This window comes from Lipophrys pholis (genome assembly GCF_963383615.2).
Source record: "Lipophrys pholis genome assembly, chromosome: 14".
NCBI classification, from domain to species: domain Eukaryota; kingdom Metazoa; phylum Chordata; class Actinopteri; order Blenniiformes; family Blenniidae; genus Lipophrys; species Lipophrys pholis.
In genome coordinates, this window is record NC_137633.1 from 20,008,764 (window position 1) to 20,127,892 (window position 119,129).

The window sequence follows — 119,129 nt, forward strand, 5'->3', positions numbered from 1 at the left end:
GTTTGAAGAAACTGAAATAAAAGGGGCTGTGTTCACATGGGTTTGATATACTCACAGTATTCCGACGAGTAGCAGGTTAGGCCCCGTATTGTGCGAGAATACAGGTACATTGTAATACTGGAAAGACAGAGAACATGTTGTTGGACAACTTGTAATGGCATCATCTGTCCAGGGGAAAAGCTTACAGTATCTTTCAGATATGTGAATGAGCTGTGTTGCTCAAGCTACTATGCAAGTGATGAGGTCATGAGCTGACAAACAGCAGCTACTTTAATTTAGAAATATTGATTTTTTTTTTGGTCCTCCTGTTGGCTGACTGTAGACCTCAGGCCGAGTTTGTGTGTGAAAGCTCATCATTTTGAGAACTAATCAATCGATTTAGTGTAAGTGTAATCCATTGTGTTTGTTGCTGAGTGGATCTGTCCGGATCCTTCCTTCATAACAGTGTAAGGACGGCTGTCCCCGGTTCGTACCTGTCCCTGGCTGTTCAGGCCGGCCTGCGTCTCCATCTGAGCTGACTGTGAGGTGTTGAAGAAATTTATATGGGGAGCTTGCAGCTGGAACACAGGAGTGTATCCTGTGTTCCAGTTACCGTGTCTTCCACCGTACAGAGCCGGAACAGTGGTGAAGGTCTGAGGGAGGGTGACTGCTTCAGGAACAGCGGGAACAGGTGGAGGTGGAGGTGGAAGTGGAGGTGGAAGGTGAGGTGGAAGTGGAAGTAGAAGTGGAAGTGGAAGTGGAAGTGGAAGTGGAGGTGGAGGTGGAGGTGGAGGTGGAAGTGGAAGTGGAAGGTGAGGTGAAGGTGAAGGTGGAGGTGGAAGTGGAGGGTGAGGTGGAGGTGGAGGTGGAAGGTGAGGTGGAAGTGGAAGGTGAGGTGGAGGTGAAGGTGGAAGTGGAAGGTGAGGTGAAGGGGAAGGTGGAGGTGGAAGTGGAGGGTGAGGTGGAAATGGAGGGTGAGGTGTAGGTGTAGGTGTAGGTGGAGGTGTAGGTGGAAGGTGAGGTGAAGGTGGAGGTGGAGATGGAAGGTAGCAGGCTGAGTCCCCCAACAGTTCATGAATCGCCTCCATTGCAGCACGGTCATTGTCGTCCATTGTAAATGTTTTCCTGGGCTTTTTGCGCATGGTGAACAGTAATCGAGAAGACTGACTACGGGATCCTATTGACACAGAATTAACACTGAGCATGATACAGTGGGACTAACATCTTATATCATTCATTATGTAAAATCAGAGACAATTAATGCATGATCAGATGTGCAGAACAATAAAACTGTTCTGCTTCTTCATAAGTTACAATACCAGACAAACGATTAAAATGTTTAATGACATTTCTTGCAGGGTTGCTGTGGATTAATTTCGATTATTCACCATAAAATATCATTTATTTTTCATCTACATTAATCGCGTTTTATTTTTTTTATTAGCAGTTTATGAAGCACCTTCGACGGTTCATGTGAAAAAAAAAAACAAATAAAAACAAAAGTATCCAGATTATTGCTTTGCCAGAGACTTTTCAGGTAATTCTGCTGGTTTTATTTCGTTTTTTGCTGTTTTTAATCGCATCCAAGGCACTGTATCGTGTTTTCATTTTGATTGGGGGGGGGGGGGGGGCTTGTTTCTTCAGTTTTTATACTATTATCGCTCTTTTGTTATGATGCATCTATGTTTCATTTCCATGTTCGTGAGTCTAATCATCCACAGTAAACGCTCATAAAGAGACAAGTACTTACAGTGTCCACTTCTGTGAATCTTTGGGGAAATGTCTTTGGACGAAAACGTATTGATGTTTGCAGCTGGAATTCACCTGTCACAGGTGGAAAAGTCTGTTGAGAAGCGGAGGAGCCGCTGGATGGACTGTCGCTTGGAACCGTGATGACGTCATCAGCGTAAGACTGCTGGCTTTTTGCCAATTGCATGAAATTTTTCAGGGATGATTTTTTTTCATCGTTCATGGACCAATCGCTCAGATTTCGGGACGATAACGTTTCTGAATAAATCCCCAAAAAATGCGAAAAAAAAAAATTCCCATACAAAGTGGATGAGAGAGGTGCCTCATGGAGGAAGTCAAAGGAGATCAGCGTCTGTTGCCATGGAGACGGTCTCTGCTCAGTGTTTCACAGTGTTGTAGATGCCTGACCTATAGTGAGCATCAGTATGAGCTAATGGCTATCATGCTGGCGATGCTAACTCGATTCCCCAAACAAATGTGGTGTTGGCGACGGTCTGCGCTCTACCGAGTTCCCCTTCCAGTTTAACGCAGTTTAGGTTTCATGTCATTTCATGTAGACCTGATGCCTGCATGAAATAACAGCGGAGGCTGTTTGAAACCCCTGGTCAGAGCTTGCAGGTTGTCCCTGTGCAAGTGTGGATCAGAATGGGAAGGATTTTGATTGCCGGGTATGTTCAGCATACAAGGAATTCCTTTTTTGATTTTTTGGGGCAGCGTTAATTATTAACAAGATGAGATAAGGACACGTACATATAGTCACATAACATTTATATATTCACATACAGCCATCATATAAATATCAATATACAATATATAATAGTATATAATATATATATAATAATCAATCTCGTCTCATTAACTCTTTTTGCATCTTGATGACTGAAACAGAATAATGTGTAACAGGCCAATGCAAAAAATAAATAAAAATGTTTGTGATTGCCTGCACCCTGATCTTCCCCAAATGTTTTGACAGACTCATCTTCCCTCATGTTCACGCTGACCTTGAACGACAACATGTTTACGGAGGTACCAGGTCAGCAGAGGATGCGGTCATCACAGCTGTCACACACCTGGACCAGAGGAGGCTGTTTGTGGACGTCAGCTTTCACTCATCCACTGGGATAAATATATTTATATATACTGTATATGTATATAGAGAGAGAGAGAGACAGATTTTTTTTTTTTAAACAGAATAGTCTGGGTTTAAAGCAGCTCTCTCTGTGTGTTTGGATACTTGACTTCCTGAGTTATTGATCAGTGATGATCAACATGGAACATTACGCATCATCCAGCCACAGGCACACCACAGGGACGTGTACCAAGCCTCCTCCTTTACTCTCTCTTTCACCGATGACTAACACCATTATGGACAGATTAGCTGATGACATCACTGTGGGAACACCGATATCAAACAATAGAACATAGTACAGAGAAGATACTCAGATTTTGATAAGATGGGGATCTAAGAATAACCTGGAAAATAATGTCACAAAGATGTCAACCATAAGGACTGTGGGTTAAAACCAGCATGCAAGAGGCTCCAATCTGTTTTACATTTTCATCACGTTTACTCTGAACTGCAACAAATAAAAACTTTAAAGTTTGAATTCAAGTTATTATTGCAGTGTTTGACCGGTCTGAGCCACTGGAGCGCTTCTCACATTCCAACGTTTCTACGTCTCAGCTGACCTCCCGGCCAGGTTTCCTGGACTGGGAGCATCTCCAGCTGTCCGGAGAACAGGAAGGACCTGCAGTGGGTGGTGACGGTGGCAGAGCACATCAGTCAGCGACCCTGAGAGACATCTCGTGTTCGAGACAGACTCTTTAATGCCTCAACCAATTAAAAGAAAAACAGCTTAGACTCTCAAGCAGCTCCCTGGTAAAAGATGGCGGATATTTCTTTTTTAATCCTTTGTTTTAAATTTGCACTTTAGCAAGAAATGTTCAGTGATTTCTCTTAATTTTGTAAATAACACACTATTCTTAATATTGTATGAAATGTGGTGCTAATCTCAAAACGTGTGTGCCAGTTCAAGCCACTTAAAGGTTTTTGTTTTTTTCCATCGTTTCTCAAAAACTGATGAATTCCAGTCAGATTCTGACTTTGAAAAACTTTTTTTTTTTTTTCAGAAATGCAAAAGCACAGCTCTTGAGGCCAGAATGCAGTTTTGAAAGATAACGTATGATGACACTGTGTAAAAACACAAACCATACGCAGACATTGAAATAAGATAAGGGTTTATTCCATCATTTTTAATTCCCATAAACAAAAGGAGCTGCAGTCCAGAGAATCTCAAACATTCATCAGCAAAGGCTCGTCAATAAAAAACAAAACAGAAGAGTTCCCTCAGCTTCAAAGTCATAGGCAAAATATTTCACAATATCTACACTGCTAAAAGTCACACTCAGACCCTCTAAACCTAGAAACCATCCAAACATAAAACAGATGCTCATGAAAATCCCCACATTAAATAGAAAACTCCTTCATGTCTCTGTCCACTCTTTCCAGTGGTCAAGTCACACGTGTCATGGTGTCTGATAAATGTGACGTCAGTCGTGGGTAATGGTGCTGGAAACGCCCCCCCCCCCCTTATAGAAATATTTTTTTATGAGCACTTCTATAACATTTCTCCTCGGTACATCAATTACACATTGCACAACCCAAACAAAACACAAATCCATCAACCGTCTTCTGAACCTCTTTACACCGTAAAAGGTCAGCCAGCAGCAGACACTGGGGCTGATGAGCTCAACGCAAAATGTTCAAGTGATCCCTTTGCTTTTCGATGAGTTAAAACAAAGTCAAAGCGAGAGAATGACGTCTGGAGTGAAGCGGCGATCTGCGAGCGGTCCAATCAAAACACTACTGAGGAAAGAAAAAAAAAAAAAAAAAAAAGTCAGGATCGCCTCTTTGCAACACTCCTGCTGGCAGCACACACTCTTAAAAATGAATAATAATCATGTAAACTCTGGAACAGCGAAAACTATGAGACAAAAGTCTGAACAGAAAAATAAAACAAGACAAATAAAAAAAAAAAAATGTTAACTCACAACAGTGAAAACACTAACAGTGTTAAAATAAATAGATTTTACAACAACAGATATACAGGGAATGTTTTCCAACGGTACAATGCGTCGCTTTTAATTTATAGAGGATGAGTATATGACTAAAGGACATACAGTCGGGGCTGGAGGAGGTTGTCACACGCACACGCGCACACACACACACACGCCCATGTCAGAGGATGCATAGGTGGTAAAGGAGACTTTGAGGTAAACCCATGAAAGGCTGGGAATGAGAACACAAAACACAACACGTATACAACACAAGGAGTGTTCTATACGAGCTCTCCCCCGACATCCAATCAGCACTCGCATCCACACTGACCCTGCATGTCCTGATAGAAATGACTTAACGCACCGATTATTGACTAGGTTTTACTTTCTGGATACAATCAGAGGCGAGAGGACATGAATAAGGCAGGTTAGAAAACATAATACAGACTTACTTCAAACAGTGTGGGTCAACGCACGCGCGCGCACGCACACACACATACATACATACAGACACACGCACACACACACACACACACACACGAAAACATTTTCAAGACACAATAAGTTAAAAACACAATACAAATTACTTGGCTTATTTTTAAAACCCCATTTAACTCAGACAGCAGAAATTAAATTAACTGTGAACCCAACAAATGTGCAACGGTAACGAAATCCCTTCTCCTTAAATGTCAAATCAAACAGGAACGAGATGAAAACCTACGTATACACACTAGTATGTACAAGCACTGAAATAAAAGTGATATCATATATTTACATACACACATCAGTCCCTGATCGGTTAAGGCCAAAGTGCTGCGGGGTCACCCACTTCACCGTGTCGGCTGCTGTTGCACTTAAGTGTTCCTCAGTGTGCCGAATGCAAAAAGAAGCAGATATACAGTAATACTCAAGGCCTTCGCTCTAACACAGTTTGTCTCTCAAACATAGAAAACTAAGCAAACTTCAGCATTAAGAAAGAAAACTAGCCAGAACCTTGCCCTCATCAGCAGTCTATGTGTTTTTACAAATATTATATATACATAGAGTAGTACTAGAGTTCTGCTGATTGAGTCCCAGCTTCCTGGTCCGTCCTGAAGCGCGCTCTCTCGTCCCGAGAGAGGATTTATAGAGTCGTGGTGAATCTCTACCGAGAAGTTCAACGTTTCGACACAGGGGAGTGTGGGTCGTGTGGGTCGTGTGGGTCGTGGGGGCAGTGGGGCGGGGCTGGTCTCCCTTTGTACGAGTGGAGCCGCGGTGCCGCCGGCGGAGGAGGAGTCAGAGCATGCCGAAGCCCTCGCTCCCCTCGCTGATGGCCAGCTTCAGCATCTTGTGCAGCTCCTCGTAGGAGTCGTACGTCGGGAGGCACAGCTGGTTGAAACTGAACGTAGGGAAACACGCACACACACACTCACTCAGCATTGATACAGGTATTCAGCAAAGTTTAATCTAAAGAAAAACTTTAATCTAATGGTTATAAGGCACTATTTTCCTGGTTCATCCCACTCCAAATAAAACTGGACTGTGTGTAGCTCCTAATATTAATTGTGTTTGACACCTCACCTAAATGGACCAGACTAGTAAAATCACATCAAAGTATGATTAGATCATGAAAATGTTCCCACTTAATGGCTTTTTGAGACAACAAATTCTTAAGAACACGATAATTTGCAGGCAGCAGCCGGTTCAGCAAGTACAGATTCTTCAAACGGAATCAGATGATGAAGTGAAACACGTGAACAGCGTTTTTCCAGTGACTGTATATCTGAAGAAAATCTGAAAACATCCGGTTATCAAGTTTTTATGGTTCAGTCTTGTGTTATGTCTACCGCTCTGCTCGCCACAGCTGATACCGGATCCCTCCCGAGGAGGTGGCGTTTTAATCCAGCCTCTGGGTGTGAAAATATGAATAACTGCAGTTCCGAATTTGTCCACTGGGAGGGTTCACTCTTTCAGGAACAGTCGAGTTTACAAGGCAAGCTTTTGTTTACGCAACCTCCTCTGAACGATCACCACTTCTGTCCCATCTCGGGACACTCACTAAACTTTAACTGCTTGAAATTCAATACAAAGTCCTGGTTGCCGTTTTGCTTTACTTTTAAAGTGTTGAAGATTGAGCCTCTTCTCACAGAACTTGAAACGCCCCGTGATTCCCACACTACGCGTGCTACACATGCAAGTAATTCTATTTAAGTGAAAGCTGAACTTCTCAATGTTTCTCACAATAAATGAGAGTATTTAAAACTGTTGGGATCTAAAAGTGATCGCAAGCTTGTAAGATACTTTGGTGAAATATCTTCGTATCGAGGCTGCGACTGTAGTAACAGGTACATTTATGGTTTTGCACTGAAACTGATTGTATTAAATTTTAACTATTGTAAAAGGTAGGCCACCCTCCCACCGCATCTTGTACAACTACAAAAGAAAAGTTGAAGGAACCTCAGAACTCACTATATGTGAAATACAGTTATTTTTGTTATATTCTGTAATGATGAGAGGATAAATTCTTTGGGCTTACACACCCATCTCTCTGAGTATTTCAAAGTTGTTGTTTTGTTTGTTTTATTTTCACTGCAAAAAATTTGAACACGAGCACAGAAACAATAGTGTCATCAGGTTGATTAGTTTGGCACTCTGGACTCACCAGGTGTGTGCAGTGGGCAAAGTGCTGTGTGTCGGGGCGGCGATGATCTGAAAGGAGGGGCAGAGCGTGTTGAAACCTCCAGGGGGCAGCTGAGAGGAGCCCGTGGTGAACTGCAGGAGACGAGCCAGCTCCTCCTGGGTGAAGCTGGACACCACCGCCCAGAACCACTTCATCACCTGCGACAAGGAAAAACAACATGTTCATAATAATAATAATAATAAATAATAATGGCTTGGATTTATATAGTGCTTTTTTCTAGCTGACTCAAAGTGCGTACAGAGACCATTATTCATTCATACCAGTCCCACCAGTGATGGTAAACTACGTTGTAGCCACAGCTGCCCTGGGGCATGCTGACAGAGGCATGGCTGCCATGTTGCGCCAACGGCCCCTCCGACCACCACCGACATTCATGCACCATTCATACGAGGCAATGTGGGTAAAGTGCCTTGCCCAAGGACACAATGACTGTTTGATAGAGTGGGATTCGAACCGCCTCCGGTTATTGGACGACCGACTCTACCCCTGAGCCACCATCGCCTCAGACATGTCTATACATGTTCAGACATGGATAGACACCCGGCGTCGCCCCGCTGTGACGGACGGAACGTACTTTCTCTCTGAAGTGCCACGATCCCCCGACAATAACTGCGTGGGCCTTGAAGTCCTGCACGTTTATGTTCCCGGTGCCACACATCAACAGCTACAAAACAACCAAAAGGAAAACAACATGATTACCCGCTAGTGTTTTAGACATCAACAGTATTTCATTAAAAAAAAAAAAACATCAAACATACCTCCAACTCGTTCTCGTCGAATATGGCCAGGAGGTTTTCTGGAACCAGTTCATTGAGTCCTGCAACAGATCAGGAAGTGGCATTAATTAAATGCACATTACAAGAGATCTTAAAGAGGAAAAAAATGTTGTGGGGCTGCAGCTGTGTCGGTTCGCTCACCCTTCAGGAAGTGTTCCACCTCGTCTCTCACCTGGCTGGCCAGTCTGTACTGGGCCAGCAGGTTGAGATAATGCATCTTGTTATCATTGGTAACGGTGATCTGCGCTCCGCCCGATATCAACTCCACCACCTGCGGGAGAGAATCGAAGAGGACACGTTGGCACATATGTGAAAAATGTTGCACGCAAGAGCAGAAGAGATAAAACACAAAGAACATTATTCAGGTTGTTTTGATAATGTGTTTGAATGTCAAACTGCTGATTCACAACAGCGTGGACAGTAAATCTTAACCTGAATGTTTGTACACGCAACAGCTGTTTATCTGTTTTTGGTATTAATCTGTCTTTTTGTAACTTCTATCAACATCTGCATACAAGTGAGCAGTTTTTATTATGGTTAACTATTTCTGTAACCGGTGCATTTGTTGCTCAATATGAGAGTAAGTAGGTCACTGAGTGAGTGACTTCATACATGAAAGAGTGCATTAGAGCACCCTCTAATTGAGTGATGAAATATGTTGGTGCAGGGGTGTCAAACATAAGGCCCGTGGGCCAAAACCAGCCCACAAGACATTCCAGTCAGGCCCATTAACACCATCAAGCAAAGATTTCAAATGTTTATTTTTTTTTAGCAAATGACTTAAGAGTAGTGACACAACACAACATTGGGACCTGAGCCGAGATTTCGGTGATCCTGCTATGAATGCTAACTACCTTGTTGATACCAAACTAGCCTCAAATCCATGATGTCCACTTGTAAAAACACCCATAATGCAACAGCTTTTGTTTTTTACATTTCACTGTATTTTGCACCAGGTTTCATTAAAATTGGCTTTATGTTGAGATTGTTATCATTTTCTATAGTAATTGTTTGGTTTTGTGAAAAAAATTGATATTTTCATCACATATAGTTAATAAAATTGATACTTTTCTTAACTTGAGGAGCTCCACAGCAAGTTTTTAGAATTTAAGATTTCTGTAATAAAAAAGAAGGCAAGTCAAATTTCACTCATCCACCTTCATATAAACTTGTCAAACGTCCTCATTTGAGAAAACCCAGACTCCTGCCAAACATGCAGTCTGGTTCCTTTTGTCGGGTTTATTGCTGCTATCTCCTCTGACATGACGTCAGGGATGGACGGGGAGGTTCCCTCTCAGAGTGTTGCCTCACCTTCTCCAGCTGTCCGGACTTGCTGTACTTCTCCTCAGCAAACACCAGGTCCATTTCACTCACGTCATTGTTTAGGATGAAGCAGACTTTAGTTTTGTAGAACTCCTGGTCGTCTGTCTCGAAGTACTGCGAGAGTCGGGGGAAGGAAAGAAAAAAACAAAACACAGTAAAATGACGTTTCTAAAATAAACATGACATTTCCACCTTTTTAAGGATAAAACAATGATTGGGTGGGATTTAGTCCTCGACTTTGAAATCTGGGTGACTTGCATAAACAACTAAACACACTGGCTGGTTGTTCATTTAAGCAACGTTGCCAAGAAACAAATCAGGATTTTTGGCCGGGTGAAAGACTTTAACATGATGAGATGGACCAGCTGACACTGGAGGAATAAACAATATGACCAGGACATTTCTTCTTCTGAGGGAAATTTCGCTTCAGTGTGATAGTGCTGTGTTTCGTACCTTGTAGTTCATCCTGAGGCCAATGATTTGAGCCAAGAAGGACCGCGTGAAGCGAGCGCGGACCAGCTGTTTGTAGGCTCCGCCCAGAGCCGACTCGTACAGGCACTTTCCTACGATGCGACCCGCAAACTCGTACATCTTCAGACGCAGGTGTGAAGGTCTTTCTGCATTCGGGTGCACCTGAAAACGAAAGGTTCACATTAGGCTTCATAGGCTGTGAGATGTTCAGAAGACGAAATGGAAGAAGTTCCAAAAGGTGGACTCACAAGACCCTGGTTGTTGTCGCTGAAGCGCGTGAACAAGTGGTTGGATGTATCAAAGAGGGTCTTACAAATGAGCTCGAACCACTCCCTGCGGGGCCCTCCCCAGTCCAGAGCTGCACGGCAGAGGTCACATTGTTTTTTTTATTTGTGGCTCTTTCTTAATTTTAGCATGTGAAACACAAAAAACAAAACAAAACCAAAAAAAAATTTCCAGGACCTGATCCGAATCCAATGAACTGAATTTACCTTCCTCATCCTGAAACACGACCTCGAAGTTCTTGCTCCAGTCCGACACGGAGAAGTTTCTGGTAGCCTTCAGAGACTGAGCACAAGGAAGATGAGTCATTATCAAAGAGAGAAACGCTTTGTTGCGATTACATGCTGGCTTTTATAAAAGCATGGCTTAATCCAGTTTTAGCACAGTGAGAGAACCGAATGGGACAGAACATAATGAAAGAGAAAAGAATAGAACATAAAATGATAAAAGAGAGTAGGAAATACCACTTTACAACAGAATAGCAAAGAAAACTGCATAAAACTGTTTGGCAGCTCACAGCTGGAAGTGCAATCAAAAACAACCAAAACACGAGGGATGAGTTTTTTCAGGCAACTAGGCTTTTTTTTTTTTTAACATATCTTTTTTTTTTAAATGTTCAGACTGTGTTCTGCTGTCTTCGCCACAAATGTCAACCGGTGGTGGTGGATGACGTGTCTTTCTATCAGCTGGTGTTACTGAGGCGTGACCGACCTGTCACTTTTGACGGATCCGACATGCTTAGAGGACACAGGCTAAGAAACAGACAAATCAAACGGAACGCGAAGGGACACTGTCTATACTGTACATCAGAGGAGTCACTGAACACATCACAGGAACGATGGAAAAAGTACATTAACACACCGGGTCAAACCGCACATAAAACACAGTTACATGTTCAGCCAAAGGACAAAATCTAACCAGAAAACAAGTGAAACGTTGTGTGTATCCTGTGACAAAAGACATACAGCTGAAACAGGAAGGCAGTTGAACACATGAAGAAATGAACATAAAAGGAGCGAGAGGAGGAAGCCACTAATGGGCAGTCGAGAGTAACGAAGGAGAAAGAAACACAGTGGCTGATCTGTCAGAAGCGACAAATCAGTCACGCCTCCATAACACCAGATTATATAAAGACATGCCATTCACCACCGCCGGATCCCATTTGTGACAAAGACGGGAAAACACAGTCGAAACATGTAAAAAAAAAAGGCATGTTGAATAAAATCTACTTGCCTGAAGAATAGAGAATATTTACAAACCAACTAAAGGCATAATGAACCTATTTGAACCATTACGGGTTTGCACTCACTGAATCGAGGATGGCGTGTCGAGTGATCTTTAGGCAGGTCTTGGTGCGAGGTCTCTTGGAGTGGATGTGCCTGAGTTCTCGTTGGAAAAAGTTCACCTTGTCCAGGAACGTTTCGGAGCCACCTGAAGACAACGTGCGTCACGTTAAAGGAACAGTCACAAGAAAGCCTGCAGGCAAAAGTTGGGTCAAGACCGAAACTAACCAATGTTCTTGTGCAGAAAACGAATGAAGGTGGCAGCCATGATGTTCCTGTCTTTGCAGCTCAGCTCCACAGGGGGCTGGATCCCGTCATCCACCACTAGTGTTAGGTACTTGTGAACTGGGTCGGGGCCGTAATAGGTAAACTAAAAGGCAAAAAAAAAAAAAGCTTATGATTGCATCTTCAACCAGGCAGAACTGGGACTTTTGCTATTAGTTTCTGAGAACTGCTCTGCTTACCTTCGTTCCGGGACATACTCTAAAGGTGAAAAGGCGCCATGGGATAATTTTCAGGTAGAATTCCTTCACGGAGAGTTGCTGTGTGGAAAAGTCAAAATCACAAGATTAAGTTACATTAGTGGAAGAAATCTCCGTGTGTCACATTCAGATGATCACAAGTTGAATTACTAGTTTTAAGTTGTGAAACTAAAGTATTTGATTAAAACACAAATTTTTAACTGAGATTATTCTCCCTGCACAACATTAAATACGAGTTGAACAAGAGGGATGCTTTTTTATTGCAAATGGATCCAAACAGCCAGCATCAAAAACACTGTAATGCTCTGCAATGCAAGTGCAATGCCAGCGTCATGAGGGGAAATCCATCGTCCAACACTTTGGCAAACCCCTGAACTAAACAGAATACCAAGCACATTCAGCCACGTACCTTTGGCGATATGTAACAGTAGACCTTTTTTGGTTTCTTGACCTTCTCGGGGAGTCCCTCCACAGGAGAGTCGTGCTCCTCCTCTTCTTCTCCCATGGACGGCCTCCTCTGAGGAGCCAGCAGGGAGGAGGCCGGTAACTGCCACGATGAACTGCTGTAGTTCCCACTACTGTAAAGGTATGCCTCGAAGTAGATACTTATGCCTGGAGTGGACACATTCTTCTCCACGCAGGCCTTCTCATTCTCTGTCACATGAAAGGAGAAAAAGCCTTAGAGAACACAAGCACACTGCTTTTGACTGCATTTCTATCACTGAAAGTGTATAATTGTTTTTATTCACTGTGTGAAGGCTGCTCACCACTGAGAACAATTATGTCAAATTCCCCGTTGCTGAGCGGCTGATCCTTGTAGGAGATGCGAGCTCTGAAGCAGCCGGTCCTCCTCAGGGTCAGCCTCAGTAGAACCTGGCACTGCTGCTTGTTGAGTGAAACCGACTGACTGTAGAAGTCCTCCGTGTTGTCGTCGTCCACTGTGCCGAGCTGGAGGTAGACGAATGAGGTGAATCCCGGTTTTTTTTTTCTGCTCCTCAATAAATTCATTTCAATTCAAAATATGTGTTTATCGCAGAAGGGTGGTAAGCAAACTCACTCCACTGTGAGAATTCAAAAGTTCACGCTTGGGGGCCTGTTCTCCCTGAGCATTGCATGACTCCAAAAACATGTGTTTGAAGTTAATTACTGCATCTGAAATTGCCCCTGGCGGTGAAGGTGAATGCTTCTTTGTGCTTGCCCTGTGATGAACTGAGGACCTGTATGGGGTGTACTCTCCTTTCAGGATCTTAAAGTTGATAAAAGGGGGGCGTGAAATGGATTTTGCTCTCTTACCGAGTGCACCTGAACACTGTAGTTGACTTCATCGGTGAGAGATGTGGAGTTACTGGTGGGGTTTCCATACTCGTCCCTGGGCTCAATCTGTAAAGTGTGTTGCTTGCCGTTTGTGAGCACCAGTGTGGAGAAATGGTATGCTATCTTGGTATTGGATGGAACGACAGTGCCTGGAATGAAGAGCAGAACAGACGATTTAGTTTTAATTTAGAAATCTAGAAGACGGTGGACGTTTCAAGATAATCACATATCACCTGGCTGGAATATCTTGTAATAAGGGCTGTAGGCCACATTGAGGCCACCCAGCTTGACAGCAACCTCGTAGCGTCCAGCTTTGCGCACTGTGAAGGCTACTTTCACTACATTGGACTCTGGTTCCTGCAGAACCTCTTGTGTAACGGGGATGTCCAGAGCCAATTCAATGTGGGTGATGTTGACCCGCAGTCCCACGGGCCGATGGGCTGGGAACGGCTGACCATTCTTATAAAACAGCTGAGAAAACACAAGCAGGGAAAGGAGTGCAATTCAAAACTGGAGAACACACAAGTGTCTTTTACCATTCTGAACCAACTTTTGTCGACTGAATGTTCCGGACACAAATCCAAGCTCACCTGAACCCTGAAGCTCATCGTCTGCCCCACTTCCTGTGGCTCCTTCCAGTCCCACGACACCTTGCAGGAGCGGGGGTCCAGGTAGTTGCCCCGGACATAGTCGTAGATGCTGCGGTCGCCGCGTCGCCCTGGATCTTCATTCTGCAGGAAGCTGACCACCCGCGCTGCAAGTTCACAGAGGAACTTGATGGTAAAGACAAACGCTATGATGAAAACAGTAATTCCACCTGAGAAGAGAAGGGAGGAAGCACAGAAAATCACTAGTTAGAACGACTTCCTTGAGAGTTTTATTACGAGCAGGACAAAGACTTGGCTTACATTTTGAAACTAACCTTTGGACTTTATACTCAATATAAAAGCCTGTACAAACAATTCCTTGTACATGGATTGGCTTATAACGATAACAAGCAGCAAATTATGACACCATTAACAGTATCGATACGACATAAACGCATTAAAACCGTCGTTTTCAAAGTCTATCCACACGGGGATGTCAAAAGGCTTCAGCAGGAAGTGTCTGCTGACCAGGGGAGTTACATTTCCTTTTTAATTTTTGAGAAGGGATAACAAAAAGAAATAAGTGGAGGGTAAAACTATGAATCACAAATTATTACAGCCGAGTTTATTCTGAGGTTAATGTGAACAAGTTAATATGATATCATTCGCTTTAATGCATATTCAGGCGTGTAAGTGTGACAACAGCTGCAGTCTATAGATAATTAATTACTAGATATTTTGAACTGAAAACATTCAACTAGCACAAGAAGCATTTTTATTGGCTATTAATATGAATCCCAGCAGCTGCAAACATTGATAATGTAAAACTTAGAGATAAGGTAAAGCTTTGAAAACTACTGCTTTAAAGTTTAAATTGTTTGTATTATTTACTAGTGTAAGATCAGTTTGAGTCATTTTACAAACTCTTAAATTAAACAAAAGCCTCACAGTCTGAGAGCATCACATCCTTGTCGTAAGAGAATTTGAAGTCACAGCAGCACAGATCAAGATCATTAAACATCATTAATCCAAAGATTTCTGACATTACTCACCAATCACGTAAAACATGAGGTCCCTTATCAAGAAGCACAGCGCCACAGTACAGCCAAATATGAGCGCTCCCGCTGGGAAGAAAAATGGAAATCACATCTTTTAAACAGCAGAGCAACATTAAGAACTATCGATACTTGCTGAGTCTGCAGAGTGACTGTTACTGCTTGTGCTTTTTACTCTTCATAAAAGATCGATTGAAGATTTTATTACCTCAGGAGAGTAATCAGCACCACTAAAGTGATTTCACAAGAAATTACAACAAACAAGTAAGATAGCCAGCTTTTAACAGCAATATCCGTTATAAACTTTACACTGGGAACTAAAATCGAAACCACAAACGATGCAGTTGAGCAACAAGAAGGCAAATAATTAAGAGCATTTATTTTATTATTGTACGCCTCAGTGGGGGGAGGATTGCAGTATTTTTATGAGAAGAAAAAGACCGATAACAATGATGGAGATGAAGCAACACCAGAAAGCTCCATTACAACACTTCAGCTGCATTCAAAAAATGTGCAACTCTTAGTGCAACAGCATTCGTGAAAACACTTAAACAGCACTTCGAAGCAGCAACAACCATCTGTTGTTTACGCTCAACACTGCTTGATACCCTGCAGCTGTGAAGAGCAAGCAGAAAAGTAATCGGAGCCTCACCAAACGACCACTTCTCATTCAGACGCCTTGCTGCGAGGCTGTGCACCAGCCGGATCTCGTAGTCCTGGTCGCGGCTCCCCCTGGAGGTCTGGAGGATCTTGATGCTAGTGGACAACTTCAAGTAGTCGTCGTAGTAGTAGCCCCAGGCGGCGAGTGAGAGCTGCAGCTGGCTGTCAAACTGGGACAGGTCATCCAGATTCATACAACCCAGGGTTTTCAGTCTGCAGCGGAAAATGTCACGTCGTCAATTCAAATGTATTGCAGCATTATATACAACACAACAGGAAAATCCTAATCAAAGGTGTGAAGACGAAGGCCAACACCGATAAATCAAATGTGGGCGCAGGAGGAAAAAACACTTAAAAAGCAAATGACTGAAACTCTTGATGAAAAGAAAATTATTTCCTTTTTTTTGCTAAACTGTACGATTCACCCTTCCTGATACAATGCGCTGGCTTGACCCAGAAAAATCTACACACCATTTAAATGTAACTCTGCTATAGTCAATAAATAAATAAATAATTGCCTATGTAAATTTCAAAGCTAACAAACCTATTCATCCAGCCCTGCACTTGAGACTGCTTCAAGTCTGATCGTCTGGCCTCAATGAGGTCTTGTGCTCTATACAATACAGCACATCCTTAGAATAAGCTGTAACTGTCCATGAAACAAGCACGTTTCAGCTTTTTTTATTGCGTATATTTTTATTTATTTTCATTTTTATTCTTTTTTGCTGGATATGTTTTGTCGATATTCTCTAGCTTTTATTTTAGGTGATTTATGTCTTCACTGTGGAAGGGCAAATGAGACGACATTTCAATTCCACTGTGTGTTTTGTATGCACAGCAAAATGTAACGCTCACTTCAAGTTAAATTAGCAATGGAAACAGTGACTGTATTATTTACTAATCTATTTCATATGACTCCTTTTAGTAATTTTAGTGAGTTCACAACAAGTAATCAAACAACTAAAAAACTAAATAAGCATAAAATCTAATTTATGATGGCTAGATTTTTTTGAAACTGTGTTTTATTTCAATAGCACGTGGAAGTACCACACAGCTCTTCCTCATGGTGGTCACCATCCTGCTCACACAATGCTGTGGGATGAATCCAAATTTGCAGTCGGCCAACGTGGTTGTGTTGATCTCTCTGGCAGTAACAAGCTGATGCCTGAAGTGTTTACTGCTGATGAGGTCAGCTCATCTTCTCCACTCCTAGATTCTGAAGTGGTCACTGATAAATCCCCCTGTGTGAGGGTGAGCTTTGTCTTCTCAAAGGTAGAGTTTCGTCCTAAACTATGGAAATATGGGATTGCCTCTCGATACCTCTCTAGTGATGAGGGCTGCTGTCCTGCAGCAGTGTGTGACCAGGCTGAAGACCACCATGGGGAGGAGGGGCTCACTTCTCAGTGCATAATTTAGAACGGCTAAAGTCTGACCAAAGATCAAGGTCAACCATACTGGTAAGAACACCACATATACAAAACTTCAACTATTAACAGCTATTATAAAGATAAACTTAGGCTTTTACAAAATAATAGAATAAGGAAGCAGTCTCAAAGTGTTGATACTTTAATGGACCTTTGACAGTGAACACGACTGCAGGGTGACCAGCCGAGCCTCATAACAGCTGCAGGGCCTGACACTCATGACCTTCAGTGATAGAAAGCTACATTCTTCAAAGACTCGACCATATGCATGCTGACCTCTGGAAACATCAATAGTTAGTACACTCAAGTTGTTGTGAGGGGAAAATAACTACTAATGATAGTCAGGTGTGTATGGAGCAGTGAAAAGCACCCAGTACAGAAACATCTGCATTGCCGCAGGGTCTCACACTTGCAGTCTCTAAAGAATACTTTTTACTGCAGTGACCCTCTGAAACACTGCAGCCTACACAGTCCCGTGTCAGCAAACTCCTCCAGCCATAAATGGAGAGGCTGCCCTCAAGTGGACGAAAATAAACAGGACTCACCACCATGAAAATAACTAGAACATCCAATTACAAGAAATTAAACTTAAAAACTTCACAGGGGAGGCTTTGTCTTTATAATATGGCAGTAACACCCTGTGTAAACCAGATTGGCGTGGATGTTTAAGTTAAGACCTTTTCATTGCTTACGTTTGGTAAAAATGCTCCAGGTTCTGGGAACACAGCCACTCCTGGAAGGCAAAGTCTCGTAGCAGCTGGATGTGCACCTCTGCAAGTTCCCTCCACCGCTGCTTTTCCTTCACCACCTCTTCCAGGCGACTAAGCACGCTCAGACTCAGCTCCTCCAGCGTCTGTACATCTGCATGACACATGAGCAGGGCATTAAATTCCTGCAAGTCAACATCAGACTGACTCGTCTACTATAACAGTGCTTACAACTCTTCTGACAGCTTCATGCATATTTAGAGATTGAAACAAACGTTTATACTATTTCCAAATACTTCTGCATCTACTTTCTTCGCACTACTTGGGAGCATGAATTAAATATCATATTGCATTTTAGAAATGGAAAGAACTATAACTCACTGACCTTTAAATAAGTGCCTGTATTGAGTGATGCTATGTCCTTGGAGCCATTCCTCAATCTGACTCTCTTTTCCTTTCTTCCAGCGCACTTCCCAGAAGAAAATCCACGACACGGAGCAGAAGAGGAAGGTCAGGAAGAAGCGGCGGTCCATCAGACCATCTTTCAGCCTTCACCGAGACCCCGACCGCACTCCAAAGGTGGCGGAAACTGCCTCACACCAGTGGGGGGTAGTCGAGTCTCCTACAATGGAGGACAAAGCCTGCTCAGGTCACAATCCCGATGTGAAAGTGAAAGTTTGAAGCAGATCAGACCTAATGATCTCAGGAGCTGGACTGTGGACTGGCTCAGCCAAAGACTGCATGAATATTTAAGAGTCACCTTGGGGAGGTATTTGGAATAACATGACATGAAATCCACAGCGCTGAAATATGCATGAACAATTTGGCAAAAGGAGTGCCTATCAGACTCTTATCCGCGTATTCAGCCACAACTAACTAACGGGAATCAACAGAACCCCCACCAACCACAATCTAACCACAGTGCAAATCATGCATCATGCAGGTTTATGCTGCTGCTGCTGATAATGATGAGCTGTTTGTGCTACAATCATAAACAAAACACAACGCGAGCCAAATAATCCAAAACAGACAGCTTACCTTGAGTCTTACGATGAAATAGCTTTTTAGTGGGTTTAAAGACTCAAGAAAACACAAAAAATTGGAAATAAATAGGTTAACTCATCAATCCTCAGCTCTATTGACACCTGGAGTTCTAGGTGAAAGCTAATGCTAACGGTTAGCACTGCGCTATGGCAACACAATGCTATCAGCTAGCTGAGTTAAGCAGCAATACCGGTGTCAATAATGAAAGTCACCAGGCTTTCGAAGACGGCTCACGGCCACATTAAAAAACACGGTGAAACTGTGAAAGCCCGTAAATAACATATGTCATTCAAACACTGTCCATTTACCTCCGTCTGATTAGCATAGCAACCGGAAAATGCGAGAGAAAGACGTCCTTTGTTGATGACGTCTTCACTTGGAGACACGAGGGCAGACGAGGAGCGCACCGTAACAGAGACCGTAAAGTCAACGCTTAGACATGGTATGTACTTTCTAATTACTTTAACAGCTTCACCTTGGCTGTTGGCATACTTGCTGTTTTAAGTTGGGTAATCTGTACGTTGTTAATTGGCGCTGTGAAGTGTGGTGTCATGAAAACGGCCGAGCCAAGTCCACGTTAGCTTAGCATCTGTGGACATGCGACGAACTGTCGATCCATGTAACAACATAACACAGGTTCATCAATGTAAAGTTGTTTGTTGTGGTTTCTAAAATGTAGATGTCCAATTGGTAACCTAAATATGAGCTGCTTTTCAGTTTTATTCATGCACTACCTCTACTGGTATTGTATGTTAGTCTTTGGTTAATTTTTAAAGTTTGTTGCCTTGTAACATTGTTTTTCTCTTTAACTTGTTTAATCCAGGGGAAGCAGAAAACCAGGAAGTTTGCTGCCATGAAGAGGATGATCAGTCTGAAAGATACCAGACTGTGAGTTTTCTGTTTTGTTCACACGGTTGCATTTAGTCTATTCAATTCAACGTTATTTCGGTGGTGCCAAATATAAGATAAGATATCGCATGTGGAGAAATTTGTAATATATATAGCAGTCATTTCAAGCACGTTTACTGAGGAAAAAAGAAAAACAATTCCACATGATAAGATAAAATAAGACTTTATTAATCCCACAAGGGGTAAAGTCAGTCATCACCGCAGCTTAATATTGGACACATACTTAAAAGATAATCAGATTATATATATTAAAATGTGTGCGTGGGGGAGGGGGTTCAGTAGTATTAATATTTACAATATTTGCAGCACAACAGTGCCAGGACAGTGATATTTAAACAGTTTATTACTCAGTTCCTGCTGTTGAACAGACGTGCAGCGCTCTTTCCTGGATGGTATTTGCAGCATTCTGCCACTGAAGGGGCCAGTTAATGCTCCCACAGTGTGGTCGAGGGGATGAGAGGCATTATCCATGATGGATTTAAGCGTTTCCAGTATCCTCCTCTCACCCACTTCCTTTTGACAGGTTTTTGAAAAAGTTGTGGATGGTACGGAAAGAAACCGCGACCACCGGCTACGATTTTCCGTCACCCCTCCATTGAGGTACCTAGCACCAAGGAACGGGTCTGTGAGGAGGAGATTCAGCAGGAGCTGGACGCTGCTGTTGACAATGAGAAAGTTGTTGCTTTTTCACAGAGATTGACTCTGCCGGCCGCTTCCGTGTTCTTCGCTTCCGTGTTCTTCGCTTCCATGTTCTTCCCCGAGTCGTTCACAACCCCGCCTACATTTTAAACGTACTTTCTGTGGTGGGACCACGCGACTGAGTTGGGCCTGGGTGCCCTTTGCTGTACCGTAACCTCCCGCTCCGGCACGTACTGCACGGTGCAACCACGGCTTTTAATAGAGTCCTGCAGACTCCGAAGAACCTCAGCCTCCTCAGCAGATGGTCAGCTTTGGTCTTTATTGTATAGAGCATCTGTGTTGGTGGTCTAGTTGCGTCTATTGTTGAGGTGAACAACAAGGTGTTTGTAGGAGTCCACTGTCTGTATATTCAAACACTGAATGTTCACCGGAGGGAGTGTCGGCGATGTATCTCCACACCAGTCCACCGAGTTGATGATGAATTCCTTATACTCCAGATCATTCCCCCCGATACATGGCCAACAATGGCTGTATCATCTTGGAACTTCTAGGGGTGGCAGCTATCCATGTTGTGACAAAAGTCAGAGGAGGTAGAAGAGTATATATAGCCAGTATAGGAGATGGTAGAAAGGAAAAACTCGTAATAAGAGGAAGAAATCTGCAGAACCAGACTCAGTGGTGGAGAATTTGTGCTGGTCCAGGTTTATGCGATAGGAGGAGAGAAAAGGATAGGACAGACACATTCTGGGGAGGGATTCAAACCTGGGTTCAGGGAGGGGGTAGGGATTCTCTGTTCATGATTTTAGAGGCATTGCATTAAAAAAAAGCCAGTCCTGCAGACTTTTTTAATGAGGGAGTTTAAGGATGAGTACTGGCCAAAAGTAACTCGCAGGGTTCCACACAGTACTTGAGAACAGTTTATGTTATCGCCTCTATGTCACTTCCTGAAAATGGCCTGGTGTGCAGTTATGAGTCATCTAGCTTGAGCTGGACGGATCCTCTGCTCAAGCCACGATAAGGCAGCGTGTCTCGGACATCTATGTTGGAAAGTTGGAAAGACTGTATAACCCAGACCCGCGCATACTCTTAAACAAGAATATGATGCTGCATGCTGTTCACACTACACAGCCTATGTGGTCAAGGTTGAAGTGGTTTGAGTGAAAGCGTTTGGTGCCTGTTCACACTTGTCTTTAAGACTCGCCTCTTGTCATCGGATCAAACAACACACATGTTAATGCCAGGTGTAAATGGGCCGTAGATAAATGGGTTTGTATATCATCTTCATAATAATAGAAGTTAAAGGATTGTTTCCTGATAATATTCCCTACAGGAAGCATGTATAATGTGAAAAGTATATGCCCTAAGACAGAACCCTGTGGAACTCCATGTTTCGCTTTCGTCTGAGATGAAGAGTCGGTAACAAATCGTAATTTGTCTGATAAATCTGATTGAATTACCTCTTGCATTTACTGTCAAGCCTATTCCTTGTATAGAAATCCATCCTCAGTCCTCCATTTGCTTGTATTTTAGTAAAGAGAAAGACCGTGCCAAAGCAAAAACAAGGAAGAAGAAGGATCCCTCTCAGCTCAAGGAGAGAGAAGTGTAAGTTAACTCCACAAAATCTTCTGTGTCTTCCTAAATGGTCAAGGATGGGTTTTTTGACTCGCTCTCTTTACCTCTCTGCAGGCCAAAATATCCATCGTGCCTGTTCTTCCAGTACAACACTCAGCTCGGTCCACCGTACCACGTCCTCGTCGACACTAATTTCATCAACTTCTCCATCAAGGCCAAGCTGGACATTGTTCAGTCAATGATGGACTGCCTGTATGCTAAATGTATGTACTCTTCTCCTTTGATAAGTAGCAGCGACAACAACCAAAGCTCGCAGATGATGAGATTTTTTGTTTTGTTTTGTTGACATTTGATCCGATCCAGGCGTCCCCTACATCACAGACTGTGTGATGGCTGAAATTGAAAAGCTGGGAATGAAATACAGAGTCGCACTCAGGTACGTTCTCCAGGATGATAATCAGCACTGTGCACATCAAACTCTCCATCAGTTGTTTATAGCAAGACAATTGGCTGTTTTCTTATTTTACAGAATAGCAAAGGATCCTCGGTTTGAGCGGCTGCCGTGTGCACACAAGGGTACATACGCTGATGACTGTTTGGTCCAAAGAGTTACACAGGTAATATACACTTAACAGCAACTATGTAAAGGCTTTGTTTAGAATACTTATTGTTGTCATCAGTAACTGTGCATGTATTAATGTTGATTTGGTGTTTAAAGTTGATATAATCAATATGAAATATATTTCTGCAGCACAAGTGTTACATTCTGGCGACTGTGGACAGAGATCTTAAAAGAAGGGTCAGAAAGATTCCCGGCGTTCCAATCATGTACATCTCAAACCACAGGTAAATATGCTTTATAAACCAATTCAGTTGTTTATTTGTTCCTTTCCTTATAAGGCCTGAGCACTTTGTTTGACTTTTTCACTGTATTTTTCAGGTATAACATCGAGCGGATGCCTGACGATTACGGCGCGCCCAGATTTTAATCTTCATCTGAGCTGGAATTGTAAATAGATTGATGGTTCTTCTTTTGGTTTTTCTGGTTTGCAAGTGTTGATGTTGTGATTTATAGTTTACAGAGGATTGGTTGTGTTTGACCAAAAGGACAAATTTATCTTAATATACTCGGAAACACTTTCCCATCTGTTATTTTCAATTTAATAAATGACTTACTGAGCTACAAATTGCCTTCAGTTTTTTCTAATTCAACAAATAATTACACGGATGTGTTCCCTATAAACAAATATACTGTGAACAGACCGGGGATTTTTTTTCGCTCTATTCTATGTTTCATTTGTTTACTGGTAAATATAAATGTAAGTTTTGGTGCAGGTAATAAACATATTCATTCCTAAAGAGTGGGTTACATCTAGATCAGGGGCAGCCAGTGTGGCAGACGGCAGGGATCCGGTTAGTGGTACACATGGGATATCCTGATAATATTAGTTGCTCACCAAAAGTACTCACTAATGTGTCCTTTTATTGTAAGATGTGCTTTTTTTTGTTTCTCTGGTTGATAGATTAGATACAGGTGAAAAAGCTTTTTTTTTTGGTCATTGATTCTAGACATGTCAAAACCGAAAGAAAAAATCTATGTATACAAATTTGAATTTATCAACATATCTATATACACCTACTGTGTTTACAAACGTGCACACACATATACTTACATATACACATACACAAATATACCTATATATACCTCTTGTAAATAACCTATATTTTATTAAAATACATGTACACAAAAGGAGGAATCTAAAGATTTCCATAGATTCTCTTCCTCGCTATGTTGATGACCATTCAGTTCTACATGAACCTACCGTTTAAAGTGTTCCAGAGTCCAAAGGGGTGCTTTTGTGGTCTGTTCGTGATAAATGAAAGAAATTGGGAATATGTCGGCATCATCAGGCACAGTTGTCAAACTGCAGCATCATGATTGTCATGCCGACAGAGGCCTTTCTTTAAAAACCAACCCTAGCAGATTAAATCAGCTTTTTGGTGTCTTGTGGCCTCAGCCTGCATTTGGTTTTAGTATAGATATGTTGTAGTTCATCCAGCTCCTCAAAATGTTCATATGGATGTTTTATTATAGGTTTATTGACCATATCTTCTTTTGATTTATTAATGTGTTTTGAAGAGGTTACAGTAAGCAGTGCTTTGTAAACGATCCACATTTTTTCCAGAATATTTGTGAAAACATTATTGCAGTCTAGACTTGTGGCTGTTCAGATGTTTGATGCACTTTTGGAATTAAATTCATGCTTGTTGTGAATAACAGGACAAAAACATTACAATTTATGCTTGGATGTGGACTTTATATATGGAATAAAAAAAATCGATCTGTATTGGCACAGTCACAAGAACGTTACTCATCTATTGATTTGTTTAAAATGAATTTCAAATAACTTAAATAACCCTCCAGGTACAAAATTGCAATGTACAAAATATAAATGGCCCAGTAACAGTGTTTTACATTTTCTGTTGGGCAATATACAAGTGTCACAAAATATAAGATGATGAATCACTAAAAGATAAAAAAGAAGCGGCGACACTAAACAAACAGATAATGTTATTATGTAAGGTTAAAGTCTTCTATTTAAGCACACGGTTTTTCTCCTAACATTTCAAAGTTAAAAAATAATGACAGAGTTCTTTATGAAAAGTGGTTCATTAATGCTATTTTAATTACTGGAAAGCTAAATATCTACACACACATACACACACATACACATATCACCATAGGGACATGTTCAACCAAGGTGTGTCCTCGAATTAGCAGATGTCTACAAACTTCTAGTCAGTCAGTTGGCCTGTTTAGGGTGACAAGCCGTTAGTGAGATGATGTGTACCAAAGGAAGCGAAGGAGAGAGTTGTCTCAGGAGATTGAAAAGGAAACTATAGACAAGCATGTTAAAGGTAAAGGCTATAAGACATCTCCAAGCAGCTTGATGTTCCTGTGACCACAGTTGCAAATATTATTCAGAAACCTAAGATCGGCTGGACTGTAGCCAACCTCCCTGGACGTGGCCACGGGGAGGAAAATTGATGACAAAGTGAAGAGACGGATAAAACAAATGGAAACAGAAGAGCCCAGAACAACCTCCAACGAAATTAAAAGTCAACTCCAAAGTCAAGGTACATCAATGTTAGATCGCACCATCCATCATTGTTTGAGCCGCAGTGGACTTCATGGGTGACGACCAAGGAGGACACCACTGTTGAAAACAAATCATAAAAAAGCAAGACTGGAATTTGCCAAACTGCATGTTGGCAAGCCACAAAGCTTCTGGGAGAATGTCCTGTGGACAGACAAGACAAAACTGGAACTTTTTGGCAAGACACATCAGCTCTATGTTCACAGACGCAAAAATGAAGCATACCAAGAAAAGAACACTGTCAAGCTTGGTTTCAATCACAGGTCATGGGTCTTGCAATAGGATATTGACCCAAAATACACAGCTAAAAACACCCAAGAATGGCTAAGAGCAAAACATTGGACTATTCTGAAGTGGCCTTCTATGAGCCATGATCTAAATCCTATTGAACATCTGTGGAAAGAGCTGAAACCTGGAGAAGGTACCTGTCACACCTGAGACAACTTGAGCAGTTTGCTCATGAGGAGTGGGCCAAAATACCTGCTGAGAGGTGCAGCAGTGTCATTGTAAGTCACAGAAATCGCTTGATTGAAGTGATCAGTGGCGGACCCTGGCTGGTTTTTCGCCCTGGGTGAACCCACCCGATTTCACCCAGGGCCATTATTATGCCAAATAAGTTTTGAATAATTCTTTTGAACCAAAATTTAAAAGCAATGTCTGATTTTCATTGCTTGATTTTCGTTGAATTCTTATTTATTATTACTTTTGTCAGATTCAAGTTATTTCTGTGACCATTGTGAGTTTTTCGTTCATTAACAGAAGGGTGCCAACAATTTTGTCCACGTGTGTACGTAGATAATAAGTTGCATTCACTGACTTTCAGATGTAACAAATTGAAAAGAATTGAAATAAGCTGTAAGAATCTCTCCTACCATGTTTTATATTTGGTGAATACAGTCATTTTAATTATGTGAATATTTATTGTGTTAAGGAGGAACGGCACAACTCATATTACTTAAGAAGTTCGTATTTCTCTTTACCTTTACAATAAGCTTGCAGTAATGATTTCTTCCGAGGCGCACATGAACGCAGCATGGTTGATCCGTTAGAGTGCGGCGCATGCGCAGTAGCCGCGGGTTGGGGAGTGGATGCGAGAGAAACCCGCAGACTGAAGGAGAGCATCTGCATGAACAATGAACGGGATTTAACGGGGAAATATTCGGTAAAACGGACATGAAGTGGACGTGAGAGGAGCCGAGGGGGACGAGAGGATGAGATCGGACAGGATCGGTTATTTTTGTGGGAGGATATTTACGGTGTGAATGACCTCAGTCGATACAGGGAATTAGACGTTTCCAATACTTTGCTGCCTGCAGTCATTCATCTGACAGATATTCTTACACTGTATTTGCTTTAACCGTCACTGTATTGACATCAAATCACGTTTTATATCTTACCTAATGTCTTAATTTAATTATTTGTCATACTAGCTGCTCCATTACAGTCAACTGTATTTCTAAAGTGCCATATAATTTCTGCATTCACTTGAGAAAGGTCTTTGTGCTCCACTATTTAACTCACACCTGCTTCAACTGTTGGAGAGAGCTGCAATTACAGCAGATCAGTCTTTCCCCTCTCTCTTGCATTGGCTGGTTTAATACCATCAGTCTGCCTGATGTCATGAGTTGGCCATCTGTTGTGGGAAGAACCTGCTTAAACCTGCAAGCAGATTAACCAGAGAGAGGATCCAAAGGCGTCAGCCGGGACATTTCTGCCTGTGCCAGGACTCAGAAAGATGCTGAGGGCCACGGTGGGCTCGCTGGAGGAGAGGGACGAGGAGCTGGAGGAGGAAGGTGAAGAAGAGTTGAGGGATGGAGGAGTGCCTTTCTATGTGAACAGGGGAGGCCTACCGGTGGATGAGGAGACTTGGGAGAGGATGTGGCGCCATGTGGCTCGGATCCATCCCAGCGGAGAACGTCTGGGGAAGGAGATCAGGGGCGCCACTGACCTGCCCAAGGTAGAGTGCTGCGTGGCGCGTTACTCCTTCACACTAACTCAAACTAAGTGGAGAACTAAACCACTCCAATGGGAAGTTTGGTAAGTTTAGAGTAAAACTCATTTTAGTCCAGTCCAGTCCAGCACCACAAAGCCTAGTTTCATCTTTCCTGAAGTTTGTGGACAACTTAGTATGTTTTAGTCTAAAATTTATCTAATTCATGTTTGCAAAAACTGAACAAGTTAAACATTTAACGGAAAAATAAATTCAATTAAATGTTATTTCTATAGCGTCGAATTAGCGTCGACAGTCATTCCAAGTCACTTTTACAGAAAAAAACCCCAACAATTCCACATGAGCAAGTTTAGAAGACAGGAAAGGAAAAACTCCTTTTTAACAGGAAGAAACCTGCAGAACCAGACTCAGAGGTGGAGACTTTCATGTGTTCCTGTTGGAGTGAGAGAGGACAGAAGGAGAGAAAAGGAGAAGACAAACAGGCAGATTGGGGGGATTTCAATATTATGCCGTATTTTAATGATGCCACCTGGTGTGACATGCAGAGAAATGTTCCAAATCATCGTCCAGCATGAATGTTTTCACAGATTAGTAAAAGTGTGTCACTTGATTAAACACAGAAATCCCCAGCAAGTAATTTACTACTACCAGTTACTTTTACAGAAAATTTCCAGTCCGTGTTTTTCTAATTTTTACACCTTGTTGTAATGTTAACCCGCCGGCCAGATGGGACAAGGTGACGGGCTGCTTTTGGCTCAAGTGCCTCATGTTTGACACCACAGGATTAGAGTCTGACTTATACACATTACCCAGAGATATTCAGAAAGCCTCGTGCCACCAGATCAGCGATTAGGGAGCGCGCTTGCCCGTGACTTTCCCATGGACAGAGGACTGAATCATCAACATTGGGATTAGAAGACGACCTTTTACAATGCGTGGTTTGTCCAAATTCTTTGCTGCAGCACATGATGCTTTGTGTGCATGTTTCACTTCAAAATAGCATATACACTCATTTCTGGAAAAAGGAAGAAGTGCTCAGGGAGCATTTAAGATACTCATGCCTCTGGCTTCCCCAAACAAAGAGAATCATAGAGGTCGGACAGCACTGCGTTCTGTAGCTGCAGAGAATATGGTGATTGCACGATAGCGCAATTGTTTGGATGCTCTGTCCGTCCCACAGATTCCAGTGCCGAGCGTGCCTACACATCAACCCACCACCACCGTACCACAGCGCCTGGAAGCCATACAGAAGTACATCAGGGAATTGCAGTATCCTTGGACCAAAGAACATGGATGGATGGATGGATACAGTGGATAGACTGATCTAAAGCAATAATTGTAAACCAGGGCAGTTATCCCATAGGAGCGATCATATACTAATAATATATATCATTTATACAAAAATATGAAGAAGAAAAAAACACTTTTTTATCACAAAATGTTTTGTTACAGATTAATAATATAGGTCAAACATGTAATGTGGAGGATGCATTCTGCATGAGAGAAAAGCTTTGAGTCCAGTCAGGGAGAATAATCCATCTATATTTAACCAACAAACTATGAATATTACAAAGCACTCTGAAGGTCTGTCTGTTCTCTTCACTCGTTCGCAGCGCCGTCCTCTCATCGTTACCGTGTGACCTTAACTGTGTCCTACAGGTACAATCACACAGGAACACAGTTTTTTGAGATAAAGAAGAGCCGGCCTCTCACTGCGTAAGCAAATGTGTCTTTTAAATCCATGTTTGATCTCCGGTGTCCGAGCCGTGCGCTGACAGGAAACTGACCTTCTTAGATTTCCTGCAGTTAGTCAGAGCTGCTGTCCCGTGCATGCGGACCAGCTGCAGCTCTGGTGCTCATGAGTAACGGCTGATATCCATCAGAAACTTGCAACATAGTCTGTCTGACCTCATTTTATTAGATTTAGTCACATGGATTTTGTTGCTGCTGCTCATGGAAAATGTCTGTTTGTGTTCACATTTACTGGTATCCTGATGTCTAATGACCTGGTTGGAATTTGGGGGGGAGAGCTGACACAAGATAAAAATAGATGAGGCTTTAAAAATATCACGAATTTCATTGAAATGCAAAGCTTTCATGCTTTAGCTAAAAATAATGAAACGACGTCCTGCAGTAGTGGTGTGAGGAAACAGTGTGAGATTTACTGTCAATAGATGAGAGGCCCTGTTTATGATTTGATGTGTTTGGGAAGTCGCTTTCATCGACGTCAGGACTGGATGGTGATAATTTTAGTACTCTCCTGTCTACATCCCTCCACTCCCAGACAGCACATTGCACTCCACTTATAAGACACGATTTCTTTTGCACAGGTTGATGGACATCGCGAAGGAGATGACGCGAGAGGCGCTGCCCATCAAGTGCTTGGAGGCAGTGATCCTGGGGATGTATCTTTTACTGCCGCAAAAGATGGGACATGACATTTCTTGTACTTGTTGGATGTTTCACTTCCACCTAGAAAAGAAATGCTAGTTTGTATGAAGCAAACACATTCCACTATTAGAGTGAGAAATGTGCTTTTGGAAGACTTACTGTAGTTTGGCTCAAGATATTTTTAATTATAGCCCAGGAAAACAGAAGGATCTTTGCATAATATCCATGTTTCCATGGTTTTGGGGTATCTGATCTCTTTTGATATCGCAATAGCATTAAAGTTGTGATATTATATCATGTGGACTATATATTGTCTCCAGAAGCTCAAGGAAAATCAGGAAGGAAGCACAACAGTTTTGCTTGAAATCTATAAGAATGCTGAAAATGCAGCTGTCTGGGGGAGTGGTGGCCTCGAGGTTAGAGAAGTGGACTTGGTATGGGAAGTTCGCAGTGAGACCTTTGACCCTCATCAAGTCCCCAGAGCGCCATAATGTGGCTGCTCACCACATCCTAGAAATAGGATGGGTCAATGCAGAAAAGGGAATTTAGTGATTATATAGTTTTAGTTTGGATTCTTTTAGTTTATTTCAGTACCAGTCGGTCTGTGCTATTGACAGTCAACATAAACACCATACTTGTTAAATGCCAGTTATTTAGCTCATTTAGATAGCCACATTTAAGGTACTGCTTTTTTTTTGGGGGGGGGGGGGGGTAATACTACATTATGTGCACTGTATTTTTCTGAAATATTAGAAACATTTTGCATTTCAAGGTCTTTTTAATCCATAAACAGAGAAATATGTGTGATTTACATGTTTTTTTGACAGATTGTTTTTGATACCTTTGTAGTCTTTGGTGTACAGCTGGGATTTTTCTTGAGGGATCCAAATTTTTACCATGGTAAACATAGGCGACCCCCCAAAACGCCCTGAACAATTACAAAGAAACCTCATAACACACTAGAGGTGAAACAGAGTTTCAATACATTCTGTAACGATGAGTTCCTTTTCTCTCTTTGGGTTTACACTCCGCCCCAGAGTGTTTGGTGGACTGATGTTGCTTCAGCTTGAAGTTTCAAACTTTCCTTTACCAGTTTTTCACAGTAAAAGATGCATTCAGCTCTAATTTTGTGCTTCTATGAAGCCATATTCTGTGAAACTCTCTTGATGCATTGATTTTTTTTTTTCAGCTGCTTACTTTTGTGTTCATTGCAGACATTTTTAAATATTATTTTATATGTATTTTGAAATAAATATTTAATGCGAATGCTGAAATTCAGTCGTTTCGTGACATAAATTAAATAAAATTCAGATCTTAAATGCTGCCTATTTTTTAAAAAACCTAAAAAATGGTATACCCATTAAAATCAAGAGGGCTTTGCGACCCCCGCTATGACTCTTAGAGGTTGGGCCCCCCCTGGTTGGGAACCACTGTCCTACAGTGTAATGGTGCTTATTTCTACAGCTTTAAATACTTAAAATTTTCATGATTGGGGGGATTTTAAGAATTTCAGTGAGTCTCGTATAAAAGATTGAAGACTGTTATTTCCTTGACCCTCCCTGACACAGTCACCTCACCAACAACATGCCTGGTGTGGAGCGCTTCCCCCTCAGCTTTAAGTCGCACTTCTCAGGGAACCACTTCTACCACATCGTGCTGGGAGTCCACAGCGGGGGCCGCTTCGGAGCGCTGGGCATGAGCCGGAGGGAGGACCTCATGTTCAAGCCCCTGGAGTACAAGACGCTGACCGACCTGGTGCAGGAGTTCGAGGGGGCCTACAGGGGCTACTGGCACACGCTGCGCAAGGTGAAGATCGGCCAGTACGTGTCCCACGACCCCCACAGCGTGGAGCAGATCGAGTGGAAACACTCCACACTGGATGTGGACAAACTGACCAAGGAGGAGCTCCGGAAGGAGCTGGAGAGGCACACGAGAGACATGAGGCTGAAGGTAGGGTGGGAGACTGCGCTTCTTCAGACTGAGAATAGAATTGAAAAGTAGGATTATTACCATGTTTTCCAACGGTTCTGCAGGTTTGTCCAAAGTTTTTTTCCAACCTAATGCCAGATTTGATCATGTGAGAGTAAAATTTCTAACGCATTCATTGCCACAGTGAAGTTTGACCAACAGAACACGAGCGTGTTTCTTGTGAATCATCTTAAATTTTCACGATGAGTAAAAGAAAAAAACAAAACGTAAAAACAGATAACCTCTGTTAAGTTAACAAACACACTGTTGAACATCGAAAAATAACTAATCAGACTTTTTCTGCATTCACCCATTCTATTTCTATGACGGAGGGCAGCCATATTAGGGTGCTCAGAGGAACCGATGGAGGTCAAGGGTCATGCTCAGGAAGCCGCAGTGGTGACTAGTAAGACGTGAGATTAGAGCCTGCCAGCTTCCAATCCCAAACTTCTAGCCTCGAGGCGACCACTGCTCCAAAATCAATGGCTGCCACATACAGTTCGCTATCCATCCAATGGGAGAAATTTAGGGCTGGGGAATCGATCCTGCAACCTTCCAATTAAAAGATGACCACTCTACCCACTGAGCCACAGCTGTTCATAAAACACCAACTTATCAGAGATGTATGTTGGTGCTAGACCATGAAGAGACGTGTCCACAAGCTGTTTGAAAGTCCATTCTCTGAACGACAGGAGGAAGTCGGTGCAGACACTTGAGCAGTGGACTAATATGGTCATACTTCCTGGTTCTAGTCAAGAATGGAGCAGCAGCGTTCTTAATCAACTGCAGCCGTCTTACAGCCGTTTACAGAGGCCAGTGAGCAGTCATCTAACCTGCTGGAGACAAACACATGTTTTTTAGATGATAAAAGCTGCTGACGCTATTAACTTAATGTGGCTGTAAATTTCAGGCCCGAGTCTATTATTACCCTTAGATTTCTAACCTGATTTTTAGATTTTAGAAGGGAGGGGGAAAAGGGGAGGAAAACATTGAAAGTTGACAAGAGATGAAAGAGATTTTATGAACTGAACAGAGAAGCTCTGCCCCCGTTTCCAATTATACAAATTAATTTTTATCTCAGCTATAATCTCCAATAATTACATTTTACCACAAATTCTAAACCAATCGGGAGGTAGGAAGCAGTGAAGATTAACTTTGCTTGCTTTAACGTTGTCTATCAGAGTTTAGTATTGTCACTTTCGTTCACTGGGTGGCTGTGTGCATCTATGTGTGTGTGTGTGATTGGGAGAAAAAGGAGACAGACTGCAGAACAAGGAATTGTTTTAACCTTTTGTTTGGCTGCAAAACAAGCATTTTTAAGAGCTTGCAGGCAGTGAAGCCACGAGCAAAGAGATTAGCCGTCAGCAGATGGACGTTCCTTCCTGTGACCTGCTGTTTCTCAATGCACGCTGACACTGAGTTGATCAGGCGAGTCAGGCAATGCTCTCTCATCACCTCTCATGCTCACATAATGAAGGCAGTAATAAAACTAATGTGATGACTTGACTCTGCTTCACGCACGGCTGCCTCTGTTCATCCAGAGCTGATCTGCAGCATCACACTGACGACAGGGCCAGACGTCAGCCACGGCAGGAGCATCATTAACTAAGACTGAAACGTCTTCTTCTTACAGATTGGGAAGCCCGCCCCTCCCTCTCCCACCAAAGACAGGAGGAACAGCATGGGTTCACCCCTCAGAGGACCTGGAAGCCCCATACGGAGAATCAGCCGTGTGGAAAGACGGTACGAGGAATCACATGCTCGGGATAAGTGTGTTCTCTGTTTAGACTGCGGGCGTCTTATGATCGAAGGAGAAAGAGGTAGTTGATGAATCGGTCTCAGGAGATGAATAACCATCATTGTTTGTTTGTTTGTTTTCCTTACAGTCCCTCTGGAGACAAGAAGGTTTTGGAGCAGAAACCATCAACAGACATGAATGGATATCAGATCCGAGTGTGAAGAAGTTGTGAAATTAAAGGTACCACACACTTGTTTCAGTGGGCCTGAGATTTACTCCAAGGTTTCTCTACACCAGCCTATTCAACAGATGCAATGTTGAATAGAGCACCAGCAACTTTTTTTTCTTTGTCCAAAAACAAATGCCTCATGCCACTGCTCCCGTTTCTGTAGCAGTTACTGTGCACAGTAATTGGTGCTGGCAATGCTCCCAACCGCGTATACCAGGGAGTGAAAGAGCAGTAATTTGTACACAACATGAAACATGGACCTTCCTCCAAGCTAAAAGCTTGATGTAAATGTACTAGCGGACATATCAAAGTCTGTGTGCTGTGTGCGTGTGTTAAACTCAAAGCTCTTAGGGCTCGTCTGCAATCTGTATTAAGTGTGCAAATACATGTCGTGTAATATAAATCCACAATTATTTGTGAAGTGAGTAGTTTGCAAGCCACTACCCATGTGCCTTTTTTGGAAATTTTAAAAAAAAATAAAGAAGAAGAAGAAAAAAAACTGTATTTCCCCCAAAAAATCTAACCTGTTAATATTTCCTAACTAAACACAAATCCATTTTCAAATTAATGAATAAATCCTTGAACACAGACGTCTAACATCCGGCATGTTTAGCATGCAAACTTTTTAGACATGAAAAATACCAAGTCTGCATTAAAGAAAGCATCGAGATGGGGGTTTATATGTGACTTATCACTGCGTGTACTTTCATTTGTAGCAAATTGATCCAATTTCTCACTTGCCTTAAGTGGTAATCCTTCCATTTAGGCTAAGGTGTACAGAACTTTGTTTACCTGCATTTTGTATTTTTTTAAAACGGGGAATCCTGTTTTTTATACCTCCTCCAGTGTTGATCATCACCAGTGAGCATTTAGGATTTACCGCATACTGTTTTGAGTGTTTGAAGGCGACGTTTCTATCTGTACAGTCGGTGTTGTTTCTTTCTATTTCAGAGATGTTTTGTATCTGGAGACTGTTGATTTACAGGAACGAAATAAAGAGTCATCATTGTGGAAACTGGGGTTGTTGTGGATGATTCAAAGATACAGTGAAATAATATTATTATTATTGAAGGAAGTGACTCAATTAAAAGTATTTAAAAGCATTATTAATGATTGAATGCCATGACTTCCTGTTTCCTTCAGAAATTGAATCCATGGTGATTCATATGAAGGACAGCGAGAGAGAGAGAGAGAGAGAGAGAGAAAGAGAGAGAGAGAGAGAGAGAGAGAAGGGGGGGGGGGGGTTAGTGGCAGTAGTGAAACATAGCATGTGAAAAAGGAAAGAAGCTCAGTGGTCTAAACTTATAGCAGCTTCACTAGAAAATGGTCCAGGGTGTCCTGAAGCAGCCCTAACTAAGATTTATTAAACAGAAAAACTCTGAAAAACAACCTTCAAAGTAGAGACTGTGTCAGCCTCCTTAACTGAAAGTGGGAGCTGGTTCCACATGAGAGGAGCCTGAGAGCTGAAAGCTCTGCCTCCCATAATAATATGGGACGAACTGGTCTTTAATTTAAGACGGAGCCTGGTTGTTAAGAGCTTTATAAGTTAAAAGAAAGATTTTAAATTCTGTTCTCGATTTAACATAACGCCAATGAAGAGGAGCTAATATTAGAGTGATCTGATCTCTCCTGCTGGTTCCTGTCAGTGCTCTCGCTGCAGCATAAGAAGTCCAGACCAGTTGTTAGCTGGAGTATTATTCTAGTATATCATGTAATTTCCTAACCTGAAATTATGAGAGTATGTTAAGCACTTTTTTATGAAGAAAATATAAATGAGAAGCGTTTCAAAGCATGAAAATTAATGAAAATGACTTGTTCCTCATGACTCCTTAAAAAACTATTAATCACAAAACACACTATAATTGATTGACAGCGATAGTTAGCAGGCTGATGTATTTGTACTTTAGTACATTTTTACTTTTACTCCTCCTTGCATTCAATAAACCAGTTCTTCCCTTGTTCGTTTTTTTGTTTTAACCCCAAATTCAGACTTATGATAAAAGCATCCAAACAGCTGATGCAAACATCTATCCACACTGAAGCTGAAAGGAACAAATTTAACCAAGAAACTTCCTGTTTCTGTTCCAAAATAGAAATCCTTCCTGAGCTTCCGCAAGCAGCTGAGAGATAGTTAAGGAGTTGCACTTCAATTTAAGAAAGAATTCAAATAGTTTTAGCAACTTTACTGTAACTGAAGAATCACTAGTTACATGGAAGACAAGTTCAGATGAAGATACATGAGTCATTTGGAAATCAAATTCTAAAACATAAATGTTTTTTGGGGGGGGGGTGGGGGGGGGGGGGGTGGGGGTCTGTTTTAGTTAATCTTCATGTTGCATGTTGTTGAAAGAAATAGATTTATGGATTAATACAATGAGAGAATGCAGAAAATAAATAGCTGATATAAACCAATGGCATGCAAACAGCACCTATTAAATAATGATTGTCTACTTTGGACCAACAAATGAATCATAGCTACTGTGGAGACAATCTCATGATGATGTAACTGCTCCTCTCGTAAACAGGAACTTTAGAAAAAAGTGTCTAATAGTGGTGCACGCACTTTATTTTGCTCTGTTTGAGTTAATGACTCATTCTTAGTGTACACGCTCTCACGAGGGGTGGATCTCATTTTTGACAGGAAATGGATTAAAATTCAAAATGACAACAGGAAGCAGCAACAAAACAGCGGAGACAAGCTACACACATTTACTCATGTCTCTGCAATGTCAGCTTGTCTTTATTGACACTAGTGATTCACAACCAAGGGGCCCCAACCCTCATTGGGGGGGAACGCCAAAGATTCATGTGGTGTTGTGAAGCCCTCTTGAATTTAAGGCAAGTAACTCTTTTTTTTATGTTTTAAAAACAGGCTGAGTCAGCATTTAAATAATTTATGTCACAAATCTATTAAGCTTAACCATTCACATCAGACGTGTGCCATTTCTTTAAAATATCCATTATCAAAAAAACCTTATAAAAATATCTGCATTATACACAAAGGTAACCTCAGAAAGAGTGCAGCGGAAGATAAAATGTCAGAGCGTCAGGATATAAGATGCCTTATTGATTGAAGGTTGCACAAACTGAAATACTCCACCTGCAGCTCTTAGAGAAAGCTCCACCTCTGTCAGATTTAAGAGACAGTATAATGTCGCTGATTAACAACCAAACTTGTGAACATTGAGAAATACAGGCACTTTAACTATGACAGGTTCTGTCTCGTAAGCAGTTTACTTAAATAAAAGCACTTTAAGGCAGTTTTATAGGAAGAATAATTGTCTTTGTTTTACTACAAGGTATTTATTGTTTTTATTATACGTCTGTGATAGTTTTATGTGTGGGACCACGAATGGAAATTGGCCGTATATATATATACACACACACATATATATATATATATATATATATATATATATATATATATATATATATATATATATATATATATATATATATATATATATATATATAAAGGAATGAACGACAGCCAGGAGTAATTACAATAGCTGCTTTGTCTTTTAAGTGCAGCCCACAAAACCCACATTTATTTCTATTTAAAAAAGTGGGAATGTTGTGACTAGTTGTGTGGGAGTGAGGCAGAAAAAGAAAAAAGAGCCAGTTCTTTGTTTTCTTGTAAGTCTCGTCAAGTTCAAGGTGTCCTGAAGTCAGAGAAAACTCAGATAAGCAAGGTTTAAACAGAAGGAATGTCAGTGCGAACACAAACATTTTGAAGAGGCATCATGTGGAGCAGAGTAAGTTCCCGCTGCAGCCATACAGCTAATGGCTGCAGAGTATATGCTGACTGCATGTGTGCACTCCTCATGATCAGCACTCCTGCTCCTTTATGGATCGCAAAATGGACGGCTGTAAGTCAATCCCACTGCAGAGCGCAAACACCCATCAGGCCCGATGGCTGCTGCACGCCACGATTAGTGAGGAAGCACTTGACTGTGTGGGCCGATAATAATATGTCTGCAGGAGCCGCAAGGGAGGAAGTGTGATCCAGACGAGTTAACCCCTTACGGAGAATTTTAACAGAACATTTAAAAAGAGGAATACAGTAAATGATTAAACAAAGCTGTTACAATTCTTTGTGTTTTACAGAAACAGAAGAAGTGAAGACCTGCTGCCCGACTTCATTGTGTCTCCCATGCTTGACCCCACAGCCATAATTAAGACATATGATGGAAAACATTAGATCAGATTGCTGCAGCCCACGGCTCTCGAGCCAAATGTGGCTCTACAGTGCCTCTGTTGTGGCTACCTGAAGGTTTGTAGCAAACTAAATCTTTAATCTCCCACCAGACTCGTTTTCAGAATGACTCATACATAAAGGGATTTAAAAAATGTTTTTCTCAAAATTGGCAAAAATAAATACATACATACATACATACATACATACATACATACATACATACATACATACATACATACATACATACATACATACATACATACATACATACATACATACAACATATGAAAAAAGGTGTAATGGAAAAACAACCAAATTAGCTGAAATCGTTTGAAAGGGTGAAAAAAAAAGTTAAAGCTGCAAGCAGCCTTGATCGGGACCTCACAATCTGGACTCTGTCCTGTCGGGGTCGGCCCAATCATGGCCTCTGGCCCCTTTAAATATTGATGAAATGCATCTATCTGAATATAATCCTATGTCTAATGTAGCTCGTGGCATATAGGCCACCACCTAAATAGAGATTGATTTTCTAGTCAAAAGAACTGAAATTATTTGAAAAACATAAAGCAGGCCAAGGGAGTATGTTCATTTTAAAAAGATTAATTCTACTCCAAAAAGATAATGGGAGGGAAGTCCAGCGTGCCAAATCATCTTTAATTCTGTGGAGTAAAGGTAGAAAGCTCACTTTCTAAAGACCAGAGAGGGATGGAATGATACATATACCCAGATAGACAAACCCAGAAGGGGAATATCGGAAAGTGACAGAGCTACCTGATGTCCAGCGTGTACTATGTACACGCTGGACATCATAAGACGCCCGCAGTCAAAGGCTCTATTGCAAGAGCAAACAAAAACGGGGAGATAGAGCATCAGTCATATACTAGAGAAATCCATTTAATAAAGTTTTCTCCCAGGTTGAATTTTTACAGTACATTCAATAGAAAGGGCCACTCAACCCTATCGAAAGCCTTTTCTGGATCAAGTGAGACCTCCATAGCCTTGGCTTTCAAACCACTGAACTGGATGAGGTTCAGCAACCTCCTAACATTATTACAGGAATTTCAGTCTTCATACGAGCTACTGTTTGGAATTAATTCTTCTTTGTCACAATATTTTATTGATCTATTGCGCATTTGGCTCATTGTCATTGTCCCTTAGGTGTTTCAATCCAGTCCAAACAAGATATTAATTCAATCCTTCACTTATTTCCTCCAGCTTCATCTAACTTAAATTCGTATTTTTAGTTTTTCCCCAGTAAAAGCACATTTGGTTCTCCACCAGAAAGCAGAGGATCTGAGTTGAGCTGCATCATAATGGCTGCATTCTTTGTCTCTTGCTTACAGATGTTTAATTCCTTATACACACACACACAAGGTTACCGTTCTGAGTGCCACTACAGTTCCACACTTAACTATTCACATGAATAATTCATTGTTACATCAAGCAGCACAGACGTGAGTGCAGGCTGCTGAGCTGAGAGTCTCAGTGCAGTAAGAAATATTCAGGTCACAATCTCTGGGCTAGGCCGGCAGGATACACACAGAGGGCCAGACACAAGCAGAAAATTACATTATCAATGTATTTAAAGAAGATAATTTAACTCCAGATGAAACTAAGTAAATTGGAAGTTATAATTTGTGAGCACATGTAGGATTTGTGCCGTGAGTTAAAACAACACATTTTAGTGACACTCACTTTTGTAAGGGCAACATACAGCCCAGTTTCATCTTGACCAGTAAAATAGTGCCATAATAACCTTTAAATTTAAATTTAAATGTTAAAGTATTGTGGCGCAGAGTGTATGGGATTAAAATGTCTACATTGTCGCCAAACTGAACAATCACCACCGGAAATGACTCCAATCTCAACATGAAGCAACTTTTAATTAAACCTTCTGGTGCATAATACAGTGAAAGGTCCAAAGAAACTTCTCCTATAGCTGTTTGTTATAAATGGCTTGGCCAGATTGGAGCTTCTTGTGGGCCGATTTTGTGTTTGACACCTCTGGGTTAAAAGTACAGTATCATTAATGCCACTTTTGTGCACCCGGTGGCAGTAGTGAGTCAGTTTTAATCCATATTCTGAGTAATAGTCACCGCAGCATTGTGTGGTATAAAGTAGTATTACAAGAGTGCGTCACTTTTTTGCAGACTGGTTAGATTAATTTAAGATTTCCTCAAATACTTGCGCTGCACAGTGGTATAGTACTTAGTACTTTCCACTCAGAGTGGGAATATCTCCGGTTGGAATTTGGACTTGGTGGCCTTTCAGTGTAAAGTACGCTTCTTCAATCAAAATCATGCACTTCAAAGTTAACTGGAAACTCTCAACCGATCCAGGGTTTAATCTGGTTTCATTTGTCATCTGGCATCAGCGCCTTCATCCAACCAGTGGGAAACAATACAGATTGATATTACAGAGTTCATGAATCAAAGTGAGTCACATGCTTGAGGAAAAATATTTATTCAATATTTTTGAAAAATATTTCAAATTTAAAACAGAATTCAGGTTTGTAAAAAATACAAAACAGAAACCAGCAAAAGAAACACATTGGTGTACTATCACACCAATTAAAATACAGTAATCGCCGCTTCTTTTGTTTTAAATGAACTATCACAGCGGAGTGAAAAGTTTTTTCTCCAACCACTTTCAACAAAAATATTCACTTTTCTTCCTTCCAGAAATTCCGAAGCAATGTTTCCAGAACAAAGATAACATAAGAACATTCAAAAGCTGGATGTTTATCCTCTTTGTTATACTGTATTCACATCCAGCTGGAATTTGGCCATGAGGCTGAGGTGGTCGGAGGGGAAAACGTGATTGGGAATGCCGTTCATCGACCACAAGACGTCCTCAGACAGCAGCGGGAGGAAACCGGTGAGCTTCAGGCCTCCACCATCTGTCAAAAGAAACAGAACCGCACAACTTATTCACAGCAGCAAGGAATTCATTTGGAGCTGCTCTGCTGCCGCTTCATGTTAGACTCTTTTACCTTTGGCACGCTGCGGGGAGTAGAAGATGTAGTCGACCACGGCGCCGGATTCAGAGTGCAGGGTGCTGACGTCTGGGCTGCTCCGGCCTGGACTGAATTTATAGACCGACTCCAGGTCCAACCGGTGACTGATGGTGGGTCCGAACCTGAGGACAGAAGATGAAGGACCGATATCTGTCTTCGCTATGTCTTTTCTACAACACAAACAGACAAGTTTGCACCGTGAAGGCCTAAAGAATGTATCAGCGAGCCACACTGTGACCTTTGAACGACTTTAGTAGAAAACACTGCAACCAACTTAATGTAAATTCCTATTTGTACATCTCTAATTCTAATCAACGTGCATCAACATGTTTGATATTTTTACTTTTAAATAAACTCAATAATACAGTAAATTACAACCATTTCTATTTATTCCTTGTTTAAATGCACTTAAAATGACCATCAATCTACTTAAGTTTCCGATGTCTGTTGTATAAAATTAAATATATGACATGTGCCAAACTTCAGAATGATCAAGAAAGATTAAAGATCTCCTGTTAACAAGTCATTTTAATAATTTCATGGGACGTTTTGCTCCTTGGGTTTGTCATCCAAGCAAAATATTTTAGATACGATAAACTGACCTTCCTTCATCAGACGGGTTTCCACTTGAAGGATCTGTGCACAGTGACATTTCAGACAGAGATTAGTCAGTTTTTGTCAAAGGGAGAACGACTGCATGCTTCTGAATTGTCCGCTGGTGCCACCTGGCGTGCCGTCAGTCACTCCTGGAATCAACTGGAGGCCTCCAGGACGAACACAAGCGGCGGGACAAAAGCGCAGACTCAGCATGAAGTCGTGGTCGTACTGAAGTTCCCCTGGACGAGAGGCGGAAGAGAGAAAGTACATTGGTGAGAACTGACAACGTGAAATGAAGCCATTGGAACATTTGGTCTCTAAATTCAGTAGCTTTTGTTTCAGCTCATTGCGAAGTGTATTGTTCCGAGTTTGTTTTACAAATAATCTTATTTCTTCACGAAGAACAAAGTTGCCATTTCCTTCTTACTTTTACTTTTAGTTTGTCTGACAATATGAAAACAGCTCCTTTTTTCTGGTTTGTGTCATAAGATGTGTTTGTTCCTCATTGGGAAATCTCATGAAATGCATACATCAACTACATACAAGTACAAATGTTTTTTTTAAAAAAAAAAAAGGAGTTAACTTTAAAAAGAATGGAAAACATGTTAAAAAAAAAAAAGATGATATTTTCTCCTTTCATTTCCAAAGAATTTAAGAAGTGATTTTTCTTTGGCTTTTTATGAGATTACAAACTAACATGTTCTGCAGAAAGATTCCAGTGTTACACGCAAATGCACTCATGAAAAATACTTTCTCACTTTATCCATATTAATTGGAAGAGGTTACCAATAACTTCACATTAAACTCATATGTTGTGAAGGGTCGCCGTACAGATCAGTGGAGGGTTAAGTTTGCAAATCATTTGTTTATTTGCAAATCTTTGTGCAGGGAAATGAGAAACAAAACTATTCACTTGAAAATGCGTCTGATTATGATAGTTTAATAATAAGTCATGATATACTGTACAAAGAGATGAATTTAAAAAAACTGACGCTCATTAGAAACCCTTAGAAAAGTTCATGACTAAAGAAAAACAACAACCAAAGTGGTTTTAAACAGGCAACTAAAGAAAACAGGGTTTGCTTTGGAATCAAGATATAAAGGTGCATTTATTTGTGCCTGAAGCGGAAAATGACGACTACAATAAGAGATAATCAATGTGAAACCAACCTGATTTCTGCTCAGGGCTCTCCAGTTCCGTCTCTACAGGAAAGTACTGGCAGCGGCTGCTGATTCCCAGAGAGCTGGGCCACAGAGGAACAGCCAGTCTGTGACAATGGAGCCGATGTGACAGGTCCTCCTGACCAGACACCTGCAGGAAGTGGTGAAAAGAAAGAAAGAAAAAAGGTCAGGATTAGAGGAGAAACCTAAAGTATTGATTGATGAACACGTAGCAGTGTTTGTCTCTCACCATCCACGAGGGGAGACCCTTGTAGAAGAGCAAGCCGGTGGTGATCAGCTGGTACAGAGGCATGTGTGGGATGGAGTTAAAGTCCCCACAGAGGAGGACGTTACAGTGTTCCCCATTAGCCTTACAGGACTTGTTCACATGGTCAATTTCAGCCAACATGATCGCCAGCTGGGCCAGCTTCACGTCGCCTCTCCGGGGGTTGAACACCAGGTGGGTGTTGGCCACGCAGAGTGGGGGGCCGCTCTTTGTTAGTCCGGACCCCTGGACGACCAGCGGCCGAAGGAGCAGGACGATGCCCACGTTGTGGCGGTCCAAGAGTCCCGTCTCAGGCCGGAAAAACTCCAGCTGAGTGACGGATGCACCAACGAAGCGACTGCTGCGGTAACAAGTGGCACAGCCGTCAGACTTGTAGCCCGTGCGTCGCTTGAACACACACGTGTAGCCTGGACCAAAGACATGAACAGATGAGCGAAAATCTCCCAACAGGACGGCAACGCTGTTATTCCTCAGGTAACGCACCCATATCATAAAGCACAGGCTGCAGCTGCTCACTGTAGTGGTTCTCCTGAACTTCCTGAAGGCACAAAATCTACACCAAAGAGAACACACACAACGTTGGATATCACATGGACTTCAGACAAATTAAAAAAATGCACACCGACCCACATCTGGTAACCATTTTTGGATTTCCTCGAGGAGCAGGCTGAAGCGGTGGCTCCAGTCCAGCACCTCCAGGGGGCAGTGTGTGTACAGATCGTGGTGGACTTCCAAGAGGTCCTGAGCGAGGACGTTATAGGACATGACGGTGAAGTCCACCGAGGCATTTTTGAATGGGACTGGCATCCGGGTGGGTTCTGCTGCAGCAGCGTCCTCCTCTAGATTCTCCCACTCTCTCCAGATTACTGCAGGGAAACAAACATGTATGAAAACAGACTAATGTCACTGCAGAGAAATTTAATTTATTATCAATTGCAGTGGCTTTCAAACTGTAGTAAAACAGCTGTTGAGATCCCTACTTGATAAAAAAAGTGATTTTTCTGACCACAGTCTTCTTACATCTTGACTGGCCAATACAAGTCAAATAAAAGCATAGTAACCCCTACTTCCTGAAAACTACAAGGTTTTCTTTAAATTCTGCCGGAAAATTCATACCAGTAAACCGTAAAATGTACACATTTAGTGCACTTTTAAAATAATGTAAAATGAACAAGGCTTCCTGCAGCCAATAGCATGCATGCTGTCACAATCCCACCACTTAATGTGGATTTCATAAACCAGACGGGAGCAAAATCTCATTGGTCTCCCAACATTGCTGCTATTTGTTGTTGGGATCGGAGGGTGTAGTTTTACACCTCTGATCAATTGTCTTCTCACCTTCCACGGGTGCTGCTGTCTCTAACGACGGCTGATAGCTCGCAGCAGGAAACTCCCACAGAGGGCACAGCGCCTCCTCTGCCTGACCCGGCGCTGCAGGGAAGCTGCAGCCAGTCTGTGCTGCACCGCTGCTCTCGGCGTTGCGCTCAGTCGAGGACAATACTATCTTCAGGTAGTTTACGTTATTATTGGCCTCTACAGTGTCGGGGAACACGTACTCATCCCAGCACTCAGCTTCAGCTGCAGTCTGCGACGTTTTCATGACTGGAATCTGGATTTCAGTTGAAGAGTTTTCAGTGGGAGTTACAGCCTCCCCGGAGGTTTGGCTTTCTTTCTGCACTGGACTGGTAGTTGCTTGCATGGTGTCTTCTGATTTCATGTCCGTAAACTGTGTCTGAAGTGCTTCTTCTGGACTAAGGACCTCAAGCGAAGACATATTTCCACCCTCTGTGACTTTCAGCACTTCGTGGAAGATATTTATTTCCTCATCCCGGTGTTCGGGAGGCTTTCCTGTTTCATCTTCACTCATTGGTCCCGACACAATATCTGCATCTTCATTCAAGGAAGTGACCGGTGGCTTTTCGTCCATGCCAGGCCTCGTACTGTCTTGTTTTTCTTGATTTGGTTTTTCGGTTTCTCCCTCAGAACCTCTGGTTGGGCTGACGCGCCGGTCCAGCAAGGCCATCTGAGACTGGGTGAAGGTCCCGGGTGTAACAGCAGCACCATCCCACACTGCGGAGCCATTAACCTCTGCAGGAGGTGAGAGCTTCTTTGAGACTACTGCAAGACAAGAGTAATGAATGAAGACATCCACCCAGTGATCAACTCATAGTAATGGACTTTTTAGGCGGTAAAATGCATCTGACAGTGCTTTACAAATCGATCAAAATCATATATATCTGTATGGTATATCCACATAAAAAGCATGCCACTCCCTATATGCACTACACAATGGGTAATGGGCCCCACGAGGCACCAGAGGTTTCAATTTATGGACAAACGCAACACTGATCACAAAAAAGCACACAAGATGAGTGTCTCTCATATCAATTTCCCATAATATTTTAGCAGTGACTAGTACAATACCTGCATCAGTGTGTCAGTAGAAAGTATTCCAAGCTTAGCTGTGACTATTAAAGAAATCGACTACTAATTTTCAGTTATTAGCAGAGTAAATCCACTACAATATTCAAAGTATTACCTACTGCATGAGCAGACAGAAATAAAGTGTTATATTCCTTTTTCTCAACATAAGTCGGGGTAAATAAACTAGAACTACAGTATATGAAATAGTAATTAGTAATGTAGTACTTGAAGGCAGTTGTGATTTCAAAAGACCACAGTTTCAAGATCCCGGTCTCGGCCCTTAAAGTCTTGGTGTTGTGTTAGGTGGTATTTACTACAACACTAGGTTTTACTATGGCTTATGGAGACAATACACGTGATTTGACCCAATATTAAACTCAGCTATAACTACTACTTGTTGCATATATAGTCTGACAATAACATAGGCTTTTAACTGAAAAATTCATGATTTCAATCATCAATCATGGGAACTCATAATTTTACGCAACTTGTTAGTATGCAATTAGTTATTGGTCCCCACACGTCTCGAAGAACAAGCCAACAGACGCACACACGCGCGCAGTGACGTCATGACGTCGTCAGACTGCGTATGATGCTCAAAACAGGTGCAAGTTGGCACACGCGTACGCAAAAAAAGTGACATTTTACAATACTAGAGTCATGCTGAGGTTGTGAAGTAGGAGAAACAAACATGACAATCGCACAAGTGAAATTAGCATTGCGAATTACAATATATATAAACCTGCCCGAGTCAGCGACAGCTGAACTGACCGTTTAGCTGTCGGTGTTTCGGATTAACTGGTTTCTCTGTTAACTAGTGACCGACTTCCTTTATTGTCCGTCGCGGCTGTTGCTAACAGCAGATGTTAAATAGGTACGGCACTTCGAAACTTTATTGTGAATGCGGTTACACGGAGTTCATCAGGACACAATGCAGATTTCTGTCAGTTTTTTTCTTAACATCTCCCGTTTTTGGCAGCAACAAGAGGCGCTAGAGGAAGCCAGTCACCAGTTAACAGGGAAACCAGCTGAACCGAAACACCGGCTAGCTGCTGCAGCTCAGGAGGAATGTGCACACAATTCAAGCTTCAACTAAATTCACACACACACTCCATTGACACACTTCTCAACACTAGCAAAGAGATTTACCTGCAAACCGGGCGGTCAGGAACCGGGAAAGAGGGTAGCACACGTAACACAGCAGGCTGCCAATCATTTTTCTGACGCCAGTCCATTCATGTGCACTTCGAGCGCGTGCGCGCGCGTTCGTTGCAAGGGTTCCTCCACTGAACTGAATCCTTCAATGTTTTTACATACTTCACATTACTTTACATTATTTTTTTTTCATTAATCTAATTTACATAAAATCTAAACTACAGTACTTAAAAAGATAAGATTACTTTCTTTCCTTACTAAAACAACAGTCTCTTTTCATAGTTTTATTTGAGTGTTTTTGCACAGTAGTTTGCTGGAGTTGCCAAAAAACAATTGATGGTACCTACGAAGGATGGGGAGTATTTCCAATACATGATTTAAAATACGTATTTTAGGCGTGTTAATCTGTATCCATAGGCTACCGTACAAATGGACGTAAAAGAACGTAAAAACCGTACGTAGAAAAAAAGTCAACAAGCCAAGCGGTTGTGAAAGTCGGAATTTGTATTTTATTGAGATGCCTTTATATCTATTTTGTATCAAAATGCTTCAGTGCTGTGTTTTTGTATTTTCTAAATACTTTTCTGAAACACCGTGATGACGTCACAGCACGTGCGGCGCTGAGGAAGTTAAAGCAGTTCAAGGTGAGCAACTTAATTTCAGCAGTTTAGTTTAGTTACACATGTATTTTCAACCATGGATCCTTTTCTTTCTTGGTGAGTTCCTGTTCAGGAAAATGTTAGGTGTTTTTTGTAAAGCGGGGTTATTTAACTTTTGAATGTTAGCCGCTCGTTAGCCTAACTGGCTAATTCTACTCCAGAGGTCTGCAACCTGCAGCTCGAGACACACGTGGCTTTTTTTACTTCCTCTGTTTTGGCTCTCTGAAGCTTTCTGAGAAGTATATGTAGAACAATTTTCATCCTATTATCTTCTTTAAAATTGTATTTGCATACCTGACTTATTTTCAAAAAGATTCTTCTGGATAAAATGGTTAAAGTAGTTATTTTAAAAAATAGTCTACAAATTGCTAAAATGGCTAAAAACGAGGGGGGAAAGTATTACAGGAAGGTTCAGCTAATAGAAACCCAGATTGGCAAAAATAAATAAAAAAAAGAAGGCAAAATGTTTGAAACTGTAAAGAATGGAGCAAAAGTAGCGAACATGACTTCAAAGAGAAAAAATGTTCAGAAGTAAAAATGGCTAAAATAATCAAACTAGCTGAATTGGTTAAAATAGAGAAATGTTAACTGCTACAAAAGCTTAAAGCTAATTTAATTTAAAATCATAGTCATGAAACATCATGAATGCACGTTTAGTAAAACTACATGAATACCTTTATAATTTCTGTTTTTTTTTTCTTTTTATTGATCAAACATGTGAGTCCAGAGGAATATTATTTGGTGGAAAGAGAAAAAAGCATCCCTCTTGATGGGAAAGGTTGCAGACCCCTCTTCTAGTTCATTACTCTTTCATTTTTGCCTGCAGAACACATTTATTTGAATTTTTTTGCTGTCTTCCTCTTTTGTTTCATGCATAGCCTGCTTAGGAGTTTTAGAGCAAGACCAAGCACAAAAAGTGGCAGCTCCAGCCCCCTGTAGTGGATTTAACCACCACAGACTTCGTACAAAATAATGTGCCTGTTCCACAATCAGAGCGCTGAATGAATCAATGAATGAATGTCAAAATCAGTGGGGGATTATGTGAATTTTGCAACTGAATCCTTGCGATTCAAAAAACCTAGAGTTGAGATTGTTACTGTGTGAGTGTGTCTTAACTTTTCTCCCAGTTTGTTCCGTCAGTCTCAACAGCACAGTTAGTGAGATATAAAGGTAAAAGCTCACAGTATGAAAACACTGTTTTGCTTTATTTGGTCACTCTTTTTTATTATTGGGGTCATCAAACTTCTTTCCCAGTTTCCTCAAAGCTTCCAAAGACTTTGTAGTTTTTCTTATCCATCATTTCTTGGCAGAACATTTTGTAGTCCCTTTAGATTTTGAAAAACAAAAGTGAAATGTTATGCTGGGGAGTCATAGTCATTGCAGTTTTGTAGCTCACGGAGAGCCTCGATTTGCTGGTCTTTGTCTGTTGAAAAGACGAGAAGAAGTCAAAGTTTCCCATTAAAAACTGGCTTTTTTTGCACCAGTGAGTCTTTCAGAATAATCTTTTCCTGAAGAAAAGGAAAAAAATATGTAGTTAAAGTCTGCTATACATTTGTGTTGTTCTCAAGTAATGTCTCAAACCTGTTGATAATTAATTGCACATATTTTTCAAAGGGATACTGCTTTAATGTATATTTGTGTAATTCAAGCCCTGTCAAGGTCTTAACTTCTGAAACCACTAGATGGCAGTGTCACAATTCTTCCCAACACCATACTTTTATTGTTTAATCACCAAATACACACTCTTCAGCTGCCTCTTTCAGGCTTGTGCTCTCTCCGTCAGTGTGTGTTCTCTGCCTGCCACACCCGTCACTGGGCGGCTCCGCCCTTTTTGGGATGATCGGCTCTCAACAACCTGCAGCTGAGGCCGATCATCCCAGCAGACTGAAATCCAAGCATCCCATGCACGCCAGTAGACAATGGGTGTTGCAGAGAGCCTCCATTTCAGCCTTAAGACTGTTGTTGATCTTCTCATTGTGGAGGTCAGTGGTCACCCGTACAGTCTGCTTCAAGTGTGGCTCACTCATTTGACAAAGTGAGTATTTGACAGTTCAAAATTGAAACTGCTCAGCAACTTCTGAATTTACTTCAGTCCTACGGGTGGGACAGAAGTTGAGACTTCTTAATTTCTCTTCTCGACATTCCTGGTTGCTTTGATGAACTCTGTCATAGACTGAGTATCGTTCATTGGTCCCTGTGATGGTGTGTTTGGCTGACATCCCGTCACTCTCTGGTTCCCCCTGCAGTGGGGATGCAGACCTCAGGTTCCTCACCCACTGCGTTTCAACTACTATTTCCTTCTTTGCTGCCCACTGTACATTGTCCAATGTTGGGTCACTGAGTCTTCCGTCATGGGGTTTAAAAAGACAATTGTTTGGGAAAGTTGTTGGCGTGCCTTGCAACCTGTCCTGCTATATCTGACATGTAGCACGACTTCTACCCCATTTTAGTACTTCTGAGAACGTGCGTTTGCAATGCATTGCCCCCTGCAGTTTGTGAGCCAGAGCAGCATGTAGTAAAAACGGCACAAATGTTCTCTCATGTTGATTCCGCCCGTCTAATGTGGGAAGCATAAAACAGCCTTAACATTCAGCAAGCCATCCAGGGAGGCTGATTTTTTTTTCCTCAATGGATGTTCTGTCATTTTTTGAAATATTCTTCTGAGGGCTGAAGAGACAAAGGTAAAGAGTTTTGCACGATGTAAAAAATGAATTTTAAAAGAAGGCTTCCAAGACAGGAGTTGAAACTGGAGACACCTTGAGCGTCCAGGAGCCAGTGGTACTGTCTCTTTAAAAATACAGGCTTGTCCTCTGTGCAGAGTGGCGCAGACTGTCAGGCAGCTGTCCCTGAGACCGAGTTATGTCTATATGAAAGTCTAGTTTCTTTTGGTTGTCTCATTATTTACTATGTATTATTGTACATTTCACACTTTTTAGTTGTAATTTTCATTTTTAGTTCTAGTTTTCTTTTCACTTCATACAAACACTTGGACGGGGTGGATCAGTGCACTGATGTACAAAGATGTTGATCTGATCATCGGCATTCTAAGAGGACGGAAGTGTCTCTCGGTCATGAAGTCCAAAAGGTTTTTGTCTGAATACTAAAACTCCTGGTAAACAAGCTCTCCGGTATTAAAACCTGATGCAATTTGACACAGTCTAGAGTTCTTAATGTTTTCAGGATGCAGACCTGTGGAGATGCAATTTTTACATGTTAACTTGATATTTTAAATATCAAACTATTGTGTGCCCTGCTACTGCCTTCGTCCCAGGAGGGTTTATTCTCCATCATTTTGATTGACAGGCTTTGAGCCCTTCATCCTCAAGTATGGGTCAAGGGGCACATTACCCAAACTGTATTGATAGAGTCATTCAATACTGACATCTGCTGGATCTTAAACATCATTGCAGGCAACCTCATTGAGAGACTCAAATGACCTCGTAAATACATTATTTGAGTGATGGTAATTAATATTATTTTTTTCATCTAATACTGAATGTCCCTGATGTATTTTAAACTAAATAACCAGCATTCAACATACCTTTTGCTCATGTCTTCTATCATTAATATGTTGTGTACTATACATCCTACAGTTAAGCACATAAATCATTAGCACTAATCCTTTCTCTTTAGAGTAAATCCATAAATACATGCATGGCTGACACTGTTGAGCAAAGTAAGAGCAGAAACGGGTGTCTAACAAAGCAAGTCAGAAGTTCAAGGAAACTTTTTATTGAACAAAACAACAATACTTGCAAAAGTAAAAGCACAAATAAGTTAGAAAGTGAGAAACATTATGAACTTAATAAAATGACATGTTTTTAAAGTTTTCTAAAATTCTTTCTTTTATTTACCAGGAGCAGAGGCCCCTGCAGCGAAACGCACAGCTTAATGACACTGTGCCTATCCTGGCCACTCTTCTTTTCTGGAGGTGACGTGACACCAGCCTTCAGGGTTTCCAGGGAGAGCATTTTGATGCTCACACAAATGCTGCCCGGGGACACAAACCATGGATCGAGTCATGAGCTTGAGGTGCTGGTGACCATTTACTGGCTTGCCTGTGGCGCCTCCTGTCAAGTCACAGCAGACATCTTTTCTGTGCCACAGACAACAGTCCGGAAGATCGTCCACAGTGTTGTGTACAAACTAATGAGCATCATCCACAACGTGGTCCACTTTCCCAGACAGGAGGAGATAGAGGACATCGGCGCTTGTTTTGCCCTCCTGGTTGGCCATCGGGCATTCTGCCGTGCTGCTGGGGCCATTGGTGGATTCCACATCCGGGTTCCTCCTTCTGCAGAGCCACAAAAAAAAAATTAAAGTTTCTTCAACAGAAAACTTTTCCCCTCCGCATTTGTGATGCCAAAGGGACATTCAGATGTGTACATCGGCAACCCGGGATCTGTGTGTGATGCCCTTGTCCTGCCCAGATCCCCCATGTACCAGAATGCTCTGTACCCACCAGCTGGGTACTTTCTGCTGGCCGATGGAGGGTATCCCTGCCTGCAGCGCCCAGCCTCCATAATGACACGCTACTGGCAACCTGTTCAAAGTAAGAAAGCTTTTCGCTTATTAATCACTAACATTAACACAAAGGATACACAACAACTTCTTACCATGATTACATCACAATATATCAAATGTTTTCCATGTGAATTTTGATTGACAGGCCGGGCTGAAGCCCGGTACAACACACACCACGCCAACGGGAGAAATATAATAGAGCGCACCTTCGGAGTTTTGAAAACCCGTTGGTGCTCTATTTTCCTGAGAGCTCTGGAAATCCGTCTTGATTTTGCACCCAAGGTGGTTGCTGCCTGCTGCATCCTCCACAACATCTGTGCTGCAGCAGGTGACATCATTGAGGCAGAGGATGGTCCAGGGACGGCGGATGGAAACAACCCAGGTGATGCTGAGGACGACCCGAGGGACCTGGCAGGAAGACGCATGCGAGCGAGACTCGCTGCCCAGCTGTCTGCTCCTGAAGGGCGACCTGCATGCCTCAGTGAGCATAACTACGTCTAGACAGGAAGCTGTTGTAGTCATGCTCACTATTGTAAATATATGTAGATAGACAGTTATCATGTGGTACAATTAATAGCACGAAATGAAGGCGAATCATCGTGGGTCATTATCCACCGACACCAATGTTGCTCTGTGCCGTTGGGCATCGTCACTTTCTCTCATTAATCTGTCAGGCCTGTGGCGAATTGGGAGAATTTGAAAATGATATTCGCAACTCATAGTGCCAATGTGTAAATGCAACTTCAGTGTGTAAACATGCTCACCCTGCTGAAGCTCACTTCTTTTCAGGGCCACTGCATCTGTTCTGTTGTCTATTCCGTTTCATATATGATTACCTTGTATTTGGTCTTCAAATTGTCTCATTCTTTTCTTGGCCTGTTTGGCCGTCACGTCAGACCCAGACGCCGTCACAAACTCTCTGATGTGGACCTTAAAAACAAAAAGAATTACACAATATTGCACTTCAATACGTTATTCATACACGGATGAATATATTTGCATGAAATAATTCAAGCATTCAAAAACAACACTCACTCCCATCCACATCTGGATGAGTTCCTCTTCCCTGTGAAGTCAGTTCGCCACTGGATCAGGGCTTTTGTTTCCTCCGTTGTCCCTTGGGGGTCGTCAGGGACTCGAGGTGCAGTGAGTGGGAAAAGTCCAAACCCAGGCGAGAGCACAGCTGACCCACGCTGTTGTTTGGGGTCTTCCTCATTTTACTTGGTACTCTGATAAGAAGCTAACATCAGGGTCCTAATGCGTCACTGAGGGGGCGGGGCTATTACCCATGTCACATGTCAACATAGAGCGTGCAGACAGTCACATCTGCGCTGAAGCTGGATCAACCTGTGACCGCTGTCAGTGTGCTGATCTGGTGGATATGAATTGGTGGGAAGTCACGCAGATGGTCAAGATATCCTGTTGGTCTCTTATTTGAGAAGTCAATTCATACACAAACCAAAAATATATAGAAGAAGATAAACTTGCCAAAAATGTCCAAGTAGGATGTGATGAATTATTGCTGACATCATTATACTGACCAGACTTTTCTATGAGGCTGTGGGCCATTTCTTTTTGGATGTCAACAATACCGGCTTCATTGACACAGACTGGCATTTTTCTCTGTCGGCCAGAATATTGAGACAGTGGATCTTTTAAAAGTTTCAAATCGCTGCATTATTCATGTCAACAGTGTAGAAGGAGAATGTAGAGTAATGACAATGGTCCACAATATATGGAAACTTCAAATTTATACAATAAAAACAAAATATTTCACCAATACAGTAATGACATAAATGAAAACAATTGTGAGAAAATCTGATATTTTATTTTTTAGGTCATATTGCCCTGGACTAATTGGCGGGTATTGATCGAACATGAACAGTGATACAAAATGGTAAGTTGCTTCTCCAGACTGTCGCTTCATGATCCCAGCTTACCTTTGTCTTTGTCAGGTGATTCTTTATGGTATGTTTCCTGTAGAAGCCAAAACTGAGAGGAACACCTGGCAAAGGTCATGACTACGGTCGCACAAGCAAATGCCATCTTTCAAGAATTCGTTCCTGGCACGGAGGCTGACAGCTGCCATTGGGTAAGTAAACTGTCATTACATATATGATGTGTCCGTGTGTAAACAATTATTCAAATAACTTGTACGTATCTCTTGTGAATGTGTGTGTAAATTTTCTTTACATCTTTTTTTGTCTGCCAGGTCACTCAGTGTCCACACTGCCAGGCCAACCAGGCACGTTTACAAGAGAAGTGCCAGTACAATCTAATACAAGTGAGTTTCTGTGCAGGTTTAGTCGGCAGAGAAGTTTTGAGCCCAAGTGTCTTGCAACAAAATCCAACATTTCAAAGTGAACGTAAACTTGTGCAAGAATCTTGGCGTTGAGCTGGTTTTCTGAGCGCCATATCAGCCCCAAACCAGGGGTTTGGTTGAGAAACTCGATGTTGTCAGGTCTCTGTGTCTCACCTCATGTTTCCAATTAACCAATGGCCTTCTCCCTCTTGTGTGCTCCTGTCGTTATGAGTTCCACGTGTGTCCTCCCTTTCACTGTGTATTTAGGCCTCTCGTTCTCTGTTGTCTGGGTCAGTTCACCCGTCTCGTCCCGGTCCTGGCTCCCCAGTGTTGACCCGTTTTGGGATTTGTCTTCCCTGAACTTTTATTTCTAAAATAAATAATATTTTTGTACCACCTGGCGAGTGTGCGTTTGTGTCCACCTGCATTCCCTGACAGACTGAACTGACCAAACATGGACCCAGCGCCGACCCGTCGTCTCTTCCAGGCCTGGCCTGTTCCAGTCCAGCCTGTTCCCCCTGTCCATCCAGCTGGTCCACCTCTCCGCTGAGGGGCCCAGGATGACGACGGCTGCCTCTCTGCTTCTCCAGGGGGAGAAGGACTGTTTCTGGCCCAGACAGGGTCCACAGCAGTCTTGGAGGTGGTTAAGATCCCCGGAGGACTTGATGGTGGACTCGCCTGTCGCCGGAGGTGTGGGACCGATGTCTCCCCAGCTGGCCTTCCCCCGGCCCTCATGACTAGTTTCCTTAAGCCTCGTTTCCACAGTGCCCCTTGGTGCCGGTACGGGTCAGGTCGGAACCGGTTGTTGTGCCTTATCCACTGACTCAGAACCGGTACCATTGGTAACCATTTCTCGCTTCCCCTCCTCTTGGGGTACCAGGCACAATGTGCCGGATATGAGGGGGAGGAGCTTCGACACTGCCGTCTGCTCATTGGTCCATGACAACCGCTGTTCTCCCAGCAAGCAGCCATTTCCAATCAGTTCTCCAGCAGCAATCAGGTAACTTTTTTGAAAATGTCCTCCCGTTATGGCGTCACATCCTGCATGATTATGCAACCGTTCATAACCCCGCCTACATTTCAGACCGAACCCGTGTAATAGAAACGCGGCACTGATATGGGTCTGGTTACAGATAGCCGACCCCACCCGACCAGCACCGGCACCAAGGGGCACTGTGGAAACGAGGCTTTAGGTTCCTGTGTTCCCCCGAGTTCCCCAGGTTCCTGTCCCGTGAGCCCCCGTGCCTTCCGTTCCCTGAGCCTGGTTTAAAAAAATTTTTAAAACTCACGTTCAACTACTGTCAAAAGGAAAAGGAACCTCCCAAGGACGTGAAAGGTAGGGCATATACTTGCCGTGCTTTTGCGGTAGTATTCGTAATTACAAGTAAAATTCAAAATGTGATGAATTTGTAATTGTTTTTTAGTTGGATGTGGCAGATACTGGAGTCCTATTAGGCATGGTATGTGAAGGAATATGGTAAGTGCATTGTTCTGTGAATAAATGTTCCACTATTGAGTACTGTGACTGTGTATGACGGGTCATCTCTGTAAAAGATGATGGCTTTGCCGTCTCTGTCGATCCCTTTGATGCCACGACTGCTCGACTCCAACACTGCTGTGAATCCACGGGGTAAATAAATCTTCTCTGACGAGAACAGTTCAAGTCTTTGACGTGTAAAGAAATCGACAACTATTCTCTTTCAGAGCTTTCCTCAGCAAGAAGACGACAAACAGAAGAAGAAGAGCAGCACAAACCGTGTCTCACCCCCGGCAGCAGGGCGGCACGTCATGTGGCGCGACTGTCTGCAAAGTCAGACTATTCATGTAGGAAGACGCCACGTTTCCAGAGTAGAAATCAAACCTTTACTTTGGTTTTCAGTCGCAGAATCAGTCCTCATTGCACTAACATGGCATTTGGTGTCAATTAAACCAGATTGATGTCAGTATAATGTCCGCAGTAATTCATCACATACCTTATTTCCAAAATGTTATGTTTTTATTTTCTTTCTTTTTGAGCCATTTATAATTTTAGATTAACCCAAATAAATAGATGACTTTTCTTTTGTTTAATAAAAACAAACATAGAAGAATGCCTCTATTTTCCTTTTGTTTAACATTTATATATTTGAGCAATGGGCTCCCTCTTTTTTTCTTTTTACTTAAGCGTATGAGGGTTTTCATTTGTCCTAGAAATGTGTCTCTTTAATCAGAAGTGATTTAAATAAAGGTATGGTTTATAGAGCTACTTTGTCATCATTGAACATATTTGGGATTTTTGCAGTATCTATAAATGTGTCCTCTTTTTGGTTTTTCAGAATGTGGTCACCCTAAACCGCACTGAGTCATTGATTATTAATGCTGCCATACATGAGACGCAGGGCTACAGTTACCTGCTGCACATCACAGGTTCAGTTCACACGAGCAGCTGAATACTTGAGCGAACGTCACAAGCTGGCGTCGTCCTCGCAGAGGTGTCAGGAATTGCTTCAGAGAGAAGAAAAACTAATAGACGGGAATGTCAACACTGTCTTTTGAGTCACTTTGTTTAAAAGATGAGGACGCTCCTTCCCCAACTCGATCTCAAGACTCGGACGATGAGTTTGAATCAGACCTGGAGTCGGATGGTGAGTATACACATGTAGCTTCTGTGGTTTTCTCAATGCAAAGCAGTCGGGATGTTAAGAGACGGAGTAAAAGTAAATCTACTTTATTGGTCCCTGTCTCCTGCACTTCAGTGCCGTCCTTTTAGCTTTGTCGCGATCAAGTATGTCAACACATTTTAGTTCAGGGGCCACGAACAGAACATTTTCATCTTGGGCAGGCTGGAGTGGTAAAATAGGAACCACTGGGACCAAACTCATAAACCTGTTATACACAGTTAAAATTAAAAGAAGTTGGGGCCAACTAAAATTTTATTTAAGACATTCAAGTGTTGGTGTAACTGAGTAGGCATCCTTTGGCTGTGTTCAGCGTAACAATGAAAGAAGATGATGTACTTTGAGAAAAGGGCCCAGGGAAATCTAGTGGATATATTCAAAGACGAACTTCTAACAAAACAAAAAGTCACTGAGAGGCTGAACTTGGGATAATTGTACCGCTGTCTCGCTACACAAACTACAACTCTCTTCACATGCTTTGCAAGAGTGTCTGGGTTTGTTTCCAGGCATTCGTAAACATCAGGCAGACAAAGCAGCATTAAGGCATGATGTAGAACAAAATGACTAATTTTGTCTAAATAAGGTCAAAAAAGAAATGGACCAGGTGACAAGAGACTCCATCATTCATACCTAAACCGGCTACACTCAGGTGACACGTGACGTCACCGACATCATAAACACACCTTGCAGGCTGCAGCACCGACATCAGCTTTTTCTCAGAGAATCTTGTTTTGAAGACCAGTTCAAACTCAAACAGAATTTTGACCACTACAGTATTTCAGCACGGTCTCAGAAGTTGTACTCGAGTACAGTGTCAGTACTCTCTACCTCTGGCTGTCTGCAGACAGTGAGCAGAACAAGGAGGAGATGTCCACAGCTGAAGTGTACCTGCAGGCCTGTCAGCTGGTGGGTGTGGTGCCTGTATCTTACTTCCTGCGGAATCTGGACTCTCCAGTGATGATCCTCACCCACCACGGCCTGGGGCCTCTGGGCTGCAAGGCGCTCGCCATCGCTCTGGTGGTGAGTTGAAACTCCAAGTGTATCCGGCGAGAGTGAGGACACTTCTGATGACAATTTTGCGTCTTTCAGACCGATATGACGATCAACACCCTGGAGCTGGCAGACAATCACATCCAGGCTGAAGGAGCCAAATACCTGGCAGAGATGCTGAGGGTGAATTTCACCATTCAGCATCTGGTACGTCAGGCTGGAGATCAACCGCCAGAGTCCTTCAGGGCACAGATCACCAACTCCCTCTTTGTTTTCTCAGGATTTATCCAACAACCATCTGAAATCTGCAGGAGCTGAGCATGTGACTAAAATGCTGCTGGACAACATTGCTTTAAAATCTATTAAACTTTCTGGTAATTCTCATTTTAATATAGTTTTAAGAAGGGATGTGATTCATTCAGGATTCAGGTCCATTTTCCCACAAGTTTTTAGTTGTAATCACAATATTTACAATTACCCGGTTATATTTTCGACTTAAGTTGTTCTCCCACAGGTAATAAATTCAATGACGATGATGCTAAATATTTTGGAGATGCCTTGTCGGTAAGTTATTAATAAACTCCTGAAATACATATACTCAGACCAGGAACATCCCTTTACTTCTACAGTGTTTAAAACAATCATTTTAGTTACTAGTGTACTCACTTCACTTCCACAGCACATCGGTAAATCTAATCAAATACTAATTTTAGCTATTGGTAAAGTACTTCCTCTGCAATTCAAATAAGCACTACAATTTAGTAGTAAAGTAACTACTGAAGTATTAAAGTAGTAATAAAGCTTAAAAATCATGTACAAATTTCAGTTATTTGTAAATTCACTCCACAATCAACTCAAATACAAATTTTCAGTTGATAGTAAAGTAACTCCACTACTACAGTATTTAAAGTGGTAGCTAGTAACTATGACAGTAATGAAGTAATTTTCAGTAACTAGTAAAGTAGGTCCACTATGCTGGTATTTGAAATAAATAACTACCTGCTACAAGTAAAGTAACTCCATTTCAATAGTATTTCTTTTATCATTAATTCATTCGACACGTGTCAAAACAAAGATTCAAAAATATGAACTGCATATATATACATAAAAGAAAACATTATTCTACTCGTTTGTCTATATCTCGATGTTTCTTTATATTTTATGGAAATACATTTGCATAAAATAATCTATATCCAAGTATACACACACCTATCTAGAAATACATATTTAAATACACCAATAACACTTAAGTCCAGGTCATCATGTCTGAAATTTACATTAATGCTACAGCAGCTGTGGCTGTTTTATTCCATTAATGTCGGTTCAGGTTATTAAGAGGTTTCAAAGCCAACTTTAGAACAAAGTTAGAAGAATGAACATGAGAACGTAACATTCAAAGCAGTGGGCTAACTTAAAGCAAGAGAATAATGTTTCTTTACTCCGTGTCAGACTAATTCCAGGATAAAGGAGCTGGACCTGAGCCATAATGAGTTTTGTGGAAAAGGAGGGGAGCACTTGGGCCAGCTATTAGGTATTGTATAATTCTTCTGTTTTCAATGATTGTCTTCATTCTTACTCAAGTCTCCACTTTGCACAGCCAACAATGAAGGTCTGGAGGTGCTGGACCTCAGCTGGAATCGTCTGCGGATGAAAGGAGCCGTGGCTTTTTGTGCCGGGTTGAAGGTATGGCTGCCTTGCACCGTTCATTTAATTCTTGACTCGGTATCCGACCTCTGACGTTAACCTCTGCGCTCAGGTGAACACGATGTTGAAACACCTGGACTTATCGTGGAACGGCTTTGGGAACGAGGGAGCCCTGGCCCTGGGAGAGGCTCTGAAGTTCAACAACACGCTGGTGCATCTCAACCTCGGCAACAACCGGCTGACCAATGAGGGAGTCAGCATGCTGTGCAGAGGTCTGGAGTTCAACGACGCACTGCGAGTCCTGCTGGTGAGTCGACCACAAGGTCACATACAGCACCAGAACAACATGAACGCCAGAGAGATCTGTCGTATTGTTCTTCCTCTCCAGCTGGCTTATAACTCCTTGACAGTAGAGGGAGCCCTCGCCCTGGTCAACGTGGTGAAAAACTCCCCCAAAACTGCCCTGGAGGAGATCAACATATGTGTGAGTGGCTGGCATTGGCCTGGACTCTCATTCTTCAGTCAAATCTTTACATTTACTCCCAACTGAAGGAAATGTGTCATAGCTCAACCGCGTGTTCTGTGTGTCTCCCCTGAACAGAACGTGCTGGTAAATGAGAACTTTGTGCATCTGTTGGAGCTGACGTGTATGGAGCATCCAGGTCTGGAGGTGCAGTACGGAGGAGTTGGAGGCTTCATCGCCAAAAAGCCACCAAAACGTGTTGATCCGATGAAAGTTATCCAGGTGTGTTGGCTCGTTTTAATGACCTTATTAAAACTGACAATCCGTCTTAAAGTTGCTCAAACAAGTGTAATCTATTGTTTTATGCATAGTTTTGTGTGTATTTTCATCATTATATATTGTCAAAATCAATTGAACCAATATCTCTGAAGGATTATCTGGATCAGCGCAAACTCCGTCTGTGGGACTTCTTCCGGAACATCGACAAAGACGGAACCATGCGAGTCCCAGTTGCTGACTTCAGGAAGGCTGTTCAGGTTTTCTACCAAACTCGTACATATATATATAAAAAACAATCATCCATAACATTATCACAGCCTGCCTAATTTCCTTCAAATGGCTCGTTTTGCTGCCCCATGCACAAGAATCTGCAGCTCACTGTATTCTGACACCTTTCCATAAACACCAAAATATTTCTTACCCTTTTTTTTCTTTCCTTTAACTTGAATCCTTTTCTTATTTTTTCCTTTTTCCCCTATTTTCTTTCTTTTTCTTTTAAAATTTTCCTTTATTTTCTTTTTTCTTTCTTTCTTTCTCGTTATTTTTTTCACCCTTTCTCCCTTTTTTTCTTTTGTCTTTTCTTTTTTCCTTTTAATCCTTCCCTTTTAAAATTTAGCAGTAAGCTCCTCTGATGGTCACAATGTCATGGCTGGTTAGTTTCCTTCATGTGTTCATTTTACACTGAAGATTAACTCAACGGGATGTTTTTCCTTCTGCTGTGAAACTCAGCAATCGAGTATTCCTCTGGATCGATACCAGATCGAGGAGCTGATTCAGAGACTTGATCGTGACAGGACAGGAATGGTGGACTACAGGTGAGCATTCCTCTGATTTTACTAATATAAGTTTCTTCTACGCAGTTTTTCTAGAGATTTCTGACCAAACTTGGCGTTTCTGTCCAGGGGGCTGGCTGACACAAGAAAGCAGATGATGAAAGATCACCGTCGTCAGCTCAGGAAGGTTGAGTCTCGTCAGAAGAAAGAGAAGCAGAAGAGTGACCGCATCCTGAAGACCTTCCAGAGCGCCGTGGAGGCCGTCACGCCACGTGGCTCCATGGTCATGTCTCCCGGAGGGGCCAAAGAAGACTCGAGCGGCCCCCAGCACTTCTCCGCCACCCCCCTCAGCTCCTGGCACCACATCGTCATGTCCAACAGCAGCCGCTACTCCGTCACCAACCTCAGCAGCGAGCACGTCCACCTGCCCACCATCGGAGGCTCCACGCCGTACCGCCCCACCAGTTCCCCCGCAATGCGCTCTTACTCTCAACCCAACCTGCTCTCCGACTCTCCTCGCTCTCCTCCGGGCAAGTCCATCTCAGCTCATGGCATCCACTCCGATCCAGAGATGGGCCACAGCGAGCTCAGCCCCACAGCCAACAGCCTGACCAGGTCCAGACCGGCTCTGAATGCCAAGCAGCCACATGGGAAAGGCAAATCCAGGAGAGGGAAGAAGAAGAAACCAAAAAAACCTGCGGATAAAGACTCAAAGATTCGTACCAAAACTGTCAAATGATCTGGCCTCCATATTGATACGGCTTCTTTTTCTGATGCAACCATTAAATTAAAAATTACTTCCATATTTAATTTTGTTTCTGGTCCAAGATTGTTGAACCACACAACAGTAAACACTAATTATACAGCACAACAACCTGAGAAAACCTCGCTGGATCACAAACCCCAAAGTCCAACATATCCCTTCAGTGAAAAGAGGAGAAAACACTATATCAAGATCTGAGCGCTGGAATCTCACCTCTTTAGGTTCTCAATCATTAAATAAAGTTATTTTTTCTCTTTTGAAAAGAGAAAAGTCAAATGTGAAAGTGTGACGGTCAAATTTAAGTAAATAAAATGTTCATGGTATATTATTTACCACTAATACAAAAACACTTTAGACTTTAGACTCAGCTTTATTTATCCCTTGGGACGACTCCGTCAGGGAAATTTAAGTTCCAGCAGCTTAATAAAAGAGGAGCAGCACGCAGAGGACAACAAAGATAAGTTACAGAAAAGGTACAAAGTATAATATAAACTCTTAACTAACCTTAACTAAATATAGAAGTGGCAAAAAAAATAAGATTCCCAGCAAAATATAGTATAAAAAATTATATAAACTCTTAACTAACCTTAACTAGATATAGAAATGGCAAAAAAGAATACGACTCCTAACAAAATCTAAGAGTGAAAGTGGCCGATCGTTAAATTGCACTGTGGTTACAGAGAATTATTGCACAAGTATGATCATTTGCAGTGAATTTTCAACTATGTATTGCACAGTTTTGCATTATGGTATGTGAGATATAAGATGGTGAGGTGGATGAGGTGGATAGCGGCTGCTGCTCCTTCCCTTCACATTTAAATCAATATCACTGCTGCACCATTGACCCTGTTACACACTCTTACGCGAGTTAAAATCTTTTTCGCCAATAATACCTTCATGGTTGACCGAGCCGAACAGTCCGAGGATGGCCTCTTCCTCCACACCAGGAGCGACGGCAGCCTTTTCAACCTGGCACGCCTCCGAGCAAAGACAAAAGCACGCAACGTCTACATGAGGGAGTTGCGTTTTGCAGACGATGCCCACACTGAAGAGTCACTACAGCGGCTTTTCACCTGCTTTGCTGATGCCCGCACCAAGTTTGCACACAGATAAACACCGGGCCGTCATTTGCAAACCACACTGGTTTTGTTTATAAAAAAAAGCACAACAGCGCCTTCGTCTGCTGAGGAAACTGAGGACTTTTAATGTCAGCAGAGGCATTCTAACCTTAGGTTACTCCTCACTCATTGAATCCATCACTACGTTCAACATCTCATCCTGGTATGGCTCCTTCGCCACTAAACACAAAACAAAACTCTCCCGTGTTGTTAAACAGGCCAGCAAAATCCTCGGTTCACCACAAACTCGGATCTCTGAACTGTACAACCGCTGGGATCAGTGGAGCCACTCTGATCATAGAGGACTCCTCTCACTCCCTCCATCACTCCTTACAGTTCCTTTCATCAGGCAGACGCTTCATAGTCATTTATAAAAAAATCCTTCATCCCAAACCCAATAGCCACTCTAAACAGAATGAAATAAACCGGACTGCACATATGTATATATATTTTCCTTCTTTTTTTTTTTATTAGCTACTGTTTCCTGTCTCTGTTTAACATTTCTTTTATGTCTTACTTGTGTCTTAAGTGTGTTCTAAATATGTGCTGTATCTTATTGTTTGGGGCCTTGTTAAAGAAAAATGAGAATGATGGACTGTAGAGAAGAGCTGCTTGGACGTGTCTGGGCTGGTGGATCTTTCAGAAGCCGTTTGAGAGCACACCCTGCAGCTTTCATTTTCTACCACTCATTGTTGGACCAGGGGGGCAAAGTGAGAGAAGCTGACAAATCTGGTTCTGAAGGGGGCATGGAGATCCAAAAAGCTACTCAGGGTATTATTGTGAAAGTGCACTGAGTTATCCACTGATGGAAGGGTTGCAGAGAGGTTATGTTGAAGATCAGCTGACAAGATCTCGGTATTGATGTTTTTTATGTTCCTGAATGAGATCTGGCATTTGTCCCTGTGATGGGGGGACAGACATGGAAGTTCCGGATAATCCGCCATATGATGACACACCCAGGTCATACACTTAGAAGTTGTTGGGAGGGGCAGAGTCGGTGATGACCATGTCCAGAGTGAAGCAAGCCAATAGATGAAGGAATTCTGCTGCATAACCGCAGGACGGGGGAGTCACCGTGGATGTTCAGGTCTCCAAGTAGAATGTTTGCAGATATGAGACAGAATGTAAATAGAATGTTCGAGAAGTCTCGGATGAAATTTGGCTTATGGCAACATTATGGCCATATAATTGAATTGTGGTGCGACTATCATTTTCATCACAATAAATTAGCCCCATAGTGTAAGCTTTTTTCTGAGCAAGATGGCAGCGTATGCACGCACAGCGACCCCAGCTCTGTCCAACACAATGGTATTTAAGTGGGTTAAATGTAACTCTCGTCCGCCCTGTCTACTCTGCAGCCAAAGACCTTTATTGGACATCAGGAAAATGTCCGAAAACACTGATCGAGACCGGCTCGCTTACCGAAGAACTGTGTGGCCAAGAATTACGAGATCCACACAACATGACATGAGGACCTGCTGTGTGCTCGTGTTTACAGAAACATGGTTTAATAACACTGTCCTGAGGCCGCAGGACTTTCTCTTATCGAGGTAACTTCAGGGGAAACCCTGGGTTTCCCGTACTGGTTCACTTCTTACCAGGGTAAATCACTCTGGTAACTTGTGCAGAATCTCTAACCTGCCCTGGACCAGGTTATGTTCTGGAAAAGAGATCAATGGACATAAAAGCTCCAGAAAGTGGGTTACGAGAAAATTCAAAGTACGTTAACCCTGAAATGACCATTCCAGAAAGAGAGCTGACTAAGTCACCACAGTGACAGACTTTGTGAACATAACCTGCTCGCTGGCAGGTTTTGTTGATGAAACCCTGAGTGTCTCCTCCCACCTGAAGCGCTCCCAGAAATCATTTGAGATGACTTATGTCATGAGAGTCTTCTGGCCCAGATGTTTTGTTTTGGGTTTTTTTTGCACTGTATTGAGCCTGTGTGTGTTGATATACTCAGTAGGATATTAACAAAATGTACCTGTTCAAACAACATCTTGTTAGGGGTTTACATTACTACTTGAAGTAGCTACTGAATGAATCTTTTTTTCATTTGATAGCCAAGATCAATTTAAATACTAAAATGAAAATTGTAGTGAGGTGCAATCATTACATTTATGCATATATGCCTTTTCATTCTGAATTATGGTTTTACAGTGAATTTTTATCTGTTTCCAAGTCGCCTTTCTCCTGTTGGATTGTACCTAAATAAAAATTCAGATTTTACACCTATTTATTATTTCTACCTGTTTGCTGCGATCTTAAGTTAAATGTTAAGTCAATGGAGTAATGCATTCAAAACACACAATAAATATTGTTTAATTAAGTGGTTCATATCCTTTTCTATCGAATAAGCCTTTGTGTATATTTTGGTTTCCAGTGTTTTATATAGTACAGGCCTTCAGGTCGTCAATTTATTGAGTGTGGAGATTTTAAACCCTGGGGAGATACTTATAGGCAGCACCTGCTACTAAAACAAGTATCACATCTTGTCAGATATAGATATTATTTCATCATTTCCAACGTTTGTTCCAGCGAGGCACATCTCTGTCGCTTGAGGTTGGTCAGGGTTTAAACGTGGACTGTGAACCTGTCAGGTTATAAACAGGGGAAACTACCTTAGAGGGAATCGCTGTTCTTACTGATGACGTATGCCCCTACCCCACCCCTTCCAGGGGGTTCTAGATGTTTCTGTTATCGATTGGTGGATTGACCAATCACGTCAGGACAACGGCTGTGCTTCCACCAGTCACGAGGCTGCGGGGGCGGGATCTAGGAGCATCCGTCCGTGAGCGCCGCTGCTAGGTGATGTCTGGGCAGCCGCGGCGGAAGAGTCGGGAGAATCCGCTCTGCACATCACCGCGCCCCGGGATTACTCTCTACGAGTCGGCTATAAACAGCTCCACTTACATAACAGCGAGTAATACAGTCAGGACGCCCCTCGGCTAGCTGCTCTGGATATTTCTGGAGCGGGACGCACGCGCGGGCACGTTTCATTCAGACCCGAGAGCCGCCGGTTGGTTGTTGGTCTTTTATTCTTTCTTCCGAGGTGAGGTCGTCGCGGGGGAGGATAACGCGGGGAAGAGGTGAACCGTGAGAGCGCTCGCCATGTCTGTGGTCGGCATCGACGTGGGTTTCCAGAACTGTTACATCGCCGTGGCCCGGAGCGGCGGCATCGAAACCATCGCCAACGAGTACAGTGACAGATGCACACCGTGAGTATCGATACCGTCACATCATCACCGCGTTGTTACGCAATGTGTGCGTCTAGACGCACACCGGCGGCTGCTGCTGCTGCTGCTGGTGGTCGTGGTGGTGGTGGTGGTGGTGATGCGGCCTGTGGCTGTTGGTTCATACTCCGTCACAGTCCAACTGTGGCAGGTCAAAATGTCGCTCGTGTGCGTTTAAAAAGGACGCTCCGGTGTGCCTGACAAAGTTGAGTGAGTGAGGCAACTTAACCCCGACGTGTGTGATTCGCCTGCAAAGATCAGCCCAGACAATAATCACTGAAGTCAATCGTGAAAAAAAAAACGTGCAAACTATTTGCTGCAGCATCCTCTTAAAAAAAATAAATAAATAAGGATGTGCAGCTGTAGAGGAGGCTGAGCAGTGCACCTTTAAGGGGGGGTGATACATTTGTGGCAAGGTGAAAGTAGGGAGTGACTTGTCACTGTCAGACACTGTGAAACAGATTTCTCACCCCATTGGGAACAGAAACATTTATCCATGTCGGTAAACAATAAACACTTCACAGTGATTTTTTTAATTTATTTTTTTTAATCCCCTTGTGAAGGTGATCTGCCCTAATTTGTCTCGTTTCCCTCAACTTCAGCACTAAATTTGCACCACTTACACTTCTGCTTTGTCACATCTGCTGGCATCGCTTCTGTTATGAAAAGATAAACTGATGTGTTGATGTGCTTGTCCTCCGCTCAGGGCGTGTGTGTCTTTGGCCACCAAAAATCGCATGATTGGAAACGCCGCCAAAAGTCAAGTAAGATCTTCAGACAGTAACCAAAACTGATTAACGCCACTGTAATTGTTGAACATCACCTTACAGCAAGAGCGTTCTCCTTTTTTTCAGGTCATAACAAACTTCAAAAATACAGTGCATGGCTTCAAAAAGTTCCACGGCCGAGCATTTGATGACCCGTTTGTCCAAGCGGAGAAACCCAAACTGCCTTACAGCCTACATAAACTGGAGAATGGAAACGCTGGCATTAAGGTAAAACCAGGCACAACTTACTAACTCGCGTGTTCGTTTAAAAGATCCGTATGTTTTTAATCGTTCACCTTAATGTGTCCCGTGTCCTGATTTCCCTCTTGAAGGTGCGTTACATGGAGGAGGACAAAGTGTTCACGTGTGAGCAGATCACCGGGATGCTGCTCTCCAAGCTGAAGGAGACGTCGGAGAACGCCCTGAAGAAGCCGGTGGTGGACTGCGTCATCTCGGTGAGTGGCGGACACCTCACCGAAGACTGCTGCTGTAAATGAACAGAGAAGGAAAATGCTTATTTCCCCTCTGTTTTTGCAGGTCCCAAGTTTTTTCACTGACGCTGAGAGACGGTCGGTGTTTGACGCGAGTCAGATTGCAGGGCTGAACTGTCTACGGCTGATCACTGACACCACCGCAGGTCGGTCGCATCATTACAGCCGTGGGTCAGAGACATGGCCGTTATATTTTTGTGTCGTCGCAATGGCATGTGAATAATGATGTTTTTGTGTGGACAGTGGCTTTGGCCTATGGGATCTATAAGCAAGACCTGCCTACGCCAGAAGAGAGACCAAGAAATGTGGTTTTTGTAGACATGGGACATTCTTCATTCCAGGTCGCCGTCACCGCTTTCAACAAAGGCAAACTCAAGGTTCGTCCAGGGCTTTTTCCAGCTCCGCCTGCGCGTCTGAACTCTCAGCTCACCCTCGCTCTGGTTGTGTCAGGTTCTTTCCACAGCGTTTGACCCCCACCTGGGAGGCCGTAATTTTGACGAGGCCTTGGTCGACTACTTCTGCGAGGAGTTCAAGGGGAAGTACAAGCTGAACGTGAGGGACAACGCGAGGGCCGTGCTGCGACTGCACCAGGAGTGCGAGAAGCTCAAGAAGCTCATGAGCGCCAACTCCTCGGACCTGCCTCTGAACATAGAGTGCTTCATGAATGACATCGACGTCTCCGGCAGAATGAACCGGTAGGAATCGCGTCTCGCTTCTCCTGAATCCTGCATCTGTAATGTGGAAAGTGGAGCTTCTGCATTGCAATTTGTAATCCGCAGGGGCCACTTTGAAGAAATGTCTGCTCAATATCTGATGAGAGTGGAAATGCCCCTGAAAGCAGCGCTGGAACAATCAAGTATGCCGCTCAAATTCATTCCTCAGTATGTTGTTAGAACAGTAAGTAACGCGGGTGTTCTGTGGCAGAGTTGAGCCGGGATGATATCTATGCAGTGGAGGTTGTCGGCGGAGCCACAAGAATCCCGGCGATCAAAGAGCGCATCGCCAAGTTTTTCGGCAAAGACGTCAGCACGACGCTCAACGCAGACGAAGCCGTAGCAAGAGGCTGTGCCCTGCAGGTGCAGTATCTCATTTATTTCCACAGTGTTCTCTACAAATAGTCCGTTTCTGAATATAATTCCATGCATGTGTGTCTCTCTGTGTGATGTGTGCTGTCTGCTCCGGGGCGGTGGGGGGAGGCAGTGTGCCATTCTGTCTCCAGCCTGTAAAGTTCGGGAGTTCTCCATCACCGACGTGGTTCCTTTCCCCATTACTCTGCGCTGGAAGTCGCCCACAGAGGACGGGTTGGGGTAAATGTCTCTGGAGCCTGTAGCGAATGAAGCAGGGTCAGCCTGCTTGAAGAATGCAGCTTGTGCTGACGGTGTTGACTCTCCATGACCTGACTTTGCTTTTTTTTTTTTCCTTCGCTGCATTCCCCCCCCCCTCCAGAGAGTGCGAGGTGTTCACTAAGATGCACGCTGCCCCTTTTTCCAAAGTGATAACTTTTCACAAGAAGGAGCCCTTTGACCTTGAAGCCTTCTATAGCAACCCCCAAGAGCTCCCGTACCCGGACCACCGGATAGGTAAGGCTGCCGATTCTGCTTTAAGAAAAAAATTTAGTATGAATACATCAACAATACAACCTGTAGGCTAAAGCCGGTCCTAGTGAGTGCTTCTGCTCTGCCGACATATTCCCTCCACCTCACAGGTGGCAGATCAAGATACTGATGAGGCAGCAGGATGGTTGCACGGGTGTGTTTTAGGCTGGACACAATAAAAAGAAGAATACTCTAAAGTGTTTTATCTCACAGCTCAGTGCCACAGAAGCTTTGAGGGAGCGTGCAGTCGTCATGCTGACCGTAGAAATGTCCCACCAAGGCTGTTGCCTGTGAATTGAATGTTCATTTCTTGACCATAAACCGTCTCCAAAGGCATTTTTAGAGAATTTGACAGTCCGTCCATCTGGCCTCGCAACCGCAGACCACGTGTCACCACACCAGTCCAGGACCTCCACATCCAGCCTCTTCACCTCCACCTACACTGGCCCCTGGTCTTTTGAAGTGAAAAAACTCCATCCTTTCTTGTATTAGATATTGAACCTGTCATCTGGACAGGCTGGGACGAGCTTTTTATCTCTCCAGCTTCAGTAGTCATGCTTCCAGAACAATACAGGAAAATCACTTGATCAACGCATTGTTGAAGTTTATTTATTCAGAAATACTAGATACTGCATGAAGCAGCTGAGTCCTCGTGTTTATAACTTGATGGTAATTAGGAATGAGGCCCAGCCATCCATAGATGGGTTATAGTGAGTCAGCCAAACGGCATCATTAATTGTGTGTGTCGTGTGTTTTGTGGGCGTGCGCTCTGGTGGAATATGAGTTTTGCTGTATCATCCTCCGGACCACATTAAAGTCGGCTCAAACAGACGCGTTGACGATCGGTTTTGTGTCCATGTGCTGCCAGGCTGCTACTCGGTGCAGAACGTGGTTCCTCAGCCGGACGGCGACAGCTCCAAAGTGAAGGTCAAAGTGCGCGTCAACGTCCACGGCATCTTCAGCGTGTCCAGCGCCTCTCTGATCGAGAAGCAGAAAGGAGAAGGCGACGACATGCAGATTGACTCTGAGCCGATGGTGCAGAATGAAGGCAGAGGAGAGGATCAGGTACCGTCGTTGATGCTTTTGTTATTAAGCTTCGATCTGCGTGGCCTCAAGGGGGGCAGAGAAATGATAAACTCCCAGGAAATGGTGTATGTGAGTCACAGCGTGTCAGCTTAACTAGAAAATGGTCCAGGGTGTCCTGAACCAGCCCTAATGGTAATCTTTATTAAACAGAAAAATCTTAAGCCTCGCCTTCAAAGTAGAGACAGCTTCAGCCTCCTTCACTGAAATGAGGATCTGGTTCCACATGAGGGGAGCTGAAGCTCTGCCTCCCATTCCACTTTTAGAAAACCTAGGAACCTCCAGTGAGCAGCACTCTGAGAACCAAGTGTTCTTCTGGGGTGATACAGGACTAACAGCTCTTCAAGATAGGATGCATTGTGGTTGTTCAGAGCTTTACCACGCCGCTAAAATCTTCTCATCCAAAATGGAGGGAAAAGAAATCCTACTAACACCCATATTCGTGTGTGTGTTGTGTGTGTGTGTGTGTGTTGTGTGTGTGTGTGTGTGTGTGTTGTGGCTCAGAACAAAATGCAGGTGGAGCCAGAAGGCCAGAGCCAACAGGAGCAGCAGAACGAGGAGAACAGCTCCAGCAGTAAGGTTAGATCAGCTTTAATTTAGCTCTGCACCTTCACATTTGTCTTTTTTTTTCTTTTTCTTGAAACTTAACAATGACACAGATGCAAAACAAATGTTGACTCTATGGTTCAGATTATATCAAGTAATATAAACACTATCCATGCTGCGTGTTGATGCATCCGTGGAACAATTACAAAAGAATTCATCTAAAAAAAAAACAACAAATCAGTTAAACTCGGTAATGAACGTGCGTCACATTTTTAAAAAGTGTTTCTCGGCTCTGCGGCTGAACGGTTTCGTTCTGTTTTCTGAAGCAGCAGGAGGCGGCAGCGGGGGAAAAACAGGAGCCGACCGCAGGAGGCAGCAAGCCCAAAGTCAAAGTGAAGAGCGTCGAGCTTCCAATCGTCATCAACAACCTTCGCCAGCTGGACAGTGACGTCCTCACACACTTCGTGGAGTATGAGGTGAGCGCTGTGGAACCGGCTATGAAGCAAGACGTGGAACTAAAACCCCTTTTTTTTTTTTTTTTTTTTTTTTTAACTCTTTCATCCACCGAGGCTTTTCCTCAGCAGAATGACAGAGAGACACCAAGTTTGTTTAATGGTTGCTAAGTGGTTCAAGTAGCGCCAGCAGAGAAACATCACTCTGGAGAAAAACCAGGAACAATGTTCTTCGGTCTCTTTCAGGTCGGTGGTACAGATTAGCTGAGTGTTGTAATCTAATTTAAAGGAAAACACCCTGACAATGAGCTGAGGGTTGAAAACACAACTGTCGCTTTAGGATGAAGTCATTTCAGGTCCGTTTAAACTATACTAAATTGTGATCAGTTTAGTCAGCAAATAGCGGAACTCTTCAGGTTTGATTACCTCCTTTTTATACAAAACCAAACATGAAGAACTGGGAGTTTCTCTCCAGACCGATGTCGCTTCCTTATTTGCGCGATCGCCGCAGCTTTCAACATGTTTCCCTGCTCATGCGGATTTTCCAGGTCTCAGCAGCCGATCACCAGTAGGGTAAAAGTAACCTAACGACTCGTCTGAACGCATCTCGTACTCTTGTTCAGTGTTTGAATTTATTCTGCTTTGAGATAATTGGACGAACTTAAGGATCCTAAATCAACGTTACTACAAAACGCTTGGTCGCCGCAAACCAGTCATCAGTGCGCTAACCCTTCTGACACCTAAAACTTCCAATCTGAGCAGTCGGAAGGATCGTGGGGCTCTGCTCTCAGGGTATATTTTCAAGATTAATCAGGTACTTCAGACCAGATCTCACTTTCACCTGCAGTTTAAGTCGCCTAAATCTCTGGAGCGCCACAAAAACAATACGTTGATTTAAGAAATACTCCTGATAAATCAAGTGTATGTTGTGTTCCACTTGTGGTTTCATGACGATATTCATCAGAGACTCATTAGTTTTTTGTTTTTTTTATTTACTGTCGCTGTCATTAAGCATCTCCTCTGTGTTTTCGTTTGTGTTTTCTCCCGCAGCGTCAGATGATCATTCAGGACAAACTGGTGAAGGAGATGAACGACGCTAAAAATACCGTGGAGGAGTATGTTTACGAGCTGCGGGACAAACTGTGTGGGATGTACGAGAAGTACATCACGGAGGATGTGAGCGCCCCTTCCTCACTTACCTCCATCAAAATAAACGCCATGTAATGATGTGCTAACGAAGTGGTGTGATTTAAAAAAAAAAATTAATTTTTAATGTAATATCAATGTTGTGTTTGTGTGTGGACGACAGGACAGTAACCGACTGACGCTGATGCTGGAGGACACCGAGAACTGGCTTTACGAGGACGGAGAGGACCAGCCCAAAGAAGTGTACGAAGAGAAGCTGGAGGCGCTCAAGGTTTGTTGTTTATAATTATTACAAAGGAAACGTTGTCGATTCCAGAGTAGAATGAGCTGTTCCTTTGTTGGGATTGATTGTATGTCTACACAGAGACTGGGTCAGCCCATTCACGACCGGCACAGAGAGCACGAGGACCGGCCGCGGGCTTTTGAAGAGCTGGGAAAGAAACTGCAGCTCTACATGAAGTTTGTAGAATCGTACAAACAGAAGGTAAACTCAACCCAACACTGGCATGTCTCTCCTGTTTTTAAAAAATATAAACAGCATTGAAAAGTTTTCCTTAAAGTAGCACCAATTGCAAACTAAACAGTTTTCCAAAGTGATATTCAGAGACGAGCCATATCATTATGACGACTGATCAATCAGCCAGGAATTATACCTGAAGAAAGAAACTAAGAAAAGTGAACAGATGTAGGAATCTGAGTCATGCATGCTGAGTCACCAGACGAGCGACTGTAGCTCAAACTGCTGCAGAAGACGATGCTGGTTCTGACCTGGACGAGTCGGAATAAACAAGCATCACAACAAAAAGAAGACCCAGACATTATTAGGCAGGTGGTCATAATGTTGTGGCTGATTGGTTTGGCCATATATCCTTGTTTATCCCCTTTGGGAGCGAACTATCGTCAAACGTGCCTACGCACTCTGCACTTTTCTCTCTCTCTCTTTTTTTTTTTTAAACATTTGAAATTTAAATGAGCTCATTTTAAGTGACGAGATGTGATTTTCTTCCCCGCAGGACGAGCGCTTCGCCCATCTGAGCGCAGAGGAAATGAACACTGTGGAGAAGTGTGTGAGCGAAAGCATGGGCTGGCTGAACAGCAAGATGAACGCCCAGAGCAAACTGGCCATAACTCAGGATCCCGTCGTCAAAGTAGCAGACATCATCGTCAAGATCCAGGTATGAGAGAAGTGACGTTTCTTTGTTTACATGCTTTTCTTCTCATTTGAATCACGTCATTGAACTATCTGGGAGAGCCCGGCTTGATTTCCTTCCTAAAATACTCACTTAGTTGAAGATACTGAGTTATTAGCGACGCTACACCGAGCCGTCACTCCTTTTGCAGCCGGTTGCTTTAAGCCTTTATGAAGGTTTGCAGGCTTAAATGTTTTATCATATAGAAATACTTCATTAATCCCAGAGGGAAATTCTCCCCATTTCAATGCACATTCCTTAAATAGTTCATAATCTCTAATCAGTTGGAATGATTTTGCTTCCTTTTATCTGTATTTTTCTGATTATGAGAAAAGCTTTTTAATGATTTCCCTCCAAAAGTACAAATTATTTCTGCTTATTTATTCTTTTTTTTTTGCTGTGTTCCCAGGAATTGGAGAATGTGTGCAACCCAGTAGCCAGCAAGCCAAAGCCCTCGCTGGAGGAAGCCCCCGAGGCCAACGATCAGAGCGCCGGAGCTCACAACGGCCCGGCGGCCAAGCCGGCGGCGGACGGGAAGGCGGAGGCCAAAGGAAACCAGCAGGCCAAGTCCGGCACCAAAGAGATGGAGGTGGACTAAAGCGGCGTCTGATGGAAGCTCTGCAGCATCTCTGCATTTCCCCATTTAGTTCCCTGGAAACATTTCAATTTTTTTTTTATTTTTTTATTTTTTTTGTATGTATGTGTGTGTGTGTGTGTGTGTGTTTCATTCCACTGGACTTTACCTTTGGAGGTTTCGGTTCTCGCGCTTTCATCCTCGTGTGTGACATTGATGTGCTTTGACTCTCAAAGGTTTGACAAACTGAATAAACTAACAAATGGTGCAGTAGATTAAAACTCTTTCCTTTGTACCGAGCGGGGAAGTCCGCTCTGTGTTCCATGTGTCCGCAGGAAACTATAACACCCAGAAATACAAAGTACTGTCCAGACCTCTGCAGAATTATTAGTTTGTAAGCTACAATACGGATTATATATATATAATTTGTGTTTAATGACTTCAAAGGGGTGTCCGTGTCAGAACCTGTAAATATAGTTTTCTTAAAAAGCAGCAGCCAGCATATCTGTACATAAACGACACATTCCCAGTGTTACTATAGAAATGCTTGATAGATCAATTTATTTTGATAAGTGATCCATTGCCTGTTTCCCTTTCTTTTCTTTTTCTTTTTCATCTTTGAATTATGACATTTGAAGTTGGCAAAAATAAATACGTTTTGTCTGGAAGACATTTTATTTGAAAAGTGTGAAGTGATTTGTTTATTTTGAGGATAAACTAACAGAAATTAAATCTATACAGACTGTGTACTAGAAAAACAATACATTATATTTACACTTTCTTGCTCTGGGGGGGGGGGAAACTGACTTGATGTTTTTAATGGTGAGATTATAATTCTGGATAAAGCAAATTAAATAAATTATTACATGAACTAACCATTGTGAGTAAATACAAACCTAACAATGAGATTTATACCCAGCCTATTGTGACACTATCCACTGTTCCATGAGCTGAGCCACCGGGAGCATGTAGATGTTAAATTAAAGGGGCCCAAGGATAGAGCCTTGAGGAACCCCACAAGTGATTTTAATTTGCTCAGATTCATAATTTTCTATCGACACAAAATAATTGGGATTTTGCAAGTACGGGTTAAACCAACTTAGTGAAGTGCCAGAAATTCCCAACCATTTTTCCAGTGGGTCCAGCAGGATGTTGTGGTCAACTGTGTCCAAAGCAGCACTAAGATCCAGACTCTGGAAGTGTCACTGCTCATGTAGATGTCATTTAATAAGAGCTGTTTCAGTGCTGTGGTTTGACCTAAATCCAGATTGGAAAACATTTAGCTCAATGTTTTGTGCCATAAAAGCATTAAGTTGTGTAAAAACGTACCTTTTCAACAATCTTACTTAAGAAAGGTTTGATATGGGCCTGTAATTACTAATAACTGAAGCATCCAGATGTTGCTAGATTTTGAGAAAGTTTTCTCATTAATGTGCTGTGTACTAGTTAATATTCACAATATAATCTTTATAATGCACATGTACATATTAGCAGAGGTGAAAGAAACTAATCAAAAACACAATGCTGCAAATCAATTAGTATTTAGGTATTTGTCCTTTTAGGAGTATTCTTTCCAGTGATTCTATTTTGTTGAACTTCTCAGTATGTCTGTATGTTTTAGAATTACATTAAGTTCATAAAGTATGTAGAAAAATAATATGAAATTGAAAGCACATACATACACAAGCTTGAAATAGATTGCATAGTTTAAACACTTAAAAATACAAATATTATGTTGTCTTAAAGCTATTTTGTTCTTTTGTGGCCGTTTCTGGAAGCATTTTAAAGCTATGTTGTTGTTTTGTGGCTGTTCTGGCAGCTTTCTAAAAAAGAATTACCTTATTCATAATAACACATGGTCAACAGGAGAGGCATTCAGTGAACAATGACAATTTTACATGAACAGTACAACAGTACAAGGGGAAAGAAAGAGAAAAAGAAGAAAGAAAAGTCACATTTCATGTGCAGGTGTTTGATTTCACATAAATATATTCCGTATAGTACATATTTCTAATGTTTTAATTGCCTTTAGTTTAACTTGAGCAAATGTAATGTTTGAACTTCTTATGAAAAGCATTAAAGCAGCTTCTTTTTTCAAGGATATTTGAATAAAAGTGAGTGTAATACTTTGACATCAGGAATAAAAGATTTATGAGTTAAGTAGAATTGCTTTTTAACATACGCCTCTCAAAAAGTCCAAGCCATATCATTATGAATGATATCAAACAAAATGACTGTCAAATGAATAAATGTTTTAGTTCATTCATTACAAAAGTTTTTAAATCGTCTTTTTAAATCTGTCTTTTATATACGTTTTTGCCGCATCAATTTTATTGACAAGTTCAAAAGATGTTTTCTTAACTATATTAAACCTTTTTCCTTGGAACATCCTCCACAAACCTACTCCAATGTATGAATCAACACACGCTAAAGTTGTAAACGAGCTTTTTCATTCATGATCGCCGCTGAAGCCGCCCTGTCAGCGTCTGTGCGTGCGCACGTTGTAGGGGGGCGTGGTTCCGTCTCGTTGTTGTCGTGTGACGTCAGCGCGTAGTAACGGGCGGATATTTTCAAAATGGAAGAAATGGCAAAGTTTTGGAGGGGAACGATGGAGCGACATTTCTCCGAGCTCTGACGGCTCCCGTCACGACCGAAGGCCGATTCTACGAACCCGCATGCGTCCGCGAGGGCAGAGCCTCCGACGATGAGTCTTTCAATCGGCGACAAAATCGAGGTGAGTCGTTGCGGTGACGCGTGCGAGCGAGGCTAGCTGTTAGCTTTAGCTGTTTACACACAATAACGGGCTAAAGTGAATTAAACACGTAGTTTGATGTTTGTATGTTAGAGTTTTCTTCATAAACTCCATTGTATAGGTAGTACTGTGCTGGTAAGCCACGATAGTAGGCTTATAGGACTTTAATTTTTTAGTTTTAATGTGTATAATAGTCTTCTATTGTTTAGTATTAGTCAGTCAGTGTTGTCCTGGGATCTGTCCTGTCCTGCGGGGATCTGTCCTCTCCCGTGGGGGATCTGTCCTCTCCTGGGGGATCTGTCCTCTCCTGGGACCGTGTTGTCCCTCCTCACTGCTTCAGTTTGGAAAGCCAACATGCTGCCTGGAAACAGCCGCAGCGGGAAGAGAGCCGGGATAATGAGAGGTTTTGGTTGGGCCCCACACAGTGTCAGGTGTTGCTGGCTTGTTTGACAGTTAACGCTCTTGTTTCTGGGAGGATTTCGTGTTGCCAGTGGTCGGATTGTCCGTTTCCACTCAGCATCCAGCATGTCGCAGGCCAGAGGGATGATGTTTGATCAACTTATCCAGTATTTCTTTCAAAATCTGTCTGCGGAGAGTGACAGTGATGGGAGTTTATGTTATACTCAGGAGCTGAGCATTGAGGTGCCTTTGCTGTTAAAGATCCAGACTGAGAAGGTGAAGTCAAACTCATATTTTTACTAAAATAATAAAAACTGTTTTATTTGTCTGCACGCAGGATTTTAAAGTCCTCACCCTCCTTGGCAAAGGCTCGTTTGCATGTGTCTACAGAGCGAAATCGGTGAAGACTGGACTGGAGGTTGCGATCAAAACGGTAAGACTGATTCTATCTTTCTCAGTAATGCTGGATAATTAAAGCAAGCTTCAGTTGTAATACACACGTTGGAGTCGCAAGCTGTCACCAGACTGACAGTTAAAGTCTGCTCCTGATTCGTTGGGTGATTGGACCTGAGTTGCCTCCCATGGGCTGCTGGTGGTCCCTCGACTCCTCACCAGCGGGATGCTGGTAGTTGACTGTCTTTGTGGTTGACAGATTGCCCCCCGCGCGGCCGCGCTGTACCAGATTACATGTTGAGGTGTGTAATTATCCCCGTTGTTCCCACCTGCAGATTGACAAAAAAGCCATGCATAAAGCCGGCATGGTCCAGCGGGTGACGAACGAGGTGGAGATTCAGTGCCGGCTGAAGCATCCTTCAATACTGGAGGTACATTCTGAGGACGACTCGTTGTTTGTTCACTGTGTTTGCTCACTTTAATATTCATGTTTTCTGTCTACTGGTGCATGTGAATCGGTCAGCTGTGCACACACAATCACAGCTATTAGCGATGCGTTACAGTCTAGTGCTTGATTCAGACATGAAGACAAACCGCAGAGCCTTTCTCAGTTGTGTTTGAGTCCGCAGCACGTATCGGCTTTCTGGATTGTTGTCATGGTTATGCAAAGCGTTACAACAAGCTTTCCCCTGCCTGTGCTTTGTTCGCCGTTTGGACCCTCCAATTTTGGTTCCACTTCACTCATCGTCGGTCTGGTTAATCTTCAGCTCTGGAGATTAACCAGGCGACCCGGCAGCGGCATCTGAAAAAAGAAAAATGAAATTATTGTGAAAAAGGTTAATTGAATCTAAAGAGTAAAACTTCCAATATCTTATATTTATTACACATAAACACTTTTTTTTTTTGTAACCTGATCTTCAGTATTATCAAAAATAAAGTGTTTCGAAAGATTCTAATGTTAAATAATATCTGAGGTTTTATCAAGTTCATTTATTTTACTGTAAAAAAATAACAATTAACAGATGATAAACTTGTCTGAGATATTTCAGTTTGTCGGGGTTCACTTTAACAATTCAATCACATGTCGATGAACGTTTGCTGAACTTGTATTGATTGTGAATATTACTGAATTAATCCCTGATCTTGTGCTTTTCAAAGCTTTATAACTACTTTGAAGACAGCAACTACGTGTATCTGGTGTTGGAAATGTGCCACAATGGAGAGATGAGTCGCTACCTGAAAGAACGGACCAAGCCTTTCTCAGAAGAAGAAGGTCAGGACCCAGACTTTCTTCAGCTCAATGTGAAGCTCCAGTTTTCTGACTTGTGTGATTTAACTGTACCGTTGCTGTCGCCCCACAGCGAGACACTTCATGCATCAGATCGTGAAAGGAATGTTGTATTTACACACTCACGGGATCCTGCATCGAGATCTGACCCTGTCCAACCTCCTCCTGACCAGCAACATGAACATTAAGATCGCCGACTTCGGCCTGGCCACGCAGCTCAAGCTCCCAAACGAAAAGCACTTCACCATGTGCGGGACGCCCAACTACATCTCCCCCGAGGTGGCCACGCACAGCGCCCACGGCCTGGAGTCGGACGTCTGGTCGCTCGGCTGCATGTTCTACGCCTTCCTGATGGGCCGGCCCCCCTTCGACACGGACACGGTGAAGCACACGCTGTCCAAGGTGGTTCTGGGAGAGTACGACATGCCCGGCCACATTTCGCTGGAGGCTCAGGATCTGATCCACCAGCTGCTGCAGAAAGACCCGGCGCAGCGGCCCAGCCTGTCCGCCGTCCTGGACCACCCCTTCATGACGCAGAGCCTGCTGGTCAGGACCAAGGAGGTCGGCCTCGGGGACGAAGGCTCCATAGACAGCGGCATCGCCACCATCTCCACGGCCTGCACCTCGTCCACCTCGGCCAGCAGCGGCAGCCGCCTGCAGCGGCGAGCCCGACACGTGATCGGCTCCACCCTGCCCAACCGCATGGCGTCCATCGCGACGAACCCGCGGCAGCCCGGGAACATTTGTTTTGAGGACGGGGACCAGTGGCAGCACCAGCATCCGGCGGACAGATGCCCCAGAGAGCCTCGGGGCCGCGGGCGTCACGGCGGGCAGCCTCAGTCCCGCTGCCTGCGGAGGGCGCACTCCTCGGACCGCTCCGGCTCTGCGGCGGGTCAGAGCTCGGGACACGGCGAGCTGGGCAGGTGCCACTCCGAGGAGAGTCTGGCTGCCGCAGAACAGCCGCTCTTCCCCAGAAACTGCGCTCAGCATCCATTTTTAGAACAGAGGAGACTCCCGTCTCCTCCAGTCAAACAGTCAGCACAGTAAGTCGCCAAACTCTTCCTGATCTTGAGTTTTTAAAAAAAAGACTTGAGACCAACAGTTTCCTCTCCCTCTTTCAGTCCCGGTTATTTCTCCACGGAGACGCCACATCTACCAAACCTGCAGTTTCCAGATCTTGACGGCGTCTCGAATTGGCTCAATAACGAAGGTAAAACCAGTTTTTCTTTCAGTCAGCAGAGCGTTCAAATCCAGAAAAATCGTTTTTATTAAAAAGTATCTCCGTAGTTGAGAAGAAAGTACAAATGTTTGAGGTGTGAACGCAGTTTGATCTGTTCTGGAGGCGGCTGTGTCTCATTCAGAGGAAAGCATCCGTGTGAGACGACGTACGAAAATGTCAAAATGTCTAAACTTAAATTTTTCACACTCGGTTGTAACCTGCAGTGAAACCTCTTCTGATTTTTCTGTCTGGAGCCTCGAAACACGTTGAGCCTTCTAAAGCGTCTCACACACTGCAGGATTCAAACACCAACAGAAACATTATCTTGTGTTTGAATTTCAATTTAAGATTGAGACAGGACAGAATTGTGACAGGAAGAGGAGCTTTTTAACCATTTTACTCTTTAAAGGTTTTGCTTGTTTTTGTTCTTCTATTTAAAAAAAATTCCCATTATTTCTCATTTTTCCCCCCAAAATTCTTGTGGTTTTAACAATTTTTTTCACATTTTATTTATTGTGCCTTTTTAATCCATTAGATAAAAGTCATTTTTGAAAAGGACTTTAACTAAAATCAAATGTTTGTCTGGGTCTAATTTAGTGAAAGCTGCAGGGAGCCACATGTGGCCGATTCACTGCTTCTATTACTTCCCCCCAAAAGAGCAAATTATTTCATGTATTTTTACAAGTTCAAGTGTTTTGTACTCGTGTGTGTCTCAGGTTCGGGTCCGCGGCCAGCCGACGGCAGCTCTCACAGCAGCGCCGGCAGCTTCCACAGCAGCCGAGGACCTTTAGGCATCCACAACTCGTGGACGGACCGACCGCCGAGCCGAGGCGCCAACCAGCACCTCCTGCACCCGCAGCCCCCCTCCGGCCAGGACCCCTACAGGGAGAACGCACCCGGAGACGACTTTCATCCTCTGCATGGCAGAGAGCTGAAGCTTCCTGCCGCCGCAGACCGGCAGAGGAAAACCCTGAGAGACGTGGTCCCGCCTCTCTGCGCCTCCAGGCTGAAGACCATCAGACAGAAGACCAAGAACGCCGTCGTAAGATGTTGCTCACGTTTCTGTCTGCCTCGCCGAATAGCTCTTGGTTGTCGCGGAGCAGGAAGAACTGAAGCTCCGTTGGTTTTCTCTCTGCTGCAGGTGAGCATCCTGGACTCGGGGGAAGTGTGCATGGAGCTGCTGAAGTCTGTGAGCGGTCAGGAGAGAGTCAAAGAAGTTCTGCGGATCTCCTGCGATGGATCGATGGTACGATCAACCGCCGTGTCTCCGAGCATCGCTCAGTAAACTGCTGCGACTTCACTCCAGTTTCTCTTGTTCTCACCTGCTGCAGGTGACCATCTACCAGCCCAATGACGGGAAAGGCTTCCCGGTGCTGGACTGTCCTCCGGCGCCTCCGGAAGATATTCTCATCTGTAGCTACGAGGACCTCCCAGGTATTACACTCTCCGCCTCGCCGCGGCAGAATGCTGTCCGTTTACACGTCATAACGCAGTTTGTCTGTTGCAGAGAAGTACTGGAAGAAGTACCAGTATGCTTCCAAGTTTGTGCAGCTTGTGAAGTCCAAAACCCCCAAAGTGACTCTCTACACCAAGTTGGCCAAAGTGATGCTGATGGAGAATTCTCCCAGCGCAGACCTGGAGGTCTGCTTCTACGACGGTGAGTCAGAGGCCTGAGCGGCGGCGCCGGTTTGTTTTTTGTGTGCGAGCGCTGACGCGGAGCCGCTCCGTCCCGCAGGAGCAAAGACGCACAAGTCCTCGGAGCTGCTGCGGGTGGTGGAGAAGAGCGGCAAGTCGTACACGGTGAAGGGCGAGGTGGGCCTGAGCGGCCTGAGCCCGGAGAGCCGGCAGTACGTGGAGCTGTCCGACCAGGGCCACGGCATGTGCCTGTCGCTGGAGGCCGCCATCGCCGCCGAGGAGCAGCGCAGCAGCAAGAAGGTCAACTTCTTCCCCATCACCATCGGCAGGTGAGAGTCGAGCCGCGGCGGGTTGCGTGAACAAACGCCGCCACGCGACACACTGACCCGATGTGATCGTCCGCAGGAGACCGGCCAGCTCGGACCCCTCGCCGCCTCTGCCCCCCGACCCCGCGCCTCCCGATGCTGCGTCTCCTCCTAAACCTCCTCACATCACTCCGTCGGTAAGTGTTCGCTGGGTTTTGTTTACCCAGAAGCCTCCAGTGGTCAGACACGCCCACTCTCACGAACGGAGACGCGCAGGACGCTACGAGGTCAGCTTCACCTTCAGAGGCGTCAGAATGGAGTCTTGTGAATAACGACAACGTTTCAGAGGAAATGTGTGTTTCTGGCGCTCGCGGACGACTTTCTTGAATTTTCTGCAGGTATTGATGGGCCGTTTGTCTGCGGCGCGGGACGAGCCACGCCCTGGAAATCTAGCAGAGGAAAAATATGTTTTCTTCAAAACAAAAACTCCTTCCGCTCAGTTCCCGTTACTTGTATTATCATACTGCCCTAATAATACTGAAAAAGTATCCATAAAGTACCAGTAAATGCGAGAAAGTGTCAGTAAAAAAAGAAAAAACTGGCTCAAAGGATAGTAATTATTGGTCCATTTATTACCAGAATGATTCAGAAAAAACAGTGGTGAACTGCTTCCTGGGAAAAGATTCACATTATCTGCTTTAAAGATGAAACTGCTTCTCCATCCTCACACACACACACACACACTGCGGCTCTGCGTCCCCACTCGGCGTTTGATGAAAATGTGACCCGATCTTTGTTCGGCTCTTCCTTCCAGATGATTTCCTACGACGGCTCAGACTTCACGTCGGCCAGTCTGAGTAAGAAGAACTCGCCGCTGCAGAGCTCAGGGAAGGTCGTCAAGTCCATATTCGTGCCCAACGTGGGCTGGGCCTCTCAGGTAGCACACGGAGCGAGGAACGCTGTCGACAGGAAGTAGATCCACCGTGGTTTAACTGTGTGTGTGTCTGTGTGCGCAGCTGACCAGCGGAGAAGTGTGGGTGCAGTTTAACGACGGCTCTCAGCTGGTGGTCCAGGCCGGCGTTTCCTGCATCAGCTACACGTCTCCGGACGGCAGAATCACCAGGTAGCATCAGGAACCTCCTCCAGCTCCGCAGCAGATTGAAGGTCGTCGATCCCGTCGTTTGCTACGTCGACTCAAGTCTCACGTCGCGTTTCTGTCGCCTGCAGGTACAAGGAGAACGAGAAGCTCCCGGAGCTCGTCAAGGAGAAGCTCCACTGTCTGTCCACCATCTTGGGCCTGTTGGCCAACCCGGCGGCTCGCCAGCTCCACGCTCCGCATCACTGCTGATCCTCCTCCTCCTCCTGCTGTAAATACTTTGTATCTGGGTTGTTTTTTACTTGTACAGAAGACTTGAGATTATGAGAAGATATTTTTGTTATTTTAATAAGCTACTCCCTGTGTATAGAGTGTGAAATAGTTTGTCCTGTTTCTGTGTCCATGAGTTGTCCCGCCGACCAACGCTGTAGCAATAAACTGGAGGCCGGGTGGAGAAACTTCCGTCTGCCGACTGTTTCTTTACTCCAGAAATGAAAGTTCCTGCAGCTGGATTTCTCCAATAGAGAATCGTTACAGTACAGAAACCTCAAGTTTATTTAAAAAGTAATTCAGTTACTCGAACTGAGTCCAATCTGTGGTAGAAATAGTTAAAGTATCAAATGACTCGATGGGAATCAGTTCACTAATGTAGATGTGAATCAGGAATTGCAAATCAAAAAGTTTGAATATTTTATCATTTGGGATTACTGAGCAACTTCTGATTTTAAAAGTTGAAAAAACTCCATATTTAACTCCAAATAGAATATAAACATTGCTAAAGTTTTATGGAATATCTATTGACCAACATGTTCTAGAAAGGTGACAGGAGTGTTCGTGGAGTGATGCCTTTACGTCAAATAGAATAGAGGTATGTTCCATGAAAAACGGTAAGAACACAAACATCTGTGGTTCAAATTGAGACGTTTTGAACAACCAAAGTTAGAACATGCTTTTCCATCATATCACATCTGAACCGTTCTTACCTAATCAAATCAGTTTCTGGAATTAGAGAAATTTACATAGTTTCTGAGCTCATGCAGTATTTTTCATATCAGAGCTGAAGATTACACATCCAGGTTTGACCTTTAACCTCATAAATCATAGATTAAACACGAACAGGCTGTGCCTCTAAAAAGCTTTCAATCTGGTTGACTTTGCCCTTTAGTCTAATTCAAAGTGGAGAATGAACTTCTCTCTTTCACGGGATCTCACGTGCAGAAGACGAGCCGAGTGAAAAGCAGACGGGTTAGATTTCACGTTTATTTCGCCCTGTTTGAATTGGCCCTTTAATTTAAAAAAAAAAAAAAAAAAAGGTCACAAAATTGTGGATTCTTCTCGATTACAGAACTGATACAAAACAACACTGTACGGATGTAAAGCGTCAGCGCGGATACACGGACTGTACAAGACACCCAAAGACGAAAACACCGAGGCGGGTGACGGCCGGGGGAAGGCTCGGCCGTTTGGGAGCGCGGTGAGGAACGCGGGACGGGGCAGTGCAGCGGTGGGGGGGGGGGAGTCGGTCTCCTGATCCTCCCAGACTGGTCCGTACGCGGCGCCTGTCGCCACGTGTTCCCACTAGATGCTAGAGGGAAAGCACCGGTACCGGTACAGCCCCGCCCCGCCCCCGCCGCCCGGCCCGCCACCACCTGTTGCTCTCATCTTCAATGATATAAAAACACTTTCCCCATAAAATCTCAATAAAATAAAGTCGCTCTTAGTAGATGTCAGGACAAAGATATTAACAAAATTGGAGTTTAAAAAAAAAAAAAAATCTCACAGTGAACACTGGGAACAACAGCTGGACGCCTCCCGCCACCTCCCATTGGTTGAACACCGCCGCAGCCGCTGGAAGGAGCCGCGCGCGGCGGCAGCGGCGGCTCCTCACATTCATCCACACACACTTCACCTGCAGCGGAACGGAGTTCCTGATGAACGGAACGCGAAGGGAGGGAAGTTTGGGGGGAAAAAAAAGAAGGAACACTCAGGTTTACAAACAGGTTCTCAACGTGCGGGAGGATTTAAACACAAAGTAAATAAATAAGTCAAGTTTGTACTTGATAGTGTAGATGACACGTGAGGGAGAAATTGACTATTACTTAAAAATAATGTAATCACGGTTTTCTCCATCCTGAATTCTAGTTGAACTCTGGATTTTTTTTTTCTCACATTAAAATATCAATCCAGAGGGGATACAAGAAATAACTCTTCATTAAATCTGGTAAATCTGTATAATTTACATTACACCTACAACAAATTTGATTTTACAATCAAATTTTCACGGTCGCCCCACACTTTGAGAACCGCTGGATCCAGCAGGCGACAAACTGATAGAAGGACGAGAAGAAAGGAAGGAATTCTGAAAGGTTCTGGAATTTTCTCTGAAAACTTCCACACGCAGCGGGAATGTGACGGTCCATCTTCCTGCTCATCAGACAGCAGCTCTGTGCACGTCGCCGTGGCAACAATCACTCAAGGAAATGAAAGAATTGGTCACACGTTCATGTAGATTCTTCTTCTTCTTTTTTTTTTAACGTTTTCTCCCCGCGGGCGTCCGTCCGTCCTACAATCAAAGAAACTGATGGCACTCAGGAAAATAAACATCCGACATGTTTGTTCACACTCAAATCAACGGAGTAGTGTTCAAATGTCCACCTGACTTTGTGCAGACGAGTCAGTGGTTTCGACCAGAATACACACACACACACACACACACACTCACACACACAGCTACAGCATGTGTGTGTGAGTGTGTGAGAGAGAGAGAGAGTGTGAGTTCATACATTGCACATCTAGTGGCACGTTTTCTCCCTCGTCTGGACCCGTTCAGCACATCCACCTCACACAGGAGAGAAATCAAATCAGCGATTAGGTGAAAGTTCCCAAACGTTCACATTACAGTACTCGTTAAGTCTCATTAGACGAAACCAAAAATACAAAAAGGCAGAGAGAGAGAAGGAAAAAAAATAAACAGCTTACACCCAATCACCATCGTTTCCAATAACTATATAGGAAAAGTTTTCTGATTAGATATATTATCATTAACATCATATTTACTATGATTATTATTATTTATTATTGTCATCCGTTGTTTTGTTCGGGGGTGGAACGGCGTGGGGGAGGGGGGGTCAGTCACTGGGACGAGGCCTTGGTGGCTATCGTGGACACACAGTGCTGCTGGAAGTTGGGGGACATGGCCGAGTTGCAGCCCAGTCTCTGCAGCTCTTTTCCCCGCATGCTGCAGCCGGCGCTGGGCACCGTGGCGCTCACTGGCAGGCTGCGGGGCTGCTCGCCGCCGGGCGCCGGGTCGGCGCCGTGGCTCTGCAGCACGCTGCTGATGTGGTTCAGGAGGTCGTTGAAGAACTCCGGGACGCCCTCATAACCTGAAACACACAGGGAGGAACGACACGCTTTACAAGGGCCACTAGTGGGTGCTGTTGTTTTGTTTTTGACATGAAACCACGCAGACGTGCACAGAGAACATCACGCTGGAAACATTAAAGTTTTTTTGTGTTATAAGAAAAAAAATCGACATGTTTAGATTTCACTGGATGAACTCGTCCGGCCGCGGCTCTGCACCTACCAGGGAATGCGTTGATGTCGATGACGGCGTGCTGGCCCGTCTGGTTGTTGATGATGACGTCGATGCCGAACAGCGACACGTTGAGCTCCTGCCGCAGCAGCCTGGACAGCTCTCTGATGACGTCCTCGCTGGGCGGCGGGGAGACGCCCTCCACGTTCTCCCTCTGAGGGGAACAAATAGAAAAATCACTCAAAAGAGGGAAAAAATAAAGACGTGTTGTTTCTACTGAGTGACAGTTTGAACGTACCGAGGTCAAATCTGAGGAGGACTCGGGTTTGGAAACGTTGTGGCTGTTGAAGAAAATGGCTTTCCTGTCTGAAACAGAGAAGAAGAGACATCAGAAATAAATTTTTCTCAAAATGTCTTCATTCTGTCGACTGCAGGATGATCTTTTCTCCTCCTGTAGACGTCGTCTGATATCTGATGACTCGTCTTGTACCTGAGGCTGTTTCCTCACACTGCATCCAATAGGAATGCAGGACTATTTGGAGTCCCGCCCTCCACTGACGCAGCTGCACCTTCACAACACGGAGCCTGAATCTGATGTGCAGCGACAGTACAAACCGGATCACGCTGGCTGTGGTGTGTGGAAACATCCAGAACTAACAGAGAGAAACAAACTGTAGAGGACTAATTATAAACAAGTTTCACTGATTACCTTAAAAAAAAAAAAGAAAAAGAAAAAGAAAAAAAGTATTACAGTAAATAAACTAGGTTGGTGTGGTGAATGAGTAAAACGATCAGTGTTTGTTCCTCATGCTGGCCACTGGGGGGCAGTAGAGCTCCTAACACCCTTCAGCTCCACTGATTTCACCTGAAACTGAACCATGCGGATCCAGAGCGTGACCCGGCGTGTCACAGGATGATTCGTGACACACACTTCCGTCCGTTTGTTCTCACTGTAATGATTAACATTAGTGTGTGTGGGGGACGGACGGAGGGGGACGGAGGGGGACGGATGGACGGACAGTAGATTCTGAATAAATAATCCCCCGGGCTTTCAGAGGGTCGCTCTCATGACATTTTCCCCACCTTGCTCTGTGCGGTCGGCGCGGCCGTGCGGGACAATGACCCACACAGGCGCATCGCAGTGGTTTGCATTTGCTGCTTTCTGTGTCTTTTTCTTTTCTGTCCCGTCCCGCCACTCAGCATTCCCGGCTGAAAGCAACTGTTCCCTCCGCGCCCTTACACAAAGCCGGCGAAACGCTTTGCATGAGCGCTGCATTGCATGCAAATACTCCGGCGCATTCAAAGCCAGGTCACGGTCCGGGCGTACAAAACAACTCGTCTGGTTTGTTTTCTGCCGCGTGCGCCGGCCGTACTGATCGCACGCCGCCGCACCCTTATGGGGGCGAACGGTCCAATCAGAGGGGCTGTAAAGGCGTGTCAGGAGCTTTTACCGGGTCGTGTGAATCCGCCCTGCAGGTTGCGGAGAAGAAGAGCAGCAGTTGGTCTCACCTGCAGGCCCGGCGGGGAAGTTCTTCAGGGAGGGTCTCTCCACCACGGTGTGGGAGTCTCCCACCACAAACACCTTGTAGAGCACGGCGTTGTGGTTGATGAAGCTCTGGATCACACACGGAGGCCTCACGTCCTTCAGGTCCTCTTCACTGAAGATAATGGCCATCTGTGGACACAACGTGCAGGAATTAAAGCCGTTTCTTCTCATTTCCATCTAAATCAGTTGACTTGAAGGAGCATTTGACAAGAAAATTACGTATAAATATCATTCGAAAGTCAGGGAATCAGGATAAATCAGGTGTTTGAGGGAAAAACCATCAAGATTGTTAATATATAAAACATGTTTAACCCTCAAAATGAAAATACCCAGAGCTCATAAAGTTGTTGTATTCATGACATCTACTAACTATAATTAATAATATAACACTGCAATTAACAACTTTGGAGACTTTATTAGAGTTTTTTTCACTCCATCATTTTAAGGGATAAAACAGAATGAAAGCAGTGTGAGAGATGAAAGCGTTTAGCCGACACCCTGGATGTTTGAACTCACTTAAAGAGTTCAAACATCCAGATTGAGGAGGACTTTTCCCAAGAGCATCACTGTACTGAACAACGAGGAGAAAACCTCTTCAAACTAAACACTTGAACTCCGCCACTCCGTCACGAACCTCCTCCGTTACATTCAGAACCATTTCCTGTGCGACTCTTCTGAGTCACACCTGGGTTTCTCCGTACGTTCACAATGTGCGCTTTGTGAGTCCGGTTAAAGCTTAACCGCGCTCGGTGGCGCCGAGGAATGAAGAGTGAGCATCGATCTGAGCGGACGTGAAGGTGCAGCACTTTATCTGACCCTGCTGGTGGGTGCGGGCGACCTCCGGACCCCGCGGCCTCTTACCTCGTGGGAGTTGGTGCCGTGAGCCACTCGTGTTTTGCAAACTGCGGAAGAAATGAGACATTCAGGGAATCGAAAAGCTCCGACAGGGAATAAAGAAACGGATTTCGATCCGCGAGAATGAAGCAGGAGTGGACAGAGAGGTTTGGAGCGTGACCCAGGTGGATACTCACTGAAGGGGAATGTGAGTCCTTGCCTCCGAATCTGCTCCAGCACGTCTGGGGTGCACTCGGTGTTCAGGACCATGAAGGGAGGAGAGCAGATCCTCTCGTCTGAAAAGAGACGTTAAGAGAGAAACTTACAGCCTTTTTAAGGTGCAGCACGTACCGCTCAGGTCATTCCACGCTAAAGCGTTTCGCGGCAGCACTGAGTCGCTGTCTTCGTAGGATTTTTAGTCACGTTATGAGGGTTTTCATTCAGGAGCTTATTTCAGCAGTTCTTCGTCTTTTCACAGTGTAACTTGAGAAAACGTTACGATGAGAAGCTCCGAGCACCGTAGTCGTGTAAACAGACACACAAAATGCAAAAGTTTTCAGTTTTCCCTTGCTGTGTAAACATGGTCTGTTTTGGGTCAAATCAGATAACATTTATACCAAATATTAATATCAATTGTCGAAAAAAAAATGATTTTGAATAATAAAGAAAAAAATAAAAGATGTTCCCACAAGAAGAAGAAGCTCAGTGGCTTGAAATAAACAGATGTTGTACTTTAAAGGTAATACATAAATGTGTAACACTATTGTCTTAATATTAAATTCTTCAATTATTAACCTTAAATCTCTTGATATTAATATCTGTTTTATTTATGGAAAAAAACACATTTCTTTGTACTTTGTGTCGTCTTAGTCACACACAACAACATTACTTCACTGTGCACTTTGTACTGATTTCCACATTGTATCACGCTGGAGTCACACACACTCACACACACCTTAACTCAATCAGGCCATATAGTTCTATTTATCCTCCATCCTGACGGGTTTACACAACAAACTGAGGAGAGGCCACCCGAGGCCCTCGGGGGACAGATGATTTCGTAAATAAAGCAGAAATCTACCAAAACACACACGCCTACGAGCCGCCGGAGCAGGACGCAGAAATACAGGAAGTGGCTCAACGTGACGAGGAACTCCAAGTCAGAGCAGCTCGTTACGTCAAAGAGTCATCGGATCCATCACCTGACGGCCTGACCGACATTTCATCAGCCGTCATTTCACAGCATTGGTGTTTTCTGCATCACATCCTGCAGCAGCTTCAGATAAGACCACGAGAGAGGAAGGGACATCCTGCTTCAGCCTATCGCTGCTCAGGACGAGTCTTCATTAATGTTGTGTAATTTCCCCCCCGCTGGAGGTACAGCGGCGGCGATAAAGCCAGCGGTCGGTGATATCGCCGGAGGAAATCAGCGAGGGGGCCCCAAAGCCAGAGCGGGCAAATTGCTGATGACAAAAACACAATGGAAACACGCCGGGCTTTGTGTGCCGTGGGGGCCTCGCAGACAGTGGAGGGACTCTGTGTGGTGACTGCTGAGGTCAGGAGAATCTCATTTGACTACATTAACTGCAGCGCTGACCACACACACACACACACACACACACACACACACACACACACACACACACACACACACACACACACACACACACACACACACACACACACACACACACACACACACACACACACACACACACACACACACACACACACACACACACACACACACACTCATTGGGCAACATCGTGTTGCTCTGCAAAAACTGTTCCAGCATGCATTTTGTTTCTTTGATATATGGGAGAAATTATTCATTTTTATTCAATTTTAGAATTTAATCTTTGTCATGAAATAAAGACAAATTCCAATTATAAGAGAATTATGCAAGTTTATAAATGTACCTCGATGATAATCAGTCCATAGCGGAGGTCAAAATGTTGAGCAGGTTGTCAGTTGGAGTCTCTTACATGGTGCCCTTCACCACTAGTGTGTGGTTGAATACCTTTAAATTTGATCTAACAAAACAAAAGGAGTAAGAAAACTAAGACTATGTATGAAATAATGGTAATAAATAAGTCTTTAAAGAGTTAAGCAAAACAATAACTGTAAGCCTGTGGATTTGTTGGGTTTTTCTCTTTTCTCTGTTAAAAGCACCAAGAAATGACTGTGTTGTATTTGGTGCTATATAAATAAAGTTGAATTGAATTGAATTAAGCCATCAATATCATATAAATTAATATAGCCCGATATCAATACTCATTCATTCATTTTCTTCCGCTTATCCGTTTCCGGGTCGCGGGGGTGACAGTCTGAGCACTGTCATCCAGATCACATTGCACCAATTAAGAACCTTCCTGCAGGTGGTGAGCCCACGGGAAGGTGGCGCCCGGCGTGGGACACGAACCCACTACCCTGAGATTGTGAGTCTCATGCTCTACCAACTGAGCTAGCCGGGATATCAATACTGTTTATAATAAATATGAATATTGAAAAAACATGAGTGAACATCACACTCATTCTTTTAAACTCATATGAAAGGGGCAGATGTCGTGCGATTTTTCTTGACTTTGATATTAAAAAATATTCGATTGACAGTTTTCTGGCGAGGACACTTGAATCATCCTGAATGGGAGATACATTTAAGTCCCTTTGTGGGGGGAAAAAATCAAGCAGAAAGCAAATTACACTGCGACGTTAACAGAACCTTTTTCTGTCACTCAACAAGATTTCTTAAAATGGACAGAAAAACTGGATTTTCATTTTGATGAATTAAAGAGGGAAGATCTTTTTAGTCTAAAGCCAGGGCCTGTGCAGACCTGTCCATGTGATGTAATTCAATAGTTTGATGTTTTCTTGAGATGTCGCTCCCAGTGTGTCAGATGTTTGACTCCCAACACTGAAGCAGTTGATCTTGGAGCGAGAGCAAACATGTGTGCAATATCTCAGGAAGCCTCCGGAAGGCGTTCCACGTAAAGTGAATAAAGTTGGCAAAACAAACTCCTCTGGGATGAATAAAACAAACTGTATGTTGTAAACATGCAAAAAAAAAACTTTCCATCCGGGTTTAACTTTGACCTGTTATGCAAGTTTCTATAGCTCGATAGCGACTTTTAACTCCAAATAAAGTGGTTTATGTAACGCTGCTGTGTTTAGCGCCGTCTGATCCTATGACTGTTTCCGTCGCTCTCCAATGAGTTTGGTCAATACTGCGTCTGTAAATGAGAAATGAGATGGCCCGCAGCTCATCTGCTACTGAACATGTGCTTTCACGCTATTTACAAACAAGCAGAAGGTTTTCATTTATTGAATAAATCTGCCTCCTTGAAGCGGGCCAAAACAGATCTGTCAAGGTTAAAACGCTTTCCGCCATTACGTGATGAACGGGAACAGAATCCTGCTCTTCTGTTTCACAGGGACATACTTGTTGGGTGCTCTGTAACCTTTTCCCCGCGCCGCTGGGTCCGCTCCAGCGTCGCTACGTAACCAGGAAGCTCGGAGGGTTACCCATCAGTCATCTCTGCGACTGTGTTCCTCATACTGATGGTATTTTACAAGGACCAGAATAGCAGCCTAATGTCGCTTAGAAAAACAGTCTGATGTGGTGGTGGGGTCCTGTTACATCACCGGGTTCCCAAAGACTGATGCCCTTCAATACAACCCACCAAAAACCACCAAAGGAGGCCGAACCTCGACAAACGGGAAACACTGCAAGTTCCTCCGAGTTGAGGATTTATGATAAAGACAGCGGGGTTTAGTGGATGAAAGCGTGCGGCCAAGTTTGCAATAGCGTGCATGCTTGGCTCCGGCGGAGGTTTTAGGAATAAGGGGGTGGAGGGGAGGATCAATCTCTGGCTCTGTCTAAACACTGCATGCTTGCAGCAGACCCGGCGGAGCCGAGGACGACGTTTACGGGACCTGACAATGAGATGCTTCTTTTTTTTTCCTCCCACTTCCTCTCCCCCCCCCCCCCCCCCTATAACTTATTTCTTTTATCTTTTCAGAACATCCGGCTTCGTTTCCTCATTCATCCTCTCCATGACACCACGTGCATGCAACTAAATAAACCCAAAAGTGAGAATATGCAGAGAACAAATTCCTTCAGCGATCTGTTCCGTCTGGTCGGAGGAATTAGATGCAGAACAACAGGGAGCCGAGTCACACCGAACTGAAACTGTGGTGGTGTTTAGGTGGAAGCCTCAAGCTCTTCTTGCTATTTAGAGCTTGTTTCCTAGAAACCCCAGCATCTTCTGTTTCTGCTCTCTATGCAATCCACCAAGGCGAAGCAGCAGGATTTTCAATATTTCAAATTGAACTCCGAACGCGGCTGTGCCCTCACAGTATTCTGCATTTCTCAATGTCACGCTCTCGGAGGCTTAAGCTGTAATTATAATTATGAGTCATTTATGTGGAGAGGAAAAGTGATTGTGTAAATCTCCTTTGAGCAAATACTCATTAACTAATGACATAGGATGACCGGGCAGGTGAAGGTGAGGCAGGAAATCTGGAAATCTTTCATTCCAGCTCATTGATTTGATGTTGAAAGTTCAGATTACGCCAGTTTATTTGATGTGCAGCTAAAAGGTGAAAGTAAAAGGCAGCTAAACTGCCACGCATCCTTCCACCACGAGTTGGACCAACAGGGCTGACAGACTTTGGTGCAGTGTGCAGACTACAGAATAAATTTCTCAGTAAATAAAGAAATATCGTCTCGCTAAACCTTCAGAATGCAATGAGTCAATAAGCTCACAATTCTGTGCGATTCATGAGATTCTGTCCACATTACGATATCTGTAATAAAACAATTTTCCAGACAAATTGTGACTGAAATCTTTTTATTAATTCTGTTAACTCTAATACTATATTCTCTCATCTTGTTTTCAATAGTGTTTCAAATCAAAATTGAAACACTATTGAAAAGGCTACCGGGGTTAAAGCGTTACGCCCCGCATCACGTTGGTTGTGCCGTTTGTGTCGGCGTCTCTCCTGCAATATCTGCAAATTGTTTTGGTCTTCTCCTTTATTGTCTCACCTTTTTCTTTTTCCGACCTCAGAAAGTAAAAATGCTGCCACACCTCCGATTTGAAACAGGAGGAGCGGCCTATATTTCCAAATTGCCTGAGGCCACAGCCATGACTTTACCGTTGTCTGAATTGGTTGTCTTGCGGGTGATGGAGGACGTCGAACGTTTATCAAGTAAGGGGAGCTTCTACGCTCAAAAAGCAATAGGCGGAACAAGATTGCACCGCCTGCCGTTTAGATCGCGATGCATTTTATAATCCACCGATTTAATTTGTCTAAATACTCACCTCCAGAGAACTGCACGGAGCAAAGAACCTCCAACTTCAGCAGCTTTGAAAATGATAGGTTGTGATTTAAGGCTTCAAACAGCTCTTAATATGCATAATATGTCTTGTGGACAATGTTTCAATACATTATGTGAGTGTTTTTCTCTTTTTCTTAGACTAGTCAATTAGTACATTTTTCAGTAAATGCCTCATGGAAAGATCTTCACTTTCTATGTGAAACTGGTCAATAAAAGCCCCAAAAAATCTTATTGCAGAACATATCAAAGGGAAAGCGTGGTTCAAATAACTGCACAGAAAACTTTGGGGAAAACGTAAACATCCTCATGTTGTCATGGAAAAATGACCAGAACAGTAAAAGTAGGTGTGGAATGTGTTAAATTTATATTTGGTTTGCACTGACATGTGTGAAAAAAAACAAAACAACACAAACCTTAATGCCTCTCAGTGTTTGTCTCAGACTGCAGATGTGATTGAATATTGATCCTCTGCATACAACAGAAGACTTGTTCTGTTCTTCCTCACCGAGGTGTAAATGAAAACTCACACAGGAACCTGGAGTCTGATAAATATACAAAATATTCCAGAAAGAATTTAATTTTGATCCGGATGAATCCGTCGGTATTCGGGAGAATCGAGGCCTGAGCTTAAGTTTTATGGAGGAGTTGACTTGACAACGGTTTCTGTCGATAAAAACAATCCGAGATATCAAAAAAGTGGTGTAAACAAGAGAAGCGGTGGATTCCATAAACAGTCGCCTCGTTCTGGCTCCAAAAGGAAACTGAGCGGAGCCAAAGATCCAACAAGCACTGCCATGAATCATCAGCACTGAGCCATTAGCGCTCACGTGCAGCCTTTTCCTTTTAAACACAACGTTAAGATGAGCTAAATCTTGCAATTACTCTCAGATTAATTCAAACAGTTTGCAGCGGGACGGCAGAACGAGCCATGACTGAGGCCATTTAACAGCGAGAGACCACTCCAGGGATGAAATGAGGTTCGCTTTTCCAGGAGAAAGCACGAGCGCACCCTCAAGTGCTTCCTCCTATTGAGCGCTGCTCTGACTCATACAGTGAAACATGGCAGCCTCTCCACGGCCTTTCAGAGCTGGGTTGCCTTGGCAGCTGCTCTAGGACTCCGCGGTTTATGCTGATAAGCAGGAGGAAATGGCTGTGCCCAAGAAAGCGAGGTAGACTCAACCACTCTCCTATTATCTGCTCCTCCACTCGACCTTAACCCAGTTGTTTTTTCAATATTTAGCAGACAGACAGAAATATCCTTGGCCTCATGTATTACTATTAAACACGGACTGTATTTCAGGGTTAGTGTGAGTGTGAGTGTGTGTGTGTGTGTGTGTGTGTGTGTGTGTGTGTGTGTGTGTGGCGGAGGAGTACTCTGCATTAATGGAAGCGGGGTAGTAAAAAAAAAAAACGGGCTCAGCTTCCAATAAATGCGGCCAGTGAGCCATGTTCCTCCTCAGACTGACTCTCCTCACAGTGAGGCTGAGTGATGCAGCTTATACTCGCCGTTACGTAACACTCGTCATGTCTGTTTGGATAAAAAGACGTTCTCGCGGTTCTATTTTCAGAGCCGGCCGACGTGCTTGGACGTGCGGCTGTGACGCCGTCACTCCTTCATGTGGAGGAACAATTAAAAGGTTTACATTCCCTGCCTTGTGCATGGGCGAGGGGAACGTGGATGAGTCACAGGTGTTTGACAGTGTTTGTCTGCTGGGATTGCGTGCGTGTCGTCACTCCTTCCAGATAAAAACACATGACGCAGATTTAACGGCGGGTCAAGGTGCTTTTGGAGCAACAAAATGGAAAGTGGTGATCACGCAGGGGCTGCAGCTGGATGATTGGAATGGAGATATTCCAAAGACAGGGGTAGCAACTATATGGGAAACATGTACTTCAGGCATACATTAAATTAAACAAAGTCACCGATGTCTGCTCCAAGGTTACGATATGAACCAAATATTTAGCAACGTAGTCTCCGTCTACTCCGATTAGGCGTTTTAATGTTTAATAATAGCTGCTCAGCACTAACATTCACTTCTTTTTACTCAGAAGTTTTTAATCCTGAACTTCCGTGCAATCTGTGTCCGTGCTCATGCTGCTGATGAGGCGATTGTGAGTACAGAAGAAATATGAAAATTAATCACTCAATAGCAGTTTGACCTCGTCTTATACCTCTATATGTTTCAACCCTCGATATATGGTCTGACTGGGGCTAAAACGGGAGGCGGTGCTCATGAATCAGATATGAGGAGAGTTTAACCTGTAGGAATTAAACATCTGCTTGGAAGCACTAACTGATATAATTCAAGCGAGGCGTGACAGAGCTGTCTTCAGTTCCCCATGTGAAGAGTAAAGACAGATCCTGCACTCGCCTCCACTCCATCCTCTCAATAACACTGCACAGAATCAACAGTTACTTCATTACTTTAGACAAACTCTGCTTTATGTAATGCCCATGACACCGGTGGTGTTTCTCATCCCCTGACGAGCAGTTTACTCTCAGATAGGGAAGCTTCCTTCATGACGGACCTGCAGCTCGCTGTGGGGTCGACACGCATCTTCAGGACAATATCCGAGTCTGTCTGACAGAGCTGACTCAATGTGACCTCTACACGAACCCACATAGACCTTATGAGCAATTCCACCGACTCGCTGATTCAAGGGAAATCAGTCTCCGTTGTGCTTGAAGTGAGTCAGTGTCGGACGGGTGCCATTCTGCCACATCTCACCTTGCATGCAGCTTTCTATTCTGTGGATGAGCTGGTAGGACTTGCAGCGGTCCAGCAGAGTGCGAATGGCAGGAAGAGGGTCCAGGACTATTGTCTCAGGGTGGGCGTCGATGTAGTCCTTCAAATGCAGACACACAGACATTTAATTAGTTCAAATTCCTCCCTAAGAGCTCAGCATCAGATCCACACTGTGAGGGCGACGTGTGTGTTAAGGCTGCAGAAACAAGCTGGGAAGCAACAAATGTTTGAACATATTCACTGAAGATGAGATGATCTCAGAAGGCACCTGAATTGTAAATGCAAAAATTTACTTTGGACTAAAACAATACAGAGAATTACTAAAAGAAAGGAGAACTATACTAAAGTTTTAGCATCTAACCTGAATGTTTATTCCTCAAGTTATTAAAGCTCCGTACAGATCGAAAAATAATGTCAAATGTTTCAAATATTTTCCCAATTCGGAAACACTGATCTGAGACCAGCTCTGCACTTTGTTTAAGCTCAGTCTGCAGTTATTTTAGCTTTCAAAATAGTTGAAGTAATGTGATTACCTTGTCATCTTTGGAATCGTGACATTTTTTGCCTCCATCAATGTGAAAGAGAAGCTGCTGTAGAAGCAGTAAACCATTATTTGTAGACTAATTCAGGTCACGTATTAGTGTCACCTATACTGATTGTATAGATGGTTTCATTTATTTTTTATTTTTCTTCAAAATAAATAATGTTTCTGATGTTTTTCAGTCAAATTTGAAACAATATTGTGGTCATCAAAAATTGATTCATGTTGCAATTATTTGCTAAAATTTAACAAAATTTGTCATTAAATAGACAAATGATCAATAATGACTGAGTGAATTCTTAATTTCTTTGTTTCTCTTGTTTGCATTGCTCACCCTCTAAACACTTTGTGACTTCAGACATCTTTGGTACATAAGAGAAATAAAAAGGTGTAGGACTTATCTGATTGGCCTAATATTATGTCGACATGAGAAGATGAGTGCAATGGGAACAATTTGTCACAGTTCAGTCAGACATGTATTTTTCTGATATAGCAATAACAACAGATGTGGGATACATCCATCCATCCATCCATTTCCGGGTCGCGGGGGTGACAGTCTGAGCACTGTCACCCAGATCATTAATTACCAATTAAGAACCTTTCCTGCAGGTGGTGAGCCCACGGGAAGGTGGCGCCCGGCGTGGGACACGAACCCACTACCTTGAGATTGCGAGTCTCATGCTCTACCAACTGAGCTGGTGGAAATGGTGAAGATATTTGAATTCTGTACTAAACAATTAGAAAACAATTAAACATTTATCACTTAATTGAAAAACAGTTTCTCCAGGTTGTTTAAACAGTGAAGCAGCTGATGAGTGTGAAGGTGCACAAAGTTGAACAATCTGCCACAACAGTCACACGAATGTCAAAGAAACATATACAAGTATGCAAAGTACAGATGTAAACAGAGCTGAGCCTCACTTTGTGTGTGTGTGAGCTGCAGACAGCATGAGATGTATGCCAGCGGGTGTACGTAGGTTACATCACTGCATCGCTGTATGGCCGGCTGTTAGGTCAGCGTGGGGTCGGCTCTTTTACATAACTGCACTCCCCCTCCTCTCCTCCCGTCTCCTCCTGTCGGCTCTCCTCTGCCTCTGTCCCTAAACCACCTCCTCCTCGCTCCCTACGTTCAATAGACCTCGCTGCCAAGCGCTGCTTCTTCCCAGCAAAGAGTTGTCCGCCCGGCCTTTCAAACCGGCTTGGCTCCACCTGCACGGCTGTGCGATGTGGGGCACATGCTGTAATACGACACCATGCATGAAGCCAGGGGACAAAACATGAACTGGTTTTGGTGACGCAAGAAGCATGTAAACAAACGACATGGAGGACCCATCTGCAGGATCTGCTGGGATCCGATGGGCAGCGCTCATATCACAGCCACTTGAGCAGTTATGTAAGTCGTACAATGCTGCCACCAAAAAAAAGAAAGAAAAAAAAAACCTCAATCCAGACTAATCTTCCAGGAGTTTAGAGCTAAGGATAAGGACCGACATTAAATCTTTCTCCATCTCAGTGGAGAGGGGGAAGTGGGAGCGGACCGCTCTACAGCAGGTGTTCGGGAGGAAAAAGAGCCAGACGCACGTCGGAGTGGGAGGAAGACGGAGCCGATCTGTTTCCACAGGAGATTAAATGGTCTCGAGTGTCAGAGAATATGGTCAGAAGAGGCTCTAATCTGTTCTACAGGATGTGAAACATGTCCGTGCCTCTTGCAGCCGTCAAACCTTCAGCCATGAATGATTTGTGTCACTTACATTTACAACGACCACGTGGGTGTGACTCTCCCAGTCGCTTCGGCTTATATCAACCGTCCATCACAGAGAAGCGTATGAGACACAGTCTATGAAATCTACACAGCAAAATAACGGAAAACACTGCAGAATGAGCCGCTCATTGTTATTAACCCTCCTACCCTGTTAATGAAAATGGATTATAAGATGTTTTTATTGAAATAACAATGAACTTTAGGATTTCTGAGTCTCATATATATTTACCCTAAGGACTTATCAGTATTAGGTAATGTGATAATGTTGTGAAGAACTGAAACAACATGAATTGTAACAAATACAAGAGTCGTCTGTTTAAAGCAACAGATTTTTTTATGTTTTTGCAGTTCTCTCACATTATAAACTGTCATTTTAATTTGCACATCATGAATGCACAATGCAAGGAAGCATTTATGTGAGATATTTATGATGCTATTGCGATTATGATACATATCTTATTCAGTGTATCCCAACTGTGTGAGATGTTTTTTAAACTATGGATGCACCGATGCCAACACCAATATCTGGTCACAGTGTTATCAAGAAGTTGTGTGCCCCCCCCATTTCCATGGAGATGGAGTTGGAACATTTTCTAAAAGTTCCATCTTGGGAGCCATTTTCAAAAACTTGCATTTTCAGTGACTTGGAGTACAATTGTTGTGTAAACGGGCACCTAAAAAAACAAGAAAAATTTTCCTTTAACATTTATTGGTGCTGAGCAAAGGTCAGCGAACTAATAAAGTCTCCTTGAAGACACATTGCTATCAATTATTAAAATGATGAAATAAATGAATTTGAAATGCGAGATCACGTGACACCACATTAAATATCATGTGAAAACATGTATACAGGACCGCTGTAGACAGCCTCAAGCTTCAGGCCACTGAAGCACCGAGCAGCATCCCAGGATGACATTTAGTTTGGAGTAGAGACGAAGGCCTGTCCCATGCACCACACAAAGGGGTATTTATGGTCCCAGCTGTGTGATATTACAAATGTGTCAACGCTTATACTTCCAGCAGAAATGTAATCACAGGCGACAGGTCTGTTCAGGTAAACAGTCAGAAAGAAGCAAGGAGGCACGGACTGAGCAGAGCCAGGACATCGAGCTGCTCATTATTCATTCAACCATCACCTGATAAACTGATTTAAAGAGTGTAAAAAACCCCCTAAAAAAACAAAAGGACACAGCTCCTCTACACTCACACATCCTACCAGCAGGTTTTGATACTTTAAGACTTATTTTAAGAGATGTAGTGCAGGCAGTGGGAGGAGATCGCAATTATTACATCAACTGGTTTCACTGAAAAAACATGTTAAATAATCTCAACCAAATGGACTCCTAATTATCTATTTATTACAAGTGTTGACAGATGTTTTTGGATTTTGGAGAGAGAGAGAGTTGAAGTAAAGCAGTACTGACACATTACTGAAGACAGGGAGTTTGATAAATTTGAAGCTGTTCACAGAACATTAAGAACTGATCTGTACACGTGAGACATTTCTACAAACACTCACACTGACACAACTTTAAACTCAGAAATGCACATTTGTGTCACAGCAGTTCACCCATACATCTGCTGAAGAAACTCAGATTCCTTTACCTAAGACTTCTGTAGATATGCAACCTGGAAATGTTTACTGTTTAAAAAGCACAGACCAGACCTTAGTTTGCTTATAAATGTTTATCTGAAAGACTCAAAAAGGAAAACTATTCCTTAATGACAGGCAAACCTAATGGTCTTCTACTGAATAACAAACTCGCAGCCAAAACACTGTATTCAGCCAGATGCTGGAGAGCAATTATCACTCAGATTCAATCATCCATCACTGGAATAGACATCGATAACACAAATCTTCTTCCAAAGTCAAGCATGCAGTGTACTCGTAGCATAAATGACAGTTTTCCATGCACTCCCAAAGATCATGTTAACTAATGACGTGCTCACCTGTACTCTCTGCACCAGCAGAACAGCCTGCGAGTCGTTCTGGTCAGCCTCCAGGATGAGGTCGGTCAGCTTGTGGATGATGACGTCCAGCGGACCTTGGTCCTCCAGAGGCTGGCTCAGGTCCAGCTGAGGAGAGGAGAGGAGGAACAGCCCGGGTCAAGTGGTGACGGAAACAATTCAACCCATTAGGTGTTCATTTTGAAGAGGATGAGTGTGTAGTAACATCAATAAGAACACAACCGGCACCAAACGTCTTACTGAGTAATTAACAGCCTGCAGCTGTTTATAAGAATTCACGTTTATCTATGAAGTGACCTTTGAGCTTGTTGCTTTTGTTCAACCTGCTGTATATTCATAGCACTGTCTTCTTTTTTGCACAATAACACAGGAGTATGAGCTGTTTGGGAGTAGATTATTTAAATTCTCCATGCAGCAGTTCACTGACCAGGTAGGAGGCAGCACTGGGAATGAATTCTCTGCATTAGCATATGGATGAGTCTGAGGTCCTGTTTACACCACAACATTTCCCGTGACAACACCTAATCCGTTAAAAAAAAGGAGTGCGTTTACACTGCAGCAGCGGACACGGACAACGATGTAGTTAGTATGCCAGGCCACTGGAGGGCGCTATTGCTTGATTTTGTAATGAAACCACAAAGACGTGTGCAGAGAATAATACACTATAAACGTGAAGAAAATGGAGAGCACCCGACATCCGCATGGACTGATGCATCGGATGCTATCAGGGGTGAGTCTCAACTATAAAACTACTGATATGGACGATAAAACTAGAATATGAACCGCGAGTCATAAAACTACGGGTCGCCGTGTTTGTTTACAACTTAATGAGCAGGAGGGAGGGGGAGAGATGCGCATGCGCAGTAACAGGCTCTGTAGCCTCCGGCAGTCTCTGCAGGAGGGATTAGCGCCCGTGAAAGAATCTTTCCACCGTGGGAGCCGGATTAAAAACTTTGCGGATACAGTGCATCCGCACACTGGTGCCGTGTAAACGGACCCCCCAAAAGTGAAGAAAGTTTTGCGGATACACTTGTTACATTCATTGTTGTGTAAACGGGGCCTGGATACTGGCTGCACCTGAAAGCCCTGTTCTTCAAAAAATAACTGTCAAGGCGAATGGTAGATCACTAAAACCTACTATTTCAAATGGATTGTGCCATCACTCAAAATACATTCTTCACTGTGCACTCTCAATTTAAAGTGCAGTGGGAAACCACTTATCAGGCTTTGTTCTTCTCATTTATACTCTAAAGCAGAGTAAAACACTCTAACTTATTCTGCCATTTTCCTTGTAAACCTGTATCACGACCACTCCTACATCATCTATAGTTACACCTGCATTTGGTTTGAATTTGTTTCTCCTTTTCCATGAGAGTGTCTGCACAGGGCGAGAAGTTCACAGGTTGTCAAACCAGAGCTTCAAGTTTGATCAGGCTTGTGTGGGTCAGGATTACATCAGACACACAAGTATGGCAACTTTGCAAAAGACAGAAAATGAATGTTTAAGCTAAAAGCATGGAGTGTTCTGTTATGGAAAATGACGGATCGGTGTGTTTCAGAGTGTTTTGACAAAGCAGGCTGAGTTGCGTCTGTGTGGAAGAGAGGTCTTTTATATTTAGAAAACTTGTCGCTGTATTTTAGACAGTTTGCTGGTTCGAAACAAAGGACCCTTTGAATGTGAGAGGCGGGGTTGTGTGAAAGAGGAGGCTTCGGGCTGAGACTTAAGCGCCGATCAGGAAACCAGGGGTGTCAAACATAAGGCCTGTGGGCTAAAGCCAGCCCGCCACACCATCCAACGTGGATAAGTGCTAAATTGACAAAGAAGACAGAATTCACAACTTAAAAAAAACAGCTATTTGTTCACTTTGGTGAGGGGCATAACACATCACAGACACAGTCAGCAGCAGTGAGAGCTTCCAGGGGGACTAAAGCTAAAAATGCTGACGTCATGGAACATACTTTAACCTCTCCTTTAGCCATCATTCGCGAACCAACAACACAACAATGGAGAATTACAGAGTTGTGTTTGTGCTACAGAGGCGATGCTCCCACATCCTGAGTATGCTTCAGGTGTTTTCCTGTGGTGTCACTACAGGTTGGTATTTCATTGTTTTTATGTTTACAGACAGACCTGCTCATACGGTTTTGTGTGTACAGAAAACTTTGTCTTTGTGTGGTCGCGGTCTGGAACTAAAGAAATAAATGCTAGCTGTTATTTTTAGGTGATCATGCACTTGTTTCCTTGCTCTGGGCCCACTGAGATCAAACTGATCTGTGAGTGGTTCCTGAGCCAATATTGAGGTTGACGCCTCGAGACTTTGTGGACAAATCATCTCTGTATTTGAGTGCAGAGCAAACATAGAGACATTGTACTGAGTCGAAGCAAAAAGCTGCATTGTCTTCTGTTCAGAACAGACGTACATTAACTCATTAACTCATCATCAAACTGAGATGACGTTATCGTTCCTGAGAAAAGACAACACCTGTGCAAATAAATGAGGTGCGAAGGCCCCTCGTTTGTCCTTTGTCCTGTCCAGACCCTAAGTCAACAGGGTGATACACCTTAGGATCACAGCAAGAACTGGAAAACTCTATGCAGTTTCTGTCAGTTTAAGGTGGACCGCCACCACGGCCAACCTCTCCTGGTTAATGATTGTGAGGGGTGTGTGTGATAGATAGGTGACTAACTGAACCATGGGCGCAGCCCGGCAGAGTCAGTTTCACATTAGTGGGACATCTGTTAAAGATCAGCTGATATAGATATCCTCTTTACAAAGGTTGCATCACAGAGATTGTAAAATTCAGCTGTGGTTCCTCCTCAAATGAAGCGAGACGAGAGCAACATATGAGGCTACTCCACTCAGGCATCCGTCCATTTTCTGTTCAAGCTTTTAAAATCCAGGCTCTGTCAGATTGTTTTCAGAGTGCCGCTTATTGGAAAAGCCCCTAGAGCTTTTAAAAGTGGAGCTTTCAGCTGTCGGACTCCTCTCAGGGGGAACCAGCTCCCAGTTTCAGTTTGTGTTCAGACTGTACTTTATAGTTTGGCTTCTTGTTTGATAACTGGACTGTTTTCTTAGTTAAGCTGCTGTATGTTTACTTTTTGGAGACCATTTCATCATTGCATATCATAAACCCTAAATGTTATGTTTCTCCATCCTGTACTCTCTGTGCTCTCTAGAATTTGAAACTACTGGAGGTTTCTTCCTGCTAAAATAATGTTTTCATTTTGCTTAGTCATGTAGAATTGTTAGGTTTTTCCTCTGTATTGTGTTAAAATGCAATTTGCCTGACTTTGGTATAATTGGTTCATTATGAATAAAACTTAATTGAATTAAATTTTTTATAGTAGCTCTATCCAGATGAGGGTCGTGGGAGGCTGGAGCCCGGCTGACACAGGGTGAAAGGTGAATGGATTTTCACTTACGCAGTCCCCAAAGCGCTTTACACTGTACAGGTACACTGTTCTGGAGACTCTTACCTACCTGAGTTATATGTGAGTGTATGTATGCGATAAGCATTTTTACACTCAAAGCCAATTCGTTAGCCTTTTTGATACAAACGATCATATTTTGATCAGGTTTACTGAAAATCTTCCCAAACCACACACAGTTACACCTAATGCTAATTTAGAATCACCAGCTAACTCAACCGGCATCTTTCTGGATTAGAAGACAAACCCACACTAACTGAAGGCAACCACTGCATCACAGTACTATAGAGATATATCAGTGACAGAAAACAGTCTTTTTTGGCATGTGTTTAAGAATAATAAACATTTTTTATGCGTGTTATTTTTCCTTAATGGCTGTAAAATGTCAGTGAAGCAACAGACTGCTTGGACAGAGGCATGGTGAATGTTCTTATCTCGGGCTGCAATGCAATTCAAGAGGTTTTATTATGTTTATCAGCCAGAATCTATAATACCCACCATAGATTCTCTGCACAGCGTGCCAACATGCAAAAAAAAACAACAACAAAAAAAGCCGAAACACTGAGCTGCGTTGGAGTCAGACTGTGTTCCCTGAAGAGCTCATTACGCTACATCAACATGGCATTTCTTTCTCTGCCCATCAACGCTGTGGGATCTCGCTCGCCCGCTCCATTCCTCCGGCCTGTAGGAACATGCCCGGTACAGAGCGGCGCTCCAACATGAGCTGCAAAAATGTATACAAAAGCAGCGGCACCCCATCTGCACTGGATTTTTCATATATGTACACCGAGTACTAGTTTTACCTATTGTGATAAACAAATGGTTTCTGGAAAACTATTTTATCAAATGTCGACAGGATCTTTTGATTTGTTGAGATCTGTGAAAATATAAGTGTATTTAAAATATTTAACCCTCTACAGACAACTCACTTAAATATATAGTGTTTAGGTAATACATGATATTTCAATACTTTTATGTCACATTTTGTAACAGCAAGTTAGTATAAATAAAGGTTTATAATTATATATCATCACATTTGTGAAATAGTTAGAAATTAGATTTTGTTCATATTCAGGAAAATCTGTAAATTGTTTGAAATTCTCACCGGATGTTTTGTCGTGTCATTGTGTAACACTGCTAGAGACTAGTTTCCTGCAATTATTTTTTTTTTTCTAGAATACTGTTGTGCGATGTAATTGTCATTACATTATACTTATTAGCTGTACAAAACAAATAAATATGTTGAGAATGACTGAATATGGTCACATGCCTGGTAAAAGGTAAAGTCCCACGATGACTGGCTTGTAAAAAAATATCCCTTGAGATAAAAAGCATTTAAGTATACATGGTGTAGATGTACTGGAGATTTGTACTTCAAAATAACAGCGCTCTCACTCTTTTCGGACCCACATTAAAGCAGATTCAACAAGTAATGTTCACATTGTTGTTTTTTTCCCTTCATTTTGCTTGATATTTGCCAGCAGGTTTCATGTATTATGTTGAAATAATGAAGTGTTGTCTACAGAAAGTGCATTAAGGCTCCATCTGATTGGTTAGATTTGTCTCTCGGTGCATTTGCAATATCTATATTGCAAATGTTGAAACCGCAACAATGATAAGTTTACAATGTACTGTGTTAAAAATAACCCAGTGAGAGTACAAGTGTTGAAACCTCAGTATAAACTGGGTGTTTTATTGCTTCTAATAGGTAACTAAGCAGATTAGTCATTCGGCATTGAAATTTGACCTCAAACACATTTCTTTAAGAATTTGTAAAATGTTGCACAGCTTTGTGATTTCCTCATGCTCAGATGTTTCTTATGCATTTCTGGTAAAAAAAAAAAAAAAAAAAACTCTTTCAGTGTCCACCAGGCGTGTTCCACATTTGACTGACAGTTTGAGTTTTTTCCTATAGCACAGCTGCAGAAGAGACATAAGTGAAGATGCCTCTACATTTTTGTTAGTGAACACATCTGGATGAAGGCTGAGGTATGCAACATTTGACACTGCTGTTACGGGAGGAGAAAAGAAGAGTATTCGATGTGGAAAAACATTTAATAAAAAAAAGACTCTGGCTAAATTCACACAGGTAAAGAAATCCCTGAACAATAAGGCCGCAGGTAAATGCTAAAGCTTCTGTGGATGACTCCTATTCTGAGAAAATTGTAACAGTGTGGATAAAAACCTCTTAAGATACAATGTTAGATTAGACTCAGGGTTTTTCAACTGACAGCTTTCAGGAGGTCGTAATGCAACATTCAAGTGAAAACTACTGGTGTTGTTTTGTAAACTGTGACATTTGAATATGTAAGCTAAGCTGTAAAAGGAGGCGTCTTTGCAGTCGATCTGGCTTTTCTGGAATCGTGTGCTTCAGTGACACGCACACACTTCCAGTGTAAATAAGTTGATGTATTAAAAACATGAAGCAAATAGTCAGAACCGTGCAAACTGCTGGCGAAGTAGCGGCGGTCACAGAGCGACAGGAGGTGGTCAGGCCAGCAGAGTCAGGAGTGAACTCTCGAGGCACGGCTTTTAATCTCCTGGTTACACAACACAGAGGGCCCATCCGCAGCCTGGCCTCGCCACAAAAACAGATCTCTACATCGTGGGGGTCAAACCCCACTAGCAAAGGCACATCACAGAGGATGAACTCCCCTCGCTCTCTCCGTGCGTACGCGCGCGCGCGCGCGCGCGCGCACGCACGCACGCACGCACGCACGCACGCACGCACGCACGCACGCACGCACGCACGCACGCACGCACGCACGCACGCACGCACGCACGCACGCACGCACGCACGCACGCACGCACGCACGCACGCACGCACGCACGCACGCACGCACGCACGCACACACACACACACACACACACACACACACACACACACACACACACACACACACACACACACACACACACACACACACACAGCTTTAGAGCTCGTCACACAACCCAGCAGTAAAGTCACTGATGTCCCGCTAAATGCTAAAAGCAGAAATGTCAGCTGACGTCTTTGCGAGTCCCTGTGGGACTGAGAGCTAGCAGAGGGCCCGCCGTGGTGATGGACAACAGAGAAAACACGCTTGATCCTGGAGGGAGCGGGTAGGTCAGGGCCAATATATATCCAGCTTTGATGTAGCTTTGAATGTGGGGCCAAGGTAAAGCCCCGGGGGAAAGCAACAGCGACGTGTGGAGCTAACGGCAAAGACAGAGCTCATGCATGTTTCACAAAACGGAGCATGCATAAACTGCACAGGCTATTTTTTTTCAGTCAAATATTAATTTAAGATTTCATTACACGTCTCTCTCTGTAGTTTGCCTCAGCTGGATCTGCTCACACCTGGCATTCCCCTTGTTGTCAGGTGTGTAGCGAGCAGACAGACATGAGATGAATGATTTATTGAGAATACCAGGAGGCAACCGACGCCTCGGTGTGTAAGAGAAACGATGAGTCTGTGACACAGTTTGGCTGCTCGCTATGCCTTGTGTGACACAAGCGGAGACACCATGACTGAAGCTCTCCGGCCAAAAAAACTCAAATTACACTGATGGGTTAGCACAGAGCTGTAGCGGGTAGCACAGAGCTGTAGTGGGTAGCACAGAGCTGTAGCGGTTAGCAAGGAGCTGGAAAATGTGTGTGTGTTTCTCTGCGTTTGCATCATAATCACCAATTTTTCAGCCCATGATCAGAAGCATTTTTCAGAACTTTTAATTAATAGTGGATATAAGTCAAACCTAAATGCACCGTTACAATGTGTTGGGCTTCATAGAGAACATAATGGTCACACAGTGATATGGTGGTTAATACTCTTGCTTCACAGTAAAAATATTCAGAATTTAAGGGTTTTTCTGATTGGAGTTTGCATGCTCGTGTACATTTTCCTCCCACAGTTCAAAAAACATGCATCTGTAGTGAATGGGGTCTCTAAGTAGGATTTAGGTGTGAATGTGCATAATTGTTTTTCTGTGTGTTTGTCCTGTGATGGACTGTAACCTGCATTCACCAATCAGTTGGATGAAGTGGTGGAGAGGATAACGGATGGACGAATAGTCACCATAGAAAATTGTTTGTAGTATGGTGGATCAGCATTATCCTGATTAAATAAATCTGAGCTGTAGCCTTAAGCACACAGGACTGTGCTGAACCTGCTGTGCATTTCTCTTTTCATTCCATCAAAGCTACTTGATGTGAATCCAATTTAATGACCACGAACTGGCAGGCTCTGAATCGCAGTGCTTCACAGGATCAATACATATCTTCAGTGGACAATTGTTTCTCAGCTTCCATAAATTCAATACGTGGGTGAGACACAGTGACATGCCGGAAATTAACTTTAAATTTCTAAGCACTTAGCATATAATAAAAACGGTAACTCGATAACTTTCCTCGGACAGCCCACTCAAACAATGACCATTTGCCGTGATGAGTTCTGTCTCTGAAAGGGAATATCGGCTTCCTCAAGAGCGAGCTGGGTGAGTTAATCTCATCAGCTGTGTGATATAGACAGCCTAATGTTCGGGGCACTGGGAGAACGGCTCTCAGGAGCTCATCGCTGAGGGGTCAGTATTGATGAGCTGCGTGTCGAGAGAAAGGCAGGACGAAGGCGTAAAACGCAGGGACGAGGTGAGCGTCATGAGCTGGTTACAAAAACATGAAAACAAAAATTGAAGTTGAAAGCTGTGGCTGCCTGAATCAGGAAAGCTAAACAAAAGAATCTTCCTTTTCAGGCCCGTCTGTCCTGAGGGTTATACATGTGGACACTTTTCCCACACAACTAATGGAAATATAAAATGAGGTCCCTGGGGGCCGCCAGATTTAGCGGAGATCTGTTCACACAGGGTGACGTCAGGCGCACCGTCGACCCCAAGGAGATCCCAACCTCCTGCGATAAATAGCATATACTGTATATGCCTGGGTGGAACAGGCTGCGGGCTGCATACAGGCACAACCACACGTGTAATTAGAGTATATGATGGTGCATCATGTCAATTTAGTCCGGATTTTGTGACCGAATCTGACCATCATTTTGCATTACTGGCTAATGTGCTATTAATTTTTGATGTCTGCTGCTCAGTCTGGACTTGGGGAGAATTGTCTCTGCAGGTTAGAGAACAGACATTTTTACTGGGCTGCTGCAGCGCTAGATAAGGAATTAATCATTCAAATGAGGTCTGATAAAGAAGGCTGTATGGGAGTGGTAAGACTCAATCCTAACAGTTAGAATATGCAGAGGATGTTTCCAGACTCTGAAGCCTTTCTGTGTGGAGTTTGCATGTTCTTTCCTGTGCATGCAGCAGTAAATTATTGTCTCCAAATAATTGCAGTTGTGAACAGAATTGCATGTGGTTATCCATTGCTAACCAAAGCCTGCCTTTTAGCCATGGCGAGCTGGGATTGGCCGCCCGCAACGCGACGTTGGCCAAAGCAGGGCCACTCCTTCGGGGTATTTTTATACAGTGACACAATGAATCAGCTGATCATTACCTGGACCTGTAAAGCAAACAGTACAAGGTCCACAGGTTGTGAACTCAATATCAGCAAGCATCAACGCTAGCAGCATTTCGTTAATCAGTTAATGCTTTTATTAAACTTAACCAAAAGATCTGACTGATCTCAACACTGCTGATCCGCTAAATCCTTTTCCAACGACACTGTAAAAAACACAAACAGATCCTTTCTTTACTCAGGATTCATTCATCCTTGGATATTCAGGGTTATGTTGTTATCACCAGGCTAAAGCTCATCCGTCACACCGCAGGGACAAGGTTACCAGATTAAATTGGAGACAAATCTGTACCTCATCCTTCTAAAGGAAGGCCAAAAGGAGTGGAAATCCACTAAACGGCCACACTTCTGGCCTTTCTCAAGGTTTAAAAAACCTCCTAATAAATGAACAACAAACTGCAGATTAATCCTTTAACGGATCAAACATTTACTGTGGTTGCGAGATGCTGCAATTTTTCCATGTCACTCCCGACCGCTCGCAGCCTACACAGAAAGGACAGTACCCAGAATGCATTGGAAGACATCTTATTTCTAAATTAAATAACATGAAAATGACTGATAAAGCTGTTATAGGTATGGGCATGTATAACCATGGTAAAGTTAATATAAAGTGCAGTGCAGTTACTGATGTGTACCATTCAATGGGTATACATACATCAAAAGACACAAAGATATACTGATCTCCTTTAATTACACAGTTTCGGTTTGGTGCTTTATTTTTAGTCTGTGGGGATTTACAAAGTAGGAAATGGGTCAAATTATTGCCAGGAAATTGCACTTCACACCTTAGGAGAAATGTGCAGATATCCAGTGTCAGGACACAAAGACGTAGTACAGCAGTCTGCAAACTTTCCATTAAAACAGACGTTTTTGTCACTTTCCACCAAATAAAATTATTCTGGAGCCACAAAACATCATAGATCACACAGCTTATAAAGTTTTGCTAAATGTACATTCATGACAAAAATTATGAATAAATATTGCCGTTTTAGCTTTTTTTTGTAGCCATTTTTTTTTAGTAGCTTTACTTTTTAAGCTTTTTCGACTGATTCAGCTAATTTGGTTGTTTTAGCCATTTTAACTGTTTGACCTGCTTTTACACCATTCTTGACCGATTCAAACTTTTTCTTTTTTTCGGGCCAAGCCGGCTCTGGAGCCGCAGGTTGCAGACCCCTGACGTAACATATAAGACTATTGTAATGACACTGTTGACCAATGTGCGGCTCCAGATTTAATTTTTCTTCATCATCGAGTTCATCAATCATTAATCAGTGGCAGAAACAGGCTTCGGACAACAATGGCCATTCTTATATAATGCAGAACTGGGTCAAGTTATTTAACAAACATGGTGTTAAACCTCATCTACCAGGCACGAAGCCAATATAACACCAGTGAGACAACCTCTCCCAGTTGTGAGCAGCTCTTTTGGAAAACGGGGACAATGATCATCAGGGAAACATTTTTACCATTTTGAACATGCGATATCACGTTTTACAGATCTAATCTATGTGAACTGTGGTGTTAACAAAGTTGATCTAAAACTGTTTCACTTTTCAAACGTGTAAATAATGTGTTTTTTTTTGTGCTGTTGCCCCTCCCCTGAGGTCTCTGGCAACCCAACAGCAGAAACCTACCGCACACTCTGAAAACAGCTTTAGAATTTAGCTGTACAATTGGAGAAAACCCTCTTTTCGCAAAAAACCTGCACAAAAAAAGGCACAAGTGGATAATGGCTGACATTATCTGTGTGTGAAGAGGTCACGACAGGACGCGCAGTGACTGGCATTGAGTGCATGAGCCCTGGCGTGGGCTGAAAGCCCCCCTCTGGGCGTGTGAGTGAACCAAACTCTCACTCTACGTAAAGGCTTTCTTTCCGAGGAAAAAAACTCAAGAGAAAAATTCAGCGGACAACAGGTAGTCCGGGGGAAAAACGGGGACAGGGAAGTCAGTTCCAAGCCTCGGGGTAATCGGAGTCTGTGAGGATCTGCGGTCTCCCAGGAGGGACTGAATGCGTAGTGGGAAACAAAGCCCTGCTTACTTTGGGACTATTCCCAGGACAAGGCTCTTTCTGGGTGATATCGTCAGCAGAGTGAGAGGACAAAAAAGAGGAAAAAAAAAAAAATGACCCCAAAGTCGAAGAGTAAAAACATCCCCGCTAAAAAGAAAAGCAGCACAGATTAGGATAGAAAAAGCCGGATAATTTCCTCCTCAATTGCACGGAGCACTTTACCTGACAGATACTTTTCTGCGCAGAGCTCCCAGGACTTAGGAACAATTGTTACCATGCTGCTGTACGCACTGTTTACCTCCCGAGTGTGCAATCTTCATTAAAAGCAGCCGTCCTTACTTCCCTCGGGCCTTTATTTGTCTTCACGTTACCAAGGACCTTCTACGAGAGCTCAGTAAATCACTAAACATTTCTATTGACTCATCCTCTCTTCCCAGAATATCATGAATGACTGTAATCACTCTTTTTTTAAAAAAAGTTGTATGTGATTTTAAATCCTGAAAACTTAAGTATGGGTGACTAAAACCTCTTTCTCACAGAAAGTCCCGCCCAGTCTTTTGAAATGTGCATGATAAGAAGTAAGGTGTTGAAATACAGGGTTGTTGTGTCTCATCTTAACACGCCTTATTTTTACTCCAGGAGTCACACAGAGCTCCTCGTCAATTAATGGCAAAATAACCTTTAACAAGTCAACATTTTTACTTTTGTTTGAGTGAAAAAGAGTGCAAGAACACCGAAATGTAATATAGAAATGACAACGGAGAAAAAGAATCAAAAATAGTTTGTGTTTGAGGAAGTTTAAACACACCAAAACTGAAACAGTGAGTGAGTGAATGTCTGCTCCACTTACCTGAACTACTTCTATTCCTCTTTTTCTGAAAGAGAAGAAGACACAAACAGTCATTAAAAAAAAAAAAAACTTTCATACTCATTACTGAATAAAAACATGGATCAACACACCTGGAGGAAAATGTGAGACTCATTCAGATTATAAAGATGAGCAACAAGTGAGCACTTTTTCTTAGAAACCTTCAACAGCTCTTCATTATTCCTGTGTTTTCCATGATACTGACACTTTCTGCTATTTTCTAAGTTTGGTTGGAACAGGCTCAATCACCTCTGGGACGTCCAAAAAGACCCTTTCTGAGGGTCTAAGGCTGCATATTGGCTCATTTGGAGGTAAAACTCTCTAGAATGTATTTGTGTGTTCGGCGCAGACCTGCTTTAAAAGATATATGTAAAAGTTATGGTGCACACCAAATCCTGTCAGCTGCAACAGAATAAAGCTTCAGAAAGCTTTAAAAGTGTCATGAAGAGAGCAAAATGACAGACTCCTATGGATTACAATTTATTATACTATTACAGCAAATCAATCTCTCTTCTTTTCTATGATACGAGGAACGTAAAAAACACAATGTTCATTCCGCCTACTACTGATTTCTTGTTTTTCTGTTGACATAATTCTCATCAAAGAGGAATTGAATCTAGTGACTTAACTATTCTTGCAGAAATTTGAGTTTCTTCTAAGCTAATAAAGGCACAGAGTTTCCCTCCCACGTACATAAAACACTAGTCCTGATTCATTGAGAGAAAAGCAAATGGCCACACAGAAAGTGGAAAAGAGCTCTGGCTTGTTGTGGTCACTTTAGACCAACTGCACATGTCAGACTGAAACAAAACTGCACAAAATAACCCAAGAAATGGCCAAAACAAGCAGCTTCTAGAAGTGTAGTTTTCCAATGAGAACAAACCCAGCCTCACACCACCGACCAACCAGTCCGACCCAGTTGTTTTGGAGGTTACAGCCCCATGGTAACAGCAGCGCAGCCATTCACCGCCTCACAACAATGTGGATATTTAATACCGCAGCTGGCGTGTTTCATGTCAAGTGAATGGGGCCCTTTAGTTTCGCCCAATCTAAGATATGGAGATGGTCTGCTGTATTGTTACAGAGCCAGCAGAGTGAAGGGAGAGCGAACAGGATGGACGGGCTCAGGGCTTCACACAGTCAGCTCAAATCCACAGACAAACACTGAAGACAAAAACCAAATAAACTCCATTTCATCCTCACACATCAATGAAACCCAACTCTCCAGCAGGGACTTCCACTTCAGTAAATGTGCTTAAAATGATCATTCTCATCCATATACAGGACCGCACTCACACCCCTCGGGGCAACGTGGGAGTTCAGTGTCATTCCCAGGGATCCTTCAAAACATTGGGGGGGGTCGACACATCAGCCCTATGACTGAACCACACCAGCAAAAACAAGGCAACAAATTAGTAAAACTTTATTGTTTTAGCTGAAGTTTATTTAATAAAAGTATTTAAAGAGACTATCTACAGCTTTTACTCATTATTGTTTGTCTGTTCAGGGGTGTTGGTGCACAGCAGATGATCCCAACTAAGTTAAGTTTGAAGTCAGGTTACATCCTGGACAGATCAAGGAATTTCCCCCTGGTAATAATGAAGTATTTGTACTCTGGATAAACAGTCCTTCACACGACAAACACAGAGAGACAGACAACCACACACACACTCATGTTACTTTTTTCTAAGACGCACCTGTATTGTTCGATAGATTTAAATAAAATTGAGGGCAAAGAGAGAGATTCAAGTAGTTGGTGATATTATGTAACAGTGTGATAATGACATTTAGTGTGATGTTCGCATACGTTGTTTAAAAATGACAGACGTTCACAGCTGTCAGAGCAGCAAGGGTTAATCACCAGTTTCTCCCCACAGCAGATCATCTGGGTGAAAGATTATGTGCGAGCATACATTAGCTCTAGCAAAGTGTAATCTCATTAGAGGCCGACGCAGAAGGCGGCGGACAAAGTGCCGACATTTTCACAACATCCGATGTCGCTGGAGCCGGTCGCTTCTCAAGGGCATCGCGTTGCCACCAAATCAGGCGAACGTAAATCAAAAAGAGACCAGACGACCGCAGAGCGACCTAATGAGACGCAAACACATCAGCGGCAGCGGCTCCAGAAGTCAGCTGGAAGAGACAGGACAGCCTCTTCACAGTCAGCTGCAGTCACATCGTGACGGAGGAAAAATACAAGCAAGTCTTTATAAAAGAATAAAGCCAAACAAATCCGACATCTGCAGCTATTAGGGCCAATTTCAAAGTAATAAAGCCAATAAGTTGCAAACAATGAAATCAAATGTTTGAGCCAATATAACAAGTTCACATTACCGGATGATTATTAAACTACTGAAGTAAGAAAAAATCTTTTATAACTTGCATCCATAAATACATAAGCAAAACATTTCTTTAGCAGTTTCCATAAACTTTGCTTACCATTTTATCACTTTATTTTCATTATTGGTTTTATTAGAATTTAAAGCAACCTTGATTATCTTGTTATTGGTTGCTACAGTGAGGGCTGCTGAAGTTCTCAAAATGGAGAAAACAAATCTTTCGTAGAAAATAGAAAATGTCCAATGAGCAGCAGTTCTCTGGAACTTGTTGATGCCAGAGGAGAAGGGACAGACTGGTTGGAGAGGACAGAAAGACAATGGGAACTCAAGTAAAGAGTGATTCCGACCTGCAGTGTGCAGAAGAGAATTTCTGATCCTTCCCAGCAGGTTTAAACTCCATCACTTCATGAGCACAGTGCACCATCTCCTCATGGAGACTCACAGAGGTCAAATCATCTCAAACTGATGAGTTCACTGGACTCCACTGAGCTGCAGTCACAGATCTCAGTCAACAGAGCTCCTTTGGGATCAGGAGGAACAATGCATTCACATCATGGATGTTTCAATCAACAAGGGTCTATGTGATGTGATCATGTCTGATTTACATGATAAACTCCTTTAATCACTGAGGATCCATTTTTATTTTAATCCCCTGCTGTTGTTTGTAAAGACTGCTGATATGTGTCACTAACTCAACAGTTGTCACCTCCAAGGTTTTCCCCGAGTCCAGCTCCGATGGGAGGAGAAGGGGTGTGTGTGTGTGTGTGCGTTTATGGAGAGATTAAAAATGTTTTGTGGATTAGTGCATGCTAATCTGTCCTGGCTCGATCAGGTCAGTGTGTTCTGTAAAGGGGAAAACCCCTTCGAAGCACAGTGCTGTCACACCTGACTGATCAGATTCTTTCTGAAATAAAACTCTTGGTTCATGTTAATGCGTCTCACACCACACAAAAATGTCACAAACGGAGCAAGATGAACCCGCTGTCACACGAGGCCAGTCCGCTACCGCAGCGACTGCGAACCAGTCAGAGAGAGTTTACACGTCCAGAATTTACATCTGCTAAGAAATCACAGGCCTGTCTTCACCACACATGACAGAGTATTTCACCCTCATGGACGTGGGCAGGCCAGATGCACAGACGTGCTCTCTGAGTGCTGGAGTTGAAATAAACGCTCAGATAAATATGTGTTGTGACTATGCAATAAAGACAAAACATGAAGGTTGTATGACCTACTGTATAAGACTCCAAGGAGAAAAACAACAGAGAAAATGGTTTGTGTATTCAGACAAAACAAATCGATTAATATTAACTCCCACTGACATTGTGATACCCCATTATTGTGACTTGCATGAGAAAAAACACTGAGCACAGGTTCAAGTTTTTAGGACACATCCAGCTGCCTTTGAGGTTGTATAATTGAATAATTACAGTACCAGTTGCGGCTGCTCGTCTTGTTGTTCGTGCTCTTTCAGGCCACCATCAACACTCTCCTGCCGACACACATTCCCCCCCTTTAGCACCAAGTCTCGACAAGCACCCAGGCAAGACGTAACAAAGAGGACGTGCTGTATGTGTGCCACCTTCCCTCTGGGGCGATCATACAGCATACACCGCTTCAGAAGAGGGTCTGTGCAGATGGAACAGGGAGGCTGCACCTGCTCGGATTGAGAGGAGCGGTTCTCCATCCGACTGTCAGTGAACACTTCAGTTGAAATTTATTGTCCAACAGAGCAGCTCTGAATCCACCCTTACCTTAATTCTTAACCATTTATAGAGCTATACATGTTTACTTCCTCAACAATAAGTTACCAACGATCAGTGCCGCTTCAGAATTCATGAAAATAAGGACAACTTCTGCTTTAAACTTCTCATAATGACACCAACATGACTGTGCTTTGACTGAATGACTCCTACTTGATTTAAAAAGGGGGAAAAAATGTAAATACTCAGAATAGATAGAGTGCAAAAGGTTTATCTCTTAGGTCATAACGAGGTCACTTTTTGGAAAATAACCGAAATTACTGGACTTGATTGATCAAAACCTTTTACTTTTAACTATGAATTAGCAGGCGAACAATAAATAATGTTAAGAATAACATAACATTTTTGGAGTCCGCAGCGTTTCAGAACCAAAATCGTTTATTTATTCAATTTTCTTTCCTCGTGACTGTGGCCTCCAGGAAGTAAATCTGAATTTTTCAGTCAACTTAAAATCGTTCAACTCCCAATTAATCACACTTTTCGATCACACTTTAAAATACACAATGCGTAGGAACATAACTGACCATTGTTCAGTGATTTTTTTTTTTTGTAAACGTTTCTATTGTGAAACATAAGATGTATTGTGCAGCATTACAAGAAATTAAAACACCAAAGGGAAACACCAGTGGGGTTTTAGTGAGCGTGAGGGTTAGTCGGGATACATCCTGTACAGATCAGCAGTCCATCACAGGACAAACACACACACTCGCATTCACACCTGTGTATAATCCAAACAAAGAGCACAAAGAGAAAGATATATTTAGGTAGCTGGTGATTAATCCAGTGTGTAACATTGTGATAATGACATTTAGCATGATATTTGCATACGTTGTTAAAAAGTGAGAGATGTACACAGCTGTCAGGGCGATGCACAGCAAGGGTTATTACACATGTGTGGGGAAGTCTCCTCCATAGGGGTTGTATTTCAATAATTGCCCTCTGAAGGGTTAATTATGCAGGCCTACGGTGTGGAAGCATGTCAGGGTGTCCTGTGATCACTTCACATACCTGCACAGATCAGCAAAGGCCTGGAAATTCAGCTTCTTCATCTTCTTCTCACTGAGCCAGTAGCCGACTCTCCGGCCCTTCAGGAAGGTCTGCATTTCCACTGTGTCCCTCTTCCCCTACTGGAGGCACAAGAGCTGTGGACTGAAGACTCCACCTGGACACAAGCATGAGAGTCTCATCAGCAAAAACACAGGGGCAAACAGAGGAGGCAACAGGCGATGATCTGCCCCAGCCACAAGCCTGGACCCCTTCTATTCTCACTCCTGGGTCTTAATAACAGCCTGATGGAGAGTTACACTGTGTGCTTCAGCATCAGCAAAACACACACACACAGAGAGACAGAGAGGGACAGAGAGAGAGCGAGAGAGAGCGAGAGGGACAGAGAGAGAGAGAGAGAGAGAGAGGGACAGAGAAAGAGAGAGAGGGACAGAGAGAGACAGAGAGAGTCAGTGTCTCTTGCTAATCTCAGCTGCTAACGTTAGCCTGCTAGCTGTGTACTGACAGTGTGCACGGCCAGCCCGAGCCGTGCAGTTCTGGAGTGGGAGCTAGCGCGCTCGCGAGGCTGTCAGCCGTTAGCGGTAGAGGAAACACGTCCAACGTGTGTCGCGAGCGCGGTGCGAGCAGACACGAGTTAGCTCGGAGATGAAGCAACTGGCAGAATGACAGGCTAACTAACCTGGTAGTTTTTTAGCACAGTGCCTCCCTCTCTCCCTCTCTCCCTCTCTCGCTCTCTTCAATGCGCGTCCTCCTCGGAGACTAGCTCGGGTAGTTTCCCATCTTGGGGTCGGTCCGGGGAGGAAAGGAGACGGGGTGAGGGTGACAGATGACAGGCAGGCAGAGCTGAGATGTTCTTGCTGGTTTCCCCCCTCAGACTCCGAGCTAGACTGACTGACTGACTGACTGACTGAGCGGAGGGAGGGAGCACGAGCACACACCCAGGAGCCAGCGGAGCGCCGTGGCGTTCAGGGCGCCTCGGAAAACACAGTACTCCCACTTTGTGTGCGTGTGTGTGTATGTGTGTGTGTGCGTGTGTGTGTGTGTGTGTGTGTGTGTGTGTGTGTGTGTGTGTCTCTCTCTCTCTCTCTCTCTCTCTCTCTCTCTCTCTCTCTCGCTCTCTCTCTCTATAGATAGATAGATAGATAGATAGATAGATAGATATGGAGTTATAGTTATTTAACTAACAATAACACTTAAATAAAATACACTTAACTCCAACAATGGCCCCCAGCTCAGCTTCAGATTTAGGTTTTCTTTCCTGCTAAAAAAAAAACTAAAGCATCAAACCCTGTAGAAATGTAAGCTTAAACAACTTATCAGAATGAAGTTATAGAACC

General features: G+C 43.2%; 8 protein-coding genes and 1 long non-coding RNA gene across 15 annotated transcripts; 6 read left to right on the forward strand and 3 right to left on the reverse strand.

Moving 5' to 3' along the window:
• Positions 1-3,951: 3,951 nt before the first annotated feature.
• On the reverse strand, positions 3,952-19,214 carry arel1 (apoptosis resistant E3 ubiquitin protein ligase 1). 2 transcript variants are annotated; one of them, XM_080480414.1, is made up of 22 exons: positions 19,182-19,214; positions 18,215-18,451; positions 17,815-17,983; positions 15,691-15,911; positions 15,036-15,107; positions 13,987-14,213; positions 13,630-13,867; positions 13,376-13,545; positions 12,850-13,030; positions 12,492-12,736; positions 12,065-12,142; positions 11,829-11,970; positions 11,627-11,748; positions 10,527-10,602; positions 10,284-10,393; positions 10,018-10,197; positions 9,553-9,678; positions 8,383-8,512; positions 8,224-8,282; positions 8,040-8,129; positions 7,427-7,602; positions 3,952-6,163 (listed from the first exon to the last, which is right to left on the reverse strand). In XM_080480414.1, the coding sequence occupies exons 2-22, from the start codon at positions 18,360-18,362 to the stop codon at positions 6,061-6,063; spliced, it is 3,063 nt and encodes a 1,020-aa protein (XP_080336540.1). In that variant the 5' UTR covers positions 18,363-18,451; positions 19,182-19,214; the 3' UTR covers positions 3,952-6,060. The 2 variants fall into 2 exon arrangements, with proteins under 2 accessions (XP_080336540.1, XP_080336541.1); XM_080480415.1 differs by having other exon boundaries at positions 18,868-19,214.
• On the forward strand, positions 18,044-24,352 carry fcf1 (FCF1 rRNA-processing protein). 2 transcript variants are annotated; one of them, XM_080480416.1, is made up of 9 exons: positions 18,044-18,478; positions 19,196-19,315; positions 19,697-19,761; positions 21,952-22,023; positions 22,108-22,256; positions 22,357-22,429; positions 22,523-22,610; positions 22,745-22,839; positions 22,934-24,352. In XM_080480416.1, exons 2-9 carry the CDS (start codon positions 19,313-19,315, stop codon positions 22,980-22,982), a joined length of 594 nt encoding a protein of 197 aa, XP_080336542.1. In that variant the 5' UTR covers positions 18,044-18,478; positions 19,196-19,312; the 3' UTR covers positions 22,983-24,352. The 2 variants fall into 2 exon arrangements, with proteins under 2 accessions (XP_080336542.1, XP_080336543.1); XM_080480417.1 differs by lacking the exon at positions 18,044-18,478 and adding an exon at positions 18,493-18,598.
• A 1,879-nt stretch (positions 24,353-26,231) lies between these two features.
• vash1 (vasohibin 1) lies at positions 26,232-34,446 on the forward strand. Of its 2 annotated transcripts, XM_080480441.1 has the most exons (8): positions 26,232-26,313; positions 26,845-27,108; positions 28,283-28,371; positions 28,762-28,818; positions 29,433-29,507; positions 31,062-31,443; positions 33,095-33,204; positions 33,348-34,446. In XM_080480441.1, the coding sequence occupies exons 1-8, from the start codon at positions 26,278-26,280 to the stop codon at positions 33,418-33,420; spliced, it is 1,086 nt and encodes a 361-aa protein (XP_080336567.1). In that variant the 5' UTR covers positions 26,232-26,277; the 3' UTR covers positions 33,421-34,446. The 2 variants fall into 2 exon arrangements, with proteins under 2 accessions (XP_080336567.1, XP_080336568.1); XM_080480442.1 differs by lacking the exon at positions 26,232-26,313 and having other exon boundaries at positions 26,778-27,108.
• Positions 34,447-40,075: 5,629 nt separating this feature from the next.
• angel1 (angel homolog 1) lies at positions 40,076-46,352 on the reverse strand. Its single transcript, XM_080480440.1, has 10 exons — positions 46,260-46,352; positions 44,025-44,804; positions 43,317-43,552; positions 43,170-43,239; positions 42,651-43,093; positions 42,410-42,551; positions 41,368-41,478; positions 41,245-41,278; positions 40,619-40,764; positions 40,076-40,525 (listed from the first exon to the last, which is right to left on the reverse strand). The coding sequence occupies exons 1-10, from the start codon at positions 46,324-46,326 to the stop codon at positions 40,380-40,382; spliced, it is 2,175 nt and encodes a 724-aa protein (XP_080336566.1). The 5' UTR covers positions 46,327-46,352; the 3' UTR covers positions 40,076-40,379.
• An 8,480-nt stretch (positions 46,353-54,832) lies between these two features.
• On the forward strand, positions 54,833-55,991 carry LOC308119972. The gene is made up of 4 exons (XR_013936006.1): positions 54,833-55,086; positions 55,175-55,227; positions 55,305-55,380; positions 55,455-55,991. It is a non-coding gene; the product is annotated as an uncharacterized lncRNA (long non-coding RNA).
• A 274-nt stretch (positions 55,992-56,265) lies between these two features.
• On the forward strand, positions 56,266-62,879 carry lrrc74a (leucine rich repeat containing 74A; the record flags this gene model as incomplete). Its single annotated transcript, XM_080479505.1, has 13 exons — positions 56,266-56,374; positions 57,252-57,427; positions 57,497-57,604; positions 57,678-57,771; positions 57,912-57,961; positions 58,847-58,928; positions 58,995-59,080; positions 59,154-59,348; positions 59,430-59,525; positions 59,643-59,786; positions 59,936-60,040; positions 60,513-60,598; positions 60,686-62,879. 13 exons carry the CDS (start codon positions 56,266-56,268, stop codon positions 61,293-61,295), a joined length of 1,941 nt encoding a protein of 646 aa, XP_080335631.1. The 3' UTR covers positions 61,296-62,879.
• Positions 62,880-65,214: 2,335 nt separating this feature from the next.
• hspa4l (heat shock protein 4 like) lies at positions 65,215-74,195 on the forward strand. Of its 2 annotated transcripts, none has more exons than XM_080479517.1 (19): positions 65,215-65,655; positions 66,377-66,434; positions 66,525-66,665; positions 66,770-66,892; positions 66,975-67,074; positions 67,172-67,305; positions 67,379-67,623; positions 67,708-67,784; positions 67,853-68,004; positions 68,129-68,235; positions 68,375-68,508; positions 69,392-69,588; positions 70,111-70,185; positions 70,479-70,628; positions 71,655-71,780; positions 71,914-72,021; positions 72,115-72,234; positions 72,764-72,925; positions 73,350-74,195. In XM_080479517.1, the coding sequence occupies exons 1-19, from the start codon at positions 65,549-65,551 to the stop codon at positions 73,536-73,538; spliced, it is 2,505 nt and encodes an 834-aa protein (XP_080335643.1). In that variant the 5' UTR covers positions 65,215-65,548; the 3' UTR covers positions 73,539-74,195. The 2 variants fall into 2 exon arrangements, with proteins under 2 accessions (XP_080335643.1, XP_080335644.1); XM_080479518.1 differs by having other exon boundaries at positions 70,482-70,628.
• Positions 74,196-76,049: 1,854 nt separating this feature from the next.
• Positions 76,050-83,063, forward strand: plk4 (polo-like kinase 4). The gene is made up of 15 exons (XM_080480877.1): positions 76,050-76,248; positions 77,003-77,098; positions 77,394-77,489; positions 78,217-78,331; positions 78,420-79,389; positions 79,468-79,556; positions 80,282-80,607; positions 80,707-80,811; positions 80,897-80,999; positions 81,073-81,222; positions 81,301-81,529; positions 81,606-81,702; positions 82,320-82,442; positions 82,522-82,628; positions 82,733-83,063. The coding sequence occupies exons 1-15, from the start codon at positions 76,219-76,221 to the stop codon at positions 82,851-82,853; spliced, it is 2,757 nt and encodes a 918-aa protein (XP_080337003.1). The 5' UTR covers positions 76,050-76,218; the 3' UTR covers positions 82,854-83,063.
• A 785-nt stretch (positions 83,064-83,848) lies between these two features.
• On the reverse strand, positions 83,849-118,703 carry LOC308119349 (inositol-tetrakisphosphate 1-kinase-like). 3 transcript variants are annotated; one of them, XR_013935946.1, is made up of 12 exons: positions 118,472-118,703; positions 117,796-117,949; positions 112,668-112,692; positions 100,856-100,981; positions 96,585-96,702; positions 88,711-88,809; positions 88,541-88,581; positions 87,643-87,808; positions 86,432-86,499; positions 86,185-86,347; positions 85,385-85,984; positions 83,850-85,164 (listed from the first exon to the last, which is right to left on the reverse strand). XR_013935946.1 is itself a non-coding variant. In XM_080479300.1 (11 exons), exons 2-11 carry the CDS (start codon positions 117,888-117,890, stop codon positions 85,734-85,736), a joined length of 1,152 nt encoding a protein of 383 aa, XP_080335426.1. In that variant the 5' UTR covers positions 117,891-117,949; positions 118,472-118,703; the 3' UTR covers positions 83,849-85,733. The 3 variants fall into 3 exon arrangements, 2 of the variants coding, with proteins under 2 accessions (XP_080335426.1, XP_080335425.1); XM_080479300.1 differs by having other exon boundaries at positions 83,849-85,984; XM_080479299.1 differs by having other exon boundaries at positions 83,849-85,984; positions 86,185-86,499; positions 118,472-118,702.
• Between the last annotated feature and the right edge of the window lie 426 nt (positions 118,704-119,129).

Coding starts and splice junctions, on each gene's coding strand:
- arel1 (XM_080480414.1), bottom strand. CDS start 18,362: ATGGACCGCCGCTTCTTCCTGACCTTCCTCTTCTGCTCCGTGTCGTGG. Junction 10,603..11,626: donor GACACGCCATCCTCGATTCA/GTGAGTGCAAAC, acceptor CCTTGTGCTCAG/TCTCTGAAGGCTACCAGAAA. Junction 8,283..8,382: donor GGTGGAACACTTCCTGAAGG/GTGAGCGAACCG, acceptor GATCTGTTGCAG/GACTCAATGAACTGGTTCCA.
- fcf1 (XM_080480416.1), top strand. Junction 22,257..22,356: donor GGACTGCCTGTATGCTAAAT/GTATGTACTCTT, acceptor GATCCGATCCAG/GCGTCCCCTACATCACAGAC. Junction 22,611..22,744: donor TGGTCCAAAGAGTTACACAG/GTAATATACACT, acceptor ATATTTCTGCAG/CACAAGTGTTACATTCTGGC.
- vash1 (XM_080480441.1), top strand. CDS start 26,278: ATGAACAATGAACGGGATTTAACGGGGAAATATTCG. Junction 29,508..31,061: donor GAGGCAGTGATCCTGGGGAT/GTATCTTTTACT, acceptor TCCCTGACACAG/TCACCTCACCAACAACATGC. Junction 33,205..33,347: donor ATCAGCCGTGTGGAAAGACG/GTACGAGGAATC, acceptor TTTTCCTTACAG/TCCCTCTGGAGACAAGAAGG.
- angel1 (XM_080480440.1), bottom strand. CDS start 46,326: ATGATTGGCAGCCTGCTGTGTTACGTGTGCTACCCTCTTTCCCGGTTC. Junction 44,805..46,259: donor CCTGACCGCCCGGTTTGCAG/GTAAATCTCTTT, acceptor CTTGTCTTGCAG/TAGTCTCAAAGAAGCTCTCA. Junction 40,526..40,618: donor CTCCCCGCAGCGTGCCAAAG/GTAAAAGAGTCT, acceptor TTCTTTTGACAG/ATGGTGGAGGCCTGAAGCTC.
- hspa4l (XM_080479517.1), top strand. CDS start 65,549: ATGTCTGTGGTCGGCATCGACGTGGGTTTCCAGAACTGTTACATCGCC. Junction 67,785..67,852: donor AGCAGCGCTGGAACAATCAA/GTATGCCGCTCA, acceptor GTTCTGTGGCAG/AGTTGAGCCGGGATGATATC. Junction 72,235..72,763: donor TAGAATCGTACAAACAGAAG/GTAAACTCAACC, acceptor TCTTCCCCGCAG/GACGAGCGCTTCGCCCATCT.
- plk4 (XM_080480877.1), top strand. CDS start 76,219: ATGAGTCTTTCAATCGGCGACAAAATCGAG. Junction 77,490..78,216: donor AGCATCCTTCAATACTGGAG/GTACATTCTGAG, acceptor TGCTTTTCAAAG/CTTTATAACTACTTTGAAGA. Junction 81,000..81,072: donor TAGCTACGAGGACCTCCCAG/GTATTACACTCT, acceptor TGTCTGTTGCAG/AGAAGTACTGGAAGAAGTAC.
- LOC308119349 (XM_080479299.1), bottom strand. CDS start 117,890: ATGCAGACCTTCCTGAAGGGCCGGAGAGTCGGCTACTGGCTCAGTGAG. Junction 100,982..112,667: donor GAGGAATAGAAGTAGTTCAG/GTAAGTGGAGCA, acceptor TCCTCTCCTCAG/CTGGACCTGAGCCAGCCTCT. Junction 96,703..100,855: donor TGCTGGTGCAGAGAGTACAG/GTGAGCACGTCA, acceptor CTGCATTTGAAG/GACTACATCGACGCCCACCC.